The sequence below is a fragment of the Lithobates pipiens genome, unplaced genomic scaffold (assembly GCF_037356315.1).
Source record: "Lithobates pipiens isolate NorthernLeopardFrog02 unplaced genomic scaffold, aLitPip1_a1.2 Scaffold_25, whole genome shotgun sequence".
NCBI classification, from domain to species: Eukaryota; Metazoa; Chordata; class Amphibia; order Anura; family Ranidae; genus Lithobates; species Lithobates pipiens.
This window is the reverse complement of record NW_027507787.1, coordinates 218,060,643-218,204,821: the sequence shown is the minus strand read 5'-3', so window position 1 is coordinate 218,204,821 and position 144,179 is coordinate 218,060,643. Positions and strand designations below refer to the sequence as shown.

General features: G+C 42.7%; 2 protein-coding genes across 3 annotated transcripts in view; one reads left to right on the top strand and one right to left on the bottom strand.

Moving 5' to 3' along the window:
• Nucleotides 1-3,909, top strand: part of STK32C (serine/threonine kinase 32C) — a 407,759-nt gene extending 403,850 nt beyond the window's left edge. The window contains exon 12 of the mRNA XM_077455557.1: nucleotides 1-3,909. This exon is cut by the window's left edge and continues 488 nt beyond it. The gene's annotated coding sequence lies outside the window, so the exon portion shown is untranslated.
• Nucleotides 3,910-24,863: 20,954 nt separating this feature from the next.
• Nucleotides 24,864-134,578, bottom strand: DPYSL4 (dihydropyrimidinase like 4). 2 transcript variants are annotated; one of them, XM_077455555.1, is made up of 16 exons: nucleotides 134,248-134,578; nucleotides 123,268-123,279; nucleotides 120,046-120,054; nucleotides 109,051-109,139; nucleotides 106,616-106,800; nucleotides 101,867-102,031; nucleotides 101,162-101,223; nucleotides 98,542-98,622; nucleotides 94,862-94,930; nucleotides 94,652-94,772; nucleotides 88,332-88,488; nucleotides 68,594-68,735; nucleotides 64,929-65,099; nucleotides 57,272-57,451; nucleotides 36,343-36,517; nucleotides 24,864-32,093 (listed from the first exon to the last, which is right to left on the bottom strand). In XM_077455555.1, the coding sequence occupies exons 1-16, from the start codon at nucleotides 134,566-134,568 to the stop codon at nucleotides 32,002-32,004; spliced, it is 2,031 nt and encodes a 676-aa protein (XP_077311681.1). In that variant the 5' UTR covers nucleotides 134,569-134,578; the 3' UTR covers nucleotides 24,864-32,001. The 2 variants fall into 2 exon arrangements, with proteins under 2 accessions (XP_077311681.1, XP_077311680.1); XM_077455554.1 differs by lacking the exons at nucleotides 120,046-120,054; nucleotides 123,268-123,279; nucleotides 134,248-134,578 and adding an exon at nucleotides 128,911-129,136.
• Nucleotides 134,579-144,179: the final 9,601 nt, after the last annotated feature.

Genomic DNA, 144,179 nt, shown 5'->3' with positions numbered 1-144,179 from the left:
AGTAACTGCATTGAGGTATCATGCAGGAAAGACTAAGAATTATACAGCAAGCAGTGTAGAAATAGAAACCACGTTATTCTAAAATGGGATTTTCCAGGGAAGGATTCAAAATAATTATTTTGGTGGTGATTATCCACATTCTAATGGTTGTTGCTTATGGTCCTGGCCTGGTGCAACAAGAGCAATCCATTACCATCTCCCGTAAGGAGTGGCACCTGACCCTCAACCACCCATCTTGTAGATAATGAGCTTTGTCTTGCCTTCACCCCTGTTTCGAGTTTTATGGACACAATGTCAAGGCCTAGTCTTAAAAAGCTAAGGCTATGAAAGTCTCTTAGGCAAGAATATGTGGAGAATACTTTTCTGAGGCAGTTTGGGGTTCTTTAGGACTGTTCTCTGGAGATCAAAAGTGCAAGACCAATATGTACTGAGTTAGCGGTTGCAGTTTAATAGATATTATACAGTTTTATGGCATGTATGCCTTGTTTAGTTGCTTGTGGTTTATTCTATGTCCCTAGAGGAAAGAAAGAGCTGTGGATAATACCCAAGAAACAAAGTTTTGGGTTTTCCTGTAGGAATTCTGAGCTAATAGCACTTGGGAATGTGCCAGTCCAGGAGCACCTCACAGTAGAGCTGTCTGCTCCTTTAAATTAAAAAGTGCCATAGAGTATTTGTTTGGGCATCTTATATGAATGCCCCTGTCCGGCTCCTGCCAGACAAAAAAGGGTGCATCGGGCGAGATTGTTTCTCCTAGCTGTGAACACCTTGAAATTCCACAGGAGTAGATGGAGCATTGCAAATGGAAATTAATGCCCCGTACACACGAGTGGATTTTCCTTCAGAAAAAAACTTGGATGGTTTTTCTGATGGAATTCCGCTCAAGCTTGGCTTGCATACACAAGGCCACACAAAAGTTCTCTTAACTTTCAACTGTCAAGAATGCGGGGACATACAACACTACGATGAACCAAGAGAATGAAGTTCAATGCTTCCGAGCATGTGTTGAATTGTTTCCATGCATGCGTAGGAATTTTGCGCGTCGGAATTTGTATTGGTATTTCCGATCGAAAAATTGAGACCCTGCTCTCAATTTTTTGCTGGCGGGAATTCGGCCAGCAAAAGTCCGATGGAGCATACACACAGTCGCATTTTCCAACCAAAAGCTCACATCTGCTGGCCGAATTTCTGATCGTGTGTATGGGGCATTAGACAGTTTCAGCCAGATTTGGAAAAATTTAATACTGAGAAACTGGGAGCATAGTCTAACTGCTCAATACAATAGCGCCCCAGTGATCTTGTGATACTGGAGCATACCTGCGCACATACTGGAACACACACTGCAGTGTTCGTGATCCATCCTACATTCAGAAAGCCAGATGAAAAAAATAAAATAAAATCCAGTACTGAAATATTTCTTATGCCGTGTACACATGACTGGACTTTTTGACGGACTGAATTCCATCGCACTTTTCGATGGACGTTCGACAGACTTCCATGGAATCGGACTTGTCTATACACAATCACACCAAAGTCCGATGGATTCGACCGTGATGTACGACTGGACTAGAATAAGGAAGTTCATAGCCAGTAGCCAATAGCTGCCCTAGCGTCGGTTTTCATCAGACAGACTAGCATACAGACGAATTGTTTTTTCGACCGGACTCAAGTCCATCGGAAAGATATGAAACATGTTCTAAATCTAGAGTCTGTCTGATTTTTCGACAGCAAAGGTCCGATGAAGCACACACACGGTCGAATTGTCAGACGAATTCATTCCATCTGACCTTTGCTGTTGAAAAGTCCGGCCGTGTGTACACCGCATTACAGCCACCAATTAGATTCAGGCCCGCCTTAAGGTTTCATTGCAATTTGTTAATGCAGAAAAAGTAAAGGTACACAGAACAGAATTTAGGAAGTATACTCTTACTGACCCTTTATTGAGCGGTGTGTGCTTGTGAATGAAACAAATTAGAGAAAACACAAATTAAGGTGAATTGAGTGAACTTGTGATAGTAGTATACTAGCAGTTTTTGCTAAATTGAATCATTATGGCTCATGTAATGGATTTCACAAGTTACCTGAGAAAAATTCTAATTTAATACCAAAATTGGTATAACACTTTGTAATTGCTACACAAGCCACTTTGTAATTTCATTTTAAGCACTACTGTCAATCTGCAAACTGCCAAAACAATTACTTTGCCTTTCTTTGTAACAGTCCTTAGAATGAAGTTGAGATTTCTCAGAATTTTCTCCATCATGCCCTTTTACTGTAAATCGCTCACTGCTTTTCTCAAAAGTCTGTCCACAACATCAAGTTAAATTACAGGAAATCTCGGGAAGGATCTGCTTAAAGAATAAGTTCCCCTTTACAAAAATAAATAATAAATGCAATTTTTTTTGCAGGTAAAAAAATATGCATTTATTATTTTGTTAGGAGCCTGCAGATGCAGATCGCGGGTGTAATGCCAGGGTCCTGCAGACTGTCTTTGTAGCTGCCTGCCCGTACTTCCAATAAGGGCAGGCAGTTACTGGATGTCAGGAAGACTCAGTGAACTATTAGAACCCTCAACAGCACCATGGTAGTCCATTGAGAACTACAAGCCAACAACAGGGGATTGGGGGGAGAGGTGCGGAGGAGGCTGGTGCATCTGTAACATGTTACACGCTACATCCTGAATATGGGTGTAATATGTAACATGGTACAAAAGCTGAACTTATCCTTTTAAGGCCTTGTACAAATAGGTAAAGAATGGAGTGCCAAAAGTGTAATACTGAAAAAGAAGGGAAGATATAGGATGAAGGGGTACTTCATCCTATATAGATATAGAAGCAATTGGGCTTGAAGCTAAAGTGGACTTTAATGGTACCATAATACTTGGGATACACACATGTAGATAAAACATGATACTTTTTTTTTTTTTGCGTTTTACAACATATTAACTGCTTGCCGACCAGCCGCCGTCATTTTGCTGCGGCAGGTCGGCAACAATCCTGCGAACCGTCGTAGCTATAGGTCGGCTTGCGGGACCAGGATAGCAGATGAGTGCGCGTCCGCCGCACAGTGGGAGTGCAGATGCTCGTGGCGATGGTCTCGATGACCACCAGCCATGAGCGATCGTGAGCACGAGGGAGAAAACACGGAAGTGTGTGTGTAAACGCACAAATTCGTGTTCTGTTCTGAGAGGAGTGACAGATCGTGTGTTCCTATTAGCTAGGAACCACGATCTGTCACTTCCTCTAGTCAGTCCCCTCCCCCTACAGTTAGAATCACCTCCCAAGGAACACAGTTAACCCATTGATCGCACCCTAGTGTTAACCCCTTCACTGCCAGCGACATTTTTACAGTAATCAATACAATTTTATAGCACTGATCGCTGTATAAATGCTAATGGTCCCAAAAATGTCTCGAAATTGTCCGATGTGTCTGCCATAATGTCATGATAAAAATTGTAGATCGCGGCCATTACTGGTAAAAAAAAAAATTATAATAAAAAAAATGCTATAAATCTATCCCCTATTTTGTAGACGCTATAACTTTTTTGCAAAGCAATCAATATACACTTATTGCGATTTTTTTTTAACCAAAAATATAAAATGTATCTAAACTGAGAAAAAATGAGCTTTCTTAAAAAAAATGATATTTAAAAAGTACAAAATATTGTGTTTTTTTTTTCAAAATTGTCGCTCTTTTTTTGTTTATAGCGTAAAAAATAAAAACCGCAGAGGTGATCAAATATCACTAAAAGAAAGCTCTATTTGTGGGAAAAAATTGGCCTGGTCATTCAGCAGCCAAATCTTCCTGGGGCTGAAGTGGTTAAAACATACAATTTTAAAACTCTGTCAATTCAAAACATAAATGGTACACCTGAGAGAAGTAGTGATACCAGTTCACCCTCTACATATTAATCATCATAATAGCAAGAAAAACACATTTAAGACCATTAGGATGACCAAATTGGTCATCCCAATGGCCTTACATGTGTCTTTCTTGCTATTATGATTAATATGTTGTTTTTCCTTTTTTCTACCTTGTAGATTTTTATACGACCTCTGTCCTATAACATTATATACACGCAAATAAAGCTCCTGAAGAAGCGGGGTAATATCCGCGAAACATGTCGAGCATGCCAATATGATTGCTACAGGGTGAACTGGTATCACTACTTCTCTCAGTTATACTCTCTATGTATGGAACTGACAGAGTTTTAAAATTGTATGTTTTAGTATGTTGTAAAACGATTGTAAGCTCTAACGAGCAGGGCCCTCTGATTCCCCCTGTCTTTAATTGTATTGTATTGCAATGTCTGCCCTAATGTTGTAAAGTGCTGCGTAAACTGTCGGCGCTATATAAATCCTGTATAAAAATAATAATAATAATAAAACGCAATAAAAATGTATCTTGTTTTATCTACATGTGTGTATCCTAAGTATTATGGTACTATTAAAGTCCACTTTAGCCTCAAACCCAATTGCTTCTTGTACACATAGGTGTTGATTTACTAAAGGCAAATATCCTGTTCACTTTGCAAAGGAATTTGCACTTTACGTGTGAACTTTCACCAGAGCTTAATGAAAGTGACATTTCAGTTTTTCAAAGAATACCCAATCATGGTCAAGAAAGTTAAAAAAAAAATGTCTGATTTTCGAATTTTTGAAATTCCGCAAATTTACAAAATTTCACATTTCCAAATTTCAGAAATGTTGAATTTTCCAATTTGCAAAATTTTTGAATTTCCGAATTTCATATTTACGAAAAAAAAATTTGAATTTCCAAAATTTTCCAATTTTCAAAATTTCTAATTCCCCAAATTTTGAATTTCTGAATTTCGAATTTTCAAAATGTCAAATTTCAGAAAATTTCCAATTTCTGAATTTCCGTAAATATCCAAAATTTCAAATTTCCCAATTTGGAATTTCTGAAATGTCGAATTTTCCAATTTGCGAACTTCGGAAATCGGAAATTTGCATTTCCGATTTTCCGAAAATTTAAAATTTCTGAATTTCCCAAATTTGCGAAATTCAGAAAATTAAAAATTTGGAAATTCAGAATTTCCGAAATTGAAAAATTCAGGAATTCGGAAATTAATGAATTTGTCAAAATTCGGAAATTAATGAATTTGTCAAAATTCGTTAAAGAACGTATTCGGAACTAAATGAATTGCACGTGTCTAACTAAAACCGCAACCAGCAATTTTTACAAAATCGGCACAAGGTGGCCATCAGTGGGAAGTGTCTCTTTAATGGTGCTTGATATTAGAGATGAGTTGGTGGAACTGGCCTTTCAGATGTCACAAAAAGATGGCACTAGCCTTTGAACTGTTGTAGTAAAGTCCACTGTTGTTTTTTAATTACTTTATTATCATTTATATTTCTAAGATATCTGTTTTGCAAACAAACCGCAGTACTATTTTATTTAAGCTGCTGCAGGAAAATAATTGTATGTCTGTCCTGCTCCTTCATATTCCTGGTAAATAATTATCATGTGTGACATAGAATTCTATTTGTGCAAAGTTGACTAAATACTGTGGAGCAGATCATAACAAAATTATTTTTTCCTTTAATTTTTTAGGGAAGATTAAATTAAGTATTTTTTATGTAAGAAAATATATCAAAATCTGAATCACACTATAAAATGATTGCATTATTTATGATTCCCTGACTATATTAACCAAAAATAACCCACAAGCTAAGCCACATACAAAACAGTCTATGTGGGTTAAAAAGGGGTACTAGAAAAAGTAACCAAGGTCAGACTTTCAATGCAAGGAAACAATAAAGAAGTAACAAAAATAATATTTATTGAAAAAAGTACATGGTACAGTATTCAAAAAAAAATCATATAAGAATGATACAGTTTGTACAATGCACCCTTGTACGTCTACGCGTTTCACCGTAAGGCTTCTTCAGGACCATCAAGGTTCAGAGATATAACAAAGAAAAAATGGAGGAGAGTGAATCTCGCTATCTTTTGGTGGACTAGGCCTCGTGTACAAATATCCAGTGGCTGGAGGTTTACCAGAGATGTGGAATATTTTCAACAAATAGTAATTAAATAAATGTTGCTACAACAGGGGCAGGAGTGCATCTCATAGTACTTTAATGTCTAGGGTCCACATTGGGAAAATTGACATTGAAATTCAGCAAGGCTAGGGGCATATAATATATTTTGCAGCTAGCAAAAAGTGCCCTTAATAGAGAAATACAGATCCTGAGATGAACGAGTATGCCCCTGGGAGACAGCCTGGTGCTTTACAAGTGAAATTTAACCCCGAGCCACACTCAGGAAAACGCCAGGGAGGTTAAAGTGTATCTCTGACCAAAACATTTTGGATAGAGTAGAGAGCGCTCAAGTTGGGGTATAATCATTTTCTACAATAAAATATTTTGGCTAGGGATTCAATTTAAAGGGATTGTAAAGGCAGAAGGTTTTTTATCTTTAATGCATTCTTTGCGTTAAGATAAAAAGCCTGTGTGTAGCAGCCTCCCTCAGCCCCTCTAATGCCGCGTACACACGACCAGACTTTTTGACAGCAAAGGTCCGACGGAACGAGTCCGTCTGACAATTCGATCGTGTGTGGGCTCCATCGGACTTTTGCTTGCCAAAAATCTGGCGAACTTTAGAAATAGAACATGTTTTAAATTTTCCCACTGGAACTCCGCCGGACTGAGAAATCCGTTCGTGTGTATGCTGGTAAGACGGACAAAAAACCGACGCTAGGGCAGCTATTGGCTATGAACTTCCTTATTCTAGTTCGGTCGTACGTCATCACGTTCAAATCCGTCGGACTTTGGTGTGATTGTGTGTGGCCAAGTCCGCTCCTTAGGAACTCCGCCGAAAGTCCGTCGGAAAGACCGTCGGACTTAGTCCCTCAAAAAGTCCGGTCGTGTGTACGCGGTATTACACTTACCTGAGGTCCCAGTCTGTCCAGCGATGTCCAAGAGTGTCTTAGCCATCTGATATTCTCCCTCCTGATTAGATGAGACACAGCAGTGGCGCCATTGGCCAAAGTCAGCTAGCCAATCAGGGGAGAGAGGGGTCAGGGCTGGGTCAGGGCTCCGTGTCTGAATGGACACAAGGAGCTGTGATTCAGCTCAGGTGCCCCCCATAGTAAGCTGCTTGCTGTGGGGGCACTGAATAGGAGGGAGGGGCCAGGGGCAGAAAAGAGGGACCCCAGAAGAGGAACGGGGCTGCTCTGTGCAAATCCACTGCAACAGAGCAGGTAAGTATAACATGTTTATTATTTTTATGGGAAAGAAAATGAGACTTTACAATCACTTTAACGTAGATGTGAGGGCTCTACTGAAAGTAATGCAGAACAGGGCATAACTTTTTTTATTATAGGTTGTTCAAATTTCACATGTTGGTAGAGTATTGCCCCGTACACACGAGCAGAATTTCCATCTGAAAAATCAAGATATGGTTTTTCCAACGGAATTCCGCTTAAGCTTGGCTTGCATACACACGGTCACACAAAAGTTCTCGGACCTTTCGACCGTCAAGAACGCGGTGACGTTTAACACTACGACCAGCCGAGAAAATGAAGTTTAATGCTTCTGAGCATGCGTTGAATTGTTTCCGAGCGTAGGAATTTTGCCCGTCGGAGTTGGTACACCTGACTTTTTTCGACCGAAAAATTGAGAACATGCTCTCTATCTTTTGCGTGCCGATGGAGCATACACACGGTCGCATTGTCCACCCAAAACCTCACCTCAGTCTTTTGCTGGTGGCATTTCCGATCGTGTGTACGCGGCATAAGTCCAAGTTTTCTTTGGGACCTCCCGGCATGTAAAAGGAAAGTTTGCAATTTCTTCCAACCTTCTCTTCGCTCCTGCTTACAGCCATGTCATCCCGCCCATTTCCTGTGAGCACAAACTGTTTATTGCACAGTCCTTAGGGAGTGCATCCTCAAGCAGCCTCGGCCCACAGGACTGAGTAGCGCTCAAATGTCATTACTTTGGCACTGCTCTTTTCTGGGAAAACACCTGTCCCCACTGGAGGAGAAACAGAAAGCTGCCTTGACATCTCTGATGGAAATTCCCCTCGTGTGTAGGGGGCATAAGAATTCTACTTTAAGTCACCAGCTTTTATTAAAATAATCCATGTGATCTGGCCATGGAGTTCTTTATTGTGCTCATGCATTGTCACTCTGTCACTTGGTGATATACATGTCCACCATTGTTACAATCAAGAAACCAGTCTAGAGCAAAGGTGTGCAGCTGATGCTTCAGCGAGTGCATGTAGACAAGAAGCACCTGAGAAAGGCTGCAGAAGATTATTACCGGTATACAGGATTTAAGATCAGCAGCACTGAGATAGGTAATAGGATGAGAAAAGGTGAAAATATTGGTATAGAATAGTGGTATTATATGGAAAAATACGAAAGCTGGGGCCATTCTAAAATAAATTTATGAAACAAAATTCTGACTTTTAGGGCTCATTCACACTAACAGTTGGGGGGGGGGGCAGTGAAAACCTATGTTTGAGACATGGTTTTACCATCCCCAACTGCTTTCTGTGTGCAACTGCAGAGGCAGTTGCACACAGAAATTATAACTACTGTTGGTTTTGGGTGTTGCTACCACCTGCCAAACGTGACCATTTCAAGTGAATTGGGCTTTTCTGCAACTGCCCGAAACCGTGTGCAATGTATGCAGTTATGGTTTGCTAGTGCTGGTTCCAAGTGGTTGAAGCAGGTGTTGAGGACAATGCAAATGTGGACCACTCTTCATAGAGAAAAGCACATGTGAACGAGCCCTTAAAGTCAGAATTCTATGTTTAAAATTCACAAATTGCACTTTAATATGTTAGAGTTTTGACTTAAAGTGGCGTTCCACCCAAAAGTGGCTTTAAGTACCCCTCGCCCCCTTACATGGCACATTCTCATTTGGCATGTCATTTTTTTGGGGGGGGTGGAGTGGGTACCCGGTTTTGACAATAACTTCCTGTCCCACTTCCTCCTTCTGTCTTTTTGCTTCCTAGGTGACTCCTCTCCTCCCCCTAGGCGGCCCCTCCCTCTCTGCCATCTTCTGGGACACGTCTCAGGTCCCAGAAGATTGCCTGGCCACTAGGAGAGCGCAGCGCGACTCACCCATGCGCAGTGCGCGCCCAGCTGTTAAGCTGCAAGCTGTCATGGCCAGGTGCCCGCAGTTGCAATGCCAGCGCAGCGGAGAGGAGTGGGAGAGGAGTAAGGCTTCGGGCGACCGCAACACTGGACCGTGAGACGGGTGAGTGTCTACACTTTTTTAGCTGCTGACTTTTAATAAACTGAAAAACTAGTGAAGCTCCCCTTTAATGAAAATTCATAATTTTGCTTTTAAAAGTCTGAATTTTGTGATTAAAAAACAAAAAGATTAAAACTTAGATTTCTGTGATTAAAGTCAGATTTGTTTTTAAAGTCAGAATTCTGGGATTAAATGTCAGAATTCTAACTTTTAAAATTCGAATTATAATGCCCCGTACACGATCGGATTTTCCAACAACAAATGTTGGATGTGAGCTTGTTTTCGGAAAGTCCGACTGTGTGTATGCTCCATCGGACATTTGTTGTCAGACTTTCCGCCAACAAATGTTTGCTAGCAGGTTCTCAAATTTTCCGCCAACAAATTTTGTTGTTGGATTTTCCGATCATGTGTACACAAGTCCGTAGGACAAAAGTCCAAAGTACAAAGACGCATGCTCTGGAATCACGCATCACTATTGAACATCCTTTTTATCAGCCGTTGTACGCTTTGTACGTCACTACATTTGTAATTGTTGGCCAACATTTGTGTGACCGTTTGTATGCAAGACAAGTTGGAGCCAACAACCTTCAGACAAAAATCCACGGTTTTGTTGTCGGAAAGTCCGATCGTATGTACAGGTCATAAGATTAAAAGTCAGATTTCTGAGTGTCTGCTGGTACATGAATTGGAAGCATATGGACAATATCAACAAATATGGCTCCATTGCAAATTATACAGGGAATCATCAACAATTCGACTCATAAGAGGACAACTGTAGGATCTGAATTGGCCCAAAGTTGCCGTATGTGGAGCGGCATCTGGTTGTCATACGTCTTTAGCCCCCCCCCCCCCCCCCACACTTTTTTTCTTCTTCTTATGTTGGTCTCTCTTTTTTTTTTTTTTTAAGTTTGTCTCCCTTTCCCTTTTTTTTAGATCTTGCTATTTAAATCCCTTTAGTTTTGATTATAGATGTTAAAGTGGTTGTAAACCCTTACAACCAACTTTGACCTACAGGTAAGCCTAGATTAAGGCTTACCTGTAGGTCCAAGAAATATCTCCTAAACCTACACGGTTTAGGAGATATTTGCCGAAAGACAGGCACCGCTGTCTACGGCGCATGCGCCGTAGACAGTGGCGCGCAGGCGCACTGAGCGCGCCGCAGTCAACGGTGATATGCCGTGAGTGGCGGCTCCCGTGCGCATGCGCGGGAGTTACGTCATCGCGGCTCCGCCGCATGACAGCGGCGGAGCAGCGAGACCCATCGAGAAGATGGATGCGCCGGACTACAGGGGACAGCGGTAACTTCGCTGGCTCCTGTGTCAGGTAAGTGACACATAATGGGATACTATGCGATGCATAGTAGTCCATTATGCTTTACCTTTGCAGGGAATGAAAGGACTAAAATACTATAAATCTTCTTTGTACTAAAAAGCTGGGATGTGTCCAATTCTTGTTTAAAACATTATTATTATTATCTTTTTAATAAAAAAATATACTCAGTATTGTCTGTCCCACTCTATTAGTATTAGAATTCACTTCTATTATATAGATGAATCAAAAAGTTATACAGGCTCCAACACAGGATGGAACTGTGGGAGCTTAATATAGCACAGTGCCACATCCTATCCTATACAATAGTGCTTAAATAGAAAAAAGTTAAAAATTGGCTTTCCGGGCACCAATTATAGAAAACTATAAAGTCAATTTTATTAAACAATTAATAAAAGACATTTAAAATACTGCCAATTGCAATAGACAACTGAACCTCTTCAATATGGATCATTAATGTCAAGAACATGCCACATAAGACATGTATGACTATACTACATAATAACATACAAAAATAACTCTACGTGTTTCGCGAAAATCCCTTCTTCAGGAGCTTGATAAATATTCTAGGGAGAGAAAAAGGCAGTCAATAATTATAATAATGTATAATGATGATAAAAGGTCTCAAGAAATGCATGGAAGGCCGTAACGACACCGTAAAGGACATGAACAGGGCATGCCAGGGATTATTATATATATTATATATTATATAGATGTAATGGTTCCTACGGGGGTGTTTTTATGTCAAATATAACATACACACTGTAATATTGTAGTGTTTATTAGAGATTTGAGAATTGTTGTTTTTTCTGAGATTTATGTATGTGTATAATATATATATATATATATATATATATATAATCATGTTTGTATTGTAGTTTTATGTACATATAAAAATGTTACTCAATAAGAATAGGGTTAAACATAAAAGCCAGATTTCTCTCTTGAAATTCAGATCTTATTTTTCATACATTTCTTTTAGGATGGCCCCAGAGCTCTTTCATAAAAAATAAAACCTAGTGCTTTGCAAACGAAATGTCGTCATCCAGTTAGAGTTTACATTTAGTTTACCTATACTGACTGAATGAAAGCTTTGCTTCACTGTGTATTTTGTAGCACACATAACATTCCCGAATAAAAGCAACACATATATGTATTTAAATTTCCATGCTTTTTAAAGCAGAAGTAAACCCATCCATAGAACAGTTTCATTTCCGGCAAGTGCCAGAAATGTAACACTCCCATTGGTTGTGCTCTCAACAAAACTGTCAAACCATCCAATGGCTGGCATCATAACTGATCACATGTGCAGCATCATGGCAGTTGTAGAATAAACAGGCAAAGATGGCAGCTTCCTTGGCTGAAAACCATGGGGGGGGGGGGGGGGGGTTTACTTACACTTTAAGGCAGAGATCAAAGTGCAGTAACCCATAATGCTCAATCTGAATCTTTAGTATGTCTTGTTTCTATGGTTACTGCACTTTGACATCATCAACGATCTTTCCAATGAATAAGCTCTTTTGCTGTAATTCTTTAGAATATTGGCTGTGTATATTGCAATGTAAATAAATGCATGCCGTGATTTTTATTTTTATACATTTTATTGACACTAGTAATTAATAAAAATAGTACTTTATATACTACTTCTTTTTAAAAAGTACTACTTTATTTTTAAGGAAGTAACTCCATTTTATGGAGTTTGTTGCATTACTGAGGGGCTCCTCGACCAGACATCAAAATAATTATAACACAAATGCCAAGACCAGTGATTTGCTCTCTAAAAATTAACAGGGAATCTAAATAGTCAATATTAGTGAAGGCCCCAGTTCAAGTTTTATACGTTTCCGCAACATCCAGAGTGTCTGATATATTAAATTTCATTCTTAGGTCAAAGCCAGTTCACACATTATTTTAAATGGACCAAAATAATAATAAAGAATTTTCTGCGCTGTGGTGTGATCTCAAAAGCGAATAGGCAGCTTTCACATATAAGCAGTATATTTAAGTGAATCAAAATGTGCAGTGCCAATATAATCAATAGTAAATAAGTGCAAAAAATAAATAAATAAATCAAAAAACAATGGTGTAAGTATTCATCAATAATCCACATACAGTATAATCATCGAAAGGAAGTCCGAATTCAAAAGTGAAGTGATGTAAAAAAAATCACGGAGAGGAGATCCAACACCTTCATGTGTGAAAAGCAATCCATCTAAAAAAAGTGTTCAGAGGTCAACACTCACCAGAAGTGATGGCTGCCATTACAACAGCATGCACGCTTATGAATTTAAAGTGGTGTTCCAGCTGTAAAAAATGTTTTTTTAAAGTCAGCAGCTACAAACACTGTAGCTGCTGACTTTTAATAAGGACACTTACCTGTCCAAGGTGCCCGCGATGTCGGCCGATCCATCCCTTGTATCGTGCGCCAGCGCCGCAAACCTCACTAACGGAAAGCCTTATGGCTTCACTGTCCATTTCCTACTGCGTATGCGCAGGTCCCCCGGCAATTTCTGAATGGGTGGCTGTCTTCTGTGACACACACAGGTCCCAGAAGACAACGTGCCCAAATTTCCCAGAAATCAACGCGAGGAGGAGAAGACTGAAGACCACTGCGGAATAGGAAGTGGCAGATTAGGACGATCTGCCTAGCAACAGGCATTTCTGGTGAGTAAATTATTTTTTTTACTTATTTATTTATTTTTTTGTTGCATTTGTATGTAATTTTTTTTTCAGGGTGGACCTCCACTTTATAGTCAAACATCCACAGCAAGCTCATGAGCTACCCCCAGTATCCACATCAAAGGCACTCCTCAATGGAACCAAGCTGAAGTAAATAAAGCTCACCAGGAGCCAGAAAGATTCTCCAATAGTGTAGTATTTCATTTGACTTCATATACAGTGAGGGGAAAAACGTATTTAATCCCCTGCTGATTTTGTACGTATAATTTTAATGGTAGGCTTATTTTAACAGTGAGAGACAAAACAACAACAAAAAGATCCAGAAAAATTAATTTCGAAAAAGTTATAAATTGATTTGCATTTTTAATGAGTGAAATAAGTATTTGACCCCTTTACAAAACTTGGTGGCAAAACCCTTGTTGGCAATCAGAGGTCAGATGTTTCTTGTAGTTGGCCACCAGGTTTGCACACATCTCAGGAGGGACGATCTTTGCAGATCCTCTCCAAGTCATTAAAGTTACGAGGCTGCCGTTTGGTAACTCCAACCTTTAGATCCCTCCACATATTTTCTATGGCATTAAGGTCTGGTGACTGGCTAGGCCACTCCAGGACCTTAATGTGCTTCTTCTTGAGCCACTCCTTTGTTGCCTTGGCCACGTGTTTTGGGTCATTGTCATTCTGAAAGACCCATCCACGACCCCTTTTCAATGCTATGGGTGAGGGAAGGAGGTTCTCACCCAAGATTTGACGATACATGGCCGGTCCATTGTTCCTTTGATGCAGTGAAGTTGTCCTGTCCTCTTAGCAGATAAAAAAACACCCCCAAAGCATAATTTTTCGATTCCCGTGTAGTTCTGGGCTGATTCCTAACTGTTCTCATGATCATTGAAACTCCACAAGTTGAGATCTTGCACGGAGCCCCAGACCAAGGGAGACTGACAGTTTATTTTGTTTTTCTTCCATTTGCAAATTATCGCATCAACTGTTGTCACTCTCTCACCAAGCTGCTTGGCGATGGTCTTGTAGCCCATTCTAGCCTTGTGTAGGTCTACAATTTTGTTCCTGACATTCATGGACAGCTCTTTGGTCTTGGTGGAGAGATTGGAATGTGATTGATTGATTGCTGCTGTGGACAGGTATAATTTATATAGGTAACAAGCTGAGATTAGGAGCACTCCCTTTAAGAGAGTGTTCCTACTCTCAGCTCGTTACCTGTATAGAAGACACCTGAGAACCAAAAATCTTGCTGACTGATAGGGGATCAAAAATGTATTTCACTCATTAAAATGCAAATCAATTTATAACATTTTTGAAATGCGTTTTTCTGGATATTTTTGTTTTTATTCTGTCTCTCACTGTTAAAATAAACCTACCATTAAAATGATAGACTGAATCAAAATCAGCAGGGGATCAAATATTTTTTTCTCTCACTGTATCATTAAAAACATGACTAAAAAAGTACATCATGTTTTTAATGATATGTTAGAAGGCTGGCCGGAGGCTAGCCTGAACTTATAGGAGGAGTCGGGGGGGGGGGGGGGGTATATATCCCACCTCCTCTGCCATTATTCAACCAAAAAAATAATGTCAAAGCAATAACTCCAAGGCCAATAATAAATAACACGTTATCTCCTCTGATTCCACAACATGGCTGGTTGACGAACGGCCGTTCAGAAACGAACTGAAAAGCGTGAAATGAAAAACGCAAAATGAAAGGGGAGAATCAACACTCACCAAACTTCTACTAACACAAAATTAGCAGAAGGTGCACAAAGGATGGCGCTAAAGAGCTGAAAAACAACGTAGTACGTCACTACGTTCGTATTTGTTGGCCAACAATTGTGTGGCCATGTGTATGCAAGACAAGTTTGGGCCAACGCTCTTCGGACAAAAGTCCATGGCTTTGTTGGCCAACAATCCGATCGTGTGTACGAGGCTTCAAAGTCACAAGCGTGCATGCTGTTGTAATGGCAGCCATTGCTTCTGGCGAGTATTGGTTTCATTGGAAGGTGGCGGCTGATCTCTGAACACTTTTTTATACAGATTGCTTTTCACATATGAAGGTGCTGGATCTCCTCTCCATGATTTCTTTTATATCGCTTCACTTTTGAATTCGGACCTCCTTTCAATATATAATTATATGTGAACTATTGATGAACACTTGAACTATTGTTTTTTTGGGGTTTTTTTTGGCTTTTATTTACTATTGATTATATTGACGCTGCATATTTTTATTCACACATCACCTCAGACTGGACAACTCTACAGGGTGCAAGTCCTATGCCCTGTATAGAAGAGATACCATGTGATGGGTCCTTGCATGTACAAGGGCCATACTTATGTCTTTTATTCCCACCTGTTTCCTGAGACACTCTTATGCCCCGTACACACGAGCAGACTTTTCAACATCCAAAGTCCGAAGGACCGAGTCCGTCAGACTATCCGATCGTGTGTGGGCTGCAACGGACTTTTGATTCGCCAAAGTCTGACGGACTTTAGAAATGAAGCATGCTTCAAATTTTCCCGACGGAACTCCGCCGGACCCGGTCCCCTTCGAAAACTCCGCTCGTGTGTATGCTACTCCGACGGACTAAAACCGACGCTAGGGCAGCTATTGGCTACTGGCTATGAACTTCCTTATTCGAGTCCAGTCGTACGTCATCACGTTCGAATCCGTCGGAGTTTAGTGTGATTGTGTGTGGCCAAGTCCGTTCGGCCGAAAAGTCTGTCAGAACTCCGTCGGAATTCCAGCAGAACTCCGACGGAACTCCTTTGGAAGTCTGTCGGACTTAAGTCCGCTCGTGTGTACGGGGCATTATAAACCCAATCCAGACCCAGAACCATGGAACCTGACATAGAACGTTTTCTAGAGTTTTCAATGTAGAGATCACTTACAGCCAACAAGAACCCTCCTGGAAGGATTGCTTTGGTGATTCGGAGGGTAAATAGTTGCCTCTGAAGTCCAAAAAGCTTGTCATAATGGTTCCGTTCACATCCAGGGTAGACGGGGTATCCCTTATATATGTCCTTATGTAATATTGCAAGCCCAGGTATTATCTTGTCTAATTATTATGTAATATTTATTTAAATGTAGTGGTGACATCATCACTGTGCTGTACATAGCCTGTGAGTACAGAAGAGGTGTGGGAGGGGCCCACAGGCCCCACCCAGTACAGGCTGCCTGTAGAAAACTACAGGAGGAGGCGGATATAAGACCGGCCACTCTGCACAAGGATGTAGAACAGCAGTGACTGGTCTTTATTACAGGAAGTTCCTGCACAAAAGGCTGGTTCACACCACAAAACGAACTCCTGATCCGTTCCAGATGCGCTTCTGCATGCGCGTTTTTTAACCATTATTGGAGTGTTCTGGTGTGTTTTTCATGCATTTTTGATGTATTTTGATGCATTCCAGATTCTTTTTTTCCCTGTTTTTTTTTATTCACTGTACTGGGGTCCAGTGTATTTTTGATGCGTTTTGATGCATTCCCATGCATTTTTGATGCGTTTTACTGTATTCCAGTACAGTCCAATGCAGGAAAAATGCTCTACTTTTTTTCTGGAACTGCAAAGCCCTGGAACTGACTGCCCTGGTGTGAACTATGCCATTGGAAACCATATAACCTACTTGCCATGCGTCTTGTTGCAAAAAAAAAAAAAATTTTTAAAAACGCACTGGACTGTGAACTGTGAACTGGCCCAAAGGCAAAAAGACTGGATTACTGCACAGATCTGGAAGAAATGCACAACAAGATTCAAGTAAGAATACACATGACTCTTGCATTTAGAAAATATTTGCTGATTTCAGACGTCAGCTTTAAAATGTTTTTGAGATAATAAGAATGCTTGAGAATAAGCAAGGTATGCCGCGTACACACGATCGGAATTTTGGTCTGAAAAAGCTCTGATGGTTTTCCCGACGGAATTCCGACAGGATTTTGCTCAAGCTGTCTTGCATACACACGTTCACACCAAATTCCAACGTCAAGAACGTGGTGACGTACAACACGTACGACGGGACTAAAAAAAGGAAGTTCAATAGGCGGTAGCCAATAGCTTCCATCTCGTAGTTGAATCTGAGCATGCGTGAGTTTTTGCGCGTCGGAATTGCATACACACGATCAGAATTTTGGCCGGAAAAAGCTCTGATGGTTTTCCTGCGGAATTCCGACGGGATTTCGCTCAAGCTGTCTTGCATACACACGGTCACACCAAATTCCAACCGTCAAGAACGCGGTGACGTACAACACGTACAACAGGACTAGAAAAAGGAAGTTCAATAGCCAGTAGCCAATAGCTTCCGTCTCGTAGTTGAATCTGAGCATACGTGAGTTTTTGCGCGTGGGAATTGCATACACACGAACGGATTTTCGGATAGGAACTTTTTCCGACCGAAAAATTGAGAACATGCTCTCAATCTTTTGCTGCCCGAAATTCGGCCAGCAAAAGTCACATGAAGCATACACACGATTGCATTTTCCCACCAAAAGCTCTTTTGCTGGCCGAATTTCCGATCGTGTGTACGCGGCATTAGGCTTTTGTGGCAGGAAGCAAGATTACATTTACCAAGCGATGAAAATATCACAGAGGTTCTAACCCTTCTTCAAATAGATTTTTGGTTTGGAGTGCATGGAGTCCATTTTCTTGCAAACTGTATGGTAATTACTCTAATGTCACCAATTCCTTATGCCAATACATCCTCAAACTATATGTCTACATTGTAATTTTTAGCATACAATTTTAAGAAACGTAAATAAAATTTTAGCCAAATGTACTTTTTATTTTTTCCTTCATTATCTTCAACTACTGATATTTTTGGTGTTCGTATTTATGCTGCTAATCAATAAAATAATAAACTACATTTTATATTTTGCTTGCTGAACTTAAGATAAGGCACTTGCTATGAAAAAAAAAAATTAAAAAATGTAATCTAAAATGCGTGTCATGATAAATTCCATCTGTAAATGTAACAATTTTTATATGAATGTATTTTTTAAGGCATGAGCATTACAAATATGTGGTAATGCATATTATTTATGTGAATTTATGGATGTTTTTTTTTTTTTTTTTTGTTTTTGCAATTTATGTACAGTAGCAGAGATTAAAAAAATAAATAAAACTGTACAATAAAAATCAGAATTTTTTAAAATTAATAAAACTTTGTAAAGACTACACGTTTCATGTTTTTTTTTTTTTTTTTGAAAGTCTGCTAAAATAAAAATAAAAAAATGTAATAAAAAAAAAGAGTGATGACTGCATTGTTGTTGTTTTCCAGATATTGTGCTGGTCATCGGTTGGGAAGTGTTGGGAATTTTTGGAACAAGTCTTTGGAATGGGAATGAAAATAAAAAATACAAATAAGAGAACCTTCACATAAAAGACCTCAAGGAAAAGTGTGGGTTCAATTGGACTTTTTAGGCATAAAGGACAGTTGTGGAGACAACCGACATGTTCAAAAAAATATATCTCTGTTTATTATTAAAAATATATATATATATATTGTGAACAATCAAAATTTAAAAGAAAAACAAGAAATTTTTCTCCTTATAAATACACATTAAGTCTCATTTGATATCCTATCAAGGTTAATACAATCCAGCCAGAATTTACAGATAAAAACTAGCAGTTGTACATATATAAAATAGAGGATATCAAATATATAGCCGAAACTTAAGTATGTTCTGGTGCTCTACATGTTTCGCGTTTATTAGATAATGCTTCTTCAGGAGCTTATAGCAATGTTATTTCTTTGTGGGTATGTCCCAGGAGGGGAACAAAGCCACAGAAGGAAACAGGAGGATTGAAAAAATTAGAAAAAGGCAATTTTTCCAAAAAGGTTAAAAATAAAAATGTAGATTTGGGTTGGTGAGACCACTTCGCATTATGTTGAGCCCTAAGGCTTCAACTGTAAGATTTAGGTAGATATTTGTGATATGTTGTAGCCAAAGGGCGTGTAGTAGTAGATAATCTGGTATCCCGTGCACTTTAAGTGAAGTGGTCCCTACCAGCAATTACAGCAAACCGATTTCACGCAAAGTAAAAAACGAGGGGGGAACATAAGAGGCAGCCTGTTCAGCCTGTTCACCCCTATAGTGCTTATTGTTTAAGTTTTTTATGGCCGCTGTTTTTTATGGCCGCTTTAAAAAAAAAAAATGTATTCCTTCAAAGTGATAACCAGGACGTGGCATTTGAATATCTTGACCTTTTAGTGTATCCACAGACACCACCCTGTGATAGATACACACCTTTATTCATTTAAACAAGTCTTTGGAATGACCAGAGCAGTTCCCTACTTAATGGTTCAGACCTACTGTATAAGCAACTGAATAGCTAAAAAAAAAAAAAAAAAGAGTGGCAAAGGCAGTTAGGGGGTTGAGACAAACTACGTATTAATGATAGGAGTGCTTACAGAGGTCAGCATTTATTCATTAACCACTTGCTGACCGCCACATGCCGACATACGTCAGCACAATGGGCAGTGGTGGGCTAATGGGCGTACCTATACATTCCCTTTAATTGGCGGGGCTAGCGGGCACGCGTGCGCCACCCCTCCGCGTACAGCGTGACCGTGCCCATGGGACCGGAAGACTTTATGTGCGCCGGTCTCCTGGCAATCGTGTCATGGAGCTGCAGAATAGGGTAGTGCCTATGTAAACAAGGCATTTTCCCGTTCTGCCTAGTGACATGACAGAGATCACTGCTCCCTGTCATCTGGAGCAGTGAGCACTGTCATGTGAGTAGCAGCCCATCACTTCCTCATTAGAATCACTCCCTAGGACACACTTAACCCCTTGATCGCCCCCTAGTGTTTAACCCCATTCCCTGCCAGTGTCATTTACACAATAATCAATGCATTTGACAATGGTCCCAAAATAGTGTCAAAAGTGTCCGATGTTTTTGCTATAATGTCGCAGTCCTGATAAAAATCGCAGATCACCGCCATTACTAATAATAAAATAATAATAATAAATGTCATAAAATGACCCCCTATTTTGTAGACACTGACTTTTGCGCAAACCAATCAATATACGCTTATTGTGATTTTTTTACCAAAAATATGTATTTATATTTATAATTAATATATTTTTTGGGGATATTTATTATAGCAAAAAGTAAAAAAAATTTTTTTTTTCAAAATTGTCGCTCTTTTTTTGTTTATAGCGCAAAAAATAAAAACTGCAGAGGTGATCAAATACCACCAAAAGAAATCTCTATTTGTGGGGGAAAAAGGACATCAATTTTGTTTGGGAGCCACGTCGCACGACCGTGCAATTGTCAGTTAAAGCGACGCAGTGCCGAATCACAAAAAGTGCTCTGGTCAGAAAGGGGGTAAAATCTTCTGGGGCTGAAGCGGTTAATGCTAAACCTTTATCCCAAAAGGAAAAAGAACAAACTTTTGATACAACTAATTGAAAAGTGTTAGCTGGAGTTCAGTCTTAAATTGTTAGTCAAATCCATCTAAATCTTCTAGTTTAACACGACCTGTCCCCAGATCCTGCTGTCCGAAGGTGTCTCAGTTGCCCCTCCATCCAGAGTGAAGACACCCTAAGACAGGAGGTGTGTTATTTGTTGAGTCAGCAGGTGAAAATAACTGTAAAAAGTATAAAAAAAAACTAAAACTAGTGTAACCACCACCACATTTAAGGATTGGTAAGCTGCAATATATTACATATTGTTTTGGGGTTTAATCCTGCTTTAGGGTAGCTTAGATATCTGGATATATGGAAATGTTGTGTTTCATAAAATCTTCCATTCTTCTTACATCTTATGTGGATGTCCCCTTTTGGAGCTGAACCAGACAGGAGGCTCTGGGGTGAACCAAGAGTATGTTGACCCGGAAACAGCTTTAGAGGAGCAAAGTCCGATAAAGTTCTTATGCCGCGTACACACGATTGGACTTTCCGGCAGATTTGGTCCGGCGGACCAGAGTCCGTCGGACAATTCGATCGTGTGTGGGCTCCAGCGGACTTTTTCTTCCCCAAAGTCCGGCGGACCTAGAAATGTTTTAAATCTTTCCGCTGATAATCCGCCGGACCCAGTTCCTGTCGGGAAGTCCGCTCGTCTGTATGCTGGTCCAAAGGACCAACTACAACGCAACGGCAAATACAGCACCTGCCCGCGAGAATGTTTCCAGCGTGATCCTATCACACTGGTTCACGGCTACAGGGTACTGTACACCAGGCCCTTAGGTCTGGTATTGATCTTGGGGGGACCCCCAGACCATTTTTTTGGCGTAGGGGTTTACCCTTAAAACTCATACCAGGTGACGTGGCTCGCAAGATGTCAATCTCGACGATGAAAGTGGCGAGATTGACTTCCTTCTCTAGTGCCGTCGTACCTGGAGTCACGTTCAAAATGAACGGACTTTAGTCCGTGTGTGGGCAAGTCCGTTCATTTGGAAAGTCAATCGGACCTCCGCCAAAAGTCCGGCGGAAAGTCCGTTTGTGTGTGTGCAATTCCGCTCGTTCGGAAAGTCCAGCGGACCTCCACTGCAAAGTCCGGCGGATTGTCCGCTGGACCAAGTCTGCCGGAAAATCAGATCGTGTGTACGCAGCATAATTCTCACTATTATATAATGAGAGTATGTTGTTGTGCTTAGTGCCCTTAGTAGTGTCAATAAAAATTGTGTTCAATTATAAAGTGCAAGCAAAATCTGAAGCCTTCCTCCTTAGTGTCCTTGGTGAATAATATAAGTGAATACACAAATATAAGTGAAAATGTGAAACAAAATGTGTACTTTGAAAAAAATCGCAACAACATGGCAAAATCACAATCTCACAATTAAGACACATAAAACTAAAAAAAGTCCTTAAAAGTGCAACATGTGTATTCAATTCATAAGTGAGTCCACAATATTACCAAACGTAAGTGCAAAAAAAAATATGAAATCTTCCTCCTTAGTGAATAGTATTGGTGAATCATATACAGTATCTCACAAAAGTAAGTACACCCCTCACATTTTTGTAAATATTTTATTATATCTTTTCATGTGACAACACTGAAGAAATGACACTTTGCTACAATGTAAAGTAGTGAGTGTACAGCTTGTATAACAGTGTAAATTTGCTGTCCTTTTAAAATAACTCAACACACAGCCATTAAAGTCTAGACTGCTGGCAACAAAAGTGAGTACACCCCTAAGTGAAAATGTCCAAATTGAGCCCAATTAGCCATTTTCCCTCCCCGCTGCCATGTGACTCGTTAGAGTTACAAGGTCTCAGGTGTGAATGGGGAGCAGGTGTGTTAAATTTGGTGTTATCCCTCTCACTCTCTCATACTGGTCACTGGAAGTTCAACATGGCACCTCATGGCAAAGAACTCTCTGAGGATCTGGAAAAAAAAAGAATTTTTGCTCTACATAAAGATGGCCCAGACTATAAGAAGATTGTCAAGATCCTGAAACTGAGCTGCAGCATGGTGGCCAAGACCATAAAGAACTTTAAGGCCCCTTTAACACATGCGGACGATATGTCCGTATTTCATCCATCCGTTTGCGGATGAAATACGGGCATACATTCATCCCTATGGGATAGCGGGTGTCTGCGGATGAACATCCGCAGACACCCGATTTCGTCCGCCTCCGCTACTGTCCGATTCTGCAGACGGAGGAAAATCCTATTTTTCTATCCGTCTGCAGAGCGGATCAGATGAACACGGACAGACGGTCCGTGCGCATCCGATCCCCATAGAGGAGAGCGGAGATCTGACAGGGTGGTCCCTGCACATTGTGCGGAGACCGCCCTGTCCGCAGCCGGCTCAGCGGGGACAACGGAGCGATCCCCGCTGAGCGAGCGGATCATCACGGGGCGGATCATTACTGATCCGTCCCGTGTGTAAGGGGCCTAACAGGACAGGTTCCACTCAGAACAGGCCTCGCTATGGTCAACCAAAGAAGTTGATTGCACATGCTCAGCATCATATCCAGAGGTTGTCTTTGGGAAATAGACATATGAGTGCTGCCAGCATTGCTGCAGAGGTTGAAGGGGTGGGGGGTCAGCCTGTCAGTGCTCAGACCATACGCCGCACACTGCATCAAACTGGTCTGCATGGCTGTCGTCCCAGAAGGAAGCCTTTTCAGAAGATGCACAATAAAGCCCACAAACAGTTTACTGAAGACAAGCAGACTAAGGACATGGATTACTGGAACCATGTTCTGTGGTCCGATGAGACCAAGATAAATGTATTTGGTTCAGATGGTGTCAAGCATGTGTGGCGGTAACCGGGTGAGGAGTACAAAGAAAAGTGTGTCTTGCCTAGCAGTCAAGCATGGTGGTGGGAGTGTCATGGTCATGCAGCTCAGTTTCAGGGTCTTGGCAATCTTCTTATAGCCTAGGTCATCTTTATGTAGAGTAACAATTCTTTTTTCAGATCCTCAGAGAGTTCTTTGCCATGAGGTGCCATGTTGAACTTCCAGTGACCAGTATGAGAGACTGAGAGCGATAACACCAAATTTAACACACCTGCTCCCCATTCACACCTCAGACCTTGTAACACTAAGAAGTCACATGACACCGGGGAGGGAAAATGGCTAACTGTGCCCAATTTTAATATCTTCATGTAGGGGTGTACTCACTTTTGTTGCCAGCAATTTAGACATTAATGGCTGTGTGTTGAGTTATTTTGAGGCGACAGCTAATGTACACTGTTATACAAGCTGTACACTCACTACTTTACATTGTAGCAAAGTGTAATTTCTTCAGTGTTGTCACATGAAAAGTTAGAATAAAATATTTACAAAAATGTGAGAGGTGTACTCACTTTTGTGAGATATTGTAACTGTAATGTCTGCCTTCATTTTGTTAAGTGCTGCACAAACTGTTGGCACTATATAAATCCTGTATAATAATAGAAAACCATGTTAAATGGACTGTAGTGTGTTTCTGCAAAACTGAAAATGCACTAAAAAATGCATAGGCGTCAACCAGGCCATAGGGTAGGTTCAGGATCAGTGTTGGCCTGCTGGTCAATCCCTACCATATTGGAAGCATGGTGCTGTGTGTACTCACGCGTGAGAAGGCAGGAAGATCAGTGAGCAGCAAGGGGGTGGAATCCAGGTCTCCCGGGTCATCATCAGGCTCAATCCCTCCAGGATCAACAGCCTTGGGTGGCAGGGGGGTCCTTATCAGCCTTTGAAAAGAGACGCTGTGCGGCCCCGTTTGCTGGCCGGGGGAGTAGGGCGGATGACGAAGGCCATGTCCTCTTTTTGACATACCAGGGCAAGAAGTATAACGAGCCAAGGAGTTTAGAGGCATGGCGGCCGCCAGCGGTGTGTCCCGAATCGGTGCAAGGCAGGACGGCGGTGCTATGGACAGAATTCAGCATGATTCTCGGCAAAGCTTGCAGAGGCACATCTTACTGCATGCCCGTCTCGGCCATGCCCCCCCTGGCAAGTACATTCTACTATTTTTTTAAACATTTTACATTTATTTTATTTTATAAAAAATGTGAGATTAGTGTCAGGAAGTTACATAGAATAATGTTATCGGTTAATGCTATTTGGGCTTTTTACTTACATACATTAGCCAGGTAAAGTCAGTTGAAGTCATTGTACTATCAAAGTTTTTAAAAATTTGTTTGAACTTGTAATTCCTCTGCAGATCACCCATCCACACATGCCAATCAGAATGCAGACCGCTTTCAACAAACTTTATTCATAACAAATAAGAAAAAACATGTGTCATATAGAAACATGCATAGCTTGACAATAATATAAACAATATTCATGACGAACGGTACCTAACTGCTAACAGTGCTAGATGTCCAGTGGAATGTGCTCTGTTGGAACTAAATGTTTTACATTGTGAGGTGAAAAGGAACTGCATTAGCCTAGTAAAATTTAAAATGAGACTAAGAAAATAATCAAGAATGTTATCTATAACTCTGCTGCTCTGTAGGAAAATTACAAATGTATGGCCACAAGTAAAATCTAGACCATAAACTCTATATGACGATGGTCATTTACAATGATCTGTTTGAGATGGAATTGTGGATTTGTTTAAATCAGTGGTAAGCCTCGAAGGGCTCTCCAAAAACCAATGAACAACATGAAATCCAGATTTAATACTGGCTATGTTATAGTAACCATTCACCCCTCAGCTGTTGAGGTCCTACACAGGGGCGGATTGACCATTGGGCCACTCAGGCACTGCCTGAGGGCCCCATGCCACTAGGGGGCCCCATCAGGGTTGCCAGCCTCAGTAAAACCAGGGAAAGTATGTAAAAAACTTTTTTTTTACATCTGTCTCTGACATGTCCCTTACCGACATCCTTTTGGTCTAAAAATCCAGAGATTATAGCTGCCCCACCTCTCCAGTACCTTCTCACCCAATAGAAACATGTCTGTGTATACTGTGTGATTGTATACTGTGTGTGCGTGTGTGTGTTTGTGTATACTGTGTGGCCCCATAAAGTCTGATTGCCTGGGGGCCCCATAATCTCCTATTGCCCGGGGGCCCCATGAGTTGTCAGTCCGCCCCTGGTCCTACAAGATCTAGAATACGATGATATCAGCAGATATCTGCAATATGTTTTCCATCAACAGTTTCAAGTGTATGTCAGGAAAAGAAAACATACTCGGTACCTCTCGGCCATACATAGACTCATGGTTTATAGTAACTAATTGGGCTGACAACACAATGCCTTCTCTACACTGGATTTCATCAGCCCTGCCTTGCTGCACTACAGAACTCAGCATCTACCCAACCCTCTCTGTTCCTCTCGACATGCATTTATGGATTACTTTCCCAGCAAAATTCCGTGTGTTTAGAAAAATAGCTCTTGGGAGTTGCAACTATATGGGCCTGCCTACATCAATATGAGCTCCCAGCAGCTGCTCCTGCAAAATTATTACAAGCCTGGTGATACCAGTACAGGAAGCAAGCAAAAAAGAAAAAAACATTAGGACATTTTCTAGAGTAGACTTTCTCAACCTCTTTATTGTGACATACCTTTTTCTTGATCAGCGTGTTGGGCAGCCTTACAACTTCTCCCATCCGCTAAGGGTTAATGAGTCTTCTCTAACTCCAAGCTGATTCCACCAGTTTCGGGGTAACGGGTCTGGCCACATGCCCCCAAGCTGGATTGGTCCTCAGTGCAGGGGGCACGTTATTGAAACCATATCAAACTGTGTCACTGTGTTTGTGATAGCATTAGGTTTCTGGCTCCCTGTTTGTTTCCCTGGCTGACCATTGCTATTATCTTGCATTCCCTTGTTTGCCAACTTTTATCTAGTACCAGATTACTTATTAAATTGCCGCCTGAACTTGACCTCGGATTGTTAACTGGACTGCGCTTACTTGCTACCAGCACTGACTTAGGAACTATTTTTGAACTACGCTTGCTTCCATGTCTCAGTCCGACTGCTATTTGGTCAGTAACTACAGCATTGTGTTCTAAGACCCGGGAGGCAACCAAACACTGGTAGGTCTACTTGCCACAAAGGAATGAGGCTTGCTATAGGCAGAAGAAACACCAGCCAGCTATATTTCCTGACCCAGGCATCAGACTGTGCGTAACATAGGGAACTCCTCTACCAATACATATCTACAACTGATGGTACATTATCATGAAGGTTAGTGGGAAGAATGCTTCTCAAATTGGTGGTCCGTGGGAAGAATACCACCACACGCATTACAGATACCTTAAAACATGGGTGCTCAACCTGTGGCCCTCCAGCTGTTTCAAAACTACAAGTCCCATGAGGCATTGCAAGGCTGGTCATTACAAGCATGACTCCCAAAGACAGAGGAATGATAGGACTTGTAGTTCTGCAACAGCTGGAGGGCCACAGGTTGAGCACCCATGGCTTAAAAGATCATAGGTGTTAGTGCTTACTAATCCTAGAGGTAGAATTTGCTTATTGCTCAAGGAACCCATAACAACCTCTGGAGGAGCCCTAAGGTTTCACAGATGCCTGGTGGAGAACATCCGTTCTGGAGGGTAAGATGGAGATCTGAGGTAAGTTTGGGTAATGCTTGGACATTGGACTTTAACCAACCACAAATTGTAGAGTTTGGGACTGTTAAGGTTGTATGACACAGGGTTAAGGGCTACATATTGCCTCTGGACCTCTTGTTGCCCACCACTTGTTCCAATCCCACAGATATATACAGCTATGATTTTCTTAGAAAAAGATTAAATATCTGTATCTGTTAAGCAATAAAAAAAAAAAAAAAAAAAAAAAGATTTTTAGCAAATATTTAACATAGCTATCCCAAAAAAAAGAAAAAAATGACACCCATAATATTAGGTCCTGATTTCCATTTTCAGCTAAAATATTAAAGCACCAGTATATTTCTCATAATCCATATCACAGCTCATCCTTACAGTTCTAGAATATGTAAATGACTTAGCTTTTTGAATGTTAAGGTGAATACATGTTGATAACTCATCCACACTTATTGTACAAGATTGCCAAATGTTAAAAAAAAGTTATGTTTCGGGATGTAGATAAACCATATTGATCAAGCAGAATTGTTTTAATTATTTACTGTAGGCTGATTTTTTTTTTTTTTTTTTTACACAGCGCTTTATAGTATGAATATACAAGTCACCATAGCATCTTAGTTTCAAATTCTTTACAACTTCTGCAGCACTAAAGGGTCGTACACACAATGAGACTATCGCACAAATGATCATCTGTTTTTTATTGCATACTAGTCTCATAATGAAAATTAAGAGGTTACTCAATTTACAAAAATTCTTTGATATACAACTTTGGAAGTGATGTATGTATTGTATTGTATTTTATTTTTGGATAAAAACTGTACTAATTAAATGAAAATTCATAGCATGACTTTGTTGATAAACAAGGCCATTCATCATCAGTGTGATCAATATTTCATTATCCGCCTACTGGAAGTAATTCTTGTGTCTGTTGAGAATCAGACATTAAAGCGGAGTTCCACCCAAAAGTGTAACTTCCGCTAATTTGTCTCCTCTCCCCCTCTGGTGCCACAATTGGCACCTTTCAGGGGAGGGGGGGCAGGATACCTGTCTTTGACAGGTATCCTGTTCCCATTTCTGGAAGTCCAGGCCATGGCCTATGATGTCACCGCGGGACTCCCTCCTCTTCTCCCTGTCGCCGGGCCAGTAGTAGAGAGGAGCGGGGCTTTGCACATGCGCAGTAGAGTTCCCAGCGTGAAGCCTTAAGGCTACACTGCTGGGTTCCCTTACCCACAATTGCAGCGGCAGAACCTGATAGCTAATGGAAACATCAGCTGCAGTGCCGACATCGCTGGACACCAGGACAGGTAAGTGTCCTATTATTAAAAGTCAGAAGCTGCAGTATGTGTAGTTGCTGGCTTTTAATTTTTTTATTTTTTTGGGCAGACCCCTGCTTTAAGGCTCCATTCACACTTGTATGACTCCAAAGTTGCGCCGACTTTGGAATGCAAATTTGATCCAACTTTGACCCGACTTTGGATGGGTACAACTTGGATATGACTTTGGCTTTGACCAGTGATAATGGACAACTGTTGCATTGTATACCATTCAGGTACGACTTTCATGCAACTTTTGAAGGTTAACATTGAAGTCTATGGCCCTCAAGTTGCATGAAAGTCAGACCAAAGTAGTGCATAAACTTCTCTGAAGTCGTTGCAACTTTAAATCGCACATATATGAATGGTTATTAAAGGAAAACATGGGGAATGACTTGTCACGCAACTCTGATTTGTCTTAAGGGCATGTGCCAGGATCTTGTCTTGCATACTAATGGTACACAATTGTCATGCTACAAACACGAATGTAGTGACGTACTACGAGACATTTCAACTCTTGAGCGCCACCCTTTGGGCCCCTTCTGCTAATTTTGTGTTTGGTGAGCATTGTTTCCGAGCCTGCATGTGTGTACTTTCGACTTTTGTGTGACGGATTTGTGTACTGACTATACGAAAATCAGGCAACAGATCGTTGTCCACCAAAAATTACTAGCCTGTCATCCAACATTTGGTGGCCAAAAGTTGGACAACAATTGTCAAACGGAGCGTACTAATGGTAATATTTTAGGACAACAGTCTGTCAACAGACAATCCCCTGGCAACAATCGCATCGTGTGTACGAGGCTTAAGGCTACATTGTCAGAAGCAGTTCTAAAATTAAGATATTTGGACTATATTGATCATCACGCAATTACTTTTAATATGCACCCGTTCAGATTGCAAGTGTTTATAGCCATCATCTATCAGGATCCATTTTCAAGTGGGTCTGCTGATGTCTCATAGTATGCATAGATTTCCTGATAAGTCAGCCAACTGTTGTATTAAGGTTATAGGTACCCAAGAATCTGCACAATGCCACGTAGCAGTACATTCCCAGTATAAATAATCGCAGCCTGTACTTTTATCAATACAATTTTCACATTGGGCAATCTTGTACCTGGCTAATTTTTAAGCAACACTTGCCAATCCTCATATACTGTACAGTTACTTAAGTACCTTTCACACTTAACCAAAGAAAAACATAATTTGCATATAGATATATAATTAATACAGTACAGTTGTTTGTTGTCATTGGGTTATACACATGCACGGTTGACTTGAGATAGCACTTATGTTAGATAGAGTGATAAAAAGAAATCTGTATGGAATATAGTTACCATCTTCCAGAACTGGGCTTTGGTTACAGGATACAACCACCATACTTATTACCTGAAATACGTGTTTTGCTTGGAATGTGTTTAAACATTTCTTGTGCAACAAACAATCCAATCATTACAATAGGATTGCTGCTTGTTGGCAGCAATTTTGGCTTCCTTAAAGTGAAATTATTCAATATGTTTGCTTTAGAGTGCACCCGTCATTTACACAATGAAGTCAGCCATATCGTGGGCCAGGCCAACATGAGATTGGAACTCTTAGTAGGAACTTTTACAATGATATTTCTATTATGGCACAGTTTCCCAATTAAACTCAAAAGAGAAAGCCATATTTCCATTATCCACGGGAGGGGGGACCATGTGTGAACAACTCAAATAAAGTCTGGCATAAAGCAAGCACCTATTTAATTATTTTTTGATAGAAGCTAATATTCTTCAACCTACAAATCAACTACTACTTTCAGGGTGGTGACTCAATAGTAACAGCTTCACTGCACCAGAATCAGCTTAATAGCTGGTCATTTTCTTTGTGCTTTAACATGGGCGTTATTTGACATGCGGTTTGACAGGTCAAATCACATATCAAATCACAGCCTCTTGCCGGCAAGGGCACCGTCCCAATCAGTGGGATGCCGAATTTGCGGCGCAGCACCGTTTTCCAAAAGTAGTTCCTGCACTCGTTTTGGCGACTTCGGGGGGCCACTCCAATAGACATCTTTGCATGAGCCCGCACAGATGTCTTTCAAATCAGACCTCGAAAGTCGGACTGAAATGTGGCTTTGAAATCCTGCAAGTTCAGAAGAAGTTGCACGATTTGAAAGCCGTGTTCAGTGTGAATGAAGGCTAATGCCGCGTACACAGGGTCGGACTTTCCGACAGGAAATGTTGGATGTGAGCTTGTTGTCGGAAAGTCTGACCGTGTGTATGCTCCATCGAACATTTGCTGTCGGACTTTCCACCAACAAATTTTTGATAGCAGGTTCTCAAATTTTCCTCCAACAAAACGTTGTTGTCGGAAAGTCAGATCGTGTGTACACAAGTCTGGCGCACAAAAGTTCACGCATGCTCGGAATCAAGCAGAAGGAGCCGCACTGGCTATTGAACTTCCTTTTCCTCGGCTCGTGGTACGTCTTGTATGTCACCGCGTTACAACATTCATAATTGTTGGCCAACATTTGTGTGACCGTGTGTATGATAGACACGTTTGAGCCAACACCCTTCGAACAAAAATCCACGGGTTTGTTGGCGGAAAGTCCGATCGTGTGTATGAGGCATTAGCGATAACATGGGTATGGAACTCAAGGTAATCTTTTGTCAGGAGATATCTATCACCTATAGGGAGGACCCTATAAAAAAAATCACTTAGCCCCGGTAGGTAAACCAAAGTTATATTCCAGTGATGTTGAAGGGAACAAGTGAAAAACAGTAAAGGCAGATATTGTGCTGAACTAGAACATAACCATACTATAACATCAACTGAGTGTTAGTAGTTTACAAGATGCCAGTGAGACTCAGGAGAGGAAGCAATCTTATACTAAAATAATACTCATAAGAGGTTATCTTTACAAGAGAACATTCGCCTCATTGATGTAAAAAATACCAATGAAACGGAGTGTAGGTAGCCATGTCTGTCTACATAGTGATGGCCCAGACTGGCGCTAAAAGTAGCTTTGGCATCTGATTTATTTAGATTCATACTAAAAGTTTACCAAGTCTCAGATCAGTTCATATAATAAAAGCCAAATTAGTAGAGTTGATAAGGCCCACGGATGTCATTGTGGACCCAAACATTCTCCAAGACACACCACCCCAACTGGCAATGTCAACGTTAGTAGTTGACCCAGACTAGGCATGCATTGTTGTCACAAGGTTCCCAATGAAAGTTTAAGGTACACGGTTTTCTTTTACCAGAAAGTTGACTGTCTCCATTGTGAGCAGGAAAAGGGGCACTTTAAAGCCAACAATTGACTATATCACGTAGTCTCAAAAACAAAACAGTGCTTACATCCTTCTATAATGCTAACCTTCTCCCCTATTAGACACCATACACATATGTGGATCAGGGCCAGTGGGGATCTTTGCCTCAAGGGTAATTGTTCACAAAATCATCATGCAGACTCTTGTGAGCTCCTCTCCACTTTTAAATGGCTGTGAAATCCACTTGTATCCAGTACTATGAAAGTGAAGTAATATTAGAGCGACCACCAGGGGGTTCTGAAATTTTCTGAGTATTGCGTCTCGGGATGTGATCATCAGTTTGGGATCCTGCAAAAGAATATGCGGGCAGATATATTTATTATTCTGTTAATCCTTCTATTGGATTTTACACATTGTGTATACTGTATATGTATGCATATGTGTATATTATGTGAATACTGAATATATTTACTGTATATACATATATACCGATCAGCCATAACAACATGACCACCCACCATAATATTACTACCCATCTAATATTGAGTAAGGCCCCCCTTTTGCAGCCAAAACAGCCCTGACCCATCGAGGCATGGACTCCACTAGACCTCTGAAGGTATGCTGTGGTATCTGGCCCCAAGCCATCAATATTATTTTAACTATACAGGATTTATATAGCGCCAACCATTTGTGTAGCACTTTACCCACATCCAGGTGCCAGTGGGGGTTATTTACTAAAGGAAAATCCACTTTGCACTGCAAGTAAAGTCACTGTAGATCTGAGGGGGACATGTAAGGAAAATAAAAAAACAGCATTTTAGCTTGCACATGATTGGATGATAAAATCAGCAGAGCTTCCCCTCATTTCAGATCTACCCCTTAGATTTAGAGCGACTGAACTTCCAAGTGCACTTGCAGTGCAAAGTGGATTTGCCTTTCATAAATAACCCCCATTGCAGGATTATAATCAATGTTATTCACTTTGCCTCTCAGTGGTCATAATGTTATGGCTGATGGCCAAGGACAAACCCCAATCATATAACAAAAATGATGCATGTACTGTATATTGAAACGCCTTTTCCAAAGAGACCCCATCATCCACTTAACTTAACCGACTTAACTGACAGACTTTAGAAATAGAACATGTTTCAAATTTTTCCGCCGGAACTCCGCCGGTTCCTATGGAGAAATCCGCTCGCCTGTATGCTAGGGCAGCTATTGGCTATGAACTTCCTTATTCTAGTCCAGTCGTACGTCATCACGTTCAAATCCGTCTGACTTTGGTGTGCTTGTGTGTGGCGAATTCAATTCATTCAGAAAGTCCGTCGGAACTCTGCCGAGAGTACGTCAGGAAGACTGTCGGACCTAGTCTGCCGGAAAGTCCAGTTGTGTGTACGCGGCATAAGTCGACTAAAATGCAACTAAAACTAAAACAATTGAGATGACTAAAATAGGACTAAAACTAAAATGGCATTGTAGTCAAAAGACTAAGACTAAAACTAAATTGAAATTTGACTTCAAAATTAACACTGGCCTTTAGTGCATGTTAATACCTCAATACCTTAAATAATAACATATGAGATTTTCACTCCAGCATTATATAATGAGTTTGGAAATTACAGAGAAATGTTAACTAATGCCTTACAATTTAATTACACACATTCGATTTCAGACGACTAAAATGTACTGGAGATTTAGTCGACTAAATACGAATAAAACTAAAACAATTGCAGAAGACTAAAATGGGACTAAAACTAAAATGCCATTTTAGTCCTAAGACTTATGCCCCGTACACACAGTCGGACTTTCCGATGACAAAATCCGATGGATTTTTTCAGATTTTGGCCCAAACTTGTCTTGCATACACGCGGTCGCACAAAGTGGTCGGAAAATCCGATTGTTCAGAACGAGGTGATGTAAACCACGTACATTGGGACTATAAATGGGCCAGTAGCCAATAGCTTTCGTTTTGTGATTTATTATCAGTCGGAATTGTCTACACACGATTTTAGATCCTGCTCTCAAACTTTGTGTGTCGGAAATTCCGACGGAAAAAGTCAGATGGAGCCCACACACGATCCGATCGCACATTTTCCGTCGGAAAGTCCGACCGCGTGTACAGGGCATAAGACTAAAACTAAATTGAAATTTGCTGCCAAAATGAACACTGCTGCACTGTTTTTCCTTTTCATAAAAAAATTTTTTTTATTCACTTGCAATGTGCTTTTAAACTTGCTAGTAAATATGGCTTCTCCTGGGTCAATTCCCTAGCACAGCTCCTCCCTCCTTGCATATCATAGGCTTCTCCTCTTTTGTATCTAATTACTCTGTGCTGGCCCAGCTCCACCACCCTTTCCATCGCTACATAACCTTTTATGCAACTGATTGGGCCGGGGAGCAAATTGAACACTTTCCACCCGTGCTATAGCCGAAAAACGGTTGTGGTGGACATACATGGATGTCCTCCCGTGATTGCGCTTCCCACGCGCACCCTGCCCGTCGGACTCAACTGATCACAGATCAGCGTAAAGGGCCGCTATGTCCAATGGCAGCTGATCATGGATGTAAACACAAGCCAGCTATCAGCTTTTCTTTCCACAAGCAGCCTGAGGAGAAGAGAGACAATAACTGGCTTGTGTTAAAGGGACATCTACACTGATAATCGGGGCACTGATCATCAGTGCAGTTCCAACAGTGCCCACCAGTGCTCATCAGTGTTGCCAATCAGTGCTTATCAGTGTTGCCTATCAGTGCTGCCAATCAGTACCACCTATCAGTGCTGCATACCAGTGCCCAACAGTGCTACCTATCAGTGCTCATAAGTGCCACCTATCAGTGCAGCCTCATCGGTGCCCATCAGTGCCACCTATCAGTGCCACCTATCAGTGCCATCTCATTAGTGCTGCCTCATTAGTGCCACCTATCAGTGCCCATCAGTTCCGCCTCATTAGTGCTGCCTCAACAGTGCCTATCAGTGAAGCCTGATCAGTGCACATCAGTGAAGGTCAAAAATTAGCTGTTTGCAAAATTTTATACCAAACTATGAAAAATGTTTTTGTTTTTTTTTCCAACATTTTTCTGTCTTTTTTTTGTTTGTTTAGCAAAAAAATAAAAATAAATAAAAACAGTGGTGATTAAATGCCACCAAAAGAAAGCTCTATTCATGTGAACAAAATTATAAAAATGTCATTCAAAGTGTGACAGTGCTGAAAGCTAAAAATTGAGAAGGAAGGGGGTAAAAGTTCCCAGTAGGCAAATGGTTAAAGAGGGACAGCTCTATATCAGAGTCTGCTGGGGCTATTGGCTTCATATCCAAGATAGTGGCACCCAACAGCAGTCTTATGGCTTTCCCATGTCTACACAAGAGAGGATTTTACAGGTAGATATTATGCATAAAATATGTTGAATGTACAAATAATCTCATGGGAGGATTGTTGTTGAAATGAATGGTCGGACGATGGGGTCTCTTTAACCACTTGCTTACTGGGCACTTAAACCCTCCTCCTGCCCAGACCAATTTTCAGCTTTCAGCGCTGATGCACTTTGAATGACAATTGTGCGGTCATACAACACTGTAAACAAATGAAATTTTTATCATTTTTCAGCTTTCTTTTGGTGGTATTTAGTTACAGCTGGGAGTTTTATTTTTTGCTAAACAAACAAAAAAAGATGCAAAAAAAAAAAAAAATCATGTTTCATAGTTTGTTATAAAATTTTGCAAACAGGTAATTTTTCTCCTTCATTGAAATGCGCTGATGAGGCGGCACTGGTGGGCACTGATAGGCTGCACTGGTGGGCACTGATCGGCACAGTTAAGGCGGCACTAATAGGCACAGATAAGGTGGCACCGTTTGGCACAGATAAGGCAGTATTGATGGGCACAGATAAGGTGGCACTGATGGGCAAAGATGGGCACAGATAAGATGGCACTGATGGGTGTCACGGATGGGTGTCACCAAGGGGCACTGATAGGTACCACTGATAGATGGGACTGATTGGCACTGATAGGTGGCACTGCTGGGCACTGATGGGCGGCACTGATGGGCACTGGTAGATGGCACTGATGGGCACGGATATGTGGCACTGGGGTGCAGCACTGTTGTTGAGGCAGATTGTGGGCACTGATAGGTGGCACTGTGGGGTGGCACTGTGGGCACTGATGGGTGGCACTGTGGGCACTGATGGGTGGCACTGATGGGGGCACTTTTTTATTTTATAGGTGGCACTGTCAGGGGGCAGGTGGGCACTGATACGCTGGCCGATTACCGGCTCTGTTTTGTCACATGATCAGCTGTCATTGGCTGACAGCTGATCATGTGGTAATTGGTCGGGATCGACCCCTTGCTCGGATCCGTGATCAGGCGAGTCTCATAGACTCGCCGATCACAGAGCGCACCGCGCGCGCCCCTCAGGGGGCGCGCAGGTCGCTCGTGCACGGGACGACGTCAATAGAGGTAGTCCCGGCAAAGCAGGTCCGCGCTGTAGCCGTCATTCGGCTATAGCGCGGATCTCTAGAGGTTAAAGCAGTGTTAGTATAAAAGCCTTGTAACATCTATAAGTTGGCTCTGAGCTCACAATCTTAGTGTTATTAACTTACCTGATAAACTGAATCCAGACCGATGAAGATTTCGAACTGGTGCCATTTGCACTTTTCCAGCACACGGTGCTACCCGGGAGGTTGGCGTGGGTGCTACAGACTTAGTAGTAGCCACTGTGACATCATGGACAGGTCCATCATATAACCCCCTGGGAACTCCACGGACCTCTGCCAACTATATCAGGAGACACAGAAACATGATTCAGATATTCTCATTATGAGGGTATACATGCTAAAAAAAAAAAAATAAATTAGAGAGTAGTGGTTAAAGTGGAAGTAAACCCATCGATTTAAACAGTTTAAAAAAAAGGCATGCCGGGAATGCTAACTGCACATTGGCTGTGCTCTCAGCCAAACTATCAAACCATCCAATGGCTGGTGTCATAACGAATCACATGCGCAGCACCATAGTGGTTGAAGATTAAACAGAGGCAAAGATGGCAGCTTCCTTGGCTGAAAACGATAGGGGAGTTTACTTCCACTTTAATGATTCTTACTCTGAATGCTCTAAGGTTATTGGTGGTGTACCCCAAGGTTCAGTGCTGGGACTCTTAATTTTTAATACCTTTATAAATTATATAGGGTCTGGGATTAAAAGTACAATTTCTGTCTTTGCAGATGACACCAAGATATGCAGTGGAATAACATCCTAAGCCAAGGGTCTCAAACTGGTGGCCCTCCAGCTGTTGCAAAACTACAAGTCCCATGAGGCATTGCAAGGCTGGCAGTTACAAGCATGACTCCCACATGCAGAGGCATCATGGGACTTGTAGTTTTGCAAAAGCTGGAGGGCCACCAGTTTGAGACCCCTGTCCTAAGCCCTTGTACACACGGTAGGAAATTCCAACAGAAAATGTCCGATCGGACCGTGTTGTCGGATAATCCGACCGTGTGTGGGCTCTATCAGACTTTTTCCGTTGGAATGTCCGACCAACAAAGTTTGAGAGCTGGATATAACATTTTCTGACAACATGGTCCGATCAGACTTTGTCTGATCGTTTGTAGAGAATTCCGATCGGACAAAGTGCCATGCATGCTCAGATCAAATTACAAGACCAAAGCTATTGGCTACTAGCCGCAACGTAGTCCAGTTGCAACGAACAAAGGTCATCACGTTCTGAACGATTGGATTTTCCAACAACTTTGTCCTACCGTGTGTATGCAACACCATTTTCGGACAAAATCTAGTCGGAAAAAATCCTACGGATTTTGTTGTCAGAATGTCCGACCGTGTGTACAAGGGCTTACAGGATGCCTCCAATTTACAAGCCGACCTCAATGCTCTGTCTAATTGGGCAACTATGTGACAAATGAGGTTTAATGTTGAGAAATGTAAAGTTATGCACTTGGGGGCTAAGAATATGCATGCATCATACATACTAGGGGGTGTACAACTGGGGGGATCCATAGTGGAGAAGGATCTGGGGGTTTTGGTAGATCATAAGCTCAATAATAGCATGCAACGCCAAGCTGTGGTTTCCAAAGAGAAGTCCTTTCTTGTATTAAGAGGTATGGACTCCAGACAGAGCAAGACATTATTTTGCCCCTCTACAAATCATTAGTAAGACCTCATCTGGAATCTGCTGTTCAATTTTGGGCACCGGTTCTCAAAATGGATATCGGGGAACTGGAGAAAGTGAAGAGAAGGGCAACCAAACTGATAAGAGGTATGGAGGAGCTCAGCTATGAGGAAAGATTAGAGGAACTAAATTTATTCACTCTTGAGAAGAGGAGATAAGGGGGGGGGGGGGGGGGTATGATCAACATGTACAAATATATAAGTGGTCCATATAGTGAACTTGGAGTTATTCACTTTATGGTCATCACAGAGGACACGGGGTACTCTCTCTAGAAGAAAAAATATTTCTTCTCCAAATACGGAAAGGTTTCTTCACAGTAAAGCCCCATACACGCGGTTGGATTTTCCGACGGAAAATGTTCAATGGGAGCCTTTTGTCGCAAATTCTGACCGTGTGTGGGCTCCATCGGACATTTTCCATTGGAATTTCCGTAGCACAAAATTTGAGATCTGGTTCTCAAATTTTCCGACAACAAAATCCGTTCGCGTAAATTCTGATCGTGTACACAATTCTGAAGCACGAAGTTCCATCGTATGTTGTTGTACATCACCGCGTACTTGACATTCGGAATTTCCGACAACAGTGTGTGACTGTGTGTATGCAAGACAAGTTTGAGCCAACATCCGTCTGAAAAAATACCATGGATTTTGTTGTCGTAATGTGCGATCGTGTGTATGCGGCATAAGAGCAGTGAAAATGTGGAATAGACTCCCTCCAGAGGTGGCTCTGGTCAGCTCAGCAGATTGCTTTCCAAAAGGCTGCTAACATTTAGGCTGGGTTCACACCTATGCGAATTAGACGTGGCTTCCCCCCATTGAATTTGCATGTGGCTTTCTCCGCATCCAATTCTCATGACAGGACATTGTGACCGGCTCTCTATGGAGCCGGCTCACATATCTCCGTTGCGGGTGCGGAGTGGCTTGCACAGACTGTTGGCATCAGGCTCAGGGCCGAATTCAGGCAAAAATTTGGCTCTGATTCGTCCCTGAAACAGGAAACTGGGATGCACCACACCCTTGCTGCGTGCCGCATCCGTCAGAGGTGTGAACCCAGATTTATAGGTAAAGCTGATCCAGGGAAAATCCTATTGTCTCTCGGAGGATCAGGAAGGGATTTTTTTTCCCTGCTGTAGCAAATTGGATCATGCTTTGCTGGGGTTTTTCGCCTTCCTCTGGATCAATTGTGGGTGAAGGATTGTGCATATGGGATTGTATGATTTTTTTATTCTTTGGTTGAACTAGATGGACTTGTGTCTTTTTTCAACCTGACTAACTATGTAACTATGCCGATCCATTGTAAGTAGAATTTTTTTTTTAATTAACTCTTTATGGAGTTTAGGGTTGCTAAAGGAATACTGTAGAAAAAATAATAATTCTAGCAACTGTATAGGGTTAATACCTATTTATATTAATTAATACCTATTCATATGAATTAATGTTAATATTAATATTAAATTATTAATTAATATTATTATTACTGTTATTATTATTAATTATTAATTAATATTAAATTCATATAAACATTAAAATGAATATTAATTAATTAATATGAATTAATACCTATTCTATATTATGAAATATGTAATTGCTTTTTTATTTCACATTTTTTTTAAATAAATTTCTGCACATTTACATGCAGACTAAGCTATCCAGCAAGAGGGATGGTTACAAAGGTTAGGACAAATCATCTAATACTAAGGGGAGTGCTAACAAGATTCACCTTTTATTCATGTTTTAAACTTCTATTCCAAAAGTAAAAAAAACTGTTGCCATAACTGCTTGAAGAAGGGGTAAATTTAACATTTCATATTCTTGACATGTGGCTGCTGTACCATATAATTCTATGTAATCCCCGGTGTTCCTGACAGTTCATCTGCTTCCCTATTAATAACCCTGTGGCCAGTTCTCAGCCTGCTCTCCTCCAATGATCAGACTTGTGCTGACGACTCCCCTGACCCAGCTACCCCCCAACACAGAGAGGGAACACAGTTAACCCCTTGATCGCCCCCCCCCCCTCCCCCAAGTTACATTGCTCCAAGCTGGACCAATGCAACTATGCATCAAATATTTCATTTTTTATTATGTCCATACATCCACTTTATTTCACATTGACATTCATATGCATTTACTGTATAAACCATCACAAACCTATTTTATAAGAGAGTGTAGAATTGGGATTACGAACTTAGAACAACCAATCAGATATCAATTTAAGGGTTAGTTCACCTTTAGGCTCGGTTCACACATGAGCCGCATGTGGCTCACAGCAGCGACCCGGTGAGTCCTGGTTCACCGTTTCAGGTCCTAATTCAGCCCGAAATCGGGGATGAATTCTGACCTGAAATGGACCAAAAGATAAACAGCGTTTTTGTGCACCAGACCCGCTGCAGACATATGTGAACCGACTCCATAGAGAGCTGGTCAAAATCTCCTTCTATTGCGAATTGGAGGCAGAGATCCCGCTTCCAATTCCCAATGGTATGAACCCAGCCTTACAATAAACTTGCCCAAGTATCCCCAGTAGAGTGAAAAAAAAAAAACTGCTCGGGTTTTAAAAAAGGAGCCTTTTAAGAAAGTCATACTTGTAAGCCATGCATGGCCCCTTTAAAGCCAGTACGGAGAACTCCTAGGTAGGGGTGGCAGGACAACCCAGATGTTGGGTGTGTGCCCCCAGCTTCACAGAAACGAGTGTTCTGGCTTGTTCAAAACCCGCTTATGTGCAGTCCTCGTTCTCTCCCTCTGAACGAGCCAGAACACTCGTTCCTGTGAAAATGAGGGCGCACACCCGATGTTCGGCCAATCCAACCATATGGGCAGGATGGGTTTGCCTGACTAGGAGGTTTTCGGAGAGGCTTGAATGAGGCAATGCGTGTCCTACAGGTATGATATTGAAGGAAGCTTCATTTCCCAAACCCCAGCAATGTTTTCGAATGTAATGGGTATGCGGGGATGCATGGGAAATTTTATTGTAAGGTAAACTTAACGTTTAAAAGTATATCTAAAGCCCAAAAAAAATGTCCATATTGTAAAGAGTAAGGGAGGGTTAAGACTGCTGTCAGCTTTTCTTTTTCCATCTGTATCTCATTGGAGAAATTGTCCTTTACTTCCTGTCCTGTAGACACATCAAAAAGCGAGATGATATTGTTTTAATGTAAGGGAAACAAGTTCCCCCTAATTGCAAGTTTTTAAATCTATTCCTGTTCTGGTGGCCACTCTAAGGTCTAGATTTACCCTGACATTTATCCCCCCTGACATTGTTGATCGGGACAATTAGAAAGTAGTAGATCTCTCTAAGCCCTTGTACACACGGTCGGACATTCCGACAACAAAATCCGTTGGAATTTTTTCCAACGGATTTTGTCCGAAACTGGTGTTACATACACACGGTAGGACAAAGTTGTCGGAAAATCCGATCGTTCAGAACGTAATGAGGTTTGTTCGTTGCGACGGGACTACATTGCGGCTAGAAGCCAATAGCTTTGGTCTCGTAATTTGATCTGAGCGTGCATGGCGTTTTGTCCGATCGGTATTCTCTATAAACGATCAAAGTCCCATTGGACCATGTTGTCGGAAAATTTTATATCCAGCTCTCAAACTTTGTTGGTCGGACATTCCAACGGAAAAAGTCAGATGGAGCCCACACACGGTCGGATTATCCTACAATACGGTCCGATCGGACATTTTCCTTCGGAATTTCCTACCATGTGTACAAGGGCTATCAGGGACACAGTAAAAAAAAATAATAATAATACATCACAGTGCATCTTAACTCCAATTTTATCCAAATCTAGAAAAATGTTTTGCCTTTAGTTATACTTTAATGGACTAGAAAAGCTGATTTCTTATTGGTTGGTGCCAATTGCTATTTGCATGATATAAAATGAGCTAAATTTATTCTAAAACAGCATCCGAAATGTCTAACTTCTAAAAAATGAAGACAATTCGACATGATTAATAATTTGTGCGTTAGGCTGTTGGCATGCAGGACACAATTATAGGATTCCAGTCCCCATAGGAACGTGTTAGAATATGTAATGATTACAGCGCAAATGAACTGACCTAATTTTCTCTTGCCTGGGATCTCTATATAACATAATATTGTAACCAACATTAACTACGATGCTTAGAGAGCACTTATCCCCTGCATTCTGTAATGTAACCCCCAGAGGAACCGCCAGAGCCTTTGTAACCATCAAAGCCAATTCTTCAGAGAGAACTGCCACGTCCTATTTCCCCGAGTTTTATCTCAAGTGCCTACGAGCCCCTTATTTCGTACTATACATTATATTACATTAGGAGCTTTTACAGGGGAAAGTGAATATGAGCTAATTTCCTTTTGTTTTAAATAAAAATACATATCAGATGTGTGTATCAAGGGATCACAAAGAAGAAAGGGTCCCAGTGCCCACAGAATAGTTTGTTTAGAACTTCCTTCAACATCCCAGATAAATATAGGGGAAGGTCACTTGGGTGGCATCACAGACAGTCCTTTCTCCACATTGCTTTTCATACAGTTTTTTTTGGAGTTAAAGGGGACCTGACAAGACTCAAAACACCTGTGTGAGAAGACTCTGATAGGGCTGCAATTCTCAGACTCCTGAACTGCATATAAGATAAGGAGTGATGTCTCTAGCAGCAAAGCTGAATGGTTAGAGCAGCTTTTTCTAACCATTTCCCTCCAAGGAACCATTGAACCGCAGAACCCTTGCTAAAACCAATTAATTGAGGGTCAGTTGAAAAAAATGCATGGATGCTCAGTATAAATAATGCCCACCCTTTACTATGATGCTCGTAATGCTGCCTACAGATAGCTAAAAAAATCATTGGTGTCATGCTACTGACTCTGCCAAGTGGTGTTGACCCCAGAACTATGCAGGTACCATCAAATGATGGGTCAATCAGCAACGGCTCAAGGAATGGTTGGGTTAAAGCCTCTCTGCCACACAACTAGAATTCGGCCCAGGAGTCATTGCAGCTAACGTCAGGGATTTCCATAGAGGTACTTTGTATTGCGTTAACTGCAAAAGGGAATGCAGTTACATCATTAGTCCAGTTGAAAAAAAAGACGAATGTCACTCTTGTTCAACCAATAACTACGGATACGAGCAATGCTTTGAAAGGTACAGTAACCAACCCTCTTTTCTTGCTTTTTTTTTTCCTTGGTTATACTCTAGTTCCTCTCTGTTCCTGTTCACATTGTCGCGGCCCATGGGGTGGGTTGCAGGAGAAGAGCCTCCCCCTTGGTGGCTGCATGTAGATTTTGGGGACATGCAATTTTTTTCAGTTTTCATCTTTCAGCATCATCCAAAAATTTCAGACTTCTGTCATTTTGGTTATCATAATTGTGATCTTTATTGCTCAAATTGTAATGTCTACCCATTATCTAGCCCCTGCATGGGCGATTTACAAGCTTGTCTTTGTATTCTCATGCTTATTCTTAAAACCAATAAACATATTGACAGAGAAAAGTACAGTAACCCAGAGCAACCAATCAAAAATGATCTTATATTCATCTAATTACAGTATGGTACAGTGCATATGCTGCAGTCAGACATGCCGGATGCTTAACACAGGAGCTCCACCACATCTGCATTTTTCCATAACTCCTGCTCCACTTCAAGCTGTGACTATTAGCCTGGGGGCACCTGTTCTTACCACAAAATTCACCCGCACAACTTATGGGGAAAACTAACTGGCAGAAGACCTTTCTGATCTGGACTGCATCCTCAATGTTGATTAATCTCAGCTGCCCAGCAGTGCCTCCAGACCTGCTCAGGTCATGAAGGATCAGGACAGTGCTTCTTTCCTGCCATTTCTGCCTCACTTAGTACCTTATCCCACAAAAGACATGCTGATAAACTCCAGGTACTTTTGCATAATATTGCTCAAAGTATATCTCTAGAAGTGGGCAAAATTGCCCAGGAAGGGGAGAAATAGATAGGAGAATGCATGGATCACCTAGAGCAGTGATTCTCAACCAGGGTTCTGTTGAACCCTAGGGTTCCTCCAGAGGTTGCTAGGGGTTCCTTCCGCATTGGGCAATTTCTGCCTCTCAGATAAGTTCCCAATGACACCAGTGATCTTTTAACTATCTGTATGGAGGTAATTCTTACCAATGACCACAAGTGTAAGGACCATTCGTCCCAATGACTATCACACTAATGTATCATGAGTTGTTGATTTCTATTTTTTTAGCAGGGGTTCCCTAAGACCGGAGAACTACTTCAAGGGTTCCTCTGTGTTGAAAAGTTTGAGAAAGCCTGACCTAGAGACTAAATTTGATGACTTAGTCCAGTATGCCCATGTCCTTGAGGAAGATAATTTAAAGTATAATGTTTCCCAACTTCAGTAACAGCAGGAAGATCTGGAAAACAGAGAAAGACACCAAGATCTGCCTATTCAGGGTGTTCCAGAATCGGTCAGTAATGCAAACCTCTTATCATACCTGGTGGACTTATTTACCACCCTAACCCTGAGCATTCCCATCATAGATAAGTGTATGGTACAGTATGTTCACATAAATCTCTTGCGTTTTATCAATTTGTGACCAGTTGTTTTCATCTACTTTGAGCAATATTCATGTAGCTGTTGAACTTGCTCCATCTTTTATGTGTTTTTCATCTGTTACAAATTTGTAAGCCCTAAACCCAAAGTGGACCTCCCACCTTCAGCACTAATGAAAACTCAAAAGCGAAACAGTTAAGCTGGACATAGATGGATTGCAATTCAGTCAGTTCAGCAGGGATCAATCAGTGTGTCTTGTAGAGTCCTGCTGAGGGTTCCCCTGTCAAAATACAATTTCCTAATGGGAGGCATGCCTCCATCCACCTCACTTGTATGGATGGAAGAATCTGTTAGTTTTTTCTTTCAGCCTACTGGCTGAACAAACAAAAAAAACCCTGAACCATCTATGGACAGCTTAGGCTAACATAACTGCTTTAGTATGTCACAGTACATGTTGGTATTCATGGTTCCCTCAATCAACTGTAGCTCCCCAGTGCTGGTCTTGGCCACCATGCTACAGCTCAGTTTCAGGGTCTTGGCAATCTTCTTATAGCCTAGGCCAGTCTTGGTGAACCTTGGCACCCCAGATGCTTTGGAACTACATTTCCCATGATGCTCAACTACACTGCAGAGTGCCAGAGCATCATGGGAAAATTAGTTCCAAAACATCTGGGATGCCAAGGTTCGCCATGACTGGCCTAGGCCATCTTTATGTAGAACAACAATTCTTTGTTTCAGATTCTCAGAGAGTTCTTTGCCATGAGGTGCCATGTTGAACTTCCAGTGACAGGTATGAGAGAGTGAGAGCGATAACACCAAATTTAACACACCTGCTCCCCATTCACACATGAGACCTTGTAACACTGATGAGTCACATGACACCGGGGAGGGAAACTGGCTAATCGGGCCCAATTTGTACAATTTGGTGTACTCACTTTTGTTGCCAGCGGTTTAGACATTAATGGCTGTGTGTTGAGTTATTTTGAGGGGACACCAAATTTACACTGTTATACAAGCTGTACACTCACTACTTTACATTGTAGCAAAGTGCAATTTCTTCAGTGTTGTCACATTAAAAGATATAATAAAATATTTACAAAAATGTGAGGGGTGTACTCACTTTTGTGAGATAATATATATACGGGGGGGGGGGATTTGAATGAGGTATGTGCAGCATGGGTAAAAGATAAGTCAATGTTGAAAAAGCATATGTTTATTGTCTTAATCTGTAGGTAACATGGCAAAAAAAAAAAAAAAATAGAACATATGAATTTATGAACATATCTATAACATGTTACAGACCATATATACGTAGAAACTATTATAGCAGCATAGCACATTGCGTTGTGTGGTGTAGGACAACTGCCTCCCATGTCATAAGATCACTTAAAAAGCAGGATGGTATGTTATAATCTCGATGAATAAAACACATTGAACCGTCTGCAAATTTAATTTTGCATTATGGCTCTTTGTAGCACCATAAGAATTGGAGCCAATATAGACCATCACCTGGATACTTTTTTTTTGGACATGGAGGATAATTGTCCTACACCGCACAATGCAATGTGCTATACTGCTATGATAGTTTCTATGTTTATATGGTCTGTAACATGTTATTGATATGTTCATAAATTTTTTTTTTTTTATTTTGCAATGCTACCTACAGTTTAAGACAATAAACATATGTTTTTCAACATTGAATTATCTTTTAGCCATGCTGCAAATACCTAATTTAAAGTCCCAACCTCCCTCTTTGTATATAGATTCAGGGATGCAGGCGTATGTTCCTATACGTTTCATTTGAAGTCCCAAAACCCCCCTTAGTTCATATGATAAGTAAGTTAATAGTTGGATTTACATACGCTTTAAATGTCTTTGACTGCTCACAGATTTTTTGCTCTTTACTAGGGATTGGCGAATGGTTCGGCCCGAGCATAAGTTCGGACGTTTGGGCGAACAGCGAACAATATGCTGTGTTCGTGGCAAATTTGAAAGCCGCAGAACACCGTTAAAGTCTATGGGACACTAACATGAAAAATCAAAAGTGATAATTTTAAAGGCTTATATGCACTTTATCGCCATAAAAAGTGTCTGGGGACCCGGGTCCTGCCCCAGGGGACATGTAGTGAAACAATAAAAATGAAATATTCCTTTAAATATCATGCCTGGGGGGTGTCTATAGTATGCCTGTAAAAGAAGTGGCACAGTTTTCCCATGTTTAGAACAATACCACAGCAAAATTAAATTTCTAAAGGAAAAAAGTTATTTAAATATATTACAATATTGCAATATAGATAAAACTCATTGAAAAAAAGGGCATGGGTCCCCTTGCTCCCCCCCCCCAGTCCATTACCAGGCCCTTTGGGTCTGATATGACTATTAAGGGGAACCCTGAACCAAAAATGTAAAAAATGAATTGCGTGGGGGTCCCCCCAAACTCCATACCAGGCCTTTCAGGTTTGGTATGGAAATTAAGAGGAACCCTGCGCTAAATTTAAAAACAAAAAGGCCCCCCCCCCCCAAGTCCATACCAGACCCTTATCCGAGCATGCAACCTGACAGGCCACAGGAAAAGAGGGGGGGCGAGAGAGCGCCCTCCTCCTAAACCATACCAGGCCACATGCCCTCCACATGGGGAGGGTGCTTTGCAGTAACCCCCCAAAGCACCTCGTCCCTATGTTGATAGGGACAAGGACCTCATCCCCACAACCCTTGCCCGGTTGTGGGGGTATTCTGGCAAGGGGCTTATCAGAATCTGAAAGCCCCCTTTTACAAGGGGACCCCCAGATCCTGACTCCCCCTATGTGAATTGGTAAGGGTTACATTGTACCCCCCACCATTTCACAAAAGAAAGTGTCAAAAATAGTAAAAAAGACAGGGGACACTTAGGGACAAGTCCTTTGTTAAAAGATAAAAAAAATAAAAATGTCCCGCGATGTCCATTCATCTTCTATCATGCGGCCCGATGGACTGGAAAAAAAGGCGCAACAGTTCTGCCTCCATGGAAGGCTCCCGCCGAGTGATGCTTCTTCTTGGTGACAGCTCTTATATAGCTGAGGGCGGGGCCACTCGGTGATGTGAACGGGTGACCCTGCCCCTTCTGTCAGGCGGCATTTTTTTTTTGGTCCGTCAGGCGGCGTGGATTTACATCGCTGGACATTTTTTTTTTTTTATAAAGGACTTGTCCCAAGCTGTCTCTTGTCTTTTTTACAATTTTTGACACTTGTTTTGTGAATTGGTAGGGGTACAATGTACCCCATTACCAATTCACATTGGGGAGCGCTGGGATCTGAGGGGGTCCCCTTGTTAAAGGGGGCTTCCAGATTCCGATAAGCCCCCCTGCCCACAAACCACCACAACCACAGGGCAAGGGTTGTGAGGATGAGGCCCTTGTCCCCATCAGCATGGCGACAAGGTGCTTTGGAGTCAGACCCCGAAGTACCCTCCCCATGTTGAGGGCATGTGGCCTGGTACGGTTCAGGGGGGGGGCGCTCTCTCATCTCCCCTCTTTTCCTGCGGCCTGCCAGGTCGCGTGCTCAGATAAGGGTCTGGTATGGATTTTGGGGGGCCCTGCATCATTTTTTTTTTTACATTTTGGTTCAGGGATCCCCTAAATATTCATACCAGACCCAAAGGGCCTGGTAATGGACTGGGGAGGGAACCTATGTGTTTTTTTCAAGGAGTTTTATCTATATTGCCGAGACCCGACAAATCATTACAGCGGCGATCAGTTTTAAATTACTTTTTTTCCTTTAGAAATGTCGTTTTGCTGTGGTACTGTTCTAAACATGGGAAAACTGTGCCACTTTACAGGCACACTTTTGATACATGTCCCCTGGGGCAATATCTGGGTCCCCAAACACTTTTTATGACAACTTGCATATAAGCCTTTAAAATTAGCATTTTTGATTTTTCGTGTTTGTTGCATAGTCTTTAACGGTGTTCCTGTGCTTGAGTTTTTTGCCTGTTCACATGTTCTGGTGCGAACCAAACCGGGGGGGGGGGGGGGGGGGGTTGTTCAGCTCATCCTTATGCCGTGTACACACGACTGGACTTTTCAACAGCAACAGACAATTCGATCGTGTGTGGGCTTCATCGGACCTTTGCTACCTAAAAATCAGATGAACTTTATATTTAGAACATGTTTCAAATCTTTCCGACGGACTCGAGTCCGGTCGGAAAATCAGTTCGTCTGTATGCTAGTCCGACGGACGAAGACCGACGCTAGGGCAGCTATTGGCTACTGGCTATGAACTTCCGTATTCTAGTCCGGTCGTACGTCATCACGTTAGAATCCGTCGGACTTTGGTGTGATTGTGTGTGGCCAAGTCCGTTCGTTCGGAAAGTCTGTCTGAACTCCGCCGAAAGTCCGTTGGGAAGACCGTCAGACCTAGTCTGCCGGAAAGTCCGGTCATGTGTACACGGCATTACTCTTTACATCAGTTTTGCACTGCTCTATTGAATAAATATGATAGTACTTTAAGCACTATATACTACATTTTGTAAAGTAATGCGTAAAGAGCCCTGATTCATGCAAACCAATCAGAAATCATCTTTCATTACCACGGCTAAATGCCTGCGAAGTGATAGGCCTGCTGGGGGGATAATGACATCGTGACTTTCTGCATTCTGAGCTTCAAATTAAAAAGGCAGAAATGTATTTCCAGGATGACAGGTGCGGAGGACACCCAGAGGCCTCCATACGTTTCCCTCTCAGTCCTGCCCTTATGTGAGGATAACTGGGGCTGGACTTTATAAGAAAAATAAGACTTAAACGTTCCCAGGTCCCAGGATAACATTAATCCACAGTGATTTTTCCAGATGAGCAGAGCTGCAGGGCTGTAGTAGCCATCACATTGAATCCGTCATGCCGAGAACGCTTTCAAGTGGGTGAGAGGCTCCCGGTAGAGCTGTGTGACCTCATTTATGCAGACTTATTAAACTGCTCAGTAATCTAGTAATGTGCTACAAAGATAGTAAAAATAATTAACACTACTACAAGTACATTTTTCATATAGAAAAAAAACATGCATCTCCTGAGATAATTAAGATTATTAACCACTTCAGCCCTGGAAGAATTTACCCCCTTCCTGACCCAAGAACTTTTTGCGATTCGGTACTCCATCGCTTTAACTGACAATTGCGCGGTCGCACCCAAACAAAATTGACGTCCTTTTTTTCCCACAAATAGAACTTTCTTTTGGTGATATTTTATGACCTCTGCGGTTTTTATTTTTTGCGTTATTAAACAAAAAAAGAGCGACAATTTTGAAAAAAGTTATTGGGCATACCACTCTTGGCACCTGCAGGCCATAATATTGCTGTATATGCCATTATTTTTATTACCATGTATCTTATATGATATGCGTTTTATTGATATCTACTTCTGTATTTATCATGTCTACATCTTGTGCTAAGGATATATGTGCATGTATATGAATGAATGAATGAATGAAATACTTGTATAGCGCACAATGCGAACTGAATCGCCTCTAGGCGCTGTGGCGAGCTTTGATCATCTGCTAAAAGAGGAAGGTCTTGAGTTTTTTCCTAAAAGCCAGGTGATTTTCTTCCAGGCAGATGTTGATTGGTAGAGCATTCCATAGCCGAGGCCCTTGGACAGCGAATCTCCGATCACCCTTGGATTTATACCGGGCTTTGGGCACGAGGAGGAGGTTTTTGTTGGCTGATCGAAGACTGCGGTTTGGTGTGTAATGATTTATTTTCTCCATTAGGTATTGCGGAGCTTCTCTATGCACGCATTTGTGAGTGAGGCAAAGGGTCTTGAACGTGATCTGATTTTTTACGGTTAGCCAATGTAAGCTCCTCAGTGAAGGAGAAATGGATTCCCAGGGTTTTTTTTCCTGTTATCAGCCTTGCCGCCGTGTTTTGGATCAGTTGTAATCGCGCAAGTTGATATTGTGGTAATCCTATGTAAAGCGAGTTTGCGTAGTCCAGTCGTGAATTAATGATTGTTCCAACTACCACTGCTTTGTCATTCTTTGGGATAAAAGGGATGAGTCTACGAAGCATGCGCAGCAGATGGTGAGATCGACTGACTACAGATCCTATTTGCGCATCCATTGACATTTGTGCGTCTAAAATAACCCCGAGACTCTTCGCTTTGGTCTTTGGGGAGATAGTCTGCCCAGAGACGGTTGGTGAAGACCAGGAGGTTTTGGTTGCGGGCTTATGATTTGGGTGTAAGATAAGAAGCTCTGTCTTTGATTGGTTCAGCTGGAGGGAGTTGGTGGTCATCCAGTCCTCTATTGATTTGAGGCAGTTTTCAAGTTGTTGTTGGTGATCTTTTTTTCCATTGATCCGGAAATAAAGTTTCGTATCGTCAGCGTAAGAGTGGAAGCAGAGATCTGAGCATCTGATGATTTGAAGGAGTGGGCGAATGTAAATGTTGAAGAGAACGGGTGACAACGGAGAGCCTTGAGGGACTCCGCAGGTGACTCCCTGAGTTTCGGAGAGGAATTTTCCTAGTTTTACTGTCTGTGACCGATTTCCTAGGAAGGACGCGAACCATTGGAGATCTATGTCTTGGACTCCGGCTACTTCTGTGAGGCGGACGAGTAGAGTATTGTGATCTACTGTATCAAACGCTGCACTTAGGTCTAGCAGTACGAGGAGACACGGCTCTCCGTCATCTGCTGCTTCGAGGGCGTCATCCCAAATCTTGAGGAGAGCTGTTTCTGTTCCATGACCCGGGCGGAAGCCTGATTGCAGCGGGTCCAGGAGTTTGTGAGTATCCAGGTGAAGTTGTAGCTGATGTACTACAGCTTTCTCCATGATCTTAGAAATGGTGTTGAGGCTTGTAATCGGCCTACGGTTGTTTGGATCCTGATGTATATGAAACAGTTTTTCTATCATTACTATGTTATGAATTAAAAACCTTTTACTCCTACCTCCTACCGCATTCCACCTGCTTCATCTAAAGTCCCAATTTCCTTTTGATATATACCTGAGACAGGGATGGCGACACTTAACCGTGCCTCTTTTAAAGTCCCAAATTCCCCCCTTTTTTAAACTATTTTGAAAAAAAAAGCTATATTTTTTACTTTTTACTATAATAAATATCCCCAAAAAACTAATTTCTTTCTCAGTTTAGGCTGATATGTATTCTACATATTTTTAGTTAAAAAAAATAAAATAAAATATATAAGCATATATTGATTGGATTGCACAAACGTTATAGCATCTACAAAATAGGGGATAGATTTATGGCACTTTTATTATAATTTTTTTTTTTTATTAGTAATGGCGGCGATCTGCATTTTTTTATCATGACTATGACATTATGGCGGACACATCAGACACTTTTGACACTATTTTGAGACCATTGTCATTTATACGGCGATCAGCGCTATAAAAATGCAGATTACTGTGTAAATGACACTGGCAGGGAAGGGGTTAAACACTAGGGGGCGGTAATTGTGTCCTAGGGAGTGATTCTAACTGTAGGGGGGAGGGGCTACCACTGACATGACAGCGATCACTGCTCCCGATAACAGGGAGCAGTAGATCCCTGTCATGTCACTAGGCAGAACGGGGAAATGCCTTGTTTACAAAGCCATCTCAATGTTCTTCCACTCCGTGACACGATCGTAGACCCCCAGTGGACATCGAGTCCGCGGGACCCGTGGGCAAGGACACAGCGTGCGCGGCGGGCACCTGCACGCCCACGTTGCCACGTCTTAAAGGGGACGTACAGGTACGCTCATTTGCACAGCCGTGCCATTGCGCAGACGTATATCGTTGTGCACTGGTCAACAAGCGGTTAACCTTTAAAACGATTTTAAAAAAGGTTCTTAAAGAGGCCTTTCAAATTGGTGCTAAAAGTGTGATATTTATCAGTAATATTTAAAGGAGAAGTCCAGCCTGGGCTTGTTTGGCTGGGCTTCTCCTATGGGTCACAGGAGTGCAATTATGTCAAAATATCAAGCCATTGACTGTGATTTAAAGCACATGTGCAAGAGAAAGGAAAACCTACAAACATGGCCTTTTCATTGTACTTGAGGACAGGGTTGAGAACCACTGTTCTAGAGAATAGCCCTTAAATACTATATGGCCAAACGTTTGTGGACACCACACCATAATGCCTACATGAGAGAAGGCTTTCGACCTGTTCTGCATAGGCTTTCCACAAAATGTTTCTGTGTGTCTCTGGGAATTTGAGCCTTTAAAGCCAAATATGCATTTGTGAAGTGATTTACTGATGTTGGACGAGTAGACCTAGCGTGCAATCAGCGCTCCACTTTATTCCAAACTTCCTCTACACCAGGGATATGCAATTAGCGGACCTCCAGCTGTTGCAAAACTACAAGTCCCATCATGCCTCTGCCTCTGGGTGTCATGCTTGTGGCTGTCAGAGTCTTGCTATGCCTCATGGGACTTGTAGTTCTGCAACAGCTGGAGGTCCGCTAATTGCATATCCCTGATCTACACCACACTCATTAAACCAAACCTTTATACAGCTGGCTTCAGTTCTCTCCCCAAACAGTTCCCAGAAGGTTGGAAGCACATAAATGTCTAAAATGTCTTTGTATTCTGCAGCATTAACAGCAACCTTCATGGGAAATTCCTAAACATAATCATCAGGCATCTTATATTTCTTGGAGACTGCATTGGTGATATCTATCCAGCATAGATTCCAGTTCTGTTTGGAGATTTGCCTTCTTTCTAATTGGATGGTTGTAATTTTCCCACTCCATGAAATAAATAAAAAATGAATCAATAGGGACAGTTGGACCTATTCAAAACACCTAGAACGCTCCACCATTGACATACATGACAACCCATTGATTCAACTCTCCAGCATCTACTAAAAACTGATATATATGAGGACTGAGAGGGTTGACTTCTGGAAGTGGTTCTATTATATGGAAAATATACTGTATATTGTCATGTAAATAGCCATAACATTAGGGACTGGCCTTCTGGAATCTATATTGTGGATAAAACTATGAAGCCAAAGCTTTTCTCAATCTTTTTATCTCCAAGGAACCTCTAAAATAAATTATGGGTCTCTGGGAACCCTCATGCCGCGTACACACGACCGGACTTTTCGGCAGACTAGGTCTGACGGAATCAATCCGTCGGACAATCTGATCGTGTGTGGACTAATCCAATCGTTTTTCATTTTAAAAATCCGACGGACCTAGAAATAGAACATGTTTCAAATCTGTCCAACGGACTCAATTCCTATCGGGAAAACCGCTCGTCTGTATCCTATTCCAACGGACCAAATACGACACAAGGGAAGCTATTGGCTATTGAACTTCCTTTTTTAGTCCCATCTTATGTCATCATGTTCAAAATGAATGGACTTTTGAACAGACTTAGTCCGTTTGTGTGTGGCCAAGTCTGTTCGTTTGGAAGTGCAGCGGAACTCCGCTGAAAAGTGCGTCGGGAAGACCGTCGGACCTAGTCTGCCGGAAAGTCCGGTCGCGTGTACGCGGCATTACTAAAACCAATCATTGGGGCACTGGGGAAAATATTTCTTTGGAATATTAATTTGGTAATCAGTAGGAAGAAGGCAACCCTTAAGGACAGATACAAAGTTTGTTGGTGTCATACTGCTGTTTTTTCCAAGCAATATTGGCCCTAGAACTATGCAGGCACAGGTTAATCAACCACCTATGGAGGAACCTTGGTGTTTCAAGAAACCCCGGAGGAGAATGGCTGGTATATACTTATGCCAATATAAAAATGAAATAAGAGTGTGCCACAGCTAGCTGACTATACCGTTTGCGGACCACATCCCTGATATCTATAGTAAAAGGCAAGTTCCTCAGATAGGGATTTTAAACAGACCACAAATAGTAATCATAAAAGAATATACAATTTATTAATATATATGATAAAAAAACAATGTTCAAAGATAATAAAAACAAACACATATGTTGGGGGCAGATATGAGAACAGCTGAGAAGGAAGCCCAAGACTGTCAAGCCGACAGAGCTGCCAACGCATTTTGAAAAAACAGTTAAGTTCCAAGTGCAAGTGTTCCACCCGAACAGCAGAAAATAACTCAACAAATGAAGAAAGAGAAGGTCCGTCAGAGCCACACATGAACAACAAGCCAGGGTATCACCGACCGACAATGATTCATGTAAGACACAGTGGGCACTGAGTGCTGCTGGCCAATAAATTTGACTGTGATATATCTCAAATCACAGGAGGATAAAACAAAAAATATTCGTCCTCCAGAGGCCTATATTGTCAATAATAGACACAGTCTCAATCTCTATATACAAGTGTCCACAAAATCACCGGCCAATTGTATAACGGTCTATCATGAGACTAGGGTACCCATATAGTCTTGTAATTGGAGTGGGGTCTTTTCCACCTGGCAGATGGAAGGAGCCATACTAACCCACTTTTGTTTTTTTTTGTTTTTTTGATGAAGCGCGTTGGTCGCTCTGTTGGCTTGACAGTTTTTGCCTTCCTTCTTAGCTGTTCTGACATCTGCCCCCAACATATGTGTTTGTTTTTATTATCTTTGAACATTGTTTTTTTGTCATATATATATATATATATTAAAAAAAGTTATACGAACAATTCATCAATATATACGAGAATATCAGTATAAAAACAGCGCTTATTTCTATAAAAAAAAGTCCTTTGTAGAAGTTGTAGTAAACAAAAAAAAAGTCTAAAAAATCACTAGACAGTTCCAAAATGTGCAGATAAGGTGCCTATAGTGATCTAATCAACGTTGTAAGGTGATCAAAGGTGCTGCCAAACTTTCTTCCACCATAAACCGGGAGTGCTTCACCACATGCGATGCGTATCCCCCTCGGGGGTTAAACTCACCAGACACAGCTGATAAGATAAGCCTTAAGGAGTAATCACTTCAATGGATATAGTAATATTCATATATATCCCCCTTTAGCGTTGCAGTCACAAGTAGTCCTCCAAGTATATCATAGGAATGAAACAGAATATATACATAGCATAATACTGTTTTATTTTTTAAAAAGTTTGACACATATCAGCAAAGTCACCCACTTCAATATATGCGTACATTAACAAAGAGTAACATCAGCGTTAAAATCGTGTACTTCACCGAATTAGTAATTCCAGAACCATTCACCAGTGTTCCCCTGTATACACTGGGTATCACTTCCTGGTCCGTGGTTAGCGGTGGAGCGCACACCTCACTTCCGGTAGCGTCGTGTAGGCCACGCCCTGACGCGTTTCGTCACTTCCGACTTCAACCGAGGGCGTGGCTACACGACGCAACCGGCCAATATATGTACAGCCCGCCCTCTCTCCGCAAGCCAATCAGACAACCACGCAATGTCCAGCCCACACGACGCTGCACATTGCGTGGTTGTCTGATTGGCTTGCGGAGAGAGAGGGCGGGCTGTACATATATTGGCCGGTTGCGTCGTGTAGCCACGCCCTCGGTTGAAGTCGGAAGTGACGAAACGCGTCAGGGCGTGGCCTACACGACGCTACCGGAAGTGAGGTGTGCGCTCCACCGCTAACCACGGACCAGGAAGTGATACCCAGTGTATACAGGGGAACACTGGTGAATGGTTCTGGAATTACTAATTCGGTGAAGTACACGATTTTAACGCTGATGTTACTCTTTGTTAATGTACGCATATATTGAAGTGGGTGACTTTGCTGATATGTGTCAAACTTTTTAAAAAATAAAACAGTATTATGCTATGTATATATTCTGTTTCATTCCTCTGATATACTTGGAGGACTACTTGTGACTGCAACGCTAAAGGGGGATATATATGAATATTACTATATCCATTGAAGTGATTACTCCTTAAGGCTTATCTTATCAGCTGTGTCTGGTGAGTTTAACCCCCGAGGGGGATACGCATCGCATGTGGTGAAGCACTCCCGGTTTATGGTGGAAGAAAGTTTGGCAGCACCTTTGATCACCTTACAACGTTGATTAGATCACTATAGGCACCTTATCTGCACATTTTGGAACTGTCTAGTGATTTTTTTGACTTTTTTTTTGTTTACTACAACTTCTACAAAGGACTTTTTTTTATAGAAATAAGCGCTGTTTTTATACTGATATTCTCGTATATATTGATGAATTGTTCGTATAACTTTTTTTTATATATTTTTATTATAAAATTTTTAACGGCTGCTACCATTGTCCGCTTTGCTGGGTTTTAATATACTCAGCAGTTACTATCAAATATAGTGTGGTTCTAGCATTTATTACATATGCAGGTATCCGCTTGAAGGGAAGTGTATATGTGTATATATATGTATATATATATATACTCTTATATTTACGTGTGTGCGTTCACTGTTTAAGGGGGCTCATATAGGTGAGTATATATATATAATTTTGGGAGGTGTATGAAGGTCTTAGTTTGGCGCAGAGAGGTATATGATAGGCCGTTTTAAAGTATACCAGCTGTAGTTTATATATATATATATATATATATATATATATATATATATATATATAAATACATTGTATATTCTTTTACGATTACTGCTTGTGGTCCATTTAAAATCCCAGTCTGAGGAACTTGTCTTTTACCAATATAAGTGACATTGTTGGTTTTCTTAAAAAGATAGAATGAAAATAATTGAGTCAGTGAATCTCTTGTGTGACCCCAGCCCTCTTTGCTCTCCAGTGATTGGATACAGTGAAATGATTTCATACTACCGCCTGCCACCCGCATACACTGCCAGCACTGGAGAAGTTCTCCACCCCAATCAATATACACTGGCAGCATGAAAGGGTTAGCCTTCTTTGGCCAGTTATCTGCTCTAAAAAAAAAGCTAGGGGAAGAACAAAATAAGGTTAAGGGCATTGCTGAGACAGAAATGTACTTGAACAGGACTCACTCTGTTCCTGGCTTTAATCCGCTTGTAGACAAAATCAGGGAACGTCTTCCTTTGAACAAAGCGGCCTGAACCTTGGCTGACGTGAAGCGTTTCGCCTTCTAGAACAACCCGTCCTTGGCTAATAACAACCTCTGGTGCTCCATGACATTCCATCCCTTCAAATATATTCATCTCTACAACCTGGCAGAGGTAGAAAAAACATGCATAAGAAAATGAGTGCAGGTATTTCTTGTATATCTCACAATTAGAATTCAATGGTTAAGCTGGCCATTGACGGTTCAAACCTCGGCTGGTTCAGTAGGAACCAGCCAAGTTTTGAAACATGAATGTGCAGGCTGATTGTCCCCAAGCTAATCAATCTATCAACTTGGGTACAACCAGCCTGTCGGATTTTTTTCATGCGACTATTGGCAGCGGCTATAGCCACTAGCAATAATCACTGGGTGTTCTCCTGGAAGGGACGGCTCCCCGCAACTGCCCCCGTCCCCCGTCGGGAGAACACAAAAAGTCTGCGGAAGGGATTGTCCCATCAACACTGACAGTGTTGATAGGGATATTGAGCTTTTTATCCCCTGCAACTCGTGGTTGCAGGAAAGAAAATCTCACGGTCTATGGCCAGCTTAAAAAGGAGAGAGCAGCAATTGGGACTTTAAATGAGGTGGTGACCTGGTAAGGTCCAGTGCCTCCATCCCTGTCTAACTGAAAAAAAGGGGGGAAGGGAATGGGACTTTAAATGAAGCACGTAGGTATAAAAATCAATTTTATTGTATACGTTAATAATACAATACATGATGGAAATCATGAATCATTATACATGAACAGTTCATATATATATATATATATATATATATATACATGAATTATACAATAGAGGCAAGGAAACCACATAATTGCAGACAGTAGATATCACATAATACTGAAAAATATCTAATAAAACACATAATAAACTAAAACGTGTTTCGTAGATCGATCTACACTTCAGGTAGATGCCCGTGGATTGAATCTGAAGACTTCTATAAGGTCTGACCCTATCAAGGAAAAGGAAATGAATATATATATTGAAATGGAAATTAACCGCTTCAACCCCGGAAGATTTTACCCCTTTCCTGACTTTCCAGAGCACTTTTTGCAATTCGGCACTGCATCGTTTTCACTGACAACTGCGCAGTCGTGGGATGTCGCACCCAAACAAAATTGACATATTCTTTTTCCCTCACAAATAGAGCTTTCTTTTGGTGCTTATTTCTCTGTGGTTTTTATTTTTTGTGCTATAAACAAAAAAAGAGTGACAATTTTGAAAATAAATAATTTGAAAAAAAAAATCCACAATATTATTAAACTTTTTGCTATAATAATTACCCCCAAAAAATATATATACATGTTTTTCCCCTCAATTTAGGCCGATATGTATTCTACATATTTTTGGTATAAAAAAAAAAATCGCAATAAGCGTGTATTGATTGTTTTGCGCAAAAGTTATAGCGTCAACAAAATAGGGGATAGTTTTATGGCATTTTTATTATTCTTTTTTTTTATTAGTAATGGTGGCGATCTGTGATTTTTATTGGGACTGCGACATTATGGCGGACACATCAGACACTATTTTGGCACTATATTTGGGACCATTGTCATTTATACAGCGACAGTGAAGGGGGCAGTGAAGGGGTTAATCACTAAGGGCAATGAAGGGGTTAAGTGTGTCCTAGGGAGTGATTATAACTGCAGGGGGATGGGCTTCAACTTACATCACAGCGATCACTGCTCTCGATGACAGGGAGCAGTGATCTCTGTCATGACACAAGGCAGAACAGGGAAAATGCCTTGTTGACATAGGCACTTCCCCGTTCTGAGGCCCTGTGACACGATCGCCGGGAGACTGGCGGACATGGAGTCCGCCGGTCCCGCGGGCACGGTCGCGCTGTACGCGTCGGGCACACGTGCCTGCTAGCCCCTGCTCTTAAAGGGGACTTACAGGTATGCTCATTTGCCCACTGCTGCCATTGTGCTGACGTATATCGGCGTGCGGCGGTCGGTAAATGGTTAAGGCTATAAAACCCCCACTCTCTAAAATACTTAGAATTGTAGCTTTGTGATGACGTTATGGCACTAGAGATCGGAGACCCCCTAAGGGTTCCTTTTCCTTGATAGGGTCAGACCTTATTGAAATGTTTTCTACCATTACACTTCAGATTCAATCCACGGGCATGCTCCTGAGGAGCAGATCAATCTACAAAACGCGTAGAGCTGCTATATGCCGTGTTTTAGTTTATTATGTGTTTTATTCAATATTTTTCAGTATTATGTGATATCTACTATCTGCAATTATGTGGTTTCCTTGCTTCTGTTGTATGATTTATGTGTATATATATATCAACTCTTCATGTATAATGATTCATGATTACCATCATGTACTGTATTATTAACATATACAATAAAATTGATTTTTAAACCTACGTGCTTCATTTAAAGTCTCATTCCATTCCCCCTTTTTTCATATGGTCAGTTTAAGTCCAACCAAAACCGATCTTTTCATTTTGGTAGATGCTGCAAAGATAAACCCCCTAATATTTTCTTATATCTCTCAAGAAATCTATTGGTATTGGTAAGATCCCCGTGGTTGAGTTCCTGGACACCTGCAGTGACCATTGTAAGGGGCTCACACTCTTCCAGCTGGACTTTTTTAATACAGAGAATGCCACAGGAGGAGCTGGAGTAGATACACCTACATTTCCCAGAATGAGACAGAAATATGGAAGGAAGATCTTGGCAGAGTTTTCCCAGACATACTGTATCCTGTATACTGTATCTTGTATACTGTATCCTGTATCTTGTATACTGCATGCTGTATACTGTATCCTGTATACTGTATCTTGTATACTGTATCCTGTATCTTGTATACTGTAGCCTGTATACTGTATCTTGTATACTGTATCTTGTATACTGTATCCTGTATACTGTATCTTGTATACTGTATCCTGTATCTTGAATACTGTATCCTGTATACTGTATCTTGTATTCTGTATTGTGTATACTGTATCCTGTATACTGTATCCTGTATACTGTATCCCGTATACTGCATCTATTATATGGCATCCAACGCTCTCTGTTGGATCGACTTATTTTTTATTCGGAGAATGCAATAGGAGGAGCTGAGACACATAAATATTGGTGGAAAGTTACGGGACATGTACAGTTCCTGAGCCGGGCTTAGCCCACTGGGCTCCATTCAGCTAAAATTTCATTTCTGGCTAAGCTGACCCATCCCTCTGCACTAGGTGTTCATTTTTCTGAACTGAAATGCCTTCAAAATACCTTTACCATTGATCTGAGGCATCATTAATATAAAAATATTGTTTATGGCTTACCCGAATACTGCTCAGTAGAGAACAATAAGTCCCTGCCTGGGATTGTGTTTGCCTGCAATTTTCTGTTTTATATTTTATTCTGCTTAAAATATAAAAAAGAAACCTTTAAATTATACACGCCTGGCAGCCAATATAGAGAACACTGCTATTACTTGGATAACAGTTATTACATGCAGAAAAAGGGTTTCTTTAAAAGGGGAATTAGGTTTATAACATCCCATTTTATATGTTCTCATTTATTGAGGTCTTGGTATAGCTGGAGGTAGTTATGTACAAAAACAAGACTTTTAGGCTCTGTTCACATCTAGGCGTCCACCGGATAGGGGGTAGAATAGCCGCGATTCTGGCTTGCGATCCCAAATCGATGCAAATTGCAGGACGCAAACTTCTTTTGAGCGACAGGCGTCCCACGAATCTGTTGGTACGATTTTGCCGCGATTCGACAGCAACAGTCGCGACAAAAATTGCGTTGTGATTTACGTCAAATTGGGATCGTGGACACCTAGATGTAAGCAGAGCCTAATACCCTGTACACACGGTCGGACTTTCCGACGACAAAATCCGACGGATTTTGGCCCAAACTTGTCTGGCATACACACGGTCGCACAAAGTTGTCGGAAAATCCGATCGTTCTGAATGCAATGACGTAGAACACGTACGACGAGACTATAAACGGGCCAGATGCCAATAGATTTTCGTCTTGTCATTTATTCTGAGCATGCGCGGCACTTTGTCCATCGGAATTGTCTACACACAATCGGAATTTGAACGATCGGATTTTGTTGTCGGAAAATTTTAGATTCTGCTCTCAAACTTTGTGTGTCAGAAATTCCGACGGAAAAAGTCAGATGGAGCCCACATACAATCGGATTTTCTGACAACGCAATCCGATCGTACATTTTCTGTTGGAAAGTCCAACCGTGTGTACAGGGCATTAAAGTGTTACTAAACCCAGTAATATGAAAATAGTTCATCTGCCCCCCCCACAGTGCCCACAGCTTATAAAATATTATTTTTACATTAAAATATTGCCAATATATACCTTTTGGGCTGATCTGTACACCACAGCCAGTGATAAACTCCACAGTTTCTCCAGTGCTGAGAGTTCAGGTAGGAGGAGATTTCCACTTCAGCCTGTATACACGCCCACATGTGTGATGCCAAGATCATGTGACCTGGCTAGCTCTGAGAAAAGTAAATATTCTCTCCAGCATAAAAGAAACAACTGAGCATGTGCAGCTTGGCTACCCTGCCTGTGTTAGTTGGCCTTCCCCAGATAGACAGTGCAGGAGGGGGAGGATCTGTGCATACAGGATCAAACAGCCTTTTTACACAATGCAGAAGATTAATCCCTTAAGTTCCACAGTGAGTATAACAAGCATGCTATGCTGCATATACAGACTGATTTTACTCTTGTGGGTTTAGTAACACTTTAAGGTAAAAAGAAAGAGGTTATGGGTGGATTTTCAAATTTTGTTTTTTTTTAATTTCTCATTATTGTTCTTTCGAATTTTTCAATTTTCATTCGAATTTGAATATTTGTTTTCGTAAAAATTTGTTAAATGGGTTTTCATTAATGTGAATACTTACAAATTAACGAATTTGTCGAATTTAGTCGAAAAACTAATTTGGAACAAAACGAATTGCACATGTCTAGTTGTGCCCCTTGTCACTTACTGATGTTTTCTTTCCAGGCAACACAAGGCGTACTAAAACACATCACTACCATTCATTTATGCCCTTACCATTGGTCTCTATGGGCTACTACACATTGGGGTTTGCTTTACTAAAACTGGAAAGTGCAAAATCTGGTGCAGCTGTGCATAGAAACCAATCGGCTTCCAGGTTTTAGGCCGGGTTCACACTGTTACGACATGACTGTTGTACGACTGTCATTCTACTTTGCCCTGCAACAACGGTCCTACATTGGTCTTACTTCGGTCCTACTTCCATCCGACTTGAATGAACAGGATAAGATTTTGCTCCGACTTTGAGATAGTCTGACTTGTCCTTTGACCAATCAAAACAATCCCAGTGTGACATAAATACCATGTCCGATGTCATGAGTCGGATGGTTAGGACCAGGATCTGACTTTAATCCAACTTCAGTGATATTCAATGTTCTGAAGTAGGATCAAAGTTGGATCAAAGTAGTGCAGGAAAATTTTTCAAAGTCAGACCGACTTGTGTCGGACTAGTTAAGACGGCTGTCATAGGGAACAATTGATTAATACACGTCATGCAACATGTGCTCCCAATGTCGGAGCGTATGTTGTACCAGTGCAAACACGGCCTAAGGCTAGGTTCACACTGGTACGACACGACAATCGTACGACTGTGGATCCGACATTGCCCTGTGGCTCGAAGTCCGACTTCAATGAACGGGGATTCATCTTTGAACCCGACAATACCAGGCAATTTGTGTCTGGTATAAATCTTTAGGGGAAACTGCACGCCACTTTTTTTTTTTTTAAACGGCCTGGGTTCCCCCTCCAAGACCATACCAGGCCCTTCAGTCTGGCATGTATTGTAAAAAAATAAAAAAACGGTGTGGGGTCCCCCCAAAGATCCATATCTGGTCCCCCCAAAGACTCTTATCTGACCACGCAGCCCGGCAGGTCAGGAAAGGGGGAGGGACAAGAGAGCGCCCCCTCCTGATCCATACCAGGCTGCATGCCCTCAACATGCCCTTGCACCCCCTCTGCCCGAAAGCACCTCGTCCCCATGTTGATTAGGAATAGGGAATTAAGGCAGCTCGGCATCACTTCCGATCTCCTCTTCCCATTCTGGCTCTTCTACTTCCTCCGCTGATGTCTTCTGCCTCTGCCTGTTCTTCTTCCCTCTCTGGGTCTTCTACGCTGAAGTCTTCTAGCTCTCTCTGGTTCTTCTTCCTATATCGTCACTGCCTGGGGAATGATGGGACTGTGATGTCATAAGGGGTGGGGCTTCTGGGTGACGTCACTTGGTGACCCTGCCCCATGCCAATATAAGTAGTGGCACACCCAGCATTAGAGCGGGAGAGAGCGTTGAGTCAACAAGAACAGAGAGAGAAGACAGCGGAGAAGACCTGGCAAAAGAGCGAGAAGACAGCGGACAAGACCTGGTAAAGGCAGAAGACAGCGGACAGAGTGTGAAGAACCAGAGAGGGCTAGAAGACATCAGCGGAGAGTGGGGAAGACCCGGAGAGGGGAGAAGAACTGGCAGAGGCAGAAGATGTCGCCAGAAGAGGTAGAAGAGCCAGAGATGGGAGTCAGAAAAGCTGCCTTAATAAAATACTGTGTACTGTGTTTTATTATTGATACTTTTTATTATAGGTGAATGGGTAGTGGTACAATGTACCCCATACTCATTCACATGGGGAGGGGCTTGGATCTGGGGGCCCCTTGTTAAAGAGGGCATTCAGATTCCGATAAGCCCCCTGCCTGCAGACCCCGACAACCACCGGCAAGGGTTGTTGGGAAGAGGCCCTTGTCCTCATCAACATGGGGGCAAGGTGCTGCTTTGGAGTGGGGGGCGCAATACGCCCACCCCCATGTTGAGGGGGTGTGGCCTGGTATGGTTCAGGAGGGCAGGGCACTCGCTCGTCCCCATCCCCTTTTCTGACCTGCCGGGCTGCGTGCTCGGATAAGGGTCTGGTATGAATTTGGGATCTGACTTTGGCATGCGACTTGTGTTCTGATGATCTTGAAGGGGAACCCTATGCAAAAAATGATAAAAAAAATAGCACAGGTTCCCTCTCCAAGACCATACCAGACCTTTCGGTCTGGCATAGATTTTAGGAGGAACCCCCCATGCCGTTCCCCTTCAAATCCATGCCAGACCGAGGGGTCTGGTATGGTAGTTTTTTTTTTTCACTTTTTTTGTGAGGTTCCCCTTCAAGATCCTCAGAACACAAGTCACCTTTGATCTGACTTTTATCCGACTTCAGTGATATTCAATGGTCTGTATTAAAAGTATGGAAGTAGGATCAAAGGTTGACCAAAGTAGTGCAGGGAGCATTTTCAAAGTCGGACCGACTTCTGTCAGACCAGTTAAGATGGCTCCCATTGGGAAAAAAAACATTTTCACATGCCATGTGACATGAGCTCCCAATGTTGGAGCATTTGTCGTACCAATGTAAACCCGGCCTAATTGGACAAGCTGAAGCTAGAAGCTGATTGGTTTCTATGCACAGCTATACCAGATTTTGCACTCTCCAGTTTTAGTAAATCAACCCCTTTATTTTTTGTCATAAAACAAACATGAATGGATAAATAAAAATTACTTAGGGAACAAGTGAAACCGTTATTTACTGAATGATGTGTCTTGGCAGAAATTATTTTTAATGTTTTTGGATTCCAGATAACTAGGTCAGCGTCTGAGCCCGTGGCGATTCTTCCCTTCCGTGGATACAAGTTGAAAATTTTGGCTGCATTTGTACTGGTCACGGCTACAAACTCATTCTCGTCCATCCTGCCAGAGGTCTGAAGAAGAGAAGAAAAACAATGAGAAAAAAAGAAAAGAAAATATTCTCTAATTTTAAAAAAAATCTGACTATGTTAATCGTTAATAATCCCCTAGACTTCATTCATTTCAAAATTAAATGCATTAATATTTTAGATACAAAACATTTTTGAAAGATTTAATCTCTATTTCTTAAAGTATAGAAAGGAAAGGAACTCGGAAAATAAAGGCCAAGGCACCAAAGGGCAATATGCAAGACTCTTTCTAAATGCACTGCAATGACATGCATTTGAGGGAACCGATCCTAATAAGAACAATGGATATTGTCTTGTCAATGCATGTTGCTGTACTGGAAAAAATATGCATAATGCATATTGATGAGCCCATTGTGAATGGGCCCATACGTTGACCCTGCACATAATGATACAATTGTTTGAGTTGTTTATATAGTGCCAAAATATAGTGCCAAAATTGTTTGTTGTTTGTTTGAATGATCTTCAATCAACGTGTGGTTCTTTTCACCGGAGAGAAATTATCAGCCCCAGAGAAACAACGCATTTCACCAAATCAGATATTCTTATGTCGCTACACACAATCTGAATTTTGGTCGAAATAAGCTCTGATGGTTTTCCCGACGGAATTCCGACGGGAATCCGCTCAAGCTGTCTTGCCTACACACGATCACACCAAATTCCGACCGTCAAGAACGTGGTGACGTACAACACGTACGACGGGACTAGAAAAAGGAAGTTCACTACCCAGTAGCCAATAGCTTCTGTCTCATAGTTGAATCTGAGTATGCGTGAGTTTTTGCGCGTCGGAATTGCATACACACGATCGGAATTTCCGATAGAAAGTTTTTCTATCGGAAAAATTGAGAACGAGAACGTGCTCTCAAATTTTTGCTGGCGGGAATTCGGCCAGCTAAATTCCGATGGAGCATACACACGGTCGCATTTTCTGATGAAAAGCTCTCATTGGTCTTTTGCTGGCCGAAATTCCGATTGTGAATAAGAATAAGCTTTGCAATTGAAATACAATTTTAACTTTTGTAATGCACAATCAAATTATCATTATGTGTATGACAAAGTCTGCATTCTCTTGGTGGGCTCTTATTTTATCTACATCATCCATTTTACCAATTAAAACGAAATTCCAGTAAATATAACACACAGAAGCATGTGCAACTTTGTATTACACAATACATCCTTAAAGCGGAGGTCCACCCTAAAGTGGACCTTCCGCTCATTGGAATCCCCCCCCCTCCGGCGCCACAATTGGCACCTTTCAGGGGGGAGGGGTGCAGGTACCTGTACAGTACTGGTATCTGCACCCACTTCCGGGATAGCTCTCTGCGGAAAGGGGCGTAGATCTACGCCCCTTTCCGAAAGTCCCCCGCTGCCTGCTGGGAAACACACAGATCCCAGAGGCAGCGGGTCCATCCTTATTGCGCAGCGCGACTCGCGCATGCGCAGTAGAGAACCGGGAAATGAAGCCGAAAGGCTCCACTTCCTGATTCCCATACCCAAGATGGCGGCGGCTGCACCCGAGAGACGATCGAGAGATCGGCTTCGGGTGCCGACATCGCGGGCGCCCTGGGCGGGTAAGTGTCCTTATTTTTAAAGTCAGCAGCTGCTGACTTTTAAAAAAAAAAACGGCAGAACTCCCGGCGGACTCCCGCTTTAAATAGATTTTTGGAATACAAGAAGTGTAAGGCAAGCCATACACGGTGTGAATTTCTTTCCTGCAACCACGGGTTGCAGGAATGAAATTTGCATGATTCCCCCATCAACACAGACAGTGCTGACAGGGGAATCCCTTTTGTCGATCCATTGTGTGCTCCCAGTGGGAGGGGGGCAAATAAACTGTGCAATTTGCAAAGTACAGATGCATCCTGCATGAGCAGTTGCTCCAGAGCTTAGTAAATGAACAGAAGCTTCCATCATTCAATCGTCTGCAAGCAAAGTGCTGTTTTTTTTATCTTCCTTGCACGTGATTGGGCGTTCTTTGCAAGCGTTACCTTGTTTACTAAGCTCTGGAGTGCAATTGCACTTTGTAAGGTGCAAAGTTCATTTGCCTTTTACAAATCAACTCCTTAGTGTCAGTTTTGTCCCCCGCAATGTCGCAGTCCCACAAAAAAAAATGCTGATCGCCACCGTTACTACCCTGTTTCCCCCCAAAATAAGACCTAGCGTGATTGTCATGATGGCTGCAATATAAGCCCTATCCCCCAAATAAGCCCTAGATAAAGTCCTTGTAGGTCTTATTTCCAGGGTAGGGCTTATTTTCAGGGAAACAGGGTAGGGCTTATTTGGGGGGTAGGGCTTATATTGCAGCCATCGCCGACAATCACGCTAGGTCTTATTTTCAGGGAAACAGGGTAGTAGAAAAAAAATGTAAAAAAAATAAAAATTCCATAAATATATCCCATAGTTTGTAGATGCTATAACTTTTGCGCAAACCAACCAATATAAAAATTGATAGGTAAAAATAGGTAGCAGAATACATATTGACCTAAATTGAGAAAAAAAATCTATTTTTTACATTTTTTTATTGGATATGTTTTATAGCAGAAAGTAAAAAAAATTGTTTTTCTTTTTCAAAATTATCACTCTTTTTTCGTTTATAGTGCAAAAAATAAAAACAGTAGAGGTGATCAAAAGGGACATCAATTTTATTTGGGTACAGTGTCGCACGACTGTGCAATTGTAAGTTAAAGGGGTAAAACCTTCACGGGGCTGAAGTGGTTAAAAGCCTAACTCCAGGCAGAATTGGGGTTGATTTACTAAAAGGCAAATAGACTCTACAAGAGCGGCTGACGTTCATCATCCAATCATGTGTTGATAAAAAAGTGGTTTAGGAGCCAAATACCTATTGGATTTTAAAGCAAAATATTCATTAACAACTCAAGTAATGGAGACCTATGAACAATGCACAGGCCTTTACACATTGGAGATATAGGCAAAAAAAATACTTTGATATAATTATGTGTTTTTATGAATATTACTGTCTTTGATGTGTTGTGTCTAAATTGTGTAATTTCCAATTTATAGTGATCATATATGCAGTGCCTGATAAAAGTTCTCCTGAAGAAGCCATCGTCTGGCGAAACATGTAGAGATTAGAATCAGCTGCACCTGTTCCATGTATTGTATGGTTATTTATGATGACAACTTGTTGATTTTTAGATGTTTCTAAATTAAATTTTGTGTATATTTTATTTTATTTTTTTTGTGTTTTGGCACCTTAAAAATCCCACAGTCTGTTCTTTCGCTACGTCTTAAAAAAAAAGTTGCAGCTTTTTGTTATACAGTAATGACAACGCTCATATTTTTAGCAGGGTTCTGTTATTAATACCTTATTGCTGCATTTGTCCACATTGCTCTTATTCTTATATCAGATTATTAGGGTTAAAGATAAGTGTTGACTCTTTTCCTTTTACATTTTTCCTTTAGTGTTATTTTTTGTGGCATTTACCAGCTTTGTTGAAATACAAAAACCGTATTCTCCTTACCACGCATTTTTCCCAGATTATCGACATTCGTTCTTCCACCCCATTGGTGCCTTCTGGTATTAAGGTGAAATTGTCCTTCCCTACGGCTTTCTGTGCTGTGGTGAAGGCACAGTGAGCACTGCCCGTTACCTGGAGGTCAGAACTGCAGGAGAGAATTGTCATTAGACTGTCAGCCCAGAAACAGCATTTATCACATTTTGTGCCCTCAGACGGGTTTCCCACCCATTTGCCCATCTCTGCCATTAAAAGTAATTTGCACCTTCCTTACATTGGCGGCTGGTGCTAAATATTTTGGGGGGGGGGGGACAAACTAAAGCCATATTTGGGGGAGACGGACAGGAAGGCAGCATTCGCCATAAGCACCCCCTCCAGGTGTTAGATGTACGAGAGTGATTTGCCGCCAACCCGCCGCAGGAGACTGACCGTAACTTAGAAGGCAGAGGGAAGGAAGAGCCGGGCCGTTGCTTCTCCTCCCGCCTAAACAGGAACTGTGTCCTGAGACCCAATTAGCCTGGGAGTCCTATGACTCCCTGGCCAATCGGGTCTCAGGACCTGCTTCCTGATTGGCCAAAAAGAGAATTAGGAAGACAATAGCGAATATTAATTGATGGACATGGCTCTGGGTCTGAGCATTTTACACAGGTTTGTCAGATTATTGCGGATTATTTTATCTATATTATTGCCCAATGTATGGACCCTGACTCATACCCCAGTTGAAGTCTTTGGAGACGAAACACGTTGGGATGGTTGAGTCTGCTTCATGTCATTGCAGCACTTTTCAATGTGATCACATTAAGGAGATGTCTTATTGATGCCCGTCATTTCGAAATTTGTGTAGGTTTTCTCCTTTTTAATAAAATGTGTTGCTAAACACTATGTGGAGGTCTCTTGTCTTTTATAAATGTTGGAGTCCATGATTTGACAAGAGGGTCTATCGCTGCAAAGAATTTTGATGTTTTATTCCGGGATACCGTTTCTGTGACTACCATCCTGATTATTACTACTATATGCTTGGTTGATGTTGTCTTCTGGTAAGCATATTCACTCTTCTCCCCTGGGTGGTGGATGCCCATACCGTGTCGACCCCTTAAGCTATTTTTGGCTTGTCCCTTATAATCATCATTGAAACTAACTTTTCACTCACTATTTGGACTGTTTTGTTATACGGCGGTTATACTATATAAGTCCTCTTATATCTTTATATATGGAAGGTCTCACTTCTGGATACATCATATAATTATTTGCACAATGCACTTTATTATGTTTATATGCTAATGTCACCATTTATTTGTGTTGTTGATTTGTTAAACATACATATTTTTTCTTTATATTAATTCGCTATTATCACACAACTTGGTGGGCTCAGTAGTAAACAGAAAAGAAGTGCACTCACATAGCCACATCTGTAAATTAAGGTTATAAACAAAGAAAAAAAAAGGTGTACTACAACAGTAAACCTAGGTCGAACTTTGAAGGCATAGGAAATGAAGAGGTATGAAAATAAACACTATTTATTGAAAAATACACAACATGAATTGAACAATACAAAAAAAAATAAAAAATCATGTATACTAATACATAATGTGCAGTGATCCCTTGTGTATCTACGCGTTTCACTGTTAGGCTTCTTCAGGATCCAGTCAAGGTTCTACAGATAGCAAATAAAGAGAATGGACCTCACTGTCTTGCAAAGAGATAAGTCTCACTTATAAGTATCCAGAAACTGGTTCAGAGAGTACAATCCCACTGGAAACCAGTTCTACTACACCACCGGATCTATGCACAGATAGGTTAGGCCAGCCCAATCTGCTAGTAAGAGAAGAGCAGGAACAGCCAGACGGTTCCAGGGACAGGGGTAAAATAATGCACAAGAGTGGACTCAGTGCCAAAGAGGGGAGCCAAATATGGGCTTCAAAGCCCACCAAAAAATGTGGACACCCACTGGGAAAATACTCCAAATATGAGACTGAGAGATTATCCACAATGTGTAGCAAAATTGTAATATTTAGACAATGATGTGTGGCCCCTGGGAGACAGCCTTATGCTAGTCACAGTGGGTTCAGGGTTGCAGTGCTCTGCGCCCCAAGCCCGCCCTTTTTTGAAGCCAATTAGAGCATCAATCTCTAAAAAAAAAAAAAACCCAGTTGGAATCCATGCGTTCAGGGGCACCCCGCATGGATGGGCCGCCACTGTTTTCTTAGCTAAAAGATAAAACATCTTTTGTTTTAGTCACTTTCTCCCATCAGGCTATGTAGGAAAAACCTCTCAGTGTCATCCATCACTATGGGGTTGAGTTACTAAAGGCCAATAGGCTTTGCACTTAGTAAATGAACAGAAGCTCTGCCGACTTCCATCATCCAATCATGTGCAAGCAAAAATGTTTTTATTTTTTTATTTTCCTTGCGTGTGATTGTCTATTCTTCGCCAAGGGAAGCTTTACCTCATTTACTGAGCTGCAAAGTGCTCGGCCTATTTTCCGTTAGTAAATAAACCCCTATGACTGAACCTTTTGTCTCTGGCTGATTGACTTCTACTGCCGCATTTGAGCTATAAGATATCCCTATTGTGGAAGCATACCAGCCTGTCGACCTAAAGAATGCATGCCAATATTAAAGTTCCCTTGCCGGCTTTGGAGAAAGTGTTAAAGTGGTACTCAACTCCCCCAATACCCCCCCCCCCCCCCATGCTTTGTTCCCACTTACCTGTAGTGCTCTTCAAGAGGAAGTAAAGCCTCTTAAAAAAAAAATACACCCTGCAAGACAAAGGCATAATACCGTATATACTCGAGTATAGGTCGATCCGAATATAAGCCGAGGCCCCTAATTTACCACAAAAAACTGGGAAAACTAATTGACTCGAGTATAAGCCGGGGGTGGGAAATGCAGCAGCTACTGTAAGTGGCAAAGAGGGTCAACAATGCCCATCTGCAGCTGCATGTCTCACTGTGTCTATTGCATGCCTCCCTGTGTCCTGTGTATGCCTCCCTGTGTCCTGTGCAGATCTGCCTACCTCACTGTGTCCTGTGTATACCTCCCTGTGTCCACTGCAGCCTACCTGTGCTAATCTTCATCCTTTGTCTCCTGTGCATGCCTCCGCGTGCCCATCTGCAGCCACCGATCAGCGTGTCATAAAAACATACGGCGGCCATTCCAGTATTCAAAAGCCACGCCTCCTCTTCGTCTGTGATAGGCAGAACACTCAATTTCCCAGCAGTCAGTTTTCAGCCTATCACGGACATCCGCTCATCCTCGTCTGAGGTATGAGGATGAGGGGATGTCCGTGATAGGCTGAAAACTGACTGCTGGGAAATTGAGTGTTCTGCCTATCACAGACGAAGAGGAGGCGTGGCTTTTGAATACTGGAATGGCCACCGTATCATCGCTTTGGGTGCCTAGGCTTTCGGCGCTGCACTTTTGACTGCATGGCTACGTGTAAGTGACCACTAGGTAGGGGTATTTCAATCTCCCCATGTTCCATCATTGCAAATATTAATTTACCACTACTCTGTATTTTCAGACCAATCACGAGCTTGCTCCTGACGAGCGGTAGTAAGCCGCGAAACGCGTAGAGCCAATAATCGCTGTGTATTTTGGTACCCCAATTTCAACTAGCATCAATCCTTGTAAAATCGCATCAACTATGTTGTTGTGTTTTTTTTTTTTTTTTTTTTTCTTTACTAATCCACTGCAACAACCAAGAAGTCATAGATTCAAAGTTGTTGCCTACACTGTATTATTTGTTTAATTTATTTCCATATTTGGTTGTCTTATGTATATAATGGAGGTGCGCTTTTATAACCTACTCTGTATTGGTCAGTAAGATTATATAAAACAAAATGTCAATGTTAATAATGTGTCTGTCTATGCACCTCTTTAATATACATGTAATTTTATCGCATCATATAATCGCATAACAATATTTCTCCTTTTTTTTTTCAATAAAAGACCCCGTACTTCATTTAAAGTCCCGTTTAGCTCTTGTTTTTAATTCTACATCTTATATCTGATAGGGATGGAGGCTATGACCTCATTTAAAGTCCCAAAATTTCCCCCTCCCCTTTTCCCATCATGTTACTATTTGATATAAGGGATGGAAGACGGGTGTCTTGTATACTTAAGCCAATGTTTATTTGTTTTCCTTTTTGGACCATATTGTTTAAAGTACCTTATTATTCATCATTGTTTTAGATTTAGCAGCTTTTATTGTTTTTTTTTTCCAAAATCTTTTTTAAAAAAATTTTTTTTGCACTATTAGGTCCTTGACGCACCTATGCAGTTGGGTGGTGTTGGTGTCGTCTGCACTGCTGCATTCCTTTTTGTCATGATCGGGAGTTGCGATGCGCACTGGGGGACGCCCTCCGTCCTCCTCATCCAAGAAATTTTTTTTTTTTTTTTTTTTTTTTTTTTTTCTTGGCTGGGAGGCGGGGCGCGTTCACCCACTGCGTATCGGCGTCACATTTTCACCACCGTTTGTACGGCATCATCATTATGGGTGCCGCCTTTCAGGGTAGGTTGATTTACATCCTCATTTCACCTGGAGTGTGGGTGTGGACACTGACTCGGAGTGTGTATATATCCCGGGTCTGGCGTTGCTCACTCTTCCATTTGGTGTCCTTGAGTGTGTGACGCTGGGGGCCCCCATACGGCGGTTTGGCTGTGTCCATGGTTGGCGGCAGGCGGGACCGGAACAACTGGGGCCATTCACCTACCATACACTGTCACCTCTCTTCGCGTTTTTTCCACACAAAAGGTATTTTTGCACAATCAATCCATATGTCCCTCTTTCTTTACTTTTTTCTGTTACTACTCACTCTGTCACCTGGTATTCATACTGGGTCATGTCACACACAGCCACTTTCCCCCTCCTTCCCTTTTTTCTTCCGCCCTCTTCCCCCTCCCCCCTTTTCCCACGCTAACCCTCTCCTACACTCATCATACATCCACCCCAACATTTTCTTTTTTTCTTTTTTCAATGCATTTTTCTTTCACAATTCTCAGATTATCTGTACTTCTTACTATGCATTTTTTCACCCATTAGGCTCAGTTTTATATTTCCATATTCGTTTTCACTTACCAAACGCCCTTGTTGTCCCGGTGGTTGCCTGTGTGTGCATTCTGTGGGCCTCCTCGCCCTTGGATGGGCCTCCTCAACTCCCGTATCATCGCTTTGGGTGCCTAGGCTTTCGGCGCTGCACTTTTGACTGCATGGCTACGTGTAAGTGACCACTAGGTAGGGGTATTTCAATCTCCCCATGTTCCATCATTGCAAATATTAATTTACCACTACTCTGTATTTTCAGACCAATCACGAGCTTGCTCCTGACGAGCGGTAGTAAGCCGCGAAACGCGTAGAGCCAATAATCGCTGTGTATTTTGGTACCCCAATTTCAACTAGCATCAATCCTTGTAAAATCGCATCAACTATGTTGTTGTGTTTTTTTTTTTTTTTTTTCTTTACTAATCCACTGCAACAACCAAGAAGTCATAGATTCAAAGTTGTTGCCTACACTGTATTATTTGTTTAATTTATTTCCATATTTGGTTGTCTTATGTATATAATGGAGGTGCGCTTTTATAACCTACTCTGTATTGGTCAGTAAGATTATATAAAACAAAATGTCAATGTTAATAATGTGTCTGTCTATGCACCTCTTTAATATACATGTAATTTTATCGCATCATATAATCGCATAACAATATTTCTCCTTTTTTTTTTCAATAAAAGACCCCGTACTTCATTTAAAGTCCCGTTTAGCTCTTGTTTTTAATTCTACATCTTATATCTGATAGGGATGGAGGCTATGACCTCATTTAAAGTCCCAAAATTTCCCCCTCCCCTTTTCCCATCATGTTACTATTTGATATAAGGGATGGAAGACGGGTGTCTTGTATACTTAAGCCAATGTTTATTTGTTTTCCTTTTTGGACCATATTGTTTAAAGTACCTTATTATTCATCATTGTTTTAGATTTAGCAGCTTTTATTGTTTTTTTTTTCCAAAATCTTTTTTAAAAAAAATTTTTTTGCACTATTAGGTCCTTGACGCACCTATGCAGTTGGGTGGTGTTGGTGTCGTCTGCACTGCTGCATTCCTTTTTGTCATGATCGGGAGTTGCGATGCGCACTGGGGGACGCCCTCCGTCCTCCTCATCCAAGAAATTTTTTTTTTTTTTTTTTTTTTTTTTTTCTTGGCTGGGAGGCGGGGCGCGTTCACCCACTGCGTATCGGCGTCACATTTTCACCACCGTTTGTACGGCATCATCATTATGGGTGCCGCCTTTCAGGGTAGGTTGATTTACATCCTCATTTCACCTGGAGTGTGGGTGTGGACACTGACTCGGAGTGTGTATATATCCCGGGTCTGGCGTTGCTCACTCTTCCATTTGGTGTCCTTGAGTGTGTGACGCTGGGGGCCCCCATACGGCGGTTTGGCTGTGTCCATGGTTGGCGGCAGGCGGGACCGGAACAACTGGGGCCATTCACCTACCATACACTGTCACCTCTCTTCGCGTTTTTTCCACACAAAAGGTATTTTTGCACAATCAATCCATATGTCCCTCTTTCTTTACTTTTTTCTGTTACTACTCACTCTGTCACCTGGTATTCATACTGGGTCATGTCACACACAGCCACTTTCCCCCTCCTTCCCTTTTTTCTTCCGCCCTCTTCCCCCTCCCCCCTTTTCCCACGCTAACCCTCTCCTACACTCATCATACATCCACCCCAACATTTTCTTTTTTCAATGCATTTTTCTTTCACAATTCTCAGATTATCTGTACTTCTTACTATGCATTTTTTCACCCATTAGGCTCAGTTTTATATTTCCATATTCGTTTTCACTTACCAAACGCCCTTGTTGTCCCGGTGGTTGCCTGTGTGTGCATTCTGTGGGCCTCCTCGCCCTTGGATGGGCCTCCTCAACTCCCGTATCATCGCTTTGGGTGCCTAGGCTTTCGGCGCTGCACTTTTGACTGCATGGCTACGTGTAAGTGACCACTAGGTAGGGGTATTTCAATCTCCCCATGTTCCATCATTGCAAATATTAATTTACCACTACTCTGTATTTTCAGACCAATCACGAGCTTGCTCCTGACGAGCGGTAGTAAGCCGCGAAACGCGTAGAGCCAATAATCGCTGTGTATTTTGGTACCCCAATTTCAACTAGCATCAATCCTTGTAAAATCGCATCAACTATGTTGTTGTGTTTTTTTTTTTTTTTTTTTCTTTACTAATCCACTGCAACAACCAAGAAGTCATAGATTCAAAGTTGTTGCCTACACTGTATTATTTGTTTAATTTATTTCCATATTTGGTTGTCTTATGTATATAATGGAGGTGCGCTTTTATAACCTACTCTGTATTGGTCAGTAAGATTATATAAAACAAAATGTCAATGTTAATAATGTGTCTGTCTATGCACCTCTTTAATATACATGTAATTTTATCGCATCATATAATCGCATAACAATATTTCTCCTTTTTTTTTCAATAAAAGACCCCGTACTTCATTTAAAGTCCCGTTTAGCTCTTGTTTTTAATTCTACATCTTATATCTGATAGGGATGGAGGCTATGACCTCATTTAAAGTCCCAAAATTTCCCCCTCCCCTTTTCCCATCATGTTACTATAAAACATCTTTTGTTTTAGTCACTTTCTCCCATCAGGCTATGTAGGAAAAACCTCTGTGTCATCCATCACTATGGGGTTGAGTTACTAAAGGCCAATAGGCTTTGCACTTAGTAAATGAACAGAAGCTCTGCCGACTTCCATCATCCAATCATGTGCAAGCAAAAATGTTTTTATTTTTTTATTTTCCTTGCGTGTGATTGTCTATTCTTCGCCAAGGGAAGCTTTACCTCATTTACTGAGCTGCAAAGTGCTCGGCCTATTTTCCGTTAGTAAATAAACCCCTATGACTGAACCTTTTGTCTCTGGCTGATTGACTTCTACTGCCGCATTTGAGCTATAAGATATCCCTATTGTGGAAGCATACCAGCCTGTCGACCTAAAGAATGCATGCCAATATTAAAGTTCCCTTGCCGGCTTTGGAGAAAGTGTTAAAGTGGTACTCAACTCCCCCAATACCCCCCCCCCCCCCCCATGCTTTGTTCCCACTTACCTGTAGTGCTCTTCAAGAGGAAGTAAAGCCTCTTAAAAAAAAAATACACCCTGCAAGACAAAGGCATAATACCGTATATACTCGAGTATAGGTCGATCCGAATATAAGCCGAGGCCCCTAATTTACCACAAAAAACTGGGAAAACTAATTGACTCGAGTATAAGCCGGGGGTGGGAAATGCAGCAGCTACTGTAAGTGGCAAAGAGGGTCAACAATGCCCATCTGCAGCTGCATGTCTCACTGTGTCTATTGCATGCCTCCCTGTGTCCTGTGTATGCCTCCCTGTGTCCTGTGCAGATCTGCCTACCTCACTGTGTCCTGTGTATACCTCCCTGTGTCCACTGCAGCCTACCTGTGCTAATCTTCATCCTTTGTCTCCTGTGCATGCCTCCGCGTGCCCATCTGCAGCCACCGATCAGCGTGTCATAAAAACATACGGCGGCCATTCCAGTATTCAAAAGCCACGCCTCCTCTTCGTCTGTGATAGGCAGAACACTCAATTTCCCAGCAGTCAGTTTTCAGCCTATCACGGACATCCGCTCATCCTCGTCTGAGGTATGAGGATGAGGGGATGTCCGTGATAGGCTGAAAACTGACTGCTGGGAAATTGAGTGTTCAGCCTATCAGACGAGGAGGAGGCGCGGCTTTTAAATACTGGAATGGCCGCCGTATGTTTTTATCACACGCTGGCCACCGTCTGTCTACATGACATGCCTGATCAGGTAGGCAGACGGCGGTGACTCGAGTATAAGCCGAGGGGGGCACTTTCAGCCTAAAAAAAAGGGCTGAAAATCTCGGCTTATACTTGAGTATATACGGTAAGCTAGTATGCATAGCATACTAGCTTATTATGAATTGCCTACCTGAGATCGAAGCCCCGGCATCGGCCCTCGTTCACTTCCTCCAACGCCGCCATCTATCCCGGAGTGACTTCCGGGTATTGCGGCTCTGGCGCTATGACTGGCCGGACCCGAGGTGACATCACTCACCCGCATACACGCTGGTGCCGCCACTAACGGCATGATCGCCATTAGAAACAGCACGCTCAGTGCGCCCGATAGCTACGACGCATGCGATGTAGACATCGGTGCCGCTACTTCTTCAAATATCTCCTAAACCTTTTAGGTTAGGGAGATATTTCTTGCACCTACAGGTAAGCCTTAATCTAGGCTTACCTGTAGGTTAACCACTTTCAAAGCACATACTCGCCTGCACAGCGAATCAAGCGCTGGTCCATTGCAATCCACTGGGTGTTACACAGTGGGTCCCGCTCCACCATCTTGGTCCTCTTCGGCTGGCTGCCTCTGCCTGGCTGGAGCTACCACTCACATACCTGGTCCACCTCCATCACACTTCTCCAGCCACTCTGTGTGCTGATTCTGCAACCTCCTGGGAGATGTGATGTAAGTATCCCAAGAGGCTTCAGGACCCGGTGTACGTCATTCTGACCTCGGGTGGAATTATAGGGAGGTAGAGGGCTAATAAATTCTAAAATTGCTCCAATTTTTGTGGGGGTGGGGGGGGGGGGGGGGAATAAGTGGTAAAGCTCCACTGGAGTTCCACCCACTTTTACAAGGTGGTCTTAAACTAAAGACCACCCCTCTACCTCTCATTTCTGGATATCTATATATATCTATCTATATAATCGGGAGCGGTGATCAGTGACGTGTCACACACAGCCCCTGCCCCCACAGTTATAATCTTTCCCTAGGACACACTTAACCCCTACAGTGCCACCTAGTGTTAACCCCTTCACTGCCAGTCACATTTACACAGTAATCAGTGCATTTTTAATCACACTGATCGCTGTATAAATGTGAATGGTCCCAAAATAGCGCCAAAAGTGTCCGATGTGTCCGCCATAATGTCGCAGTCACAATAAAAATCACTGAAGGCCGCCATTACTAGTAAAAAAATTTTTTTTATAAAAATGCCATAAATCTATCCCCTATTTTATAGACGCTATAACTTTTGCGCAAACCAATCAATAAATGGTTATTGTGATTTTTTTTAACCAAAAATATGTAGAAGAATATGTATTGGCCTAAACTGAGGGAAAACAATTTTTTATATATTTTTTGGGGATATTTATTATAGCAAAAAGTTAAAAATAATGCTTTTTTTTTCAAAATTGTTGCTCTTTTTTTGTTTATAGCGCAAAAAATAAAAACCACAGGGGTGATCAAATACCACCAAAAGAAAACTCTATTTGTGGGAAAGAAAGGAGGTCTATTTTGTTTGGGAGCCACGTCGCACGACCGCGCAATTGTCAGTTAAAGCGACGCAGTGCCGAATCGCAAAAAGTGCTCTGGCCTTTGGCCAGCCAAATCCTCCGGGGGTGAAGTGGTTAAAAGTCAGCAGCTAAAGTACTTGTAGCGGCTGTAACTCGGCTTTAATCTGTGTTGGTTTTAGGGTATTTCAGAGTGATACTTCCCCCAGATTCCCTTTAATATAATTTGAATGTATTTGAATTGATGGGGTTGTTTTACTAAAGGTAAATAGACTGTTCACTTTGCAAGGACATTTTCCCCAGAGGTGAAGCTCTGCTGACTCCCATCATCCAATATTGATTAAGCAAAAGTTCTGTTTTTTTTATTTTCCTTGCATGGGATTGGGTATTCTTTGCAAAGGGAAGATTCATCACATTTCCCAAGCTCTGGGGAAAATTCCCTTGTAATGTGCAACTTCCCTTGCAAAGTGAGCAGCCTATTTGCCTTTAGCAAATCAACCTCTATTGAATCCTGATGCAAGAGTTCCCAGTATAATCAGCATAATATACCTTTTAGCCCCACCTCCAGCACTAATGAAATCCTACTCAATGAAAAAATAAAGCTCAACCTCCTTCATCATTAAGCTCTACTGCAAGAAGATTATGGAAGATTTTGATGTCACACATATGTGAGATGCTGAATGACATTTAACTACTTCAATACCGGGCACTTTCGCACATTCCTGCCCAGGCAAATTTTCAGCTTTCAGCGCTGTCACTTTTTAAATAACAATTGCGCGGTCATGCTACACTGTACCCAAACTACATTTTTATCATTTTGTTCCCACAAATGGAGCTTTCTTTTGGTGGTATTTGATCACCTCTGCGTTTTTTGTTTTTTTCTAAACAAATAAAAAAAGACCGAAAATGTTGAAAAAACTAAAGTTTTTCTTTGTTTTTGTTATAAGATTTTGTAAATAAGTAAGTTTTCTCCTTCATTAAAGGGAACTGATAAGCTACACTGATGGGTACTGAAAAGGCGGCAGCGATGAGGTGGCACCAATGAGATGGCACTGATGGGCACTGATAGGCAGCACTGATAGGCATTGATAGGCGGCACTGATGGACACTCATAGGTGGCACTGCTGGGCACTGAAAGGTTGCACTGATGGGTACTTATGGGTGGCACTGATAGACGGCACTGCTGGGCACTCATAGGCGGCACTGATGGGCACTGAAAGGCGGCACTAATGGGCACTGATAGATTTCACTGATAGGCATCACTGGTGGCACTGGCACTGGCAGGCATTTTTCATTGCCACTGATTGGCAGCTGCCTGGGCACTGATTGGCATTTCCCTGGTGGTCTAGGGTGGCATACCTGGTGGTCCAGTGTGGTAGCCATCGCTGGTGGTCCTGGCGGTATCCTGGTATCTTCCTGGATGGGCATCCGAGGGGGGGCTGCGCTGTTAAACAATCAGCACACACCCCCCCCTGTCAGGACAACAGCCGATCGGCTCTCCTCTACTCGTGGTTGTCAGACGCTAGTGAGGTAAAGCCAATCAACGGCTCTTCCTGTTTACATGGCGATTGGCCATGATTGGACACACTGTGATCTGACACACCGCAACTCCGATCTAGGTAAAGAATCTCTGACAGAGACTCTTTACCTAGATCTGAGTTGTGGTGTGTCAAACTGACACGCCGCAACAACAATCTCTGCGATGCGTGCCCCCAGCAGCGGCTTAATATCCTTACAACGTCATGTGACGTCCGGTCAGGATATCGAAACCACTCTGCTGACGTCATTTTGCTATATGGCGGGCGGGAAGTGGTTAAAGTGATTGTAAACCTTTGTTTTGTTATTTTTCAAATAACAAACATGTCATACTTACCTCCACTGTGCAGTTTGTTTTGCACAGAGTGGCCCTGAACCTGCTCTTCTGGGGTCCCCCGGCGGCTCTTGCGGCTCCTCCTCACATCGGTAAGCCCCCAGGGAGAAGTGCTATCCATGGGGGTTACCTTGCGGGCGCACCCCCGAGTCCAGCGTTTGTGTGCATAGACACAGAACTCCCAACTCAGCCCTGCCCCCCTCCTGTAGCCTGCATCATTGGATTTGATTGACAGCAGCAGGAGCCAATCGCTGCTATCAATCTATCCAATCAAGAGCTCGAGAACCCCGGGCAGAGATGGTGAGCTTGTCTCAGGCGAAGGGAACGATTGGGCTCAGGTGAGTAAAATGGGGGGCAGGGGGGGTGGTCAGTGTAGAAGTTTTTTTCACCTTAATGTGAAAAAACACAAGGGATTACAGTCCCTTTAAGCTCTCCACATGTTATGCTTCTATAGGTTATCCTACTAGACCTGAAAACAGATAAACAGCAAAGCAACACAGACTAAGGCTCGATTCACATCTATGCATGTTGTTTTTGAGCGTTTTTGCAGTGCTTTTTGCGGTTCTTGACGCGTTTTGGACACGCGTTTTCACCACGATTTTGTCGCGTTTTGCTTTTTTTTTTACACTGTGGTTGCTTAGCAACCAGCTATATACAGTGAAAAAAATGAAAAAGAAAAACGCAAATTGCTGCAAAATCAACGTACTTGCGTTTTTGATGCAGGTCCATTGACCACTGCATTTTGCATGAAAAAAAGTCCCCGACCCTTTCCAAAAACGCAGAGGCACAAAAATGCATTGATGTGAACATGTTTCATAGGAACCTATGTTAAAAAATTTCCCTGCATTTCTGCAAAATGCATCAAAAAATGCATTAGTGTGAATCAAGCCTTAGGCTGAATTCACACCTATGCATTTTTAGTGCTTTTTTCATTTTGCTGATTTGCACTACAGTCCATTTAACATGTTTTCCTATGGAACACGTTCTGTAGTACAAATCTGCAAAATGCAAAAAGCACAAAAAATGCCATAGGTGTGAATCCAGCCTTAGGCCTGATTCACACCTATGCAGGTTGCAGTTTGCTTATTCCAGGTGCATTTTGCGTTTTTCAATACACATTTTTGATCCACTGAAGTCTATGGAACCAAAAATCTGAAAAAAGTCCCTGGCCCTTTCCATAAAATGTACACATGTGAACTACATCCATAGGAAACCATGTTATATGGACTGTAGTGTGTTTCTGCAAAACTGAAAATTCACAAAAAAAAATGCATAGGTGGGAACCATGCCTTAATCATGACTCCTTCAAAATTAATTTAAACCCTTTTAATTAACTAAAGTGGGATGCCCCCTAAAAAAAAAAAATTAAAAGTCAGCAGATACAAATACTGCAGCTGCTGACTTTTAATAATCGGACACTTACCTGTCCCAGGGTCCAGCGATGCGGGGAACGAGGCCCCCCCTCGTCCCCCGCTCCGCTCGCGGCGCCGTCATTCTTACTGTGGGCACCCGGCTGTGGCTTCATAGCCGGGCACCCACTGCGCATGCACGAGCGGCACAGGGCGCCGTGATACGCCGCACAGTCATCTGGGACACGTGATGTCACCAGCCCGGGCAAGAAAGAAGGCAGACTACGAGGGACCACCTAGCAACAGGCATTTAGAGGCGAGTAAAATTTTTTATTTTTTTCCAATTATTTTTTTTTTTTAAGAATTTTAAACTATTTTTTATTTTTTGGTGGCAACACCACTTAAATTAACAAAATATAATAAAGGAAGGATGTGATTGGTTGATGAGCCTACCCTGTGAGAAGAGAATGAGTGCTTTATTTCATGAAGATTAGGTGAAATTACATTTAAAAACATTAAAGGCCCATTTAGATCTATGCCTGTGCATTTCCTTTGTGCGTTGACAATGTTTTGACGCATGTTTTCAAATCACTTTTGAATTTCCTTTTTGAATTTAACTATATAAGTTTGGAGAAGTTCATGGACCCCAATTCCTGATGCACGTATATATTTTACAATGGATTGCTTTACAACTTATTGACAGAATTTATGTCTCCTTGTTTGCAAATTGGGTATCTGTTGACCTTATCCAGTTGAGGATTTTGTTATTTGTCACATTTTAGTGTCTATGTTTCTTTTTTATTGTATTTTTTGTATTTTTGTAATAAAGACATTTATATATTTTTTTTTACAGTATCTCACAAAAGTGAGTACACCCCTCACATTTTTGTAAATATTTTATTCTATATTTTCATGTGACAACACTGAAGAAATGACACTTTGCTACAATGTAAAGTAGTGAGTGTACAGCTTGTATAATGGGTAAATTTGACGTCCCCTCAAAATAACTCAACACACAGCCATTAATGTCTAAACCGCTGGCAACATAAGTGAGTACACCCCTAAGTGAAAATGTCCAAATTGGGGGTCCAAAGTGTCAATATTTTGTGTGGCCACCATTATTTTCCAGCACTGCCTTAACCCTCTTGGGCATCAAGATCACCAGAGCATCACAGGTTGCCACCGGAGTCCTCTTCCACTCCTCCATGATGACATCACAGAGCTGGTGGATGTTAGAGACCTTGCGCTCCTCCACCTTCCATTTGAGGATGCCCCACAGATGCTCAATAGGGTTTAGGTCTGGAGAAATGCTTGGCCAGTCCATCACCTTTACCCTCAGATTCTTTAGAAAGACAGTGGTCGTCTTAGAGGTGTGTTTGGGGTCGTTATGTTAGAATACTGCCCTGTGGCCCAGTCTCTGAAGGGAGGGGATCATGCTCTGCCTCAGTATGTCACAGTACATGTTGGCATTCATGGTTCCCTCAATGAACTGTAGCTCCTCAGTGTCGGTAGCACTAATGCAGCCCCAGACCATGACACTCCCACCACCATGCTTGACTGTAGGCAAGACACACTTGTCTTTGTACTCCTCACCTGATTGCCACCACACATGCTTGACACCATCTGAATCAAATACGTTTAGCTCGGACCACAGGACATGGTTCCAGTAATCCATGTTCTTAGTCTGCTTGTCTTCAGAAAACTAATTGCGGCCTTTCTTGTGCATCATCTTTAGAAGAGGCTTCCTTCTGGGACGACAGCCATGCAGACCAATTTGATGCAGTGTGCGGTGTATGGTCTGAGCACTGACAGGCTGACCCCCCACCTCTGCAGAAATGCTGGCAGCACTTATACGTCTATTTCCCAAAGACAACTTCTGGATATGACACGGAGCCCGTGCACTCAACTTCTTTGGTCCATGGCGAGGTCTGTTCTGAGTGGAACCTGTACTGTTAAACCGCTGCTCAGTTTCAGGGTCTTGGAAATCTTCTTATAGCCTAGGCCATCTTTATGTAGAACAATAATTCTTTTTTTCAGATCCTTGGAGAGTTCTTTGCCATGAGGTGCCATGTTGAACTTCCAGTGACCAGTATAAGAGAGCGAAAGCGATAACACCAAATTTAACATACCTGCTCCCCATTCACACCTGAGACCTTGTAACACTAATGAGTCACATGACACCAGGGAGGGAAAATAGTTAATTGGGCCCAATTTGGACACTTTCACTTAGGGGTGTACTCACTTTTGTTGCCAGCAGTTTAGACATTAATTGCTGTGTGTTGAGTTATTTTGAGGGGACAGCAAATGTACACTGTTATACAAGCTGTACACTCATTACTTTGCATTACATTGTAGCAAAGTGTCATTTCTTCAGTGTTGTCACATGAAAAGATATAATAAATATTTATAAAAATGTGAGGGATGTGACAAAAGCGAATGAATATTCATTATTCTCACACTGATCCTCCTCCCGGCCAATCAGGAAGCAGGTCAGAAAACCCATCACCCGATTGGTTTAAAGGATAGACTATCCTATTGGATGCCTAGGAGGAGGAAGGGTGAGCCGCTGTGATGCAGAGGAGGAGGAGATGCCCATCCAGAAGCTAGATGGGGTAATGCCTTGTACACACGGTTGGACATTCTGACCACAAAATTCGTCTGATTTTTTTCCAATGGATTTTGTCCGAAACCGGTATTGCATACACACGGTCGGACAAAGTTGTCAGAAAATCCGATCGTTCGGATGATGTGACGTTGAGGTGACGTTTGTTACGACGGGACTACATAGAGGCTAGTAGCCAATAGCTTTGGTCTCATAATTTGATCATGCGTGGCACTTTGTCCCTCGGAATTCTCTACAAACGATCGGAAAAGTCAGATCGGATTTTTTTGTCAGAAAATTTTAGATCCTGCTCTCACATTTTTTCCAACGGAAAAAGTCAGATAGAGCCCACACACAATCGGATTTTCAGACAATATAATCCAATCGGACCCTTTCTGTCTGAATTTCCTGTGTGTACAGGGCAAAAGTGCTGAGTGACTGACTGACCACTAGACCCCCGGGGGGGGGGGAGATGCAGGGGTGCTATTGGCCGACCGAGGGTGGTTGTTTGCCCCCCCCCAAAAAAACACAGGCCACCACTGAAGATCTATATATATATAAGGGGTCTTCAAAACGTTTCTGTACTTTTATATTTTTGTTGGAAAAGGTGAGGGTGGGAGTAGAAGTAGTTGGTCATGTCTGAGAGTGTCATGTGACTAGTCTGGCATGCCAACTTGCACTTTGGTAAGAGCGGTGTAATGTATTTTATGAAATTCTTAATAAAAAGAGTTAAAAAATGTGGAAACCTTTTGAAGAACCCTCATATGTACTACATATCTCCAGTACATACACATTTCCCCGTATTAAGTCCCTTTACAAATGCTACAAGTAAAAAAAAAAAAAAATTAAAAAAAAAGTTTAATCTGCCAGAAATCCGGGACTTCTAACCTCCTATTTGTGTGCTGACAACACAGTACCCACAGTTGCTCTTGGCTGAAATACAGTACTACTCCCCTATCCTTATATCCATAACATAATAGGAATGAGAGTGCGTGTATATATATATATATATATATATATATATATATATATATATATATATATATATATATATATATATACACACAGTATTCAGGTATACAGTGCATCCAGAAAGCGCTTCACTTTTTCTACAGCCTTATTCCAAAATGTATTAAATTCATTAATACAAAATTCTACAAACAATCCCCCATAATGACAACGTGAAAGAAGTTTGAAATCTTTACAAATTTATTAAAAAAAATAAAAATAAAAAAATCCCCATGTACATAAGTATTCACAGCCTTTGCAACAACACTCAAAATTGAGCTCAGGTGCCTCCTGTTTCCACTGATCATCCTTAAGATGTTTCTACGACTTGATTGGAGTCCACCTGTGGTAAATCCAGTTGATTGGACATGATTTGGAAAGGCACACACCTGTCTATATAAGGTCCTACAGTTAATAGTGCATGCAAAAGCACAAACCAAACCATGAAGTCCAAGGAATTGTGTGCTATGCAGGATTGTATGGAGGCACAGAGCTGGGGAAGGATATGGAAACCAATGAGCACAGTGGCCTCCATCAAATGGAAGACGTTTGGAACCACCAGGATTCTTCCTGGCCAAACTGAGCGATCGGGGGAGAAGGGCCTTAGTCAGGGAGGTGACCAAGGACCCGATGGTCACTCTGACAGAACTCCAGGGTTTCTCTGTGGAGAGAGGAGAAACTTCCAGAACAACAACCATCTCTGCAGCATCCCACCAATCAGGCCTGTATGGTAGAGTGGCCAGATGGAAGCCACTTCTCAGTAAAAGGCACATGACAGTCTGTCTGGAGTTTGCCAAAAGGCACCTGAAGGTGTGAGAAATAAAATTCTCTGGTCTGATGAAACAAAGATTGAACTTTTTGGCCTGAATGGCAAACGTCATGTCTGTCAGGAACCAAGCACCGGTCATCACCTGGCCAATACCATCCCTACATGTTTTTCAGTAGCAAGAACTGGGAGACTAGTCAGGATTAGAGCTGCACGATTAATCGTCAAGAATTGTTATCACAATTTTTTCCCCATTGTGATCTTGACAAAAGTGTTTCAGGATTCTTGCTATACAAAGAATTATCTTGCCTCTTCTGAAGCTGCAGCCCTCAAAAGAAAGGAAGAAAAAAAACAGGCAGTCTGCCAAGAATCACAACATTCTTTAGCAATGGAACTTAAGTATAAACATTGTAACAATGTGTCAAAGGAATAGACCTTGTGTGTAAATGAAGAAAGTTTAACCACTTAAACACTAAACCTTTTTTTGAGATTTGTTGGTTTCAAGTTAAAATCTTTTTTTTTTCTAGAAAATTACTTAGAACCCCCAAACATTTTATATATATATATATATATATATATATATATATATATATATTATTATTATTATTTTTTTAGTAGAGACCCTAGAGAATAAAATGGTGGTTGTTGCAATATTTTATGTCACACTGTATTTGCGCAGTGGTCTTTCAAAAGCAATTCTTTTGGAAAAAAAATTGCTTTAATGAATTTAAAAAAAAAAAAACTAACCAGTAAAGTTAGCCCAATTTTTTTGTATAATGTGCAAGATTTTCAGAATCGTGTAGCTCTAGTCAGGATTGAGGGAAAGATGAATACAGCAATTTACAGAGACATCCTTGATGAAAACCTGCTCCAGAGCTCTCTGGACCTCAGACAGGTTCATCTTCCAACAGGAAAGCAATCCTAAGCACACAGCCAACATAACAAAGGAGTGACTACGGGACATCTATGTGAATGTCCTTGAGTGGCCCAGTCAGAGCCCAGACTGGAACCTGACCAGGGGCGGACTGACCATTTGGCTACTCGGGCACTGCCCGAGGGCCCCGGGCCACTAGGGGGCCCCATCAGGGTTGCCAGCCTCAGTATAAACAGGGAAAGTATGTAAAAATCTGTGTTTTATTTTACATCTGTCTCTGAAATGTCCCTTACCGACATCCTTTTTGTCTAAAAATCCTGAGATTATAGCTGCCCCATCTCTCCAGTACCTTCTCAGCCAATAGAAACATGTCTGTGTATACTGTGTGTACATGTATGTGTATACTGTGTGATTGTATACTGTGTGTGTATACTGTGTGGCCCCATAATCTCTAATTGCCTGGGGGCCCCATAATCTCCTATTTCCCGGGGGGCCCCCATGAGTTGTCAGTCCGCCCCTGAACCCGACTGAACATCTCTGAAGAGATCTGATAATGGCTGTGCACCGACGCTCCCCATCCAACCTGATGCAGTCTTGCAAAAAAGAATGGGAGAAACTGTCCAAAAATAGGTGTGCCGAGCTTGTAGCATCATACTCAAAAAGACTTGAGGCTGTAATTGGTTCCAAAGGTGCTTCAACAAAAGTATTAAGCAAAGGTTGTGAATACGTTCTTTTTTTATTTTTAATAAATTTGTAAAGATTTTAAACAAACCTCTTTCATGTTGTCATTATGGAGTACTGTTATTAGAAATTTGAAGAAAACAATGAATTTAATGTAATTAAATAACATAATAAAATATCTGAATGGATCCACCCACATATGACCATGCATTATTTACTATAATAGAACTCTATACATACCAGGACAGTAATGAACAGAGATATTCTGGGGTTGACTGGTCAGTGCTCAGAGGTGGTGAGGTTACAAAAGCTGCAGCCTTTGCCCAGTTCTTACTCCAGTAGTGAGTCCCATCGCTGCCCAGTCCGGCTGCCAGTGCCTCACCATACACCACCGTACCTGACAAGGACAAGGCTGACACTTAAATACCAGTAAAGCATATAGGGCAGTGATAGTAACAACAATTTTTCTAATTAAAATATAAATATGTGTCCTGCTGCTCTTACCCTTTAAATGTCATGATGTGACGGGAAAGGCAAATAGTCTGTGAACTGCAAGTGCAGTTGCTCTAGATCTAAGTGGAACATGCAACGCAAATAATTAAACAACATTTTTGCTTGCACATGATTGGATGTTAGAAAAATCAGCAGAGAATCCCCTCAGATCTAGAGCAAGGGCACTTCAAAGTGCACTTGCAAAGCACAGTATATTTGCCTTTAGTAAATCAACCTCCTTGTTTTGCAGACAGAAGGGTTGGTTTACTAAAGACAAATAGGCTGTTTACTTTGGAAGTGAAATTTTCAATGACTTGCAAGGAAAAAAACAAAAATACATTTGCTTGCATCTGACTGGATAATGGACGTCATCATAGCACTAAGCTAAAGGAAAATTCCCTTGCCATGTGAAAATTTTCTTGCAAGGTTGTGTGCAGGGGGCGTGCCTGGGCACACCCTAATCACCTTGTGCAGTTGCATTCCCTCTGCTGCCCCACACCCGCAGCATGTGGCATGTGTCAGAGTGAGGGAAGGGGCTGGTAAATATGTCATTTACCAGCCTCTTCATTTTCTGAAGTGATCGGTACCGATTGCTAGTGTGTCCATTCATAACTGAAGCATAGTAAACTGTGTTTGTGAAGAAACAAAAAGCTGCTTAGCACAGATCACTCCCCAATTTATTCACTGTCCAGTGCAGCTGAGGCTGCAGAGAAAGGAACTAGGGAATCTCTGTCCTAAGTCCCTTTCTCTGTCTCAAAAATGAGAAATCAGGGGTCTCAAACTGGCAGCCCTCCATCATGCCTCTGCCTGTGAGAGTCATGCTTGTAACTGTTAGCCTTGCAATGCCTCATGGGACTTGTAGTTCTGTAACAGCCTGAGGGCCACCAGTTTGAGACCCCTGATTTAGAGCCTTGATATTTCCCCCAATGAGATTCCTAAATTAAAAATAAATAATGAAAAAAAGAATATTATAAAAAATAATATTAAAAATAAAAAAAACTACTGACACCATCCACTGCCCTACTGATATCGTCTACTGCTCTACTGACAGTGGTGTTGATTTACTAAAGGCAAATAGACTGTGCACTTTGCAAAGTTGCTTCCGAGCAAATGAGCAGAAGCTCCGCTGACTTCCATCATCCAATCATGTGCAAGAAATAATGCTTTTTTTTTTTTTTCCATGCATGTGATTGGGTATTCTTTGCAAAGTGAAGCTTTACCTCATTTACTAAGCTTTGGAGCAACTGCACTTGCAGAGTGCACAATCTGTTTACCTTTAGTAAATCAACCCCATTGTCCATGTTTAAATGTGTTAATAATAGTGTGTGTGTATGTATGTATGTATGTAAACTTTGAGGTGCACAAAGTAAAAGAATAACATCTACTCCAGCTTAAAAAACATGCGCATGTATAAACAATCACGGAACCGGTGTTCTGCCATATAGCGTCCGGCCATCGGATGCCGTCCGCCCCGTACTGCGCAGGCGCAGCATGGAGCAGAAGGAGATTCAGAAAATCTCTGAAGATGAGTGGAGGTGCTATCCCCACCATCCAAGTGGACATAGGGCTGCAAATATTAGAGGGCCCTTCGTGGGCTCGCTTCGCACGCCTCGCTTCAGGCACGGCCTCGCTGCGCTTGGCTCTTTTTATTCTAACTTTATGTCCACTTCGATGGTGGGGCTAGAACCTGGACTCACGGCGCAGGCGCCGTTCATCTTCGGCTATTTGCAGAATCTGTGTGTGCTGTGTACTGCGCATGCGCAGTACACAGCGGACACTATCCAATGGGGGACACAATGTGATAGTTCACCGGTATGGACATCCACTTCCTGGTACGCGATGACATCAGTAGGAGCCTCCTAGTACTGATGTCATCGCGTACCAGGAAGTGGATGTCCATGCCTGATCGATGATTGTTTATAGGTGCGCATGTTTTTTAAGCTGGTGTAAGTGCAATTATCCCCCATCGGATAGTGTCCGCCCCATACTGCACAGGCCCAGCACTTGCGCAGTATGGAGGACAAGGAGATTCCGAAAGTCTCCGAAGATGAACGGCGCCTGCGCACTGAGTCCAGGTTCAAGCCCCACCATCCAAGTGGACATACGGTAGCACTTAGTAACAGGGCCCCTCGCGGGCTCGCTTCACTCGGAAATTTTTTATTTTAGCTCTATGTCCACTTGGATGGTGGGGCTTGAACCTGGACTCGTGCAGGCGCCATTCATCTTCGGAGACTTTTGGCGTCTCCTTGTCCTTTGTACTGCGCAAGGGCAGGACACTATCCGACGGGGGACAGTATTCGACACAAAAACCGGCCATGTGTATCCTAGTCACCAGTGGCGGCCCATCCCTTAGGGGTACCGTAGCGCCACACCCTCTATCCACGGCTGCCACCCCATGTTCTATCCACGGCCGCCACCCCAGGCTCTATCCACGGCCGCCACCCCATGCTCTATCCATGGTCGCTATTTTGACAGGACAACGCCACACCCTATTTACGCACCCAGCCCCTTTCAAGACGCCGGATGCGTGAATTAGAGAAGCGGAGCTGAGCTGTTTTTTTAAACACCTGATTATAGCCAGAGGCTCTAATAGGCTTCAAAATAGGTTGTGCTCGTGACTCAGAGCATTGCACCAGGAACCCACCCAGGTGTTACAACAGCGAATGAATATTAGCTATTAAAACACTGATCTTCAATCTGGCCAATCATAAGCAGGTCTGAGACTGGTTTTCCGATTCGCCGAAAAGAGAAGCGCGCCAATTGCCCGCCAAGGAGGAGGAAGGAAGAAACAGAAGCCGCCGCGATGCACGTGGAGAGCATGGGAAGGGAAAGCAATCACCGCTGCCGAGCAAGGGAAGCGGCCGGTGAAGCCCGGGAGAAGCGCTGCCCACCATAGATGGGGTAAGGGCACCAGACCAACAAGACCCCCCCCCCCCCCAAGATAAAAAAATTACCACCGGTTGCCACTTCTAGTCACGGTGTTCCTGGTTGATACAGAGGCTGTGTGGAGGATTACCTTCTCTCCCAAGGAGACTGTACAAGCCCTCTGTGACCATCCCTAGATCTAGGTGGTCATGGGAATCTGGTAAGTGTGCACCCCACTATCACCTTTGGGTGAAGGTGTCTGGTGGCAGCACTTTATGCTAATAGGAAGAAATGATTTATTACGTGTCAGCACATGGTTGATGGGACTCATTCTATAGACTTATACACCTATCATTTGTTATCACACAATTCCTGTATTTTATATGTTGGTGTCTATATGTACTTTATACATTTGTATAATGTTTGGCACGACACATTTCAAAAAAAAAAAAGGATTGTAAATAGACTGTTGCAAGGGAATTTTCCACAGAGCTTAGTGAATGGGGTGAAGCTCTGCTGACTCCCATCATCCAATCATGAACAAGCAAAAGTGCTGTTTTTTTTTTATTTTCCTTGCATGGGATTGAATAGTCTCTGTATACTGGAATTTCATCACATTTCCTAAGCTCCTGGGGAAAATTCCCTTGTAATGTGCAACTTCCCTTGCAAAGTGAACAGCCTATTTGCCTTTCGCAATTCAACCCCAATTGAATCCTGCTGCATGACAAAGGAGTTCCCAGTGTAATCAGCATAATATACCTTTTTAATATACCTTTTAGCCCCACTTCCAGCACTAATAAAATCCTACTCGCTGAAAAAAAAAAGCTCAACCTCATCCACAAGAGAAATGGGGAAATGGTGAGGAGCACTGGGGCTTTGTGACACCCAAGGAGTAGAGTAGTAGTAGTTGAGTATAACACGAGTAGATATAAAATCAAATATTTATTGGGAAAGTTTAAAAAGTCCCCTCTACATAAAAGTAGCAAAAATGACTGAACATTTAAAAATGCATAACATCAAACATGTACAGAATACAATAAATCCAATTGGATATAATGGATGGTGCGTTTGCCAAGTGGCTCAGACGCGTTTCGACCAGATTGTCTTTTTCAGGGGATGCCTTTGGATAACACAGTAAAGGATTCTATGAGTAGTAAAATACACAAGATGTAGTTGACTGGTGATGCCGGAGGTCATCCAGGATGGAAATGGAGCATTGGATAGACAGAGAGGAAAAAGGGTAACTGAGCAAGTGCTGGTTGGAGGTGTATGTGTTGCCAGAGGAGACTTTTTCTGGGATTGTTTGCTGTGACCCTTGCATTGATTTTTCATCTGACAATGGATTTTGGTCCACAGACCCTCTACATATTTCCTTAACAACTTCTTGCCTTGATTTACAATTGCCATTTTCTGGGTCATATGCTCACTGTCCCATCCGTTCATTAAAGCACATTGTTTTCACTTTCTGGCTGATATGCCTTGTGCTTGGGACACATGGGCTGACACTGTTCCCCCTTTCCCTCTGTGTCTATCCAATGCTCCATTTCCACTACTCATATTATACTCAACTATTTACTCCTTGAGTATCACAAAGCCCCTCGCCATTTCCCCATTTCCCTTGTGGCTTCTGTTGTATATCAATTGGGGCTGACATCCACCATTGGCAAATCTTTGGCTGTATGTGGGGTATCTATATATAAAGCTTAACCTCCTTCATCATTAAACTCTACTGCAAGAAGATTAGATTATGGAGGATTTTGATGCCACAGATATGTGAGATGCTGAATGACATTTAAGATCTCCACATGTTATGCTTTTATAGGATATCCTACTAGGCCTGCAGTGGTGGCTGGTGTTTTTTTCGTTGGGGGGGGTGCCAAAAAGCCCTCCCCCCCCCGAGAGGACAACCGGAACATCAAAGCCCAGCACTTACCCCATCTAGGAAGCGGGCAGCATGTCCGACGGCTTTCTTCCTCCTCCTATGGTGTGGATCGTGGCACCTTCTGATCCCCCTCCTCCTCAATAAGATTGCCTGACCTTTCAGCCAATCAGGAAACTGGTATCAGATGCACGCTTCCTGGTTGACAGAGAGGCGATTCAGTGTTAGAAAAGCGAATATTCATTTACTTTTCTAACACACCTGGGTGGGCTCCGAGCGCAATGCTCTGCCCTCCGAGTCCACCCTATTTTGAAGCCTATTAGAGCCTATGGCTCTAATCAGGTGCTTCAACCCCCTCCCCCCCCCCCACCACCGACGCTGTAGTTCATTCGCCCGGCGTCTTGAAAGGGGCTGGACACATGAATAGGGGGTGGCTGCGGCGGCCGTAGATAGATTCATGCCATGCATGAGTGTGTCCATTAACCATATAAGGCAGGGATATGAAATTAGCGGACCTCCAGCTGTTGCAAAACTACAAGTCCCATGAGGCATAGCAAGACTCTGAGAGCCACAAGCATGACACCCAGAGGCAGAGGCAGAGGTAGTTTTGCAACAGCTGGAGGTCTGCTAATTGCATATCCCTGATATAGGGGGTGGCATGGACAGAGGGGTTGGTGCCCGTTGTGCCCTTAATGGAGGGGCCGCCACTGTAGGCCTGAAAACAGGTAAACAGCAAAGCAACACAAGTTTGTTTAAATTTATTTATAATAGTGTTTTATGTAAACCTTGGGGTGCACGCCCTAATGCGATAGGCTGCACACACTTTGAGCCTATTTGCCTTTGGTAAATCAACACAAGTGTCGATTGTTAAAAGTTTCATGCTGTTTTTATTGTTGTTAATGTGAGTCAGCAGCCCTTTATAATGAGGTCAATGGTGGCAGTCTTTCATATTTTTTCCTTTCTTTTGTGAGCTTATTTGATGGGTATGAGGGTGCTGATGTATGAAAAGTGGGCTAAAGAAAACAGCCTCCAACTGCTAATCTTACAGCCCAGGTATAGAAATAAATCAGCCATTTTCCGACTGGATTCTATAAGCAATGAGAAATGTGTTCACACATCGGTCCCTCGGTGCAGTTATTAATGGTCCTGGTTCTCCATGGGTCAGGAGATTGTAGTACAGGTGTGATTTCTTAGAATGATTGACTGTTTGGCTTTTTGGCTAACACAAAATTAAATTTGCTGCAAGAACGAGCAGAGAAAATATTCCCATTAAAATTCTTTCAAAAAATGGCCCCAGCAGAAGACTGACAAGCTAATATTTTACCTTTCCTCTTTGCTTGGGCGATCACATCGGCAGCCCCTTTGCCCATGACTTTAGTGATGTAGAGGGGGCAGTTGGCTTGTTTGGCGATGGTTATGGCACGGTAAGCTGCCTCGGCCTCAACCTAGCAGAACAGAATTCACATTACGTACAGCAGCTGGAGCCATCAGGAACAGACCCCTCACTTGTGAATGAATGGAAGCAGCTCATTACCTCCTCTGGGTGGCTGAGGACATGGCCTTCAGGTCCAGTGATGCCAAGTTCTAGCAGACGTTTTTGTTCCTGTACAACATGAATTATGAAGCACAAGTAAATTGCTTGGGAGGGGAAGACGTCACCAATGTGATTGCATTGTTTATCCATTAAGCTACAGAGAAGGATTGCTGAACTGCTGTTATAACGGAAAAAAAAAAATGTTAACATTCAAAAGGGACCTTCATAAGCCTGTGCTTGAAAATGCCGCAACTCAAGTATTTATTTATTTGTATTCATTACAGGTACTTATATTGCGGCATCAATTTACGCAGCGCTTCACATTTTTAACCCTGCCCTCAAGGAGCTTACAATCTAAGGTCACTAAAGCCTCGTACACACGATCGGATTTTCCGCAGACAAAACCTCTGACTTTAGTCCGAAGGCGTGTGCCTGGATTTTGTCTTGCATACAAACGGCAAGGAACTGTTGGCAACAAACACGAACGTAGTGACATACTATGTGTTTTTTTCAGCTCTTTAATGCCACCCTTTGGGCTCCTTCTGCTAATTTCGTGTTAGTAGAAGTTTGGTGAGTTTTCATTTTGCGCTTTTCATTTTGCGGTTTTCATTTAGCGCTTTTCAGTTTGCACTTTTAATTTCACGCTTTTCATTTTGCGCTTTTCATTTTGCGCTTTTCATTTAGTGCTTTTAATTTAGCGCTTTTCATTTTGCACTTTTCATTTTGCGCTTTTAATTTCACGCTTTTCATTTTGCGCTTATCAGTTTGTTTTTTAACGGCCATTCGTCAACTAGACATGTTTGTGAAATTGGAGGAGATAACTTGTTATTTATTATTGGCCTTGGAGTTATTGCTTTGACCCAAGTCCAGGAACAGGTGGAGGAGGAGGAGTTCTTGGACCAAATAATTGGTTGCTTTATTAATCGTGACCAATTATGTCATATGCCTTTGCTGTGAGAGATCCAGGAGAATAATCCAGATGTTTTTTGGAATTATCTCCGGATGACGGACCGCTGCTCTTGGCATTGCTGACCCCCTAGATTAGGCAGCAGGACACATGCACAAGGCTTTTATTTTATTTTGTTCGTTGAATAATGATTTGATTGGGTATATTTTCTATATTTTTGGATGCATACAAAGCACTTTTTGGTTAAGTTCTATTGGCAGATGGCATGTCTAATTTTTATTTTTTTATTTTTTTAATGCACAATAAAACAAATGTGTAGAATGATACTTGGCTGTGTTTTACTTCAAATGACAGTTTGGGAGTAGCAGTTACATTGTAAAAAATACAATGTAAAATTGACAAGGGACACCAACATAGTTGTATCTTTGATCTTAAAAACTACGGGATAATGGTGTTGTGAAAATGAGCTTTCTTAGGTACCGTTAACTGACATACTCTTTGTGGATACAGAATAGTAAGCCAGCTTACTACAGCCATTCTCCGATAGGGTTCCTCCAGAGGTTGTCGGAGGCTCCTTGAGCTGTGACTGGTTGACCTCCCATTTGATGGTTCCTGCATAATTCCAGGGCCAACACCACTTGGCAGAGTCAGCAGGATTAACAGCAATCCTCTTTTCAGCAATCAGGGTGACATTCTGTCCACCATTGTAAGGGGGGCATTCTTTCAATGTAACTTGGAATGAGCTAGATGTACTCTAGAGCAATGGATTCCAAACTATTGCCCTGGGGCCAGATGTGGTCCTTTTCTTGCCTTTATCAGGCCCTTGGGACACTATTCCTCTCACTGATACAGGGCACTATTCCTTCTACACCAACAATAGAGCACTATTCCTACCACTGACCCCAACAATGGGGCACTATTCTACCCACTGACACCAATGATGGGACGCAGTTCCTCCCACGGACAACAACTGCAGGACCCTATACATCCCACTGACACCAATGATGAGGCACTATTCCTTGTTCTGGTACCAACATTGCAGCACTATTCCTCCCACTAACACCAATGATGGGCCACTATTCCTTCCCCTGATACCAACAATGGGGCACTATTCCTCCCAATGACAAAATTATGGGGCACTATTTCTTCCCCTAATACCAACAATCCCACTAATACCAATTATGAAGCATTCTTTACTCCCATTGATGCCAGAGCATTTTCTACACACATTGGCCACAGTCCAGCCCCCCTTAAAGCCTGAGGAACAGTAAACTGGTCCCTTGTTCAAAAGGTTTGGAGACCCCTGTTCTAGAGCAATATTTCTCAACCTTTTCCACACAGAGGAACCCTTTGAAGCAACTTTCAGGTCCCAGGGAACCCCTGACAATTGTTACTATACCTCATGCTAACAGTACTTCATTGTGGTGGTAAATAGAAAGAATGTTCATTATACAGTAAACAATATATTATAACCTACGCAAGAGGAAGAAATTGTTAATTGCTTAAGGAACCCCCAGCAACTTCTAGAGGACCCCGATTGAGAAAGGATTCTCTAGAGCAATGATCTCCAAACTGTGGCCCAAGGGCCAGATGCGGCCCTTTGCTTGCCCTTATCCGGCCCTTGGGACACTTTTTCTCCAGCTAACACCAATGATTGGGCACTATTCCTTTCACTGATACTAATGATGGGGCACTATTCCTTTCACTGATACTAATGATGGGGCACTATTCCTCTCACTGACTAATTATGGGGAACTATTCATTCTACTGATACCAATGATGGAGCACTATTCCTCCCACTGACATCATTAATGAGACACTATTCCTCCCACTAAAACCAATGATGGGGCATTGTTTACTCCTACTGATGCTGGGGCATGTTCTACTCCAACTGGCCACAGTCCGGCCCGCCCTGAAGTCTGAAGGACAGTAAACTGGCCCTTTGTTTGGAAACCCCTGCTCTAGAGGAACCCTTGAATTGATTTGCAGATTTCTATGAACCCCTTCATTGGAGGTCAATGGGAAAAATGTCCCTTACATTGGTGGACAGTAAGAATGAGTTAGGGTTCAGGCCAAATTTAGTTCAGCCCAAACCTGCTGGAAACTGTCATCAGACCCCCCACCCCCAGCCCAACCGGCTGCAGTCATGAAATTCTCTGCCCCACAGACACGTGTAACTCAGGGGATGGTATGCAGATAACATCATTGACCTAATATGGCCATATTTTCACAATGTCATTGAAGAAATGCCTCCATGTGCCCATAAAAGGTCAATGATGTCACCAGCAATCCCAACCCCTGTGTTACAAGGCCGCAGCTAAATGGGACAGCAGCCTGCTACTATGTGAGATCTTCCCGCGAGTTTGTGCTGAACTTTGCTCGTAATTACTGACCACTTTTGTAAGGGGCATTTTTTTCCACTGACCTCCATGAAGGGGTTTCCTGAGAATTCAATATTATTTCAAGGGTTTCAGTAGGGTTAACAAGGTTGAGAAAGGCTTCCCTAGAACAAGAAGTGTGTTACTGGCAGGATAACCAGATAAACCAAAGAAAACAAACACATGGCTACTGCCCCTGCCTATAACTGGCCTTCGCAGCAACTAAACTAAAGCGCTAAGGAGAAAAACTGCCTGGAAAAAAAGAAAAGGAATGCAGACACCACATCTAAGGACTGGTAAGCTGCAAAATATTTTTAAAAATGTTTGGTTTTGGGTTTAGCTACAGTTTAACAGCAACTATTGCTGTAGATGAGAGGGCGTGAGGATGACGGTACCTCTAGAATGATGTCCCCGTTTTCCGCATGAACCTGTGCTATGGCACCCAGCTCCCGAATAATGCTGAAGATTTCAAACATCTGCGAAAAGAAGATGGAGGTGAGAACAACAGTAGCTTAATAACATTCAAGGCTGCAATAAGGCAATCAACCACTTTTACAGAAAAGAAAACCGCTTGATTCCCCTATCAACATAGTCCGGAAACCCTACCTGGAGCACTATTGTGTTCTTCCGGTGGGGACCCTTCCCTCCGGGTAGGACACAATGATTACTGCCGACGGCTATAGCCCGCGGCATTAATAACATGTAAAAATTTGACAGGCTGGTTGAACTGAAGTCAATGGATGGATTGACTTCAGTACAACCAGCCTGCCCATAGATGGATCGAATCTCAGCCAGTCCCTGCTGAACTGGCCACAATTCAATCTATCTATGGCTGGCTTTAGTCTAAGCAATGAAAAAAAAGAATTATAAATATTTTAACAGGTAAAAGAGCTCCTACGTGAGTATTTCATAGACATGAGCGTGACGATAAAATGTGTTTCCTTTTGTTTCGTTTTTGATTTGTTAATCTAGTTATTTTGTTTCGTTAAGTTTCATTCAATTTGTATTCAGAATTTGTATTTGAAATTTTTCAAGTTTTCTTCAAATTTACCAATTTTAATTTTTATTCAAAACTTTCAAATCGATACATTTTGAATTGGCCGATTTCAAAAGTTTTGTTTTTTTTTTTGATTGGAATGTGGCAAAGTGAACAAAAAAAAATCTTCATTGATGACTCTTTTAATTACCTTTGGCTTAACTAAAACAGCATTATTTCGAAATGGTACTCTAATACCACACACAGTCTTTGATTTCAGCAATATGTATACAGTTAGAATTCGAGTGGAGTTCGATGTAAAATTTGATTCAAATTTTAGTCCGAATTTCCGAAAATTTGGGCGAATTTCGTTTCGTTATTCGGAGCATTCAGTAAAATATGTTTATATTGTAATTCAGGTATTCGGATATATCCGAATAATCAAAAATGTGTCTGAATATTAATTCGGAATGAAACGAACCGCACACGTCTAGTATTTCAATAGTGAATGTATCTGGTTGCCTGGTGTTGAGCTCTAAGCCCTTGTACACACGGTCGGACATTCCGACGGAGAATGTCCGATTGGACCGTGTTGTCGGATAATCCGACCGTGTGTGGGCTCCATCGGACTGTTTCCGTCGGAATGTCCGACCGACAAAGTTTTAGAGCTGGGCTATAAAATGTTCCGACAACATGGTCCAATGTCCTATTGTTTGTAGAGAATTCCAATCGGACAAAGTGCCACGCATGCTCAGATCAAATTCCTAGACCAAAGCTATTGGCTACTAGCCTGAACGTAGTCCCGTCATAACGAAATAACATCATCACCTTCTGAACGATCGGATTTTCCGACATGTTTGTCCGACCGTGTGTATGCAACACCAGTTTCGGACAAAATCCGTCGGACAAAATCCAAGAGATTTTGTTGTCGGAATGTCCGACCGTGTGTACAAGGGCTAAGACTTATTTCACACCTGAGGGTATCGTTTTCAGGCAGAAAGTTACGGGATTTTTGCCTCGATTTTCAGGTCAAAAGTTCAACAATGTAAAAAAGCAGAAAAACACCTGTAATCTGCCAAAAAAAGAAACTCCTGTACTTTTTTGAGTGACAAGTGTTTTACTTCAGGCGACAGAATGCTCACATGTGAACAGGGGCCATTGAAATTAATGGCATTTGTCTTGTTGGGCGTTTTTAGCTCTGAGGCTTACAGCAGAAAAACGCCCAAAAATGTCTAGGTGTGAACAGAGCCTAATACAATGGGTGCTTTGGCTACCTATAACACAAGAGGACTGAAATATGCATTCTTATGCTGATCATAGTTCAAATTGCTCTTGTTGGACGGCTTGCCTTGAGCCCAGTGGCGGCTCATCCATTAGGGGCGCCCGGGCGCCACCCCCTCTCTCCACGCCACCCCCTATTTGACTAATAGATATGGCCGCCGCTGCCACCCCTTATTCAGGCGCCAAGCGCCTGAATTACAGCGGCGGGGGTGTTTTTTTGAAGCACTTGATCAGAGGCTTCAAAATTTGTGGGCTTGTGGCACAGAGCATTGCGCCATGAGCCCACTCAGGTGTTACAACAACTAATGAATATTCACTGCTGTAACACTGATCCTCAATCCAGCCAATCAGAAGCAGGTGTGAGACCCGTTTTCTGATTGGTCGAAGAGAGAAGACTCACGATTGGCTGCCGAAAAGGAGGGAGGAAACGGAAGCCTGTGGAGAGCAGGAGAACGGGAGAGCCACCGCCACCGAGAGCCCGGGAGAAGTGCTGCATAGATGGGGTAAGTGCCCCAGACCCACCCACTGACCGAACGGGGGGGGGGGGGAGGGGTGGGTGTTAGTGTTTGCTTCCCCCCCCCCAAAGGAAATTACCACCGGTCGCCACCGCCCTTTTTGCCTTTTTTATAAAAATATCTCAAAATTTACTGAGCATGACATAGCAGGTCACTATTTAAGCTTTGAAATTACAACAGTAGCCTAATATAATGGATTTAGCTAGTCATTATTTGATCTGCATAGGTTTTATTTTACTTTACCTCAGCATCCGAACATTGGTATTTGTCTTTGTAGGCCATAAATAAAAGAAATGAATTCACACCTGAAAAATAAAAGAAAGGAAAGAGATGGAGAAACATGGTAAGTCATTTTAGATTGGCTCTGGTTCCTCTGGGTGGGAAAGGTTATATGGTTGTCAGTTGCATATGCTCCATGTCCACATTTGGCCTTGCTTCATCGTTGTAAATTACTGATGAGTCTGCCATATCGGGTATATAGGTGGAAGACTGCTGGATTTATTCAGTAAGTGCAAAGTACCAGATCCGATATCAACTGATCACAATAGGAATGTACCTGCTTTGACAGAACTTCCCATACCTCTCATTAGCGAGAACAAAAATGGAATCGTACAACTATTTCAGATTTAAACCCCCCCCCCCCCCCAAAAAAAAACTAAGATAGAAGTGTGAATTTTTTTTTTTGGGGGGGTGGCCTCTAGGAACAGTATCACTGGGTATATAATTTAAAACAACAGTTGTACCATCTTCCAAGACTTAATGGAATAGAGGTTTGGGAACCTGGTCCCCAACCAAGGCTCACCAAGGGGAAGAAAGGAAGCAAATGGACTATCTCGGTACTAAGTCGGTACTAAGTACTAAGAAGATGGTCCATTTGCTTGCTTTCTTCGCCTTGGTTGGGGACCAGGTTCCCAAACCTCTAAAATAGAAGTATGGCGGGGATCTCACCCTTGTCCTTTACTAAAGCCTCCATCTCTTCTTTCAGGCTCTCGTGCCAGTGTGTGATGTCCACATGTAATGAGTAATCACAGCAGACTTTCCCATCAGCCCACTCTCTCCATTGGTCATATGCGGCAGTCAGGCTCATTCCAGCCTCTGGAAAGACATGGTCAACTGAAAGAGAAAGCAAAGGGTCTGTGATTGAAAGAAAACTCAAAATGCAATTTTTACTGTAAATACTGCAGTTCTATGTACATAGTTTTCAAATGTACATTATACATGACACATAATGGTCAACTTGTGCAAGTGGAAGAAGTGATCAGCAAAGGGCCTCTATCTGAGAACCAATTTTTGGGTCTTTCCAGTGAATCAGAGACCAAAAGTACACACTGTTATTATTAATTAATTATATGTCTTTATATAGCTTTTAACGCTCTTTACACACATACATTACAGTGGCGGCCCGTCCATATGGGGTGCAGGGGCGCCTCTCTCCTAATCCATGCATGCCGACCCCAAGCTGATACGAGTGCCCGACAGTCATGATCCCTGTCGGGCTCCCACGATCGCCACTGACACACAGAGAACTGGGATCTCTGTGTGTAAACACACAGTTTCCGGTTCTCTGAGGGGAGAAGTGACAGATCGTCTATTCATACAGAGTATGAACAGCGATCTGTCATCTCCCTTACACAGTCCCCTCCCCCTCAGTTAGAACACATACTAGGGAACACAATTAACCCCTTGATCGCCCTCTAGTGTTAATCTCTTCCTTGCCAGTGACATTTATACAGTAATCAATGCATTTTTATAGCACTGATCGCTGTAAAAAATGTCAATGGTCCCACAAATGTGTCAAAAGTGTCCGATGTGTCTGTCCTAATGTCGTAGCCCCGATAAAAATTGCAGATCGCCGCCATTACTAGTAAAAAAAAAAAAATGAATAATAAAAATGCCATAAAACTATCTCCTATTTTGTAGATGCTATAACTTTTGTGCAAACCAATCAATATACGCTTATTGCGATTTTTTTTTACCAAAAATATGTAGAAGAATACATATCGGCCTAAACTGAGGAAAAAAATTTTTTTTTATATATTTTCGGGGATATTCATTATAGTAAAAAGTAAAGAAAGAATGTGTTTTTTTTTTCAAAATTGTCGCTTTTTTTTATAGCGCAATAAAAATCACAGAGGTGATAAAATACCACCAAAAGAAAGCTCTATTTGTGGGAAAAAAGGACGTCAATTTTGTTTGGGTGCCACGTCGCACGACCGCGCAATTGTCAGTTAAAAAGACACAGTGCCGAATCGCAAAAAGTGCTCTGGTCAGGAAAGAGGTAAAATCCTTGTAGTGCAACAGCCCCCCCGAGGCCCCGTTTTACTTACCTATGCCTGACCGTTCCTGCGCCACAGACAAGCACACCCGCTCAAGCCAGTGTCTCCGGTCATGACGGGATAGATTGGCTCGTGCTGCTGTCAATCAAATCCAATATCACGGGATCCGGGGGGCGGGGCCGAGTCCTGCTGCCTGTGTCAATGGACGCAGCAGCAGGACATGCCCGCACGAGTGCCCCGAGGCAGAGCGCTTCTCTGGCGGGGCACCCCAGAAGAGGAGGATCGGGCCACTGTACAAAACCAACTGCACAGTGGAGGTAAGTATGACATGTTTGTTTTAAAAAAAAAAAAAAAACAAGGTTTAGTTACCCTTTAAGGTAAAAAAAGCTTGAGACTTTACAACTCCTTTAAGATACTTGTAGATACACAGACATGTAACCATTATAATTCATTATCACAAGGGTTACAAAGCTCAAATAGATGTCCTAATTCAGTCATACTAAAAATGCCTACTGCACTCTAACATATGACTCTACCAATCAGAAAAGGTTACAACCCATGTAATGCTGAGCAATAAGTACAAAGAAAACCCATGCATGGCCCTTCTAGGTATCAGCACACCAACCTTACAGTTGGCATAGTTTTTATTCATTTACCTTCACCTGGTGATCCTGGCATAAACACTTCTTGTCCTGGGGTAACAACATTCACTCACTCTACTTTATGTATTAAATAACAGCATGGTTGCCCTTGTGTTCTAGGTGGTCCAAAAAAAATAAAAAATACCCGCTGTTCCTACCAGAACTTCAGTGAGTTCAAAATGTCCTGTGCTGTACTTATCTGCCCTATCACTTATCAGAATACAGAACACCTTCCCCTTCTCATCATTGCCATAACATAGGAGTTGGTTTTCGGTAGTTCACAGAAGTGAACAGAACAGAGGTGATTACTGATTTGGCAGATAGGTGCAGCACACATATAGATCACAGAAAAGTATGAGCTCACTGGATTTCAGGCAGTATCAACAGGTATTTGTTTGCACTTGCTAAACAGATATAACAAAACTATTTGAATGATTAGTTTAAGGGACCAAAAGAAAGCAAATAAGATAAGATCATCCTTTACAGTTTCTATAGACTTTAGGCAAGGGGTGTCCAACCTGCTTCCCAAGACAGCTATGAATGCGACCCAACACAAAATTGTAAACTTACTTAAAAATGTTCACTTTTTGGGGAATTTTTTGTAAAAATGCATTTACACTTAGCAAACACATGTAGCCAAAGAAAAATGTGATAGTCCCAATATCAACGGCTCAACTATCAACATGTCCCCCACACGCCAAGGTCCTAGGTGTAATCCTGGACTCTGAACTAACCTTTCGGCCCCACATCCTATTGCTATCCAAGAGTTGCCGCCTCAACCTCAGCAACATCTCCAAGATACGCCCCTTCCTAACCAATGTCACCCCAAAGCTTCTAATCCCATCCCTTCTCATCTCTCGCCTCGATTACTGCAACTCCCTCCTCATTGGGTTACCTTTAAAAAGGCTATACCCCCTTCAGTCCATAATGAATGCTGCTGGGCTCATCCACCTCACAAACCACTCAGCGTCTGCTATACCCCTCTGCCAATCCCTCCATTGGCTGCCACTCAGCCACCAAATTAAATTCAAGATACTAACTATAACTTACAAAGCCATCCACAACCTGGCCTCCAGCTACATCACTAACCTAGTCTCAAAATACCAACCTAATCATTCTCTTCGCTCCTCCCAAGACCTCCTGCTCTCTAACTCCCTTGTCACCTCATCCCATTCTTGCCTTCAGGACTTCTCCAGAGCCTCTCCCATCCTCTGGAATGCTCTAACCCAATCCGTCCGTCTTTCTCCTACTTTGTCCACTTTCAGACGATCCCTGAAAACTCATCTCTTAAGAGAAGCCTATCTGACCCCCACCTAACAACTGTATATTTACTTTCTCCATCAGCACATCCCCTACAGCTGTTACCTCTTGTATCTCTTGACCTTCCCTCTTAGATTGTAAGCTCTAAGGAGCAGGGCCCTCTGATTCCTACTGTGTTAAAGTGTATTGTATTTGTACTGTCTACCCTCAAGTTGTAAATCGCTGCGTAAACTGTTGGCGCTATATAAATCCTGTGTAATACCGTATTTATCGGCGTATAACACGCACCCTAAGTTTAGGAGGGTATTTTAGATAAAACTTTTTTTTTAAGAAAAAAACTTTTAGGAGGGAAGTTTAAGGAAAAAAACTTACATTTAAATGCCAATCAATGCAGCCTTGTCAGTGTCATTTGCAGCCTTGCATTGTAGCCTTGTCAGTCATTTGCAGCCTTGCATGTCATTTTCAGCCTTGCATTGCAACCTTACATGTCATTAGCAGCCTTCCATTGCAGCCTTCCCGGTCATTTGCAGCCTTCCATTGCAGCCTTCCCAGTCATTTGCAGCCTCCCATTGCAGCCTTCCCAGTCATTTGCAGCCTTCCATTGCAGCCTTCCCAGTCATTTGCAGCCTTCCATTGCAGCCTTGTCAGTCATTTGCAGCCTTGTCAGTCATTTGCAGCCTTGTAAGTTTCTTTTGCAGGCTTTCCATTTAAAAATGGCGCCGCTGAGATACAGAGCGGATGTCCTGTGTATCTCGGCGGCGCTCGGTAGCTCTCGGCCGTTCTCTGCTATTTTCGGCCATTCTCGGCTATTTTCGGCCGCACTCGGCCATTCCCGAGAGCGGCCGAAAATAGCCGAGAGCGGCCAGAAATAGCCGAAAAGCTGCCCGAGACCGGCAGAAAAGGCAGAAGAGCTCGCAATCGGCGGGTGATCGGCGTATAACACGCACCTACGATTTTCCCCTGATTTTAAGGGGAAAAAAGTGCGTGTTATACGCCGATAAATACGGTAATAATAATAGTGTCGCTTTACTTGACTTTTATACGTTTTATCTTCCCAAAGAAAAATCTCTCATTCTTCACAATCACACCTTATTCATGTCATCAGTTTTCGGCAGCACCTATATTTGTGAGCAACTATTTTCAAGAATGAAGCACATGAAGGGCAAAATTAGAACCAAAATATCTGATGAGCACCTTGAGAATTCATTGAGAATTGCTACTACATCCATTGAACCAGATATTGATGCGTTCGTTTATTGAAAACAATGTCCAATATTGCAATAGTTTTAGTTGCCCTCTTTTACTTTTGAATGAAGTTTTGATACTAGGTAGATAGGTACATTATCTATATAAGTGATTGTTAACGTTCGATCTGCCTGACTTTTTCTGTTCATCAGCTATCCTTGTTAGTGTATTTTATGTGCAGCCCAAGACAATCCCTCTTCTTCCATGTGGTCCAGGAAGGTCAAAAGGTTGGACAGCCCTACTTTAGCATAAAAGTCCCACATTGGTTTACTCACTAATCATTGTAGTGCCTCCAGCTAATGCGGCTTTAGTTCCCTGGAAGAAGTCATCTGCGCCTATCATTCCCATCACGGGCATCTGTAGTCTCGTGTGGACATCTATTCCTCCAGGTATGACCAGCAAGCCATGGGCATCAACGGTCTTAACACCACCAGGAACAATCAGGTTTTCCCCAATTTGTCTAGAACAGTACAATGAAGGAGATAAGACAATGTTTTTAGTTTTTGTAAGACCAACACATCATACCATGCACTGCAAGGCCAATATTATTCAGATAGCATTTCATAGGGCAAATAATGCCACCAGTTTAACCCCAAATAAAGATTTAAATAATCTATGGAAAATGTGATTCCGGAGGGCTCTCCCTTATGAGCAAGGAGCTCAGCCTTCAATGGATGGAGGCTGTAATATTCAACCTGCACAGGGCTCAGCTGTTGATTTTCCGCAAAAGGCAAGCAAACAAGCAAAATGACAGGAATAAAGAGATGCAGTCAAGGTATCTGTGCAGGGTAAAGTCACAGTGAATCCACAAACACCCGCCCCCCCAACTCACTTACTTATACTCACCTGGCCAGCGCTCCCTAATAACATCTTCCTCCATTGCAGCTAGCGACAATATCTGTTACTACCAAGTATGGGTATTCAGTTTTCTGAATAAATGCAAAGCATCCTCTGATTGAATGTGGTGGAGAGGTGGGGGATGGTAACATTGCGCTCTCCACTGCATTCAGAGAACACTTTGCATTATATTCAGAAAATGCAAAGCATTCTCTGAATGGTGCCCATGCCAAGCGGCAGTCCTGTGTTCACAATGCATCAGGCCATCTGTCCAACATAGGACCTGGAAGCTAATGAAGATCATTAGAGTAGCGTTGTCTACTTCAGCGACTTCCAGATTTCAGGGGCATAAGCCAGGTATGGTATATACATAGTTACACTGGTTTAACCTGAACCATTGTAACTATGTATAAAATATCCATATCTAAAATTCTTTAACTACTTCCCACCCAGCCAATGTATATATATATGGCAGGGTGGGAGCCTCCTCCTTCTGACTGGACGTTCAGGAACATCCTTTAGAAGGAGGGGGATCACGCGCGCGCGTGCCCGCGCAGCGGCGCGATCCCGATGTGCTTGTGTCACCCGAAAACCGCGCATCTCGGATAGGCAGGAGGGCTCTGTGATTGGCCCTTCTGATCACATGACGGCCGTGTCCAATCACAGCTGTCATGTGATGTAAACAAACAGCTGGTTGCTAGGCAATCGGCTCTCCTCTCCTCACACGTAAGTCGTTGCTGAGGAGAGGAGAGCAGATCGCTGCAGCCGGCTGGTGATCAGTGAGTATGAGCTGCTTTTACAGCTTTTTATTCACTGATCACCAGTCTAGTATAAAACACACATGTCCCCAAAACACACATGTCCCCACACATGTCCCCAAATAATAAAAAGACATTGGGCGGCACAGTGGTGTAGTGGGTAGCCCTCTCACCTAGCAGTAAGAAGGGTCGCTGGTTCAGATCCCAACTATGACACTACCTGCCTGGAGTTTGCATGTTCTCCCTGTGCCTGCGTGGGTTTCCTCTGGGTACTCCGGTTTCCTCCCACACTCCAAAGACATGCAGGTAGGTTAAATGGCTTATGTCAAAAATTGGCCCTTGTATATAAATGGGGACCTTGGATCGTGGGCTCCTTGAGGGTGGGGACCAATGTGAGTGTCCAATGTACAGGGATAGGGACAATTGTAGACACTCAGGTTGAACTGGATGGACTGGTGTCTTTATTCAACCTTACTAACTATGTAACTATGTCCCCAAATAATAAAAAAACATGTCCCCCACATATGTCCCACTAAAATCACATGTCCCAATGATTATCTGCACACATAGGTACATGATCACCTGCACACATCTGTACATGATCATTTGCGTACATATGTCCGTGATCACACAAACCAATTATTATACACTTAACGGATTTTATTTTTACCAAAAACATGTAGCAGAATAAATTTTGTCTTAAATTTACGACAAAATTCGATTTTATTGGATTTCTTTTAAAATAGAAAGAAGAAAATATTTTTTTTTTTATTATTTATTATATTATAAACTTTATCATACCCGGGATGTCTGCTAGACTCTGGTTTGGACAGACTTAAGTGAGTTATTCCTAAGAATTGCAGGCCTACAATATAAAAAGCCAAATTTCCATGCAAAATAATTGTACAGCTTTCAGCACCTAAAATCAGAACTAATAATACCGCCAGGGAGGTTAAGCACCGTTGTTCAATTTAACATGTAATTTTTTCTTCTTGCTGCAGTGTTCTGTATATGACTATTAATACCACAAGTACACCTTCATCGGTACACATCTCACAAAATGTATTGTTTACTAGAATCATACAATAAATTGTAATTTATTGCCTCTCACTTACTTTATTAAGCCATCTTCAATGTATATGTCTGCACAGAATGACTGATCATCGTTCACAATTTTTCCTCCTTTGATAAGAAGTCTGTCACTCTGGAATAGAAAAGATTAGATATATGGGAGTCTACCGCACAATGTCAAGTGTAAGCCATGAACTGGTGATGGAGGACAAGTGGCGAGGTGAATGCTGAATAGTATCAAACAAAACGTTGGACTTAATCCAATTTGGTAATTGCATCTAATAAATAAAAAACGCTCTGCTGTGAAATTTGCTGACGGAACTAAAGCAGCAAGGAAAATAAAGTGTAACCCTTTATTAGCTATCCTAAATGTTTATGACCCATGTTGACGCTTCTATGATTCTAGAAGGCTAAAGTAGGAGAACATTTTGTTTAGTGAGGCATTTACTGTGGCCACATTTCCAATATTTGAGAATCTCTTGCTGTAACCTTTGCAGAGGTTAAATATATAAACATTTAGAGATGTTCTACCATGTTGGACAGTCTTTGCAGCCAACTGTGAAGGTCTCTTCTTCTCAGAACAAGAACTTTCACCAACAGTGTCCCACAACAGGCAAACTGGTGCAAAAGACTGTGCTAGATCTCCATGGTGCGTAATTCAAGGAGGGACAGGCAAGTCTCAAACTGCCCTTTGTTCTTGTTGACAGGTCTGTCCTTGTATGGTCACCCTTGGTGGGGTTCGATAATGACTAGACAGAATGGGGTTGATTTACTAGAACTGGAGCATCCAGAATCGGGTACAGCTGTGCATGGTAGCCAATCACCTTCTAACAATAAAACCTGGAAGCTGATTGGTTTCTATGCAGAGCTGCACCAGATTTTGCACGATCAAGTTTTAGTAAATTTCCCCCAATATGCTAGTCTTAGCCCTTGTACACACGGTCGGAGATTCTGACAACCAAATCCGTCGGAGTAATTCAGACGGATTAATTCCGGAAGAGGTCCGGAAGTGATGTTGCATACACACGGTCGGACTAAATTGTCGGAAAATCCGATTGTACATAACGTGATGACGTTATTTCGTTACGACGGGACTACGTTCAGGCTAGTAGCCAATAGCTTTGGTCTAGGAATTTGATCTGAGCATGTGTGGCACTTTGTGTAGGCTACACATGATCGGAGTATGTCCAAAAGGAGCATTTTGTTGGAAAATTTTACCGGCAAGTTGGAAAACTTGGTCCGTCGGATATTCCAACGGAAACAGTCCAATGCAGACCACACACAGTCGGAATATCCGACAAAACGGTCCGATAGGACACATTCCATCGGAATCTCCGACCGTGTGTACAAGGGCTTAGATAAAAAGAAGGGAGAGCCCAGTTTTTTGGAGAAATGTGATGTCTAAAATATGGTTCATGGACCTTTAGGTCACTTTCACCCTAAAGGCAGTTTTCAGGCATCTTAGCGCTAAAAATATGGACTGTAAAGCGCCTGAAAACCACCTCCCATGCCACCCTAGTGTGAAAGCCTGAGTGCTTTCACACTGGGGCGTGGCGCTTGCGGGATGGGAAAAAAGTCCTGCAAGCAGCATCTTTGGGGTGGTTTGGGAGCGTTGTATACAGCGCTTCTAAACCGCCCCCCTGCCTATTGGAATGAATGGGCGGTAGTGACGGTAAACTATCGTCGCTTTACCGCAAACGCCCAGCGCTTTTAGTGTGAAAGTGGCCTTACTAAAAATTAGGAACATGTACATCAAGTCAATGTGTTTCGGGGGAAAAGACTCTCCCTTCTTCAGGGCTGTTGCTGTGTACTATTTGGTGGGTACAATTCCCATGAATGAGAAAGAAACTTTGATCCAACATTACTATTTGTGGTAATTTTTCCAACCAAATAGCACACAGCAACAGCCCTGAAGAAGGAGTTGGGTTGATGTACATGTTGCAAATTTTTTATAACGGTCCATGAACCATATTTTAGAAGGTCACACAGAAAAGGCAGCAGCCCAATCCCCGAGAGGGCATATCATCCAACACTGGGCACTATCCACCGGAAGGCATTTCTTCCTTTTTGCCCAAACGAATACCCACTCAGGAACAGTGACTGATCTAGTCAGTCAAGCATGGTCTTCAACACAGGCTAGATACTCAGATACTCCCCAATATGTTAGTGGACTTCTCATAATCACACATACAGACAGGTCTGATTGTGAGGTTATTTCAAAAGAATCAGTAATTTGGGTATAGAAATATCTGCTCGGTAAGGTCTATGACAGCCTATGCCAGCCTTTCTAAAACAGAGGAACCCTATGATATAACTTTTAGGCTTTAGTGAAGTCTTTACTGTTCATGGGGAATTAATATGAACAGTAATTTGTAAGTATAAAGAAAATAAAAAAAATAGGAATGCGATATACTTATGCCGTGTACACACAACCGGACTTTCCAGCAGGCTAGGTCCAACGGTCTTCCCGACTGACTTTTGGCGGAGTTCCGACAGACTTTCTGAAAGAACAGACTTGGCCACAGATGAACGGACTAAGTCCGTTCGAAAGTCCGTTCATTTCGAACGTGATGACGTAAACGGGACTAAACAAGGAAGTTCAATAGCCAGTAGCCAATAGCTGCCCTTGCGTCATATTTGGTCTGTCGGACTAGCACACAGACGAACGGTTTTCCCAATTTTTCGGATAGATTTGAAACATGTTCTATTTCTAAGTCCGTCTGATTTTTTTTCTTCAAAAAATGATCGGACTAGCCCACACACGATCGGATTGTCCAACGGACTGATTCCGACGGACCTAGTCTGTCGAAAAGTCCGGTTCGTGTGTACGCGGCATTAGAGTGGTTGACACCAAGGGCTGCTCTATATGACAAAAACATTTAGTAATAATAATGAAATGAAAGAAATAATGCTAATGGGAAGAAGTTAAGTCTGTAAAAATGTTAGTCCTCCCTCACATTGGTGATCAGCTGAAAAATGCTTCCCATACATTGTTAGTTATTGAAGTGCCCATTTACACTAGCAGTCCCTTTACACTGTTGATCAGTGAGGGTTCCGCTACATTGGTGGTCGGAAAAGAAGCTTCCCCTTAGATTGGTGGTCTGTGGTGGAAAGACCAGCTTATGTTGGTGGTGGCCAGTGGGAAGAATGACTCCTTACAGATGGCTAAAAAACTAATTGGTAACATAAATTGCTAATAAACCAATCACATGGCAGCAATTCAATGCATTTAGGCATCTAGACATGGTGAAAAGGACTTGCGGAAGTTCAAGCCAAGCATCAAATAGGGGAAGAAAGGGCATTTAAAGTGGTTGTAAACCTCCATGGAGAACTTGTACCTATAGATAGGCCTAGAATAAGGCTTATCTGTAGTTACTGGAAATATTTATTACATCATCGGCGCATGCCGTTTCTTCCCGAGTGAGTGCCGTGACTGCCGGCTCCCGCACGCATTCACGGGAGTGACGTCACGTGGCTTCCCGGTCAGTCACCAAGCCGAAGCCCGTGGCCCCGGAAGGAAGAGAATGTATTACAGGCATACACCACTTTTAAGTACACAACGGGGTTTATTTACTAAAGCTGGAAAGTGCAAAATCAGGCTCCGTTCTGCATAGAAACCAAGGAGCTTCCAGGTTTTATTACCAAAGCTTAATTGAACAAGCTGGTATTAGAAACTCATTGGTTTCTATGCAGAAGTGAGCCTGATTTTGCACTTTCCAGCTTTAGTAAATAAACCCCATTGTGTACTTAAAGGGGAGAGCCAGCCAGGGAAAAAAAAAAGTCAGCAGCTACAAACACTGTAGCTGCTGACTTTTAATAAGCACACTTACCTGTCCTGGGTGCCCACGATGTCGGCCATCCCCCGGCTCTCGGATCCCGCCGCCATTCCAACGAAGGGAAACAGGCAGTGGAGCCTTGCGGTTTCACTGTCCATTTCCTACTGCGCATGCGCGAGTCGCGCATCATTTTCTGAATGGGGTGCGCTGTGTTATGGGACACACACAGTTCCCAGAACACACCACGCCCCATTCACTAGAAGACGATGCGAGGGGGAGAAGACTGAAGATCACAGTGGAATAGGAAGCGGCAGATTAGGACAATCTGCCTAGCAACAGGCATTTCTGGTAAGTTAAAAAATTATTTATTTTTTTCCTCCAATTTTTTAGGATTATTTTTAGGCAATTTTTTTTTTTTTTTTTGTGGCCCTCCACTTTAAGAGTGGGGTATGCCTGTAAGGTGAAAAATCTCAAGGGGTTTACAAATCCTTTAAAGTTCATGTACGTGTAAAGGCAGGCATCCCACTTTTGGTAATATAGTGTATGTAACTTGGGGACTGCCTATATATGGGTAGACACATGTAAAGAAGACATCTATTTAGATTGACTACCTCTGAGTCTGTCTAAGTTAGAAAAAGGAAAAGGTTTACATCCTTTTCCATTCATTTTTTTGGACCTAAAGTAGATGGATTGGAGGTAAAAGAATGTAACTAGATGGACATGTGTTTACATCTGCATGCCCATATATCCAACATTTTTTGAAATATTAATTTTACTAGATAATTTTCAAAGTTACATACAAAAAAAAACATAATCTGGATTACCTAGTTCCCATATGTCAAGACATTAATAGAGCTTGAGCAAGACAATCCTTTCAGATGAATATAAATATCTTACCACCTATTCAAGAAAAGCATCTGTACTTAGGTAGCTATTACTTCACTTGGGCAAGAATCTGCCTAAAAGCACAACAAACCAAAGACTAAAAAGAAAAAGAGTAAGAAACAACAAAAGAAGAAAACGAGAGATAAAAAAAAAAGGCGAAACATGTCGGGATATCATACGAATATCTAATCTTTGTTCAACTGGAACCCTTCTCACATGACCACCATAATGGAGATGTCCAATAAAACTCAACGACTTGTTATATTTGGTTTTAAATCATGTTTATAATAAATCTATATATTTTTTATATATGTATAATTTCCATTATTATCTATAAGCACCGTGATAATCCCCCTCCAACTCTTTTTGCACATCTGACTTCTTGGGATGAGATGCTTGATACCAGGTGTCTACCCAAGTTGGATATAACTATACAAACGATACTTGTACCTACAGGTAAACCTATAATAAGGCTTACCCGTAGATACTGTAAATATCTCCTAAACCCACACGGTTTAGGATATATTTACAATATACGCTTGCCCTGACATCATCAGCGCATGCGCACTAAACAGGCCACTTGTGCCATCTATTCAGCAGCCGTGCCGTGACCGGCGGCTCGTGGGCAGGAGTGACATTGTGGCTCTGGCCAATCACAGCACCGGAGCCCACGAAGCCGGAAATAACTCCAGGAGCCATGTCGCCGGCCAAAGTGGTGTGCGGTGCCGCTACAAACAGCTTCGATCTAAGGTAAGTATTTCATAATGAGCTAGTAAGCGATGGATACTAGCTCATTATGCCTTTGTCTTACAGGGTTTGTTTTTTCTTGTTTTTTTTCTGGTTTACAACCACTTTAAGGAGAAGATCTGTTCATGGATTCCCTGCTGATCCTAATGGAGGCTAACAGTTTGAATGGACCATAAGTCATAAGAAGACTCTGTACAGTTTTGGAGCAGAAATTGAATTTCACATTCTCCAGCAACTTTGGGGAAATCAAATGTAGATCTACCATTAAAGCTACAAAATAAAAAATGTAGAATCATTGATTTTTCTGTTACATATATTACAGCTTCACATATAATGAAAATAAATCTCAATTCTACACAGCTGAAGGTACAAACAAGGGAAATGATGAAGGATCGCAAGAGGCAGTGAACATTTGTTTTTCAGTATAGAAATGAGGAATTGTGGGAAGTCGGATGCCCACAATTCCAGGAGGTGATGGGAAAATACATTTGCAGATAATGCCATTCATGACGCTTTGGGCTATGAATAACTCACTGCCGGTAATGGTAAGACTCAATCAATAGAAGCTTTCCCTAGAAGGTTCTATGGAAGCAGGATACACCAGGCCATAACAGGAGCTGCATAAATATATTCATTAAAGGTTTGTTCCCACCAGATACTTTGTCAGGCATTTTGCTACATTTTCCAACACAGACACAATGCATGAATATGAGAAAACCCATTGTTTTCAGCAGAGCTTGTTCCCACCTTATGCCGCGTATGCACGATCGGAATTCTCGTCGGAAAAAGCTCTGATGGTTTTCCCGACGGAATTCCGAAGGAATTCGGCTCAAGCTGTCTTGCCTACACACGGTCACACCAAATAACGCGGTGACATGCAACATGTACGACGGGACTAGAAAAAGGAAGTTCAATATCCAGTAGCCAATAGTTTCTGTCTCGTAGTTCAATCTGAGCATGCGTGATTTTTTGTGTGTCGGAATTGCATACACACAATCGAAATTTCCGATAGAAAGTTTTTCCGTTGGAACATGCTATCAATTTTTGGCTGGCGGAAATTCGGACAGCTAAATTCCGATGGAGCATACACACGGTCGCATTTTCCGATGAAAAGCTCTCATCAGTCTTTTTCTGGCTGGAATTCCGATCGTGTGTACGCAGCATTAGAGTAATGCCCTGTACACACGGTCGGACTTTCCGGTGGAAAATGTGCGATCGGATCTTGTCGGAAAATCCGATCGCGCATGGGCTCCATCAGACTTTTTCCGTCGGATTTTCCGACGCACAAAGTTTGAGAGCAGGATCTAAAATTTTCCGACAACAAAATTCGATCACATCAATTCCGATCGCGTGTATCGTGACAAAGTGCCACGCATGCTCAGAATAAACTAAGAGACGAAAGCTATTGGCTACTGCTCCATTTATAGTCCCGACGTACGCGTTTGACGTTACCTCGTTCAGAATGATCGGATTTTCCGACAACTTTGTGTGACCGTGTGTATGCAAGACAAGTTTCGGCCAAAATCCGTCAGAAAAAATCCGACGGATTTTGTGGTTGGAATGTCCGACCGTGTGTGTGGGGCATAACAGTATACTAAAATAAAAAATCCTGCGTGAGGTGCTTTAGGTTACACCTTTCCATTCAAGTCAACTGAAGGGGGTCCTTCAAAATTGCAATGCAACTCATCTAAAAACACAGGGTAATGCGCATTAATGTGTGCGTTTTCAGATGCAATAAATATTCAAATAACAAGGATTTGCTTAAGGAGGGTCATACAATTCTATTTAATATTCAACATGACTAAATTATATTTTATCTCCTGTTCCATTTTTCATGCGCGTCCTTATACCCATCCCCCAATGCTGTAGCTTTACATTAACCATGTCTACACTGTTTCCTTCTGTGTATATCAAAAGGATGGAATGCATTGAATGCAATGTAATAAACATGAAATATTCTTATAATGGTATTCTTAAAATTCTAAATAATATTGTCTTTCCAGAGATTGTGATCTGTACATACTATGTAAACCTCAGATGTGACTTTTAACAACACAAAGTGACAAGATGATAGATCTGCTTCAAGGTGTTCATATTTTATCTCAATCCTTTGCGGTATTATATATATATATATATATATATATATATATATATATATATATATATATATATATATATATATATATATATATATATATATATACATATATATACAGTATATAGATATAGATATAGATATATATATATATTTATCTATTAGAGCTGCACGATTCTGGCCAAATTGAGAATCACGATTTTTTTTGCTTGGAATAAAAAGATCACGATTCTCATGACGTAAAATCTTTCACATTATACAAACAAAAATGGGCCAACTTTACTGCTTAATGTTTTTTTTTTTTTTTTTATTCATTAAAGTAATTTTAAAAAAAAATTGCATTTGAAAGACCGCTGTGCAAATAGAGTGTGACATAAAATATTGTAACAACCACCATTTTATTCTCTAGTGTGGCTACTAAAAGAATATATATAATTTTTGGGGGTTCTAATTAATTTTCTAGAAAAAAAAAAAAATTTTTAACTTGAAACGTCAGAAAAAGGTTTCGTTTTTAAGTGGTTAAACTTTTTTCACTTAAACACAAAGTCTATTCCATTGACAAATTGTTACAATGTTTATACTTAAAGTGGATGTAAACCCCAAAAAAATTATTTTTTTGTCATAATGTAGAGTATAATATTTCCTATCATTGGAGCCCAGTCTTGCCACAAAGAGTTAAATCTTAACAAACAGAGAAAAACTTTGTCAAATCCTCCCCCTGGCTGTGAGTGACAGGTGATTTACATATCTTGTGCACTAGCCTAAGAGACATGCATTATTAATTGCCTCCCATTTCTTCCTTCTGCTGCTCTGCAAGGATTGGCTGTTCCACGCCTCATCATGATTTGCCATGCTGAAGTCATGTGGGGACATTTCTGGGTTTTGACTGGATGTTAGTGATCATAGCAGAAGTTCAGTGTAAGAAATACACAGGAGAAAATGCATGTTGATAAGGGGAGTGTAGAGGTGGGCGGGGAGTCTACTGACATCACAACTCCACCCACTGAGCTCTGGAAAACAGACCCACCCACAAAACCTGCAGTTTTTAGGTCTCATAGCAGACAGAGGGGGGAGACATGTGACAGATAAGTATACATGCAGGAGGCATGTATATCCTTCTAGATAACTAATATTGCAGTAGTTTAGAAAGGATGAGAGTGGGTTTACATCCACTTTAAGTTCAACTGATAAAGAATGTTTTGATTCTTGGCAGACTGCCCAGTTTTTCTGTTCCTTCCTTTTGATGGCTGTGGCTTCAGAGGAGCAGAGAGAATTCTTTGCATAGAAAGAATTGTGAAACTTTAGTCAAGATCGTGATAGCGATTCTTGACGATTAATTGTGCAGCTCTACTATCTATGTATATTTGAGGCTGATAATAAATAAATATACTGCAGATACTGAGTACATGAACCTTTACCAATAACTATTTGCTCCAGCAAAGCTGTTGTGTTGTCTTCCAACATAATCTAAAATGGTAACCGTTCTTAGAAACCCCTGGGGTTCCTCCATATGTTGCTAGGGGTTCCAAAAGCTGTGGCTGATCAACCTCCCATTAATATGTTGTCCGCATCGTTCTGGTTCCAATACCACATAGCAAGCTGGCATTGTAACACCAATGATCTTTTCAGCTGTCTATAAGGGTGACATTCTGACCACTATTGTAAGGAGGTAAACTTCCCACTGGTCACCAATGTAAAGAGGGCATTCTTCCCAGTGACCAGCAACATAAGGGCATTCTTCCAACTGACCTCCAATGTAAGGAGCATTCTTCCTACTGCCCACCAATGTATGGAGCATTCTTTTCACTGGCCACCAATGTAAGGGGCATTCTTTCCATTGGCCACCAATGTAAGAGCAAGCTTCTTGCCACTGTTCACTAATGTAAAGGGGCATTCGTCCCACTGTCCACCAATGTAAAGGACATTCTTCCCACTGACTACCAATGTAAGGGGCATTCTTCCCACTGACTACCAATGTACGGGGCATTCCTCCCACTGTCCACCAATGTAAGAGGGCATTCTTCCCACTGTCCAACAATGTAAAGGGGCATTCTTCCTACTGTCCACCAATGTATAGGGCATTCTTCCCACTGTTTACCAATGTAAGAGGGCATACTTCCCACTGTCCACCAATGTAAAGGGACATTCTTCCCTATGTCAACCAATGTAAAGGGACTTTCTTCCCACTGTCCACCAATGTAAGGGGGCATTCTTCCCACTGACCACCAATATAAGGGGCATTTGTCCCACTGTTCACCAATGTAAGAAAGCATTCTTCCCACTGTCCACCAATGTAAAGGGCATTCTTCCCACTGACCATCAATGTAAGGGGCATACTGACCACCAATATAAGAGGGCTTTCTTCCCACTGTCCATTAATGAAAAGTGGATTCTTCATACTGCCCATTAATGAAAAGGGGATTCTCCCCACTGACCACCAATGTAAGATGGCATTCTTCCCATTGTCCACCAATGTAAAGGGGCATTCCTCCCATTGTCCACCAATGTAAAGAAGCATTCTTCCCACTGACCACTATGTTAGAGGGCATTCTTCCCACTGACCACTATGTAAGAGGGCATTCTTCCCACTGTCCAGTGTCCCCCAATGTAAAGGGGCATTCTTCCCACTGTCCATCAATGTAAGGGGGAATTCTTCCCACTGACACCAATATAAGGGGAATTTGTCCTACTGTTCACCAATGTAAGAAAGCATTCTTCGCACTGACCGCCAATTTAAGAGGCATTATTCCCGCTGTCCACCAATGTAAAGTGGCATTCTTCCCATTGTCTATCAATGTAAGGGGGCATTCTTCCCACTGACACCGATATAAGGGGAATTCATCCCACTGTTCACCAATGTAAGAAAGCATTACTCGCACTGACCACCAATTTAAGAGGGCATTCTTCCCACTGTCCACCAATGTAAAGGGCCATTCTTCTCACTGTCTACAAATGTAAGGACGTTCTTCCCATTGTTCACCAATGTAAGAGAGCATTCCTGTGCACATCACATGCAATGTCTGTGTGATGCGATTTGAGACATACATTATGTAGAGCTCAAATCACATCGCATCTGCACCAAAAAGAGACCATTTTTTCCCCACACCTTGGCAATCGCACTGCATTTTGCAATCTGTTTTGGGGTGCTAATCTAACATTGACACCCGTAGCAAATAGCATGGACACAGTGCCAAGTAACGTGATGTGATGAAGGGAAAAGCAGCAAATCTTGTGTTTCCCACATCGCTGCAATGTGAACTAAAGCTGACACTAACTGTGAGGCCGCGTACACACGCGGGGACTGTTCGCTCAACTTTGTCCGTCAAACAGTTTCAGCGAACAGTCCGCTCAAAATTAGCATGGACGGACTTGCCCACACACGACGAACGAACAGTTTGCTGAAACCGTGCGCGATGACGTGAACGGCACGTACGACGGGACGGAAAATACGACGTCCTATACACTGCATTACAACTTTCGGCGTGTAAATCCTTTCTGAGCATGCGCGGAACTTAGTTTGACGAACAAGCCTACACACGAGGGGACTGTTCGCTGAAACCAAGTTTCAGCGGACAGTTTTTCGGAATTTCCGAAAAACTTTGTTCAGCAGACTGTTCGCTGAAACTGTCCGCTGAAGGCCCACACACGGGCGGACTGTCCGCCGAAACACTGTTCAGCGGACCAAGTTGGGCGAACAGTCCCCGCGTGTGTACGCGGCCTAACTGATACCAATTTAAAAAAAGCTTTTTTTTTAATATAAATCCTACGTAAAAATAAACTAGCCCTGACCTTTGACCATGACTCTGACTATAACTCTAGCCCTGCCACTAACCTAGATCAAATTTTAATCTACCTATTTTTATATACAGTATATATATATATATATATATATATATATATATATATATATATATATATATATATATTATTATTTTTGCAAAAAAAATATTTGGAACCCCCAAACATTATATATATATATATATATATATATATATATATATATATATATATATATATATTTTTTTTAGCAGAGACCCTAGAGAATAAAATGGCGGTCATTGCAATATTGTATGTCACACTGCATTTGTGCAGCTGTCTTAAAAGCACAATTTTTGGGGAAAAATACACTTGAATTAATAAAAAAAAAACGAAACAGTAGAGTCAGCCTAGTTTGTTGGTATAATGTGAAAGATGATGTTACGATGAGAATCGGGATATTTATTCTATTCTCAATTTATCCATAATCGTGCAGGTCTAATATATATATATATATATATATATATATATATATATATATATATATTACATTTTCTCCTCTAGCAGGAGAAAATAATTAATTGGAGATGATTTACTAAAACTGGAGCACACAAAATCTCATGCAGCTGTGCATAGCAACCAATCAGCTTCTAGGTTTTATTGTCAAAGCTTAATTAAACAAGTTTAAGTTAGAAGCTGATTGGTTACCACTGTATGCACAGCTGCACCAGATTCTGTGTGTGCCTGTTTTAGTAAAGTTTAGGGGGAAAAAAACACAGAGGCAGGCTGCACAGTGACTGATCACTGTGATAGCCAATCAGAGGCTATCACAACTATCAGGTGATTGGGCTTTCCAGTTACGGAATGTTAGCACGGGACCCAGGGTTCTCGTTGAGAGCTCAGTCTCTGTGCAGCGTGCTCCCAGAACACCCATGTACACATATATACAGCCTCATGGAAGAATACTTCTGTGAAGCTGCATATATGTGTACACAAATAATCAACAATGACCCACACTCTGTGCTTAATGGAAAAATCTATTCCCTAGGATTGGCCTGTTGCACGTTTATATATGTGTACATGCTTTGGCAAGTGGTTAAAGTGATTGTAAAATCAAAGTTGTTTTTTTCCCTTAAAATTAAAAAGATATTATACTTGGTTATACATTGAGTGAAATAAGTATTTGATCCCCTATCAATCAGCAAGATTTCTGTCTCCCAGGCGTCTTCCATACAGGTAACTAGCTGAGATTATGAGCACTCCCTTAAAGGGAGTGCTCCTAATCTTGGCTTGTTACCTGCATAAAAGACATTCCAATCTCTCCACTATGGCCAAGACCAAAGAGCTGTCCAAGGATGGCAGGTACAAGATTGTAGACCTACACAAGGCTGGAATGGGCTACAACACCATAGCCAAGCAGCTTGGTGAGAGGGTTATAACAGTTGATGCGATTATTCGCAAATGGAAAAAACACAAAATAACTGTCAATCTCCCCCTTGATCTGGGGCTCCATGCAAGATCTCACCTCATGGAGTTTCAATGATCATGAGAGCGGAGAGCGGTGAGGAATCAGCCCAGAACTACACAGGAGAATCTTGTCAATGATCTCAAAGCAGCTGGGACCATAGTCACCAAGAAAACAATTAGTAACACACTACGCAGTGAAGGACTGAAATCCTGCAGAGCCCGTAAGGTCCCCCTGCTCAAGAAAGGCCCATCTGAAGTTTGCTAACGAACATCTGAATGATTCAGAGGAGATTTAGGTGAAAGTAGGGATGCACCGAGATTTTTCGGCCACCGAAACATGCCCTTTTCGGGAATTTGCCGAAAGAGAAATGTTGCCAATATTGGCGCCGAAAAAAGGGGCGGTGCCATCCGGCCAGGTGCCGCACATGTTTCATCCTGGCATGCTCCTAGGAGTCTCCACTCCCTCCTCCTCCTCTCACTCCTGTCATACACAGCCTACCAGTGCCTGGTAATACATGTCACGCTGTGTGGATCTGAATCGCCGTGCAGCCGATGTAACAGTGTGCCGCCTCCTATGACACACGGCACAGTGATTCCTAGCATTGGATCAGGGTGCCGTCTATCACAAGAGGCGGTCTAGGAGGTGGGACATCGTTACATCTGCTGCGCAGCGATTCAGATCCACACAGCGCGACATGCATTACCAGGCACTGGGGAGGCTGTGTAGGACAGGAGTGAGAAGAGGAGGGAGGGGAGACTCTGAGGGGCGTGCCAGGATGAAACTGGCTGCATGGCAATTCAGATCCACACAGCGATATATGCATTACCAGGCACTGGTAGGCTCAGGCTGCACGTCATGGGCACTGGCAGGCTGCACAACATGGGCACTGGCAGGCTGCACAACATGGGTACTGGCAGGCTGCACAACATGGGCACTGGCAGGCTGCATAACATGGGCACTGGCGGGCTGCATGCCATGGGCACTGGCGAGCTGCTGCATCTGATGGGCACAGGCATTGGTGAGGCTGCATGGCATGGGCACTGGCAGGCTACTACATATGGACACAGGCACTGGAGAGGCTGAATGGCAGGCACAGACAGGCTGCTGCATCTGATGGGCACAGACACTGGTGAGGCTGCATGAAGGGCACAGGCAGGCTGCTACAACTGACTGGTAGGCTGCATCTGACAGGCACTGGTGAATTTGCATTTAATGGACACTGGTGAGGCTGCATTGATCTCATGTACTGCATCTGCAGTCTCTGACCATCTCCTGTACCATGTCCCCAGTCTCTGACCCTCTACTGTACCACAGGAGGGAGGGGTAGGCTCCTGTACCATAGGAGGGAGGGGTAGGCTCCTGTACCATAGGAGGGAGGGGTAGGCTCCTGTACCATAGGAGGGAGGGTTAGGCTCCTGTACCATAGGAGGGAGGGGTAGGCTCAGACTGCAGTCTCTGACCATCTCCTGTTCCATGTCCCCAGTCTCTGACCATCTCCTGTACCATGTCCCCAGTCTCTGACCATCTCCTGTACCATGTCCCCAGTCTCTGACCATCTCGGTATCGGTTTCGGTTTTCGGCCTGGTGTATTTTTCATTTTCGGTATCGTTTTCGGCACCAAAAAACCCATTCGGTGCACCCCTAGGTGAAAGTGTTGTGGTCAGATGATACCAAAATCAAGCTCTTTGGCATCAACTCAACTCACCGTGTTTGGAGGAGGAGGAGATTCTGCCTATGACCCCAAGAACTCCATCCCCACCGTCAAACCAGGAGGTGGAAACATTATGCTTTGCGGGTGTTTTTCTGCTAAGGGGACAGGACAACTTCATCACATTAAAGGGACAATGGATGGGGCCATGTACCCTCAAATCTTGGATGGAAACTTTCTTCACTCAGCCAGGGCATTAAAAATGGGTTGTGGATGGGTATTTCAGCATGACAATGACCCAAACACATGGCCAAGGCAACAAAGGAGTGGCTCAAGAAGAAGCACATTAAGGTCCTGAAGTGGCCTAGCCAGTCTCCAGACCCTAATCCCATAGAAAATGTGTTGAGGTAGCTGAAGGTTCGAGTTACCAAATGTCAGCCTCGGTGCTGCAACTGCATGCCTTAGATGCGAAGCGTGGTATCATTGATTTAAATGGGGCATGGCTGGCAAGTGGCACCACTATAGGAAACTTGCTGCATTGTGAAGCCACTATAGCAATGTATGAAAACATGTTTGCTGGCCCGAGGCGACAAGAGAACCTTCGAAGCCCCAGTGCAAGAAAGCATGTAGGGCCCCCCTGCCCCCCCCCCTTCCATCTGAGCCCCAGGTTTCCAGTTCTGGGGGGGCCTCCATGGACATCATCCTAGAACCCTGCCTCCCGTGTGCCCCCTGGGGTGCACATCCAGCTCTGTGACACAGCTGATCACAGATAATGGTAAAGGGCCAATCACAGCTGATCACATGTAAACAGATTTGCCAGTTATTGGCAGTCTTCTCCTCCCACACTGTGTCTGTGTGAGGAAAGAAGAGCTGTTAACCAGTCAGTACATTGTTTACACTGATAATCAGAGCATTAATCATCAGTGCCCTGATTATCAGTGCAGCTCCATCAGTGCCCATCAGTGCAGCCTATAATTGCCGCCTATTAGTGCGCATCAATGTCGCTTATCAGTGCCCATCAGTGCCACCTATCAGTGCTCATCAATGCTGGCTATCAGTGCCCATCAGTGCCACCAATCACTACTCATCAATGCCACCTATCAGTGCCCATCAGTGCAGCCTATCATTGCTGCCCATCAGTGCCACCTATCAGTGATGCCTAGGGCATCAGTGATGTCCAGGACTCTCAGCTGAGAGCATCTCTCTCATACAGCCCAGTCAGAGCCTGCACTGACAGTTCACTCTCCCTCCTCCCTCACATGAATGGTAGAGGAGAAAGCTGATCTGCTCCTCCACCTTCCACCCTTCCCCTCTGTGTGTGCACTGCAGGAAGTATGAAGCCCAGCAGCTGAATGAGCAAAGAAGATAGGCGGGAGGAGAAGGAGCAGATTGGCTCTCTCCTCTCCCATCCGTGTGAGGGAGGAGGGATGGGGAACTGTCAGTGCAGGCTCTGGGCTGTATGAGAAAGATGCTCTCAGCTCAGAGCCCTGTGGCCAGCAACCCTGCTGGAGCCCCCTCCCCCCCAACATTGGCGGAATGCCAGGGCCCAGTCAAAAGTGTGACCTTTGCGACCCTGGTAGTTCTGCCACTGCTGCTGGCTATGTAGCTTGGCAGTAGGCAGTAAGGGGTTGGTGAAATCATAGATCAACTCAGCTTGACTGAATCCAATCTAATTCAGAAGGGAAGTTATGTTTATTTGACTGTTTGCTGATTCAATTGTTTTGATCGAATTACAATCAGATAACACATTTAAAGTGTGTGGCCACTGTAAGGTTGATTGTGCAGAGATTGTCTGGTCAGATTGTAATGTGTATAGCGAGCCTTAGCACTATGCGTATAACATCCCTAACCCTCAGCATCCAATCAGGTTTCATCTTTAGGCCTCGTGCACATTTATAAGACTCAAAAGTGCTCAATTCCTGGCACTTTCCCACGCTCAGGGAACTGCAGGCAGCATGTACAGTTGGCTATATAAGTGAATGGCTGTATGTGTAAACGTTGATGCTCCTATGCATCAATGTACACTCACCAGCCACCTATTCAATTGCTTAGTTACACAAATTGCTAATCAGCCAATCACATGGCAGCAACTCAATGTATTTAAGAATCTAGACGTGATGAAGACGACTTGCTGAAGTTCAAACCGAGCATCAGAATGGGGAAGAAAGGGGATTTAAGTGACTTTGAACGTGGCATGGTTGTTGGTGGCAGACGGGCTGGTCTGAGTATTTCAAAAACTGCTGATCTACTGGGATTTCCACACACAGTCATCTCTTGCTTTTACAGAGAATGGTCTGAAAAAGAGAAAAGGTCCAGTGAGTGGCAGTTGTGTGGAGGAAAATGCCTTGTTGATATCAGAGGTCAGAGGAGAAAATGGGCAGACTGGTTTGAGGTGATAGAAAGGCAGCAGTAACTCAAATAACCACTCGTTACAACCAAGGTATACAGAGTTCCATCTCTGAGCGCACAAAACATCTCACCTTGAAGCAGATGGGCTACAGCAGCAGAAGAGCACACCGGGTGCCACTCCTGTCAGCTAAGAACAGAAAACTGAGGGTACAATTCGCATAGCTCACCAAAATTGGACAATAGAAGATTGGAAAAACGTTGCCTGGTCTGATGAGTCTCGATTTCAGCTGCAACATTCAGATGATAGGGTCAGAATTAGGAGTAAACAACATGAAAGGATGGATCCATCCTGCCTTGTATCATCGGTTCAGGCTGGTGATGTAATGGGGGGGATATTTTCTTGGCACACTTTGGGTCCCTGAGTACCAATTGTGCATCGATTAAACACCACGGCCCACCTGAGTATTGTTGCTGACCATGACCATCCCTTTATGACTACAGTGTCCCCATCTTCTGATGGCTCCTTCCAGCAGGATAATGCACCATGTCACAAAGATCAAATCATCTCACCACTGGACAATGAGGTCGCTGCACTCCAATGGCCTCCACACTCACCACATCTCATTCAATAGAGCACCTTTGGGATGTGGTGGAATGGGAGATTTGCATCATGAATGTGCAGCCGAGAAATCTGCAGAAACTGCGTGATGCTATTATGTCACTATGGACCAAAATCTCTGAGGGATGTTTCCAACGCCTTGTTGAATCTATGCCACCAAGAAGGAAGGCAGTTCTGAAGGCAAAAGGGGGTCCAACCCGGTACTAGCAAGGTGTACCCAATAAAGGGGCCGGTAAGTGTATTTTTCTGAATGCAAGACTCACCTGTTTGAGATATATGGTGTATGCGCATGCGTGGCTAAACACTGACGCACAGGAGAATTGGTATTTTCATGAGTATGGGCACATACGGCCATTCGCTTATATAGCCAGCTGTACATACCGTCTATGGCTTCCTGGGGACAGGAAAGTGCTGGGTATTATAACGCTTTGAGTCGCGTCTATGTGCATGAGGCCTAAAGGTGAAACCTGATTGGTTGCTGCACTGTTCCTGTAAGCTCCTGCACTCTGCCTGTAATCACAGCCATAAGGAATACATTATTAAATAAGGACAAACCAATGCATACATGCAGATTGGTATAGCAGTGCATATTGTAGTCCTCATCCAGGAGATGTCTCAGGATCAGAATCTACTCTGCATGTAAGAGCAAAACAGATGACAGAAAAGCAGCGTCAGCCTCTCAAAATGAACTAAAGGATAACCTCACCTGTACCTAAATAAAAATAACGGGGAAATAAAATAATCAATGCATAGCTAATAAATTAATTAATAGGCTAAAAAACAAAACAAATGGAAAGGCAGTCACCCATAGCAACTAACCAAAAAACACCTTTCAGTGACTGTCGTAAAACAAGCTGCCTTCTGATTGGTTGCTATGGGCAGCATGTCTTCAGTAAATTTGCCCTGCATTATTGAATAGGTCTGTCATTAATGATTTCTTTGTCAGATCATAGCAATCCTTAAATGCTTATTCTCTCATATTAATTTATAAATCTAAATAAATGAAATACATAAAAAAAAAATATATATATATATATATATATATATATATATTTCTTGTAATATATACACATATATTATATATATATTTGTATAAATAAATTATATATATATATATATATATATATATATATATATATATTACAATAATAATAATAAAATAATACCATATATATATATATATATATATATATATATATATATATATATAGTATTATTTTATTATTATTGTAATATATATATATATATATATATATATATATATATATATATATATATATATATAATTTATTTATACAAATATATATATAATATATATGTATATATTACAAGAAATATATATATATATATATATATATATATATATATATATGTATATATATATATATTTTTATATTATATTTTATATTTATATTTAATATATATATATATATATTACAATAATAATAAAATAATACCATAATAATACCATATATATATTTATATATATATGTATTTGTGATATATATATATATATATATATATATTTATTTATTTTTATGTATTTTATTTATTTATATTTATGCTGCCCATAGCAACCAATCAGAAGGCAGCTTATTTTACTACAGTCACTGAAAAATGTTTTTTGGTTAGTTGCTATGGGTGACTGCCTTTCCATGTCTTATTTTTTAGCCTATTGATTAATTCATTTATTAATGATGCATTGATTATTTTATTTCCTGTTATTTTTATTCATTTAGGTACAGGTATATATATATATATATATATATATATATATATATATATATATATATATATATATATATATATATATATATATATATATATATAGCAAAAAAATATTAATCTGCCACAATTCCCAAAGTTGTAGCATCAAGATAATTATCTTTACTTTAGCCATTGGTTCCAGCTGAAAACTGTCACTTTTTTGTGTTGCAAAATAAGTACTCTTGTCCTGTTGTGTTATATTTCAGCCTCCGGTCCTTCTTCTAAGGACCATTCTATTGGAATGATATAGTAATGTCATGCATGTTACATAACTGCCAACAAATAGTCAGATTCCATGTAACGAAGCCGGCTGAACAGATTTATTGGGATGTTTGGCGCAGGAAAATGCTTGACCCAGTTTCAATATTATTTTGCTGCCAGTGACAACCCAGTGACATTGATGTGGATGGTGATGATGGCATTTTTGGCGATGGCCTGTATGCACCTTCAAACATGCAATCATAAAACTGGATTAAAATATATATAAATAAGGCATTTATGCAAAACAGAATTTATTTAAATTCAGTGGGATTGTGTCCCTGCAGACCAATGTCACCCACAGATACCATCGAGTATACAGGCTGCATAGGCTTCTTGATTATAGAAACCCCTGGGGTTACAAAGAATGCCCCCACCCCCCTTAGTACACAGAACAGCACCCCCCCCCCCCCCTTAGTACACAGAGCACCCCCCATAGACCCCCCAGATCGTTTGCATTAGTGCATAGAAGATCCCAGAACTATCATGGCTGTCTGCAATGGATCCCTGCCCCCCTCCCCCCCCCTGTGTCTTACTGTGATCCTGGGGATGTTCTTCTTGCCCTGGTAGGACATGTTGTCAGGGTGTGGGGTGGGCCCCTGTGTCCAGCAGATCGGGGGTCCTGGGCTCCGAGGATCCCTGTGTTATTGTGTAGATGGAGGTGGGGGATGTGCCTTCCTCTCTTTTTGTTGTCACAGGCTCGGTGGCTCCCCCTGCACTGCAAGAAGCTGTCAGCCCAGCTCCTTCATTACAATGCCAGCCACATCCTGCAAGCTCCAGCCAGGGGCCTCTCCTAGGGCCACGATCCAGCCCCCAGCCCCCCTCCCCCCAGCACACACAATAGACAGAGAGAAGGTCTGCACAGAGAGGCATAGGATGCCAGGCTGTGCCTGGAGCCACACACAGCCAGAGCCCAGCAACCCACCATCATCCTTCCATCCATATACTGCCTGCCTTTGTACAGCGTTACAGCCCTGGCAAGAGCCATACCCAGCCACATCCCAGCATCCCACCATCATCCTTCCATCCATATACTGCCTGCCTTTGTACAGCGCTACAGCCCTGGCAAGAGCCATACCCAGCCACATCCCAGCATCACACCATCATCCTTCCATCCCTATACTGCCTGCCTTTGTACACCGCTAGAGCCCTGGCAGGAGCCATACCAGCCACATCCCAGCATCATCTTTCCATCCCTATACTTTGTACAGCGCTACAACTCTGGCAGGAGCCATACCCAGCCAGAGCCCAGCAACCCACCATCATCCTTCCATTCCTATACTGCCTGCCTTTGTACAGCTCTACAATCCTGGCCGGGGCCATACACAGACACATCCCAGAAACCCACCATCATCCTTCCATCCCTATACTGCCTGCCTTTGTACAGCGCTACAGCCCTGGCAGGAGCCATACCCAGCCACATCCCAGCACCCCACCATCATCCTTCCATCCATCCCTATACTGCCTGCCTTTGTACAGCTCTACAGCCCTGGCAGGAGCCATACCCAGCCACATCCCAGCATCCCACCATCATCCTTCCATCCATCCCTATACTGCCTGCCTTTGTACAGCGCTACAGCCGTGGCAGGAGCCATACCCAGCCACATCCCAGCATCCCACCATCATCCTTCCATTCATCCCTATACTGCCTGCCTTTTTACAGCGCTACAGCCCTGGCAGGAGCCATACCCAGCCACATCCCAACAACCCACCATCATCCTTCCATCCCTATACTGCCTGCCTTTGTACAGCACTACAGCCCTGGCAGGCCTAGCTAGCCACATCCCAGCAACCCACCACCATCCTTCCTGGGTCATATCTTCTATACCCAACAATACTTTTATGGCTATGGAATACACTTCTATTATATACCCGACAATACATTCAGATTTATACAGTGCTGCCTGTGTACTCCGCTACAGCCCTAGCAGGCGCCAAAACCAGTCAAAGCCAAGCAACCCATCGCTATCCTTCCCCATCAGATCTACTATACAATACATCCATGTCTATGGAGATCACATGTATTATACCCGACAATACATCCATGTCTATGAAGAGCTTCCTGTGTACTCCACTACAGCCCTGGCAGGCGCCATACACAGCCAGAGCCCAGCAGTCCACAACCCTTTTTTCAGATATTTCATCTACCTTACCAGACATTAAATTAATTCCTATGGAGATCATATATATTAACTGCTTCAGCAATGGAAGATTTCCCCCCTTAATGACCAGGCCATTTTTTGCGATTTGGCACTGCATTGCTTTAAACTGACAATTGCGCGGTCGTACGATGCTGAATCCAAACCAAATCGATGCCTTTTTTTCCTACAGATATAGTTTTCTTTTGGTGGTATTTGATCACCTCTGCAGTTTTTATTTTTTGCGCTATAAACAAAAAAAGAGTGACAATTTTGAAAAATCAAACAATATTTTTTACTTTTTGCTATAATAAATATCCCCTCCCCCAAAAAAAAAGTTAAAAAACGAATTTCTTCATCAGTTTAGGCCGATATGTATTCTTCTACATATTTTTGGTAAAAAAAAAAAATCTCAATAAGCGGATATTGATTGGTTTTCGCAAAAGTTATCGCATCTACAAAATAGGGGATAGATTTATGGACTTTATATTATTCTTTTTTTTTTTTACTAGTAATGGCAGTGATCAGCAATTTTTAGTAGGACTGCGACATTGCGGCGGACAAATCGGACACGTTTGACACTTTTGTGGGACCATTGACATTTATACTGCGATCAGTGCTATAAAAATGCCCTGATTACTGTATAAATGGCATTGTCAGGGAAGGGGTTAACCACTAGGGGGGTGATCAAGGGGTTAAATGTGTTCCCTGGGAGGTGTTTCTAACTGTGGGGGGAGGGGACTGACTGGGAGCTGAGAGATCGCTGTTCATGATCACTAGGAACAGACAATCACTCTGTACTCCTCTGTCAGAACGGAGATCTGTGTGTTTACATTGACAGCTCTCTGTGGAGCAATCGCGTGGAGGGGGGGCGACAGACATCGTGGCTACTGGCCACGTGCATCAGCTCCCCCGCCATGCGCCTGCTATAGCTGTTAAAAGGGACCACCGTACCAGTATGGCGATTCGTGGGGAACGAGCCGACCTGCCGCAGCATAATGACGGCAACTGGTCGGGAAGTGGTTAAACCAATGTCTATTGAGAGCTGCACTATGAACTGCCTGTGTACCCCGCCATAGCCCTGTCAGGTGCCATATACTGGCAGGGGCTCCTGAGGATGCTGGCAGATGTATTGGATCCATTGCATTCAAGTGAACATACACCACGGAAAGATATTACTAATTATCAATGCACACTAAAGGTGACCATACACTATACAATCCCATTGCACAATCTTTCTTAGATATAGTAATATGTAGTGCAAGGGCTTGCCTGATTTTATACAAATTTTTATGGATTGTTTAGGCCTGTCCTCCTATTACATCGTTTTGGTAAATAGACCAGATTGCATTGTGTATGGCCAGCTTAAGAACAGAGTCGTCTCTCTTCTCTATATTTTACAGCACACATGTTACCTGGACTGTTTATGAAAATAGAATAATTTGGAATGATTGTTATATAAGGCTCCATGCACACTGAAGCTCAAAAAAGCTTTTTTCTGGACGCCAGATTGCTGGCAGAAAACGCTGGTTGAAAAACTTGCTTTTAACAGCGTTTTGTACTAGCGTTTATGGGCGTTTTCAATAAAAATACACGAGGACACTCCAACAATCCCACAGTACATTCCAAACTCCCACAATGCATTGAAAAAATAGAATGCCGAACACTAATTAACGCGCGTTTATGAGCGTTTATAAGCGTTTATGAGCGTTTATCAGCGTTTATCGTTTTTTGGCGGTGAAAAACGGGACTTTGAACGCAAATTTCTGGCGTTCAGAAAAAAGTCCATAAACTCCACTGCTCATTAAAGCTGAAAAACGTCCATGTGTGCATGGACACATAGGCTAACATAGAGTGGAGTTTATGGGCTTTTAAAAAAAACGCCCAAACTCCAATAAACTGCAGTTTATGAGCTCCAGTGTGCATGGAGCCTAAGGCCGCGTACACACGGGCGGATTGTCTGCCCAACTAAGTTCGTCAGACAATCCGACAGACAGTCCGTCCAAATTTTGAATGAACGGACTTGACCACACACGATGAACAGACAGTCCGCTGAAAGCGTGCGCGATGACGTGTACAGCACATACGACGGGACTAGAAAAACGACGTCCTATACACTGCAATGCAACCTTCGGCCGTGTAAATCCTTTCTGAGCATGCGCCATACTTAGTCCGTCCAACTTGCCTACACACGAGCGGACTGTCCGCTGAAACCAAGTTTGGACGGACAAAATTACGGAAATTCCGTAAGACTTTGTTCGTCAGACAGTCCGCTGAAAAAGTCCGCTGAAGCCCACACACGAGCGGATTGTCCGCTGAAACACAGTTCAGCGGACCAAGTTGGGCGGACAATCCTCTCGTGTGTACGCGGCCTAAGAAGTACATCAACCCAAGTCAACTTGATTATCATTTTCAAACTATGTATATATAGTATACTTTGTGGGAGGTATATACACACACACACATATATATATATAGTATACTTTGTGGGAGGTATATATATATATATATATATATATATATATATATATATATATATACCTCCCCCAAGTATACTATATATATATATATGTGTGTGTATATACCTCCCACAAATTATACAGTATATATGTGTGTATATATCTCCCACAAAGTATATATATATATATATATATATATATATATATGTGTGTGTGTGTGTATACCTCCCACAAAACATAATATATACATACCTCTCCCAAAGTATACGCATACCCTCTCTACAAACCACCTCCTCTTTTACTGAGCTATAATCCACCTACAGTATTGATAATAATAATCATAATAATAACATTAACGATAATAATAACAATACAGCTAAACAACACTCCTGTCAATAACAATAACAAAAGAGATATTATCTGCTACCACTACTAATAATAACAAAAACAACATATCACTGCTTAAACTGCTACCAATACTAATTAATAATCTTTCACCACTACTGCTAATAATATTACAAATAATAATAATAAAAATGAGACACCATTCACTGCTAATAACAACCATTATACATTACCAATAACACAACTACTAATAATTTTTTATAATCTTCAACTAACACTACTTGTAATAAAAACAAAAAAACAAAAAAATAAGTTACTGTTCACTGGCAATAATACTAAACCACTACAAATAATAATAGTAAACAATCTTCCATCAAGACTGCTCATAATACTAACAATAATGATAAAAATGGGTTACCACCCTCTGCTAATAATAACAGTATTATTAATACTAACTACTAATACTAAAATGATCAATCTCCCACCACTAGTGCTAATAATAATACAATTAGATATGATTCACTGATAATAATATACAACTAATTATATCAGTAAATGAGATGCCCTTTACTGATAATCATAACATGCTACTAATTACACTGCTACTGATAAAAATGATCAATCTTCCATCACTAATGCTAATAATATAAATGATACAATTTAGATACCATTCTCTGATAATAATAATATACCACTAAGTACACTGCTACCAATAGTAATTAACAATGTTCCACTATTATTGCTAATAAAAATAAAATTATAATATCAATATATGCCTAATAATAATATTAACTCTTTCACCACTAGTGCTTATAGTAAAATATTACCAATAATAGGACCCCGCCAGTACTGGTAATGAATGGCATGAGGCCCCCAGTGCTGAGGGGTGTGATGCTGCCATTACCTGGCTATGCTTGGCTGGTTCCTCCACTGGGACAGATACAGGTCCCTGTAGGTCCACCTTCTCAGCAGCTCCCAGTCCATCCACACTGCCCAGGCTGCTGCTCTCACTGCTGGACTCACTGAGCCCATTAGAACCAGAACCAGGAGTGCCCCCATCCATCTTCCTGCTGCCATTCTTTTTGCCAACACTCAATGCCTCGAAATTGATGGTTTTATTCTCAAAAGCCCCCTCCACATTGCAGAACATGCCCCCATACTTCTGCCTGGGTTTGGGACTTCCTGAGCCCAGCTTGGAGAAGTAAGTGGGCACCTCTTCCTGGACTTTCTCTGCTTTCCTCCTCTCTGCCATGTCTGCTGGCTTGCTGGTTCTCTGCAGGTTGTCCCCTATGATAATCTGAAGTGAAGTGTGCTCCTGGTCTGCCAGGCTTAATTTGAGGAAGGGCCTGTGTCTACAATGTGTCACATAACCCCCTGAGGTTACATTACCCCAGCTGGCAGCTCCATTTAGGGATGACTGAGCTGTCCAATGGGTGTGGTGCTGAACTGGTGAGAGTGACACCCTGGAGCTGACTATGTTGTCCCTGTGTGATAGGACTGCACAGATATTGTGGATTTTTATCAGATCATGGAAATTCTTATTTTTTACATTCTATTTACTCCATCAGATTGACTTTCTGACGTGACTGTTTAGATGTGACGGTTAGCAATTATTTTTCTGATGCTTTAACTGAGAGTAACATTAGGAAAATTAAAGGCATCTCCTTCTCGGTTGCTGTGCTAAAATTATTATCATAGAAAAAAAAATTAAACGATCTTCTATTTAAAATATTAAACCCCAAAAAAGTTTATATATTGCACTTACCAATCTCTAGACGTGGAGGCTGCATTCGTTTTATGTTTAGTTTTTTTGCATTTCTTTATTTTCACCTGGTGATCCAGCCTTCGGTAACACACTTCTGGAGGAGTACCGGAGCCATTCTTGGACAACAGCATTGTCCATTGGGGGGAGGGTAGTTTTATGCCTCATACACACGATCGGATTGTTGGCCAACAAAACCGTGGAATTTTGTCTGAAGGGCTTTGGCCCAAACTTGCCTTGCATACACATGGTCACACAATTGTTGGGCAACTATTATGAATGTAGTGACGTACTACGTGGTTTTTCAGCTCTTTAGCGTCACCCTTTTGGCTCCTTGCTGGAGGTAAATGTCAGTTTTGCACGTGTGCCCTGTAATGTTTTTGTTCTGTTTTGTACCCTTTGGGCTCCGTCTGCTAATTTAGTGTTAGTAGAAGTTTGGTGAGTGTTGATTTGAGCTTTTAATTTTGCACTTTTCATTTCGCGCTTTTCAGTTAGTTTCTGAATGGCCGTTCGTCAACCAGCCATGTTGCGGAATCGGAGGAGATAACGTGTTATTTATTATTGGCCTTGGAGTTATTGCTTTGACATCATTTTTTTGGTTCAATAATAATGATTTGATTTGGTATATTTTCTATATTTTTGGATGCATAGAATGCAGTGGCGTAACTAGAACCTTCAGGGCCCCGATGCAGGAAACCTTGGAGGGCCCCCCCCCCCACCTCCAGACTATTTTCTCCGAGCCCGATGGTGGAACACCAGGGCCCAGTCCCAAGTGGGTGGCCGCATATAAAGGAACCGATTTAAAAAACATCAATTACAGCCACTGTGCCCATCAAACGCCACCACTGTACCATCAAATGCCCCCACCGTGCCCATCAAACTCTGCCGCTGTGCCATTAAACTCTGCCACTGTGCCCATCAAATGCCACCGCTGTACCCAACAAATGCTGCCACTGTGCCCATCAAATGCCACAACTGTGCACATCAAATGCTGTTGGTGTGCCCATCAAATGCTGCCACTGTGAATCCCCACCACCCGCTCGCTGTCTGCCCGCCACTTACCCTGTCTTGGTGGGGCAGCGGGTAACAGCCATTAGCGGGGTCCTCCATGCATCTCCTGCCATCCTCATCTCCCGTCCTCTACTCCTGATAGGCGTCCAATAGCTGCGCCTATCGTTTCAGCCAATCAGGTGATGGGTAACAGACCCGCACACCTGATTGGTGGAGAGGCGGTTCAGTGTTAGGAAAGTGAATATTAATTCACTTTTCTAACACACCTGGGTGGACTGTGAGCGTCAAGCATGGCGCTCACAGTTCACCTATTTTTAAGCCGATTAGAGCCCATGGCTCTAATCAGGTGCTGCAAAAACACCCCCCGCCGCTGTAATTCAGGCGCCCGGCACCCCAAAAGGGACCAGACACCTAAATATGGGGGTGGCAGCGGTGGCCATGCATATATTCATGCTATGCTGTGCATGAATCTATCCATTGGTCATAGAGGGGGTGGCTGGAGAGAGGGGCGCCACCTGTGCACCCTTTTGGATGCACCGCCACTAGGGATGAGCCGAACACCCCCCAGAACTTTCGAACGGACCCCAAATTCGTATGGACTTTAGAACCCCATGGAAGTCTATGGGACTCGAACGTTCGAAATTAAAAGTGCTAATTTTAACGGCTAATATGCAAGATACTGTCCTAAAAAGGGTTTGGGGACCTGGCTCCTGCCTCCTGCCCCAGGGGACATGGGTCAATGTGTAAAATGTTTTTAAAAATGGCCGTTTTGGCGGGAGAACTGATATTAATGACGATTAAAGTGAAAAAAAAGGGAAATATTCCTTTAAATATGGTGCCTGGGGGGTGTCTGTAGTATGCCTGTGAAGTGCCACGTGTTTCCCGTGTTTAGAACAGTCCCTGCATAAAATGACATTAAACGGAAATAACATCATTTAAAACTGCTTGCGGTTTTAATGTTATATCTGGTTCCTGCAATATGGTTGAAAATCATTGAGAAAAATGGCATGGGTAGCCCTCCCTGCCCATTACCAGCCCCTTTGGGTCTTGTACGCATATTAAGGGGAACCCAGTACCCATATTAAAAAAAGAAAATGTGTGTGGCCCCCAGGCCCTATATACTCAGAACAGCAGTATACAGGCGGTGCAAACAAGACAGGGACTGTGTAGGTTTGTTGTGTTAAGTTGAACCTGTTTGTAATTTTCAACTGGTACATTTTTAAAGTGTAGCTCCAGTCAAAAAAACGATTTTTAAGCATTTTGGAAAACATAGGGAAGGGTTATCACCCCTGTATAATTTGTTTTGTCGTCCATCTTTTTTCATCTCACTTGCTGTTGTCTCCTTCCGTTTGCAAGTAGGAGATGTTTGTAAGTTGGATGTTTGAAGGTAGGGGCCTGCCCTACATGCTCTGCAGAAATGGCGGAACAAGGTGTTGGTTTTGCCACAACATTGTAAGCCCTGAAAGTGACTCTTTGTGGGCGCTGGAGCAACCTGCTGTGAACGATTATATCAAGAATTGTAATTACATGCCATTGTTGAACAGTAGAAAAATTTACCTTTGGTGGTTGTGGTGCTGGTGCCACAACACTATAAGTCCTCACAGTTACTCTGGGTGGGCACAGGAACGGGCCCTCCTGTGAAATATTATATCAAGAATTGTAATTACATGTCCCTGTTAAACAGGGGCAGAAAAATTGGGCCTTAGGCACTGGCGCTGGTGCCACGACACTGCAACCTCTCCCATATACTCTAGTTTTATTGCAGGAATTAGCCCTGCTGGAAAGCATTGCATCAAAAATTGTAATTAAACGCCCCTGTTAAACAGGGGCAGAAAAATTGGGCTGATGGCATCACCCAGAACCAGAAATGTTCTTCCAACATATCAGCGGAGGAGGAAGAGGATAGACAATCAACATAACAGGACAGTCACTCAGCATCAGCATAGGCAGTCTTGAAGGGATGTGATATTTCAAAAAAAATTATTCGGTTACATCAGCTTCAGGTGCTTGGTAGCTGTGGGTGATCCAAGACTGATTCATCTTGATGAAGGTCAGTCGATCAACTGATTCGATGGACAGGCGCACCCTGTGATCGGTAACAAAGCCACTAGCAGCACTGAAGGTGCGTTCCGAAAGAATGCTGGATGCAGGACAGGCCAGTAGCTCAATTGCATACTGTGCAAGCTCTGGCCAGTGATCCATCCTCAAGACCCAGTAAGCCAGAGGATTTTCAGTGGGAAAGGTGTCCAAGTCTGACCTTGCCCCTAGGTATTCCTGCACCATGTAAATCAGACACTGGCGATGGTTGCTGGAACCGATCATACCTTGGGGCTGCGGACTAAAAAATTGTCTGAAAGCATCAGTCAGACGGCTACCTTCTCCACCGCTCCTTCTGACCGATGCCTCAGCAACACGTTGTCCAGGACCAGGAGTTTGTAACCTCCCAGTCTCTGGGAATGCGTTGCACAGACCTTTCTGAAAGGCCTCCCGGAGATGTCTCATCCTCTGCTCCCTCTGCGATGGCGAGATAAGGTCGGCAACCTTACCCTTGTACCGTGGATCAAGGAGAGTGGCCAGCCAGTAATGGTCCCTCTCCTTGATCCGAAGAATACGAGGATCCTTCCGCAGGCTTTGCAGGATCAGGGAGGCCATGCAGCGTAGGTTAGCTGAGGCATTCGGTCCGGAGTCCTCTGGGTCACTAAGGGCAACATGATCCGCAGCTACCTCCTCCCAGCCACGTAAAAGTCCACGTGTTTCTTGGGACTGCAAATCATCCCTACAAGACTGCTGCTGCTGATGCTGAGTGCCAGCCTCCACCTCTATGCTGACACAATTATCCTCCTCCTCCTCTTCCTCCTCCTCATCCTCTTCCTGTGTGATGGGTGGCACAGCAGGAACACTGTCTGGATAAAGGGGGCCTTGAGAGGCAAGGAAGTCCTCCTCTTCCTGCCTCTGTTCTGCCTCAAGTGCCCTGTCCATTATTCCACGCAGCGTATGCTCCAAGAGGTGGACAAGAGGTACAGTGTCACTGATGCATGCACTGTCACTGCTCACCATCCTTGTGGCCTCCTCAAAAGGTGACAGGACAGTGCATGCATCCCTGATCATGCCCCCCTGGTGTGGTGAGAAAAAACCGAGCTCCTCTGACCCTGTCCTGGTGCCGTAGTCGCACAGGTACTCATTGATGGCCCTCTGCTGCGTGTGCAGCCGCTACAGCATGGCCAACGTTGAGTTCCACCTGGTGGGCATGTCACATATAAGGTGGTTCTTGGGCAGGTTCAACTCCTTTTGGAGCTCAGCCAGCCGAGCACAGGCATTAAATACTCGGCGGAAATGCACACAGACTTTCCTGGCCTGCTTCAGGACATCCTGTAAGCCGGGGTACCTGCCCAAGAACCGCTGCACCACCAGGTTAAGGACGTGAGCTACACAGGGCACATGGGTCAGTTGTCCCTGTCGGAGGGCGGAGAGGAGGTTGGTGCCATTGTCACAAACCACCATTCCTGGCTTAAGCTGGCGTGGCGTCAACCACCTCTCGGCCTGCCCCTGCAGAGCTGACAAAACATCCGCCCCAGTGTGGCTCATGTCCCCCAAACAAACCAGCGCAAGCACGGCATGGCATTGTTTTGCCTGCGTACTTGCGTAGCCCCTGGAACGCCTACGGAGCACCACTGGTTCTGAGGACAGAGCACTGGAAGAGGCCATGGAGGAAGAAGAAGAGGAGGGGGTGGAGGAGAGAGGTGTGTCACAACCAATAGTAGCATTTTGGAGGCGTGGTGGCGGAACAACCTCCAACACTACTGCACCTTGTCCTGCTTTCTTCCCAGCTGCCAGAAGAGTGACCCAATGGGCCGTGAAAGACAGGTAATGTCCCTGTCCATGCCTGCTGGACCATGAGTCAGCGGTAATATGCACCTTACCGCTGACCGCCCTGTCCAGCGAGGCAAGGACATTGCCTTCCGCATGCCGGTAGAGAGCTGGAATCGCCTTCCGTGAGAAAAAGTGGCGTTTGGGGACCTGCCACTGAGGAACCGCACATTGTACAAACTCACGGAAGGGGGCCGAGTCTACCAACTGAAAAGGCAGCAGTTGAAGTGCTAGCAATTTAGCCAAGCTAGCATTCAACCGCTGGGCATGTGGATGGCTGGGAGTGAACTTCTTTCGCCGGTCCAGCAGCTGGGGCAGGGACATTTGCCTGCTATAATCGGACGTGGGTGTACTGCTAGCAGAGTTCCCGGAAGCACTTGGCTGTGACACACCTAATTCTACACCTTCATTCCTCTCAGAGCAGGTTTCAGAGAGGACTGAGGGTCTTGTGGGGTTGGAGATGCCAGCTGATGAGGAGCAAGGAGAGGTCTGCTTTGTTCTTTGGTGTGGGTCTTTGAGGTACGCTTGCCAACGAGCTGCATGGCAGGTCAACATATGTCTGGTCAAGCATGTTGTGCCCAAGCGGCTGATGTTTTGGCCACGCGAGATACGCTTGAGACATATGTTGCAAATAGCAGCGGTGCATGGGCGTGGCTTAGCGGCTGATGTAGGAAGACGTGCATGCCTTATGCTCCGCCGGCCATCCGTGCTTACATCCTTACAGTCTGCTCTGAAACGCTGTTTTCGGGGCTCTTACCTCCTGCCACGCTAGGAGAAGCATCCCGGATCACCGCGGTATATCTCGGGACCCCCGCTGTGATGTCCAGACGCCATACCGGAGGGAAGGGGCTGACGGACCCCCCAGGCCAAGATGGCGCCGGCGCGCGGCGTGCAGCCAGAGACCAGTACAAGGAAGCGGCACAAAAGCTCCTCTATGGTGGTAAATCGTACAAGGATGCCCTGGCTGGCCAGCCCTCTCCTCAAGCTACCCCTGGAGGTTCTCCTGAGGCAGATGACACAGTCCCCTTGGAGGATGAAGATGGATTGTCCGCAGCATGGCACACAGTGAGTACACCCAGGGACAGTGCTAGGCCTGAGGCACAGGCCATCCCCTCTCCAGTACTGGAAAGTGAGCCTACCCTAAGGGACATATTTGCTGCTGTCACCTCCTGTAACCACTCTATTGCAGCCCTCTCAGAGGACATTAAAGGGGTTAAAGCTGAAATAACTTTTGTCCGCCATGACATGCAAAAGCTCAGGGAGAGAACGGCTGCCTTGGAAGGCAGACTAAGTACAGTAGAAGATGATCTGGCCCCCATGCAAAGGGATCTGAAATATAATTGCCATCTTACTGAACAGCACGCTATGCGACTTGATGAGATGGAAAATCGCATGAGACGAAATAATATTCGCGCTTTGGGGATTCCGGAACGTGTTGAGGGTAAAAACCCGGTTGACTTTATTGAAAATTGGTTGATTGCCACCTTTGGTAAAGTATCCTTGTCACCGCTTTTTGCTGTAGAACGCGCCCACCGGGTGCCGTCTCGCCCCCTACCTCCGGGCAATCGCCCCAGGCCCTTCTTGTTTAAACTCCTCAACTATAGAGACAGGGATACCATTCTCTCTAAAGCGCGGGGGTTGTCAGACAAGATGGAGATTGAGAATTCCAGGATTTCGTTATTTCCGGACTTTTCAGCAGAGCTCCAGAAAAAGCGTGCAACATTTCTTGAAGTTAAGAGACGCCTTCGGGACCTTAACGTTCAATATGGTATGCTATATCCGGCCAGGCTCAGGGTTACGGCCCTGGGCTCCACGCACTTTTTTGATCGCCCTGCGGCGGCAGCACAGTGGCTTGACCAGGAGCACAACGCACTCAAAGCCGCCAAGCTTCAAAGATCTCCTCCACGATAACGGCACCTTCAGGCAGGATGACTGGATTTCCACTTTTGCAGGTCCGGCGGAAGGCAGAGGTCTTTGGTTCCATTGCAACCCCATTAGAGCTACAGGATGCCTGCACATGTGAAACCCTGTTTGTCATCTAGAAGAGTCTTCTATGGGTGTTTCCATGGCCTTCCCCCAGCCCCCGAGTTTTGGATGGGGACTATTAGACTGCTATCTTTCCCGTGTGGGAGCCCCGCGGGCTTTAATACAGAAGATACCACGGTTTTTTGCTGTTTAACTGTTTTTCTTTTCTTTTTCCTTTTGCTTAATTTTCTTTCTCTCAGGATCGCAACGGACAAGGACTATTTCCCGGCCTGTCTGCACCCGTCTGGGCGCCTCTTCCTATCTGCTACGGCTCATGCCGGACTTTTTTCTCCCCATTTTTGGGGCATCTCAGGTGATGCGACTTCTCAGTCGCTTGTTGCTGATATATATGTGTTAACTGCATTTTTCCTCCCTGGTTGTTTACGAATGTTAATATGGTCACTCCTATCTACACTTCTATTTTGTATTCCTGATGGCTAAGGTTAGATTTCTTTCTTGGAATGTCAGGGGGCTGGGCAGTCCGGTGAAGAGGCTGGCGGTGTTGCGGCACCTTAAGGATATGAAGGCTGTTATTGTGTGTCTGCAGGAGACACATTTTGCTCCTGCTGGTACTCATAGCCTTGGGTCTAGACTGTATACCCAGCAATTCCATTCTACATACTCTGCTTACGCAAGGGGAGTGAGTATCCTAATTAGACAACATACCCATTTCTCTTGCTCCCAACAGGTTATTGACCCAGGGGGGAGGTACATTTTCTTGTTGTGTAAGATTGCTACTGTACATTGCATTATCGCTAACGTTCTTAGGCACCTAGCTGGGTTCATGGCGCAGTTCCCTGGCATACCCCTGCTGGCGATGGGTGACTTTAATAACTATGTTAATGGCCTGTGGGATAAGATTCCAACTCCTCCTGTGGTCCCCTCCCGCCCTAATGGCGATACTCCTTTTGCAGCTCTATTAGCTGAACTTGGGCTGGTAGATGTCTGGCGGAGAGCCCACCCCCACACCCGTTTGTACTCCTGTTGCTCTCCAGCGTTTGGGAGCTTGTCCAGAATAGACTTGGGACTGGGGAACTCCGCCCTTCTTCCCCTAATTAGTGACTCTGGATATGGGGTTAGACATGTATCCGACCACTCCTCTTTGTGGATTGAGATGTCCCTATCTACTGACCTCGCACCTAGGAGTTGGAAGCTTAACCCCTTTTGGCTTGCACTTTTCCCACAACCTGACCCCATAGTAAGTGCCCTTAAACTTTTCCTGCAGGACAATTTAGGCTCGGCCTCTATAGACGTAGTCTGGGATGCAGCTAAGGCCTTCCTTAGGGGGCAATTTATCACCGCTATAAATGGTATAAAACGGAATACTAAAGCTTGGGAAATGGAGGTCGGTAGAGCACTTAGAGAGTCAGAGCAGGCCTATGTTGACAACCCTTCGGAGGAGACTAAGAGGTCTTGGTTGGGGGCGCAATCTATGTCTAGACAGGTGACTTTACAACTGGCAGAAAATAAACGATTTTTCCTACAACAAACGCACTTTGAGGAGGGGGAATCGACGGGCCATATGCTGGCTCTGCTGGCGAGGGCTCAGGGTTCCGCTCCTATGGTTCAATCACTGTGCGATTCGCAGGGGGTGACCCACTCGGACACCCCTGGGATCTTACAGATATTTCGGTCCTTTTATGCAGACTTGTACTCCTCCAAGGTGCAGCCCGGGGACGGGGAGATTGTGGACTTTTTGAATGGTTGTGATATCCCATGCCTGTCTGCGTCGGATGGGGAGCTGTTGAACGCCCCCATAACGGAGGATGAATTGGCCCCTGCACTGGAACACTCCCATAATAACAAAGCTCCGGGGGCGGATGGCCTCCCATCCGAGGTATACAAGCGTTATGCCGGTGTTCTTTTGCCCACCCTTTTGAAAGTGTTCAACAACGCCCTAGAGACAGGGGTCCTGCCTGCTTCTATGAACGAAGCAATCATAATTGTACTTCTAAAGCCGGGTAAAGTAGCGACATCACCGGATGCATATAGGCCCATCTCCTTACTCACGACAGACGTTAAGCTATTGGCTCGGGTCTTGGCGACGAGATTGTCCCTGGTAATACACAAACTGATCCATAGGGATCAGTCAGGATTTATTCCCTCGCGTTCCACTGCCCTAAATATTCGCCGTTTATTCCTAAACCTACAGGTCCCTGTGGATAACCCCGGTAATCAGGCCGTCCTCTCGCTGGACG

Bases quoted from the DNA above. Each gene is read 5' to 3' on its own strand.
- DPYSL4 (XM_077455555.1), bottom strand. From the start codon at position 134,568: ATGGCAGAGAGGAGGAAAGCAGAGAAAGTCCAGGAAGAGGTGCCCACT. The intron at 94,931-98,541 runs GTACCGTCATCC...CATGTTGTACAG, and splicing joins ACGGGGACATCATTCTAGAG to GAACAAAAACGTCTGCTAGA. The intron at 88,489-94,651 runs GTAAAATATTAG...TGTCCTTGTCAG, and splicing joins CGCCCAAGCAAAGAGGAAAG to GTACGGTGGTGTATGGTGAG.